The sequence below is a fragment of the Salmo salar genome, chromosome 16 (genome assembly GCF_965601325.2).
Source record: "Salmo salar chromosome 16, fSalSal1, whole genome shotgun sequence".
Taxonomy (NCBI): domain Eukaryota; kingdom Metazoa; phylum Chordata; class Actinopteri; order Salmoniformes; family Salmonidae; genus Salmo; species Salmo salar.
The window spans coordinates 86,545,544-86,689,722 of NC_138306.1; the positions used below are offsets into that span (position 1 = coordinate 86,545,544).

Here is a 144,179-nt window from a genome sequence, read left to right on the forward strand (position 1 = left end):
ACTGCTTTAGTATGATATATCACATTCAACTGCTTTAGTATGATATATCACACTCGACTGCTTTAGTATGATATATCACACTCAACTGCTTTAGTATGATATATCACATTCAACTGCTTTAGTATGATATATCACACTCGACTGCTTTAGTATGATTTATCACACTCGACTGCTTTAGTATGATATATCACACTCAACTGCTTTAGTATGATATATCACACTCAACTGCTTTAGTATGATATATCACACTCGACTGCTTTAGTATGATATATCACACTCAACTGCTTTAGTATGATATATCACATTCAACTGCTTTAGTATGATATAGCACACTCAACTGCTTTAGTATGATATATCACACTCGACTGCTTTAGTATGATATATCACACTCGACTGCTTTAGTATGATATGCTACATTAGGTTAGGAGTTAAGGTTAGGAGTTAGATGAAAGGGTTAGGGGAAGGGTTAGCTAGCATGCTAAGTAGTTGCAAAGTACCTAAAAAGTAGTATGTAGCTGCAAAGCGGCTAATTAGCTAAAATGCTAAAGTTGTCTGTGATTAGATTGAAATACGTAACCTTTGGCTTGCTGAACGTTTGCTCTGCCTTAAGTAACCTACTGTCATACCAACGTAACATATCATGCTCATTTGAGTGTTCCTGGATTTACATATGCTAAAAAGGAGATGTTCTATTGGAGTGGCACGGATTTTAGTAAAATCAAAAATATGTTCTGAGACCAGTCTGATGGAACGCATGATGTGTAACCGCAACAGAGCTGGGATCAATCCCATTTCAATTCCAGTCAATTCCATTTCAATTCCAGTCAATTTCGGAAAGTAAATCAAATTCCAAATTTGCCTCATTGAAAAGCATCGAAGATAATTGTAGTTGGAATTTCAGTGTACTTCCTGAATTGACTGGAATTTAAATAGAATTGACTCCAACCCTGAATAATCATCAGAAGACTACAAATCTTAGACTTAATCCTATGAATAAACACCAGTCTGTGAAGGATAATACTTGAATATGTTTGTGCTTGCAGGCTAATTGAGTGTGTCTGTTAATCATGCATTCATGAGTGTTTGTTTCTGCTCTTCTGTATTTTTTTTGTATGTTTTGTTGTGTGTGTGTGTGTGTGTGTGTGTGTGTGTGTGTGTGTGTGTGTGTGTGTGTGTGTGTGTGTGTGTGTGTGTGTGTGTGTGTGTGTGTGTGTGTTTTGTCATCTTTGATTGATCGTAAAGCAGCTTAACCAATCCTGTCGGTCAACAAAATGACCCATTGGCTGTGGACTCATCTCTTACCTAGTTACCATTCTCTCCAGTGCACAAACTGGCCAACTAGTCTGTGATGACGTATAACAAACACTAGGGGGCGTGATAGAGCAGAAGGTCTCGAGGAGGGAGAGAAGGATGACTGTCTGTTAATCAGAGATAGTAGAAGATAGATGGAGGGATGGAGGGATGGAGTACAGTCAAGGAGGAGAGGTGCAGAAGGGAGAGAGGATGGATGAAAGACTGCAGGGAGTGAATGAGGGGGAGAAGTGCATGTGTCGGCTTCATTACACAAAGTATGAGTTGCATCCCAAATGGCACCCTATTCCCGACATAGTGCACTACGCTCTATTGGGCTCTGGTCAAAAGTAGTGCACTATGAAGGGAATAGGGTGCCATTTGGGATGGATGTTCTGCTGAAGTTCAAGAAGAGGTTATTTTAGCTTGTTAGTTAGTGGAATCTCTGTATCAGTCTCTTCTTTCCCAGTCCTCTCACACTGCCAGTTATCTGTACACACACAGTTGTAAGAAAAAGTATGTGAACCCTTTGGAATTATCTGGATTTCTACATAAATTGGTCATAAAATTAGATCTGATCTTCATCTAAGTCACAACAACAGACAACATAGTGTGCTTAAACTAATAACACACAAATTATTGTATTTTTCTTGTCTATATTGAATACATAATTTAAACATTCACAGTGTAGGTTGGAAAAAGTATGTGAACCCCTAGGCTAATGACTTCTCCAAAAGATAATTGGAGTCAGGAGTCAGCTAACCTGGAGTCCAATCAATGAGACGAGATTGGAGATGTTGGTTAGAGCTGCCCTGTCCTATAAGAACACTCACAAAATGTGAGATTGCTATTCACAAGAAGCATTGCCTGATGTGAACCATGCCTCGAACAAAATAGATCTCAGAAGACCTAATTGTTGACTTGCATAAAGCTGGAAAGGGTTACAAAAGTATCTCCAAAAGCCTTGATGTTCATCAGTCCACGGTAAGACAAATAGTCTATAAATGGAGAAAGTTCAGCACTGTTCCTACTCTCCCTAGGATTGGCCGTCCTGCAAAGATGACTGCAAGAGCACAGAGCAGAATGCTCAATGAGGTTAAGAAGAATCCTAGAGTGTCAGCTAAAGACTTACAGAAATCTCTGGAACATGCTAACATCTCTGTTGACGAGTCTACGATAGGTAAAACACTAAACAAGAATGGTGTTCATGGGAGGACACCACGGAAGAAGCCACTGCTGTCCAAAAAAAAGATTTCTGCACGTCTGAAGTTTGCAAAAGAGCATCTGGATGTTCCACAGTGCTTCTGGAAAAATATTCTGTGGACAGATGAAACTACAGTTGAGTTGTTTGGATGGAACACACAACACTATGTGTGGAGAAAAAAAGGCACAGCACACCAACATCAAAACCTCATCCCAACTGTAAAGTATGGTGGAGGGAGCATCATGGTTTGGGGCTGCTTTGCTGTCTCAGGGCCTGGACAGCTTGCTATCATCGATGGAAAAATGAATTCCCAAGTTTATCAAGACATTTTGCAGGAGAATGTAAGGCTATCTGTCCAACAATTGAAGCTCAACAGAAGTTGGGTGATGCAACAGGACAACGACCCAAAACACAGAAGTAAATCAACAACAGAATGGCTTCAACAGAAGAAAATACGCCTTCTGGAGTGGCCCAGTCAGAGTCCTGACCTCAACCCGATTGAGATTCTGTGGCATGACCTCAAGAGAGCGGTTCACACCAGACATTCCAAGAATATTGCTGAACTGAAACAGTTTTGTAAAGAGGAATGGTCCAAAATTCCTCCTGACCGTTGTGCAGGTCTGATCCGCAACTACAGAAAACGTTTGGTTGAGGTTATTGCTGCCGAAGGAGGGTCAACCAGTTAATAAATCCAAGGGTTCACATACTTTTTCCACCCGGAATGTGAATGTTTACACGGTGTGTTCAATAAAGACATGAAATCGTATAATTGTTTGTGTTTTATTAGTTTAAGCAGACTGTTTGTCTATTGTTGTGACCTAGATGAAGATCAGATCAAATTTTATGACCAATTTATGCAGAAGTACAGGTAATTCCAAAGGGTTCACTGACTTTTTCTTGCCTCTGTACTAGGAGTTGTGTGGAACCTATAGTATGTGAATGAAAAAAATCAACAGAAATGATGTGTGCGCTTGTAGTCTGTATAGTTGATTGATTGCGTACACGTGTTTGCTCCCTGCCTCCTCCCCTAGAATTATTAGAACAAGATGGACATCCTCCCTGAAACATGTGCCTCTGGTCCCAGACCTATGACTCTCACCACAACTATAGCTAGCTACACTGAGACATACGATATAATTTATTAGTCCATACGGGATGGAAATGTGTGTTCTGCTTTTCTCCCCAACAGCTCCGATACACACTGACACATATATAAACACATTAGGTTGGGCAGCCTGGACCAGAGGGATTCCGCACAGCCGCGCCCTATCTACAGATGTAGGATCTTCATTTGATCACTATTTTGTTGCTGAGAATTTTCCTGCATTGCAGGAACTTCTAGTGTATTTGAGTGTTAAGTCTTAAAGTTTGTAATTTCCACTTTGACATTTCAGACTTGATTCGCCCTAATGAAACATGTATTAACCCTTACAAAAACACCCATGAATTATCATCTATATAATAATTCACATTTCCTGTTGCTGCAGGATTATTTTTCTGCTGTAGCAAACTGGCTCAAATGAAGATCCTACATCTGTATAAGACATGGGGATAACCACCTTCTCCCCCCTCTGAAATCACTGATCTCTTCTCTTGTGTGCTCTGAGACCAATAAACCCAATCATTACTCATATGATCCAGTCCTGTCTTAGACCCATGGACCTGTTACCATGACTGCACTGTAACAGCCCTCTGAAACCCTGTTGAAGACAGCCCTCTGAAACCCTGTTGAATGCAGCCCTCTGAAACCCTGTTGAATGCAGCCCTCTGAAACCCTGTTGAATGCAGCCCTCTGAAACCCTGTTGAATGTAGCCCTCTGAAACCCTGTTGAATGTAGCCCTCTGAAACCCTGTTGAATGTAGCCCTCTGAAACCCTGTTGAATGTAGCCCTCTGAAACCCTGTTGAATGCAGCCCTCTGAAACCCTGTTGAATGCAGCCCTCTGAAACCCTGTTGAATGTAGCCCTCTGAAACCCTGTTGAATGCAGCCCTCTGAAACCCTGTTGAATGCAGCCCTCTGAAACCCTGTTGAATGCAGCCATCTGAAACCCTGTTGAATGCAGCCCTCTGAAACCCTGTTGAATGCAGCCCTCTGAAACCCTGTTGAATGTAGCCCTCTGAAACCCTGTCGAATGCAGCCCTCTGAAACCTTGTTGAAAGCAGCCCTCTGAAACCTTGTTGAAAGCAGCCCTTCAATTATTGACAATTATTCACAAGTCAGGGAAAGTCTGGCAGTAGGGTTCTCTCTCTATCTCTCTCTAGCATTGCATCAGGTCACTACCCTCAGAAAGTAAGGGAGTATGAAGGCCAGAGAGGAGGAGCAGGGAGAATATGGGTGATAGAGAAGGAGGTTATGAGGGCGAGACAGGAGGGATATAAGATGGGGGGGGCGGGAGGGAGTTACAAGAGAGAGAGAAAGAAAGAGAGAGAGGTGTGTCCAGTTCCAGTTTCCCAGGGCAGCAGATCAAATCGATATCCCAGCTTTACTGGCAGTACAGACTTTGTTTGGCTGTAAGTTTATTAGTGACTCCAGATGTTTCACCACAACGAAAGCAGAACACACAATTCACTACACACATGCCATACAACACCCACCATCAGCCCACCATCATCCTTCTACCCCTGTCCTATCCTGCCCTGGACATGACCAAGGATAACGGAAGTGGTTTGGTGAACCCACTCTCGCATGATGAGTAACCTTGTCTGAGACCTAAAGACTTGTGTTAAACACCTGAGATAATTCCTAGGCTTTAGCTCAGTGGGTCGAGATAGTCTTGTGGCATGCTGATGAACCGGGTTCGATACCAGGTCAGTTACTCAAGCAGCAATGGTCAGAGGCATCCCTCTAACCCACTTGACTAGAGCTGAGCATGACGTGACACAGACACAATAAGATACAATGTAAAAAATATGGCAGACTGTAAACAATATGGCAGACTGTAAAAAATATGACAGACTGTAAACAATATGGCAGACTGTAAACAATATGGCAGACAGTAAACAGTATGGCAGACTGTAAACAATATGGCAGACTGTAATCAATATGGCAGACAGTAAACAATATGGCAGACTGTAAACAATATGGCAAACTGTAATCAATATGACAAACTGTAAACAATATGGCAGACTGTAAACAATATGGCAGACTGTAATCAATATGGCAGACAGTAAACAATATGGCAGACTGTAAACAATATGGCAAACTGTAATCAATATGACAAACTGTAAACAATATGGCAGACTGTAAACAATATGGCAGACTGTAAACAATATGGCAGACAGTAAACAGTATGGCAAACTGTAAACAATATGGCAGACAGTAAACAGTATGGCAGACTGTAAACAATATGGCAGACTGTAATCAATATGACAAACTGTAAACAATATGGCAGACTGTAAACAATATGGCAAACTGTAATCAATATGACAAACTGTAAACAATATGGCAGACTGTAAACAATATGGCAAACTGTAATCAATATGACAAACTGTAAACAATATGGCAGACTGTAAACAATATGGCAGACTGTAAACAATATGGCAGACAGTAAACAGTATGGCAAACTGTAAACAATATGGCAGACAGTAAACAGTATGGCAGACTGTAAACAATATGGCAGACTGTAATCAATATGACAAACTGTAAACAATATGGCAGACTGTAAACAATATGGCAAACTGTAATCAATATGACAAACTGTAAACAATATGGCAGACTGTAAACAATATGGCAAACTGTAATCAATATGACAAACTGTAAACAATATGGCAGACTGTAAACAATATGGCAGACAGTAAACAGTATGGCAAACTGTAAACAATATGGCAGACTGTAATCAATATGACAAACTGTAAACAATATGGCAGACTTTAAACAATATGTCAAACTGTAATCAATATGACAAACTGTAAACAATATGGCAGACTGTAAACAATATGGCAAACTGTAAACAATATGGCAGACTGTAAACAATATGGCAAACTGTAAACAATATGGCAAACTGTAAACAATATGGCAGACTGTAAACAATATGGCAGACAGTAAACAGTATGGCAAACTGTAAACAATATGGCAGACTGTAATCAATATGACAAACTGTAAACAATATGGCAGACTGTAATCAATATGACAAACTGTAAACAATATGGCAGACTTTAAACAATATGTCAAACTGTAATCAATATGACAAACTGTAAACAATATGGCAGACTGTAAACAATATGGCAAACTGTAAACAATATGGCAGACTGTAAACAATATGGCAGACAGTAAACAGTATGGCAGACTGTAAACAATATGATATAATGTAAACAATATGACAGACTAAACAATATGGCAGACAGTAAACAATATGACAGACTGTAAAGATAATGACAGACTGTAAGTATATGATAGACTGTAAACTATATGGCAGACTGTAAGAATATGACAGACTGTCAACAATATGACAGACTAAACAATATGACAGACTGTAAGAATATGGCAGACAGTAAACAATATGACAGACTGTAAAGATAATGACAGACTGTAAGAATATGATAGACTGTAAACTATATGGCAGACTGTAAGAATATGACAGACTGTCAACAATATGACAGACTAAACTATATGGCAGACTGTAAGAATATGACAGACTGTATACTGCACTAAGTGTAACAGCAAATCACTCTGAACTATGCAAACACCAATCACTGACGCACTTCTCTAAACTTTAAAAGAATAACAACAAACTATTGTCTCAACTTTATAAAGCTCTACTTTGGCATCTTTCCCAACAACAACCTCTTGTCTCAGTTTATAAAAGGCTGCTTGTCTCAGCTTAAGTTCTCAAAGCTTATAAAAGCTCCACTCTGACATATTTCTCCTCGCTTGACCTTTACAGTAGAACGCTGGGAAGAAGCCCTTATAGGGATCATTGTGACATCAGTAGACAAACAACTGTCATTCAATCAGAGGATACCATGATGGAAGCTTAGGCTCAAAATGTATTACAGTAATGAACACACTGTGTTCCATTCCATTCCCATCGAAGTGGATTCCAAATTCCAAGTTCCAAGTTCTGAAGAAATGGCCTGATATGAAACAGAACCAACAGTGTATCAAGCCAACACGTTATCTTCCCAATCATAATACAGTATCATCTGTGTTCTATTAGTGTTGTGAACACAGTTCTGAGAACAGCTGTTACAGATCCATGAGCTGTCAGGTCCCTGTAGTATCACTCAGAGATGTGTGTGCGTCAGATCCCTGTAGTATCACTCAGAGATGTGTGTGTGTGTGTCAGGTCCCTGTAGTATCAATCAGAGATGTGTGTGTGTGTCAGGTCCCTGTAGTATCACTCAGAGATGTGTGTGTGTGTGTCAGGTCCCTGTAGTATCACTCAGAGATGTGTGTGTGTGTGTCAGGTCCCTGTAGTATCACTCAGAGATGTGTGTGTGTGTGTCAGGTCCCTGTAGTATCACTCAGAGATGTGTGTGTGTGTGTCAGGTCCCTGTAGTATCAATCAGAGATGTGTGTGTGTGTCAGGTCCCTGTAGTATCACTCAGAGATGTGTGTGTGTGTCAGGTCCCTGTAGTATCACAGATCTGAGATCCTAGTGCCAGGGACCGGAGTCGGGGTCCAAAAGGAACCGCTCCCTGTTCCCAGAGTTCCCTAACGGTGTGCCTCAACACTCCCCCTGGTTACTACAGTGTCAGAATCTGCGTTCCAAATGACACCCTATTCCCTATATAGTGCACTACTTTAGACCACGGGCACAGGGCTGTGGTAAAAAAAAGTAGTGCACTATATAGGGAAAAGGATGCCATTTGGGATGTAGTGTCAGTTACAGAAACACACACATCCAGTTCCACATGGAAATAGACTTCCTGAGATCCTGACGGTGGGATATACAGAACACCCTGACGGATACACACTTCCAAACAGACAACACCTTTCCTGCCTGTGGCCCCCGCTCCAGTCCACAACCTACCTAAACACACACACACACACACACACACACACACACACACACACACACACACACACACACACACACACACACACACACACACACACACACACACACACACACACACACACACACGTGCATGCACATAGCTCAACTTTATAAAGCTCTACTTTGGCATCTTTACTTTGGCATCTTTCCCAACAACAACCTCCTACAGCTACCGTACCGTGGTTCTACATTATGTGCTGCCTTGGACTGGCTGAAATGTCTTTCTCAGCCAAATCTATGCTCCAAATATACTAATCTGGACCAGTCCATGCCAATACTCCTCCATCCATCCAGCCATCCAACTATACCTCCTTCATCCTCACTTTTCTGTCCCCTGTGAGGGGTGATCTTGGCCTCCTTTCCTCTCCTCCTCCTCCCTGTCCCCTTCCTCCGTCCAGCATATCAGGGAGTTCCTGCTAATGGGCTTTACTTCCCACGTCTTAATTAAAAACAGACAGCTGAACCCAGGGGAGATCACATCAGATCATTTAAACAGACAGGACTACAGCTGAACCCAGGGGAGATCACATCAGATCATTTAAACAGACAGGACTACAGCTGAACCCAGGGGAGATCACATCAGATCATTTAAACAGACAGGACTACAGCTGAACCCAGGGGAGATCACATCAGATCATTTAAACAGACAGGACTACAGCTGAACCCAGGGGAGATCACATCAGATCATTTAAACAGACAGGACTACAGCTGAACCCAGGGGAGATCGCATCAGATCATTTAAACAGACAGGACTACAGCTGAACACAGGGGAGATCACATCAGATCATTTAAACAGACAGGACTACAGCTGAACCCAGGGGAGATCACATCAGATCATTTAAACAGACAGAACTACAGCTGAACCCAGGGGAGATCACATCAGATCATTTAAACAGACAGGACTACAGCTGAACCCAGGGGAGATCGCATCAGATCATTTAAACAGACAGGACTACAGCTGAACCCAGGGGAGATCGCATCAGATCATTTAAACAGACAGGACTACAGCTGAACCCAGGGGAGATCGCATCAGATCATTTAAACAGACAGGACTACAGCTGAACCCAGGGGTGATCGCATCAGATCATTTAAACAGACAGGACTACAGCTGAACACAGGGGAGATCACATCAGATCATTTAAACAGACAGAACTACAGCTGAACCCAGGGGAGATCACATCAGATCATTTAAACAGACAGGACTACAGCTGAACACAGGGGAGATCACATCAGATCATTTAAACAGACAGGACAACAGCTGAACCCAGGGGAGATCACATCAGATCATTTAAACAGACAGGACTACAGCTGAACCCAGGGGAGATCACATCAGATCATTTAAACAGACAGGACTACAGCTGAACCCAGGGGAGATCACATCAGATCATTTAAACAGACAGGACTACAGCTGAACCCAGGGGAGATCACATCAGATCATTTAAACAGACAGGACTACAGCTGAACCCAGGGGAGATCACATCAGATCATTTAAACAGACAGAACTACAGCTGAACCCAGGGGTGATCACATCAGATCATTTAAACACACAGGACTACAGCTGAACCCAGGGGAGATCACATCAGATCATTTAAACAGACAGGACTACAGCTGAACCCAGGGGAGATCGCATCAGATCATTTAAACAGACAGAACTACAGCTGAACCCAGGGGAGATCACATCAGATCATTTAAACAGACAGGACAACAGCTGAACCCAGGGGAGATCACATCAGATCATTTAAACAGACAGAACTACAGCTGAACCCGGGGGAGATCACATCAGATCATTTAAACAGACAGGACTACAGCTGAACCCAGGGGTGATCACATCAGATCATTTAAACACACAGGACTACAGCTGAACCCAGGGGAGATCACATCAGATCGTTGGCAGAGAAGAGTTGTGTGTTCATGTTATCTTCCATCCCCTTGCAGCGCCAGTGCTCTTGTCAGTGATTGAGCTGCATCTCTGTATGTTCATGTTGCTGCTGAACCATTTCATTTCTCACATTCCTGTCCACAACAGGTCCTGTGGGCGTGGCCCTGTGCACAGGCAGCAGTGTGTCTCCTAGACAACAAGGTGCTGGTTCTGGCACAAACAACTGAGTGTCCAACATTACACATCTAATGTAAACACTCACTGATCTGAATATCAGAAATGTGTTCCTTAAAAACTGTTGTGTGTGTCTTTAGTCCAGTTATTGAAGGGCACCGATGACTACCTATGAAAATAAAGACCACATAAAGAGGCCATAAACAAGTGAGTGAGACATAAGGGATGATTAAAGAGAGTAGCAACGTCTGGGTCTCCTGATGATGAGGATGGTGATGCATATCATGCCTGTTTATGGACAAACTATGCTGGAAGTCTAGCTGTGCCAGAGAGAGCTCTGAGACTGAGCACACAGATAAACACACACACACACACACACACACACACACACACACACACACACACACACACACACACACACACACCTCATGAGTCATGATGATGTTCAGCTAGGTTAAAACACAGACCTGTTCCCATGTCAACACCTCCTGATCAGTGGGTGGATATTCCTGTCCATTCCCCCCAGCCCTGCTCCAGCTCTGCTACATATTCCTGTCCAATCCCCCGTAGCCCTGCTCCAGCCCTGCTACATATTCCTGTCCAATCCCCCCAGCCCTGCTCCAGCTCTGCTACATATTCCTGTCCATTCCCCCCAGCCCTGCTCCATCCCTGCTACATATTCCTGTCCAATCCCCCCAGCCCTGCTCCAGCCCTGCTACATATTCCTGTCCAATCCCCCCCAGCCCTGCTCCAGCCTGCTACATATTCCTGTCCAATCCCCCCAGCCCTGCTCCAGCCCTGCTACATATTCCTGTCCAATCCCCCCCAGCCCTGCTCCAGCCCTGCTACATATTCCTGTCCAATCCCCCCAGCCCTGCTCCAGCCCTGCTCCATCTTCCTGTCCAATCCCCGTAGCCCTGCTCCAGCCCTGCTACATATCCCTATCCAATCCCCCCAGCCCTGCTCCAGCTCTGCTACATATTCCTGTCCATTCCCCCCAGCCCTGCTCCAGCTCTGCTACATATTCCTGTCCAATCCCCCCAGCTCTGCTACATATTCCTGTCCAATCCCCCCAGCCCTGCTCCAGCCTGCTACATATTCCTGTCCAATCCCCCCAGCCCTGCTCCAGCCTGCTACATATTCCTGTCCAACCCCCCCAGCCCTCCTCCAGCCCTGTGTAACGCCCTGGCCATAGAGAGGGGTTTTTTGTTCTTTATTTTGGTTAGGCCAGGGTGTTACATTGGGTGGGCGTTCTATGTTCCTTTTTCTATGTTTTTGTATTTCTTTGTTTTGGGCCGAGTAGGGTTCCTAATCAGAGGCAGCTGTCTATCGTTGTCTCTGATTAGGAATCATACTTAGGCAGCCTGTTTTCCTTTGGGGTTTTGTGGGTAGTTGTTTCTGTCGTGTGGTTTGCACCGACAGAACTGTTGGCGTTCGTTTGTGTCTTATGTTCAAGTGTTTTGTATTATTAAAATTAAATATGAACACTCACCACGCTGCATCTTGGTCCCCTCTTCCAGACGATCGTTACACCCTGCTACATATTCCTGTCCAATCCCCCCAGCCCTGCTACATATTCCTGTCCAATCCCCCCCAGCCCTGCTCCAGCTCTGCTACATATTCCTGTCCAATCCCCCCAGCCCTGCTCCAGCCCTGCTCCATCTTCCTGTCCAATCCCCCCAGCCCTGCTCCAGCCTGCTACATATTCCTGTCCAATCCCCCCAGCCCTGCTACATATCCCTGTCCAATCCCCCCAGCCCTGCTCCAGCTCTGCTACATATTCCTGTCCAATCCCCCCAGCCCTGCTACATATTCCTGTCCAATCCCCCCAGCCCTGCTCCAGCCTGCTACATATTCCTGTCCAATCCCCCCAGCCCTGCTCCAGCCTGCTACATATTCCTGTCCAATCCCCCCAGCTCTGCTCCAGCCTGCTACATATTCCTGTCCAATCCCCCCAGCCCTGCTCCAGCTCTGCTACATATTCCTGTCCAATCCCCCCAGCCCTGCTCCAGCCCTGCTCCATCTTCCTGTCCAATCCCCCCAGCCCTGCTCCAGCCTGCTACATATTCCTGTCCATTCCCCCCAGCCCTGCTCCAGCCCTGCTCCATATTCCTGTCCAATCCCCCCAGCCCTGCTCCAGCCCTGCTCCAGCTCTGCTACATATTCCTGTCCAATCCCCCTCAGCCCTGCTCCAGCTCTGCTACATATTCCTGACCAATCCCCCCAGCCCTGCTCCAGCTCTGCTACATATTCCTGTCCAATCCCCCCAGCCCTGCTCCAGCCCTGCTCCATCTTCCTGTCCAATCCCCCCAGCCCTGCTCCAGCCTGCTACATATTCCTGTCCATTCCCCCCAGCCCTGCTCCAGCCCTGCTCCATATTCCTGTCCAATCCCCCCAGCCCTGCTCCAGCCCTGCTACATATTCCTGTCCAATCCCCCCCAGCCCTGCTCCAGCTCTGCTACATATTCCTGTCCAATCCCCCCCAGCCCTGCTCCAGCTCTGCTACATATTCCTGACCAATCCCCCAGCCCTGCTCCAGCCCTGCTCCATATTCCTGTCCAATCCCCCCAGCCCTGCTACATATTCCTGTCCAATCCCCCCAGCCCTGCTACATATTCCTGTCCAATCCCCCCAGCCCTGCTCCAGCTCTGCTACATATTCCTGTCCAATCCCCCCAGCCCTGCTCCAGCTCTGCTACATATTTCTGTCCAATCCCCCCAGCCCTGCTCCAGCCCTGCTCCATATCCCTGTCCAATCCCCCCAGCCCTGCTCCATATCCCTGTCCAATCCCCCCAGCCCTGCTCCAGCCCTGCTCCATATTCCTGTCCAATCCCCCCAGCCCTGCTCCAGCTCTGCTACATATTCCTGTCCAATCCCCCCAGCCCTGCTCCAGCCCTGCTACATATTCCTGTCCAATCCCCCCAGCCCTGCTCCAGCCCTGCTACATATTCCTGTCCAATCCCCCCAGCCCTGCTCCAGCCCTGCTCCATATCCCTGTCCAATCCCCTCCAGCCCTGCTCCAGCCTGCTACATATTCCTGTCCAATCCCCCCAGCCCTGCTCCAGCCCTGCTCCATATCCCTGTCCAATCCCCCCAGCCCTGCTACATATTCCTGTCCAATCCCCCCAGCCCTGATCCAGCCCTGCTACATATTCCTGTCCAATCCCCCCAGCCCTGCTACATATTCCTGTCCAATACCTCCAGCCCTGCTCCAGCTCTGCTACATATTCCTGTCCAATCCCCTCCAGCCCTGCTACATATTCCTGTCCAATCCCCCCAGCCCTCCTCCAGCTCTGCTACATATCCCTGTCCAATCCCCCCAGCCCTGCTCCAGCCCTGCTACATATTCCTGACTCAGTTTGAACCAACATCATGATGTGGTTATAATGGAGGGGTGTTGACTGACTCAGTTTGAACCAACATCATGATGTGGTTATAATGGAGGGGTGTTGACTGACTCAGTTTGAACCAACATCATGATGTGGTTATAATGGAGGGGTGTTGACTGACTCAGTTTGAACCAACATCATGATGTGGTTATAATGGAGGGGTGTTGACTGACTCAGTTTGAACCAACATCATGATGTGGTTATAATGGAGGGGTGTTGACTGACTCAGTTTGAACCAACATCATGATGTGGTTATAATGGAGGGGTGTTGACTGACTCAGTTTGAACCAACATCATGATGTGGTTATAATGGAGGGGTGTTGACTGACTCAGTTTGAACCAACATCATGATGTGGTTATAATGGAGGGGTGTTGACTGACTCAGTTTGAACCAACATCATGATGTGGTTATAATGGAGGGGTGTTGACTGACTCAGTTTGAACCAACATCATGATGTGGTTATAATGGAGGGGTGTTGACTGACTCAGTTTGAACCAACATCATGATGTGGTTATAATGGAGGGGTGTTGACTGACTCAGTTTGAACCAACATCATGATGTGGTTATAATGGAGGGGTGTTGACTGACTCAGTTTGAACCAACATCATGATGTGGTTATAATGGAGGGGTGTTGACTGACTCAGTTTGAACCAACATCATGATGTTGGAAGAACGAGAGGAGGGAAGAACGAGAGGAGGGATGAACGAAAGGAGGGATGAACGAGAGGAGGGATGAACGAGAGGAGGGAAGAACGAGAGGAGGGAAGAACGAGTGGAGGGATGAACAAGAGGAGGGATGAACGAGTGGAGGGAAGAACGAGAGGAGGGGAGAACGAGAGGAGGGGAGAACGAGAGGAGGGGAGAACGAGAGGAGGGATGAACGAGAGGAGGGAAGAAGGAGAGGAGGGATGAACGAGAGGAGGGGAGAACGAGAGGAGGGGTGAACGAGAGGAGGGATGAACGAGAGGAGGGATGAACGAGAGGAGGGATGAACGAGAGGAGGGATGAACGAGAGGAGGGAAGAACGAGAGGAGGGAAGAACGAGTGGAGGGATGAACGAGAGGATGGATGAACGAGTGGAGGGATGAACGAGTGGAGGGATGAACGAGAGGAGGGATGAACGAGTGGAGGGATGAACGAGAGGAGGGATGAACGAGAGGAGGGATGAACGAGAGGAGGGATGAACGAGAGGAGGGAAGAACGAGTGGAGGGATGAACGAGAGGAGGGATGAACGAGTGGAGGGAAGAACGAGAGGAGGGGAGAACGAGAGGAGGGGAGAACGAGAGGAGGGATGAACGAGAGGAGGGATGAACGAGGGGAGGGATGAACGAGGGGAGGGATGAACGAGAGGAGGGAAGAAGGAGAGAAGGGAAGAACGAGAGGAGGGATGAACGAGGGGAGGGATGAACGAGAGGAGGGATGAACGAGAGGATGGATGAACGAGTGGAGGGATGAACGAGAGGAGGGATGAACGAGGGGAGGGATGAACGAGAGGAGGGAAGAAGGAGAGAAGGGAAGAACGAGAGGAGGGATGAACGAGAGGAGGGATGAACGAGGGGAGGGATGAACGAGAGGAGGGATGAACGAGAGGATGGATGAACGAGAGGAGGGGTGAACGAGAGGATGAACGAGAAGAGGGAAGAAGGAGAGGAGGGGAGAACGAGAGGAGGGGAGAACGAGAGGAGGGATGAACGAGAGGAGGGATGAACGAGGGGAGGGATGAACGAGAGGAGGGATGAACGAGGGGAGGGATGAACGAGAAGAAGGATGAACGAGGGGAGGGATGAACGAGAGGAGGGATGAACGAGGGGAGGGATGAACGAGAGGAGGGATGAACGAGAAGAGGGAAGAAGGAGAGGAGGGGTGGAGCCGATAATCTTGATGATCTGCCAAAACCAACAAGGTGGTTCTGTTTGTTCAGTGTATCAGCCCACTGGGGCCCTCTGCATTGACAGAACAGGGAGGTGACCAGTTTGCTGAACATCAGCCCTGACCAAATCTGCTTCCCAAATGGTCCCCTATTCCCTACATAATGCACTACTTTTGACCAGAATCCTATGGGGCTCCCGCTGGACCCTGGTCAAAAGTAGTGCACTATGTAGGGAATAGGGTGCCATTTGGAATGCAGGCCATAACTTAAGAACTGACCTGTGAGCAGTGTCATTGGCTCCAAAACACTCACCAGCAGCACGCACTGCCATTGTTCACTGATCTGGAGTCTAGCCAAACAGTCAGAGAGCTGCGTGAGACCAAGTCCAGAGATTTAGGACAACAAAGACTCCATGCAGTTCCTTTTCCCTGGCTGACTGCTGTCATAAAAAGTTTTTATATCTCACCATAATCCAGACTCCAGCCAGTGTGTGTGTGTGTGTGTGTGTGTGTGTGTGTGTGTGTGTGTGTGTGTGTGTGTGTGTGTGTGTGAAAACACAACACCTGTGACAACTATCACGCTATCACACACACACACAAAGACAGGAAAACATAAAAACATAAAACATATCCGCAGACGGAAAAATAAAACAAATATAACACTGCTCTGATTATCTGGAATGTAATGACAGTTAAAATAACAGAAATATAACACTGCTCTGATTATCTGGGATATAATGACAGTTAAAATAACAGAAATATAACACTGCTCTGATTATCTGGGATATAATGACTGTTAAAATAACTGAAATATAACACTGCTCTGATTATCTGGGATATAATGACTGTTAAAATAACAGAAATATAACACTGCTCTGATTATCTGGAATGTAATGACAGTTAAAATAACAGAAATATAACACTGCTCTGATTATCTGGGATATAATGACTGTTAAAATAACTGAAATATAACACTGCTCTGATTATCTGGGATATAATGACAGTTAAAATAACAGAAATATAACACTGCTCTGATTATCTGGAATGTAATGACAGTTAAAATAACAGAAATATAACACTGCTCTGATTATCTGGGATATAATGACTGTTAAAATAACTGAAATATAACACTGCTCTGATTATCTGGGATATAATGACTGTTAAAATAATAAGATCCCTAAAAATAATTGTTGACGTGTCAGAAGATGGAAAAACTTGTGATGGGGTTGGAATGACGCAGCAGGAACAAAGGGTCTTTCCCAATTCCCTCTGGCAACACGGAAGCTCTCATTAACCCCTCGCAGCACAACACTTCCTGTTGGGAGCAGGACCTCTGCGGTCGTCATGGTAACTCTGTGTGGAGGCGTTGGCACGGTTACAGTAAAGCTCACAGCCTCTCTGATGATTGTGGAGACTAGTGAATAACTCCTTTATGTTACAGTAAAGCTCACAGCCTCTCTGATGAGTGTGGAGATAATGAAGAACTCCATGTTAAGACCATTGGAGTTATATGAACTATTACACAGATGCATAGCCGTGGGAAGTAGGGGTGCTGAGGGTGCTGCAACACCTGGTGATTAGAAAATATATATATACAGTACCAGTCAAAAGTTTTAGAACACTTACTCATTCAAGGGTTTTTCTTTATTTTTACTATTTTCTACATTGTAGAATAATAGTGAAGACATCAAAACTATGAAAAAACACATATGGAATCATGTAGTAACCAAAAAGGTGTAAATATATTTTATATTTGAGATTCTTCAAAGTAGCCACCCTTTGCCTTGATGACAGCTTTGCACACACTTGGCATTCTCTCAACCAGCTTCATGAGGTAGTCACCTGGAATGCATTTCAATTAGAGGGTGTGCCTCATTAAAAGTTAATTTGTGGAATTTCTTTCCTTCTTAATGCGTTTGAGCCAATCAGTTGTGTTGTGACAAGGTAGGGGTGGTATACAGAAGATAGCCCTATTTGGTAAAAGACCAAGTTCATATTATGGCAAGAACAGCTCAAATAAGCAAAGAGAAATGACAGTCCATCATTACTTTAAGACATGAAGGTCAGTCAATACGAAAAATGTCAAGAACTTTTAAAGTTTCTTCAAGTGCAGTCGCAAAAACCATCAAGCGCTATGATGAAACTGGCTCTCATGAGGACCGCCACAGGAAAGGAAGACACGGAGTTACCTCTGCTGCAGAGGATAAGTTCATTAGAGTTACCGGCCTCAGAAATTGCAGCCTAAATAAATGCTTCACAGAGTTCAAGTAACAGACACATCTCAACATCAACTGTTCAGAGGACAGAATCAGGCCTTCATGGTCAAATTGCTGCAAAGAAACCACTACAAAAGGACACCAATAACAAGAAAAAACTTGCTTGGGTCAAGAAACATGAGCAATGGACATTAGACCGGTGAAAATCTGTCCTTTAGTCTGATGAGTCCAAATTTGAGATTTTTGGCTCCAACCGCTGTGTCTTTGTGAGAGGCAGAGTAGGTTAACGGATGATCTCCGCATGTGTGGTTCCCACTGTGAAGCATGGAGGAGGAGGTGTGATGGTGTTGGGGTGCTTTGCTGGTGACACCGTCAGTGATTTATTTAGAATTCAAGGCACACTTAACCAGCATGGCTACCACAGCATTCTGCAGCGATACGCCATCCCATCTGGTTTGCGCTTAGTGGGACTATCATTTGTTTTTCAACAGGACAATGACCCAACACAACTCCAGGCTGTGTAAGGGCTATTTGACCAAGAAGGAGAGTGATGGACTGCTGCATCAGATGACTTCCACAATCACCCAACCTCAACCCAATTGAGATGGTTTGGGATGAATTGGACCGCAGAGTGAAGGAAAAGCAGCCAACAAGTGCTCAGCATATGTGGGAACTCCTTCAAGACTGTTGGAAAAGCTTTCCAGGTGAAGCTGGTTGAGAGAATGCCAAGAGTGTGCAAAGCTGTCATCAAGACAAAGGGTGGTTACTTTGAAGAATCTAAAATCTAAAATATATTTTGATTTGTTTAACACTTTTTGGTTACTACATGATTCCATATGTGTTTTTTCATAGTTTTGATGTCTTCACTATTATTCTACAATGTAGAAAATAGTAAAAATAAAGAAAAACCCTTGAATGAGTAGGTATATACTGTATATATATTAAAAAGATTATAATAATTGTTGACGTGTCAGAAGATGGAAAAACTTGTGATGGGGTCGGAATGACGCAGCATGAACAAAGGGTCTTTCCCAATTCCCTCTGGCAACACGGAAGCTCTCATTAACCCCTCGCAGCACAACACTTCCTGTTGGGAGCAGGACCTCTGCGGTCATCATGGTAACTCTGTGTGGAGGCGTTGGCACGGTTACAGTAAAGCTCACAGCCTCTCTGATGAATGTGGAGACTAGTGAATAACTCCTTTATGTTACAGTAAATCTCACAGCCTCTCTGATGATTGTGGAGACTAGTGAATAACTCCTTTATGTTACAGTAAATCTCACAGCCTCTCTGATGATTGTGGAGACTAGTGAATAACTCCTTTATGTTACAGTAAAGCTCACAGCCTCTCTGATGAGTGTGGAGATAATGAAGAACTCCATGTTAAGACCATTGGAGTTACAGTACATTAACTATTACACAGATGCATAGCTGTGGGAAGTAGAGGTGCTGAGGGTGCTGCAGTACCCCCAGAAATTTTTTTTGAATAATAATATATATATATATACATATTATATTTCTTTAATCACATTCCCAGTGGGTCAGAAGTTTACATACACTTCATTATTATTTGGTAGCTGTCACGTCCTGACCATGGTAAGCTGTTATTTTCTATGGTAGAGTAGGTCAGGGCGTGACAGGGGGGTTTATTCTATGTGTTCTATTTCTATGTTGTTAGGTTCTAGTTTTTGTATTTCTATGTTGGTTTGTATGGGATGATCTCCAATTAGAGGCAGCTGGTCCTCGTTGTCTCTAATTGGAGATCATACTTAAGTAGGGTTTTTTTCTACCTAGGTTTTGTGGGTGATTATTTTTGAGTAGTGTTTGTTTCACCTCTGCGTCACAGTTTGTTGTTTTGTGTGTTCAGTTTATTTATGTACTGCATAGTTTCACAGAGTAAATAAAATGTGGAACGACACACACGCTGCACTTTGGTCCACTTCTCCTTTTGACAACTGTGACAGTAGCATTGCATTTAAATTGTTTAACTTGGGTCAAACATTTCAGGTAGCCTTCCACAAGCTTCCCACAATAAGTTGGGTTAATTTTGGTCCATTCCTCCTGACAGAGCTGGAGTAACTGAGTCAGGTTTGTAGGCCTTCTTGCTCGCACATGCTTTTTCAGTTCTGCCCTCAAATTGTCTATAGGATTGAGGTCAGGGCTTTGTGATGGCCACTCCAATACTTTCACTTTGTTGTCCTTTAAGCCATTTTGACACAACTTTGGAAGTATGCTTGGGGTCATTGTCCATCTGGAAGACCCATTTGCGATCAAGCTTTAACTTTCTGACTGATGTCTTGAGGTGTTGCTTCAGTATGCCCACATAATTTTCCTGCCTCATGATGCCATCTATTTTGTGAAGTGCACCAGTCCCTCCTGCAGCAAAGCACCCCCCCAACATGATGCTGCCAACCCCGTGCTTCACGGTTGGGATGGTGTTCTTCGGCTTGCAAGCTTCCCCCTTTTTCCTCCAAACATAATGATGATCAGACCAGAGGACATTTCTCCAAAAAGTATGATCTTTGTCCCCATGTGCAGTTGCAAAGCGTAGTCTGGCTTTTTTATGGTGGTTTTGGAGCAGTGGCTTCTTCCTTGCTGAGCGGCCTTTCAGGTTATGTCGATATAGGACTAATTTTACTGTGGATATAGATATTTTTCAAGCTGTTTAAAGGCACAGTCAACTTACTGTATGTAAACTTCAGACCCACTGGAATTGAGATACGGTGAATTATAAGCAAAATAATCTGTCTGTAAACAATTGTTGGAAAAATGACTTGTGTCATGCACAAAGTAGATGTCCTTACCGACTTGCCGAAACAATAGTTTGTTAACAAGAAATTTGTGGAGTGGTTGAAAAACGAGTTTTAATGACTCCAACCTACAGTGAGGGAAAAAAGTATTTGATCCCCTGCTGATTTTGTATGTTTGCCCACTGACAAAGAAATGATCAATCTATAATTTTAATGGTAGGGTTATTTGAACAGTGAGAGACAGAATAACAACCAAAAATACAGAAAAATGCCTGTCAAAAATGTTATAAATTGATTTGCATTTTAATGAGGGAAGTAAGTATTTGACCCCCTCTCAATCAGAAAGATTTCTGGCTCCCAGGTGTCTTTTATACAGGTAACGAGCTGAGATTACGAGCACACTCTTAAAGGGAGTGCTCCTAATCTCAGCTTGTTACCTGTATAAAAGACACCTGTCCACAGAAGTAATCAATCAATCAGATTCCAAACTCTCCACCATGGCCAAGACCATGGTGGAGAGACATCCAAGGATGTCAGGGACAAGATTGTAGACCTACACAAGGCTGGAATGGGCTACAAGACCATCGCCAAGCAGCTTGGTGAGAAGGTAACAACAGTTGGTGCGATTATTCGCAAATGGAAGAAACACAAAAGAACTGTCAATATCCCTCGGCCTGGGGCTCCATGCCAGATCTCACCTCGTGGAGTTGCAATGATCATGATAACGGTGAGGAATCAGCCCAGAACTACACGGGAGGATCTTGTCAATGATCTCAAGGCAGCTGGGACCATAGTCACCAAGAAAACAATTGGTAACACACTACGCCGTGAAGGACTGAAATCCTGCAGCGCCCGCAAGGTCCCCCTGCTCAAGAATACATATACATGCCCGTCTGAAGTTTGCCAATGAACATCTGAATGACTCAGAGGACAACTGGTGAAAGTGTTGTGGTCAGATGAGACCAAAATGGAGCTCTTTGACATCAACTCAACTCGCCGTGTTTGGAGGAGGAATGCTGCCTATGACCCCAAGAACACCATCTCCACTGTCAAACATGGAGGTGGAAACATTATGCTTTGGGGGTGTTTTTCTGCTAAGGGGACAGGACAACTTCACCGCATCAAAGGGACGATGGACAGGGCCATGTATCGTCAAATCTTGGGTGAGAACCTCCTTCCCTCAGCCAGGGCATTGAAAATGGGTCGTGGATGGGTATTCCAGCATGACAATGACCCAAAACATGGCCAAGGCAACAAAGGAGTGGCTCAAGAAGAAGCACATTAAGGTCCTGGAGTGGCCTAGCCAGTCTCCAGACCTTAGTCCCATAGAAAATCTGTGGAGGGAGCTGAAGGTTCGAGTTGCCAAACGTCAGCCTCGAAACCTTAATGACTTGGAGAAGATCTGCAAAGAGGAGTGGGACAAAATCCCTCCTGAGATGTGTGCAAACCTGGTGGCCAACTACAAGAAACATCTGACCTCTGTGATTGCCAACAAGGGTTTTGCCACCAAGTACTAAGTCATGTTTTGCAGAGGGGTCAAATACTTATTTCCCTCATTAAAATGCAAATCAATTTATAACATTTTTGACATGCGTTTTTCTGTATTTTTGTTGTTGTTATTCTGTCTCTCACTGTTCAAATAAACCTACCATTAAAATTATAGACTGATCATTTCTTTGTAAGTGGGCAAACGTACAAAATCAGCAGGGGATCAAGTACTTTTTTCCCACACTGTAAGTGTATGTAATCTTCCGACTTCAACTGTATATTTATATATATAAAAAGTTACAGTTTTTGGAGAACATATATATATTTTTCTCACAAAAGTAATGCAGTGGGCCTTTACTAGTCCTGTATTAGCCGTCTGTAGCACGGACCAAAAAATCCCAGCACCCCCAAACTACTTCCTGCGGCTATGCACAGATGTTTCCTGTACATCTGGATACAACATAACATCAACTACTGTACTCTGGTTCCCAGCAGGTCATGAGTGTTATTGATCATTATTATGGCTGATTGATGGATGCTGTATTGGAGGTTATCTGGGGGTTGTATGATGACCACCTAACTAATGCACAGGCTTCACCCAGCAGTCTAACACAGTCTTGGCTGTGCTTATGACCTGGGTTCAACACAGACCCGACCTCATCCCCTGTCCTCCCTTCTCTGTCCTATCCTCTCCAGACCTCACCCTCTGTCCCCTGTCCCCAACCCTGGCTCTGCTGTCACAAGAGGAGCAACGTCTGGGTGCAAAACAAACTGACCTTACTGGTGAGAGAGAGCTCTGCTCCTTCCAGCTACTGCCTACTGCCTAATGTCTACTGCCTAATGTCTACTGCCTCATGCCTAATGCCTAATGTCTACTGCCTAATGTCTACTGCCTCATGCCTAATGCCTAATGTCTACTGCCTAATGTCTACTGCCTAATGTCTACTGCCTAATGTCTACTGCCTAATGTCTACTGTCTACTGCCTACTGTCTACTGCCTAATGTCTAAATAATGTGTATGAAATGCTTGATAGTGTACAGTTGAAGTTGGAAGTTTAAATACACCTTAGCCAAATACATTTAAACTCAGTTTTTCACAATTCCTGACATTTAATCAGAGTAAGAATTCCCTGTCTTAGGTCAGTTAGGATCACCACTTTATTTTAAAAATGTGAAATGCCAGAATAATAGTAGGGAGTGATTTATTTCAGCATTTATTTATTTCATCACATTCCAAGTGGGTCAGAAGTTTACATACACTCAACTAGTATTTGGTAGCAATGCTTTTAAATTGTTTAACTTGGGTCCGGTGTGGCTCAGTTGGTAGAGCATGGTGTTTGCAACGCCAGGGTTGTGGGTTCGATTCCCACGGGGGACCAGTACGGGGAAAAAAATGTATGAAATGTATGCATTCACTACTGTAAGTCGCTCTGGATAAGAGCGTCTGCTAAATGACTAAAATGTAAATGTAAATGTACTGCCTACTGTCTACTGCCTAATGTCTACTGCCTAATGTCTACTGCCTAATGCCTAATATCTACTGTCTAATGTCTGCTGCCTAATGTCTACTGCCTAATGTCTACTGCCTAATGTCTAATGCCTAATGTCTACTGTCTACTGCCTAATGTCTACTACCTACTGTCTACTGCCTCATGCCTAATGTCTACTGTCTACTGCTTAATGTCTACTGTCTACTGCTTAATGTCTACTGTCTACTGCCTACTACCTGCTGCCAGCTGTCTACTGCCTCATGCCTAATGTCTACTGCCTCATGCCTACTGTCTACTGCCTACTGTCTAATGTCTAATGCCTAATGTCTACTGCCTAATGTCTACTGCCTAATGTCTACTGTCTACTGCCTAATGTCTACTGTCTAATGTCTACTGCCTACTGCCTAATGTCTACTGCCTACTGTCTACTGTCTACTGCCTAATGTCTACTGCCTAATGTCTACTGTCTACTGCCTCCTGTCTAGTCTACAGTCTACAGCTTCCTGTCTACAGTCTACAGTCTACTGCCCTAGTCCCCTGCCTCCTGCCTCTTGCCTCCTGCCTCCTGCCTACGTTAGACTCTGCTGTGTGTTTGTGTTCAGAAGTTACAATCCAAGCTGTGAGTTGACCCTATCCCTGTTGTTGCTGACTCTCTCACTCTTTCCATCTCTCTCTCTCTCTCTCTCTGTCTCTCTCTCTCTCTCTGTCTCTCTCTCTCTCTCTCTCTCTCTCTCTGTCTCTCTCTCTCTCTCTCTCTCTCTCTCTCTCTCTCTGTCTCCTCTCTCTCAAATTCAAATGGCTTTATTGGCATGGACCGTATTACCACATGCATTGCCAAAGCAAACATATGATGATGATTTGATATCTCTCTCTTTCTCTTTTCTCTCCTCTCTCTTTCTCTTTCTCTCTCTTTCTCCTCTCTCTTTCTCTTTATCTCTCTCTCTCCATCTCTGTCTGTCTCTCTCCTCTCTCTTTCTCTTTATCTCTCTCTATCTCCATCTCTGTCTGTCTGTCTCTCTCTCTCTCTCTCATTAAAGGAAGCTTCATTCTGATCAAAACTTCTGTTGCTTCTGTCTGTGTAATGATGATGGCTCTGGTGTTTCTGCCATGTTGTGTGTGTGTGTGTGTGCGTGTGTGTGTGTGTGTCTATTGTGCTGATGTTGTTCTGGGTGATTTGACTCACGCCATGGTGATATCATCTGGGATAACAGTGACACACGCTGCACAGGGTCACTGTCCCCCAAGATGAGAATTACATGGCATGTGTCCCAAATGGCACCCTATTTCCAATGTAGTGCACTACTTTTGACCATAGGGAATACACACTTAGAATAAACGGTTCCAAAAGTTTTTTGGGGGCTGTCCCTTTAGGAGAACGCTTTTTGATTGCAGGTAGACCTCTTTTCGGTTCCAGGTAGAACCCCTTTGGGTTCTATGTAGAACCATCTGTGGAAAGGGTTCTACATGGAACCCAAATGGGTTTTATCTGGAACCAAAAAGCGTTCTCCTAAAGGGACAGCCGAATAACCTTTTTCTAGGTTTTTTAGGTTCTAGCTTTTTTTCTAAGAGTGTAGGACAGGAATGTAGGGTTCTATTCGGGACACAGCCTCTTTGATATCTTCATTGGATTTTCTGAGTCAGACTTTATCTTCAGAGACTACGGGGAAGTCAAAACAGAACATCTGATTCAATAAAAAAATATGCTAATATAAACATCTTGTATAAGCAAGTCATTATGTTAATATGGACTAGTCAGTATGTTTATATGGACTAGTCAGTATGTTTATATGGACTAGTCAGTATGGTTTATATGGACTAGTCAGTATGTTTTATATGGACTAGTCAGTATGGTTTATATGGACTAGTCAGTATGTTTATATGGACTAGTCAGTAGGGTTTATATGGACTAGTCAGTATGTTTATATGGACTAGTCAGTATGGTTTATATGGACTAGTCAGTATGTTTTATATGGACTAGTCAGTATGTTTATATGGACTAGTCAGTATGGTTTATATGGACTAGTCAGTATGTTTATATGGACTAGTCAGTATGTTTTATATGGACTAGTCAGTATGTTTATATGGACTAGTCAGTATGGTTTATATGGACTAGTCAGTATGTTTATATGGACTAGTCAGTATGTTTATATGGACTAGTCAGTATGTTTTATATGGACTAGTCAGTATGGTTTATATGGACTAGTCAGTATGGTTTATATGGACTAGTCAGTATGTTTATATGGACTAGTCAGTATGTTTATATGGACTAGTCAGTATGTTTTATATGGACTAGTCAGTATGTTTATATGGACTAGTCAGTATGTTTATATGGACTAGTCAGTATGTTTATATGGACTAGTCAGTATGTTTTATATGGACTAGTCAGTATGTTTTATATGGACTAGTCAGTATGTTTTATATAGACTAGTCAGTATGTTTTATATGGACTAGTCAGTATGGTTTATATGGACTAGTCAGTATGTTTATATGGACTAGTCAGTATGTTTTATATGGACTAGTCAGTATGTTTTATATGGACTAGTCAGTATGTTTTATATGGACTAGTCAGTATGGTTTATATGGACTAGTCAGTATGTTTTATATGGACTAGTCAGTATGGTATATATGGACTAGTCAGTATGTTTTATATGGACTAGTCAGTATGGTTTATATGGACTAGTCAGTCTGTTTATATGGACTAGTCAGTATGTTTATATGGACTAGTCAGTATGTTTTATATGGACTAGTCAGTATGTTTTATATGGACTAGTCAGTATGTTTTATATGGACTAGTCAGTATGTTTTATATGGACTAGTCAGTATGGTTTATATGGACTAGTCAGTATGTTTTATATGAACTAGTCCGTATGGTTTATATGGACTAGTCAGTATGTTTATATGGACTAGTCAGTATGTTTATATGGACTAGTCAGTATGTTTTATATGGACTAGTCAGTATGTTTTATATGGACTAGTCAGTATGTTTTATATGGACTAGTCAGTATGTTTTATATGGACTAGTCAGTATGTTTTATATGGACTAGTCAGTATGGTTTATATGGACTAGTCAGTATGGTTTATATGGACTAGTCAGTATGTCTTATATGGACTAGTCAGTATGTTTATATGGACTAGTCAGTATGTTTATATGGACTAGTCAGTATGTTTTATATGGACTAGTCAGTATGGTTTATATGGACTAGTCAGTATGTTTATATGGACTAGTCAGTATGTTTTATATGGACTAGTCAGTATGTTTATATGGACTAGTCAGTATGTTTATATGGACTAGTCAGTATGTTTTATATGGACTAGTCAGTATGGTTTATATGGACTAGTCAGTATGGTTTATATGGACTAGTCAGTATGGTTTATATGGACTAGTCAGTATGTTTTATATGGACTAGTCAGTATGGTTTATATGGACTAGTCAGTATGTTTTATATGGACTAGTCAGTATGTTTTATATGGACTAGTCAGTATGTTTATATGGACTAGTCAGTATGTTTTATATGGACTAGTCAGTATGTTTTATATGGACTAGTCAGTATGGTTTATATGGACTAGTCAGTATGGTTTATATGGACTAGTCAGTATGGTTTATATGGACTAGTCAGTATGGTTTATATGGACTAGTCAGTATGGTTTATATGGACTAGTCAGTATGGTTTATATGGACTAGTCAGTATGTTTTATATGGACTAGTCAGTATGGTTTGAGAGTCTGATATATGACAGGGAGAGAGACACCCATAAAAGTGTTTATTAGTCATCCAAGGCGAATCTTTCCTGACATGCCTGTTTTGTATTTGCGGCTGACTCAACTACATGCCTGTTTTGTATTTGCGGCTGACTCAACTACATGCCTGTTTTGTATTTGCGGCTGACTCAACTACATGCCTGTTTTGTATTTGCGGCTGACTCAACTACATGCCTGTTTTGTATTTGCGGCTGACTCAACTACATGCCTGTTTTGTATTTGCGGCTGACTCAACTACATGCCTGTTTTGTATTTGCGGCTGACTCAACTACATGCCTGTTTTATATTTGCGGCTGACTCAACTACATGCCTATTTTGTATTTGCGGCTGACTCAACTACATGCCTGTCTTGTATTTGCGGCTGACTCAACTACATGCCTGTTTTGTATTTGCTGCTGACTCAACTACATGCCTGTCTTGTATTTGTGGCTGACTCAACTACATGCCTGTCTTGTATTTGCGGCTGACTCAACTACATGCCTGTCTTGTATTTGCGGCTGACTCAACTACATGCCTGTCTTGTATTTGCGGCTGACTCAACTACATGCCTGTCTTGTATTTGCGGCTGACTCAACTACATGCCTGTTTTGTATTTGCGGCTGACTCAACTCTTGGTTTTGCTTGATTTCTCCCAGGATAGGTAGGATCCTGAATCTATCTTCAGTTTGACACAGAGACCGAACAACTCAATGACCTATTTTGACGGTCTGTTGAGTAGCTCTGGGTGTATTTTCTTTAGCCTGGCAGCAGGTTGTTAACCTTTGACCCTCTAGTGCCAGCAGGTGGGTTCTCTCAGCACCATCATATCCTTGTCTGTCAGATCCATCATACACTATATGTACAAAAGTATGTGGACACCCCTTCAAATGTAGTGGATTCGGCTATTTCAGCCACACCCGTTGCTGACAGGTGTATAAAATCGAGCACACAGCCATTCAATCTCCATAGACAAATATTGGTAGTTGAATGGCCTTACTGAAGAGCTCAGTGACTTTAAACGTGGCACCGTCATAGGATGCCACCTTTCCAACAAGTCAGTTCGTAAAATTTCTGCCCTGCTAGAGCTGGCACGGTCAACTGTAAGTGCTGTTTTTGTGAAGTGGAAATGTCTAGGAGCAACAAAGGCTCAGCCGGGAAGTGGTAGGCCACACAAGCTCACAGAACGGGACCGCCTAGTCCTGAAGCGTGTAAACACTCACTACCGAGTTCCAAACTTCCTCTGGAAGGATCGTCAGCACCAGACCTATTCATCGGGAGCTTCATGAAATGGGTTTCCATGGCTGAGCAGCCACACACAAGCCTTTGTTTACCATACCCAATGTCAAGCGTCGTAAGCACATTCACATATTGTACGAATTGTAATTCGTAACATATTATACAAAATGGATGATGGACATCCACAAATTAATACATACCATACGAAACGTAGCATACCATACTGTCTCAGATTTACGTACAGAATAATATGAAATGCTCTGAGACCAGGTTGCACCATCATATCCTCATCTGCCAGCATAACTGGTCTTTTTTAAAAATTTAACTAGGCAAGTCAGTTAAGAACAAATTCTTACTTACAATGACGGCCTACCCCAGCCAAACCTGAACAACCAATTGTGGGCCAATTGTGCGCCGCCCTATGAGACTCCCAATCACGGCCGGTTGTGATTCAGCCTGGATTCGAACCAGGGACTGTAGTGTCACATCTTGCACTGAGATGCAGTGCCTTAGACCGCTGCACCACTCAGGAGCCCTAAACGAATTATCAAGTTAGTTTAAATCCTTGATTAGTGCTGGAATAGAATAAATATGTGCCACGATCCAATTGGGTGTCCCAATGGATCAGAACAGTGAGCTCTGTCTGTCTGTCATAGGGGGAAAACACAACAGACATGCCAGCCCAGCCCGGCCAGTGAGCCGCCATTTGAAGCCCACTTCCTGTTACAGGGCCTCACAAACAGCAGCTGTCCACATACTTTTGGTCATGTAGTGCATATTGTTCTATTCCAACACCATCATATCCTCGTCTGTCAGATCCATCATTATATTGTTCTATTCCAACACCATCATATCCTCGTCTGTCAGATCCATCATTATATTGTTCTATTACAACACCATCCAGCCTGGTCTCATAGACTAGACGTAACATAGTAAATGTAAATCCGGGAAACTGAAATGAATATGATATGTTACGTTTGGTATGGTTACATAAGACGGAAGGTTACTTAAGGCAAAAACTAAAGCTGGGTGGTATAATGCGAACGTTTAGCAACCCAAAGGTTGCGTGTTTGAATCCCTTCCCCTAACCCTAACCCTTTTAGATAACCCTAACCTTAACCCTTTAAACTAAATCCTAACCTTAACCCTAACCTTAAACCCTATAGGTAGCTAACATCAGCGTTAGCCACCTATCCACCTAGCTAACGTTAGCAGCAATAAATTCGTAAGCAAATTCACAACATATCATATGAAATGGATGATGGACATCCACAAATTAATACATTCCATATGAAATGTAACATATCACACTGTCCCGGATTTACGTACAGAATAATATGAAGTGCTCTGAGACCAGGCTGCACCATCATATCCTCATCTGTCATATCCATCATATATTGTTTCTATTACAATGCCAGCATAACTGGTAAACTAATCATCAAGTTAGTTTAAATCCTTGATTAGTGCTGGAATAGAACAAATATGTGTCACGGTCCAATTGAGTATCCCAATGGATCAGAACAGTGAGCTCTGTCTGTCTGTCATAGGGGGAAAACACAACAGACATGCCAGCCCAGCCCGGCCAGTGAGCCGCCATGTAAAGCCAAGCCCACTTCCTGTTACAGGGCCTCACAAGCACTGAGCCCACAGCTGTCTCTCTTGATCTATAACACAGACAGAACTCATCCAGGCAGGTCTGTTCTGCTCTGTTCTGTTCTGCTCTGTTCTATTCTGCTCTGTTATGCTCAGTCCTTCTTTGCTCTGTTCTCTGCTCTGTTCTGTTCTGCTCTGTTCTGTTCTGCTCTGTTATGCTCAGTTCTTCTTTGCTCTGTTCTCTGCTCTGTTCTGTTCTGCTCTGTTCTGTTCTGCTCTGTTATGCTCAGTTCTTCTTTGCTCTGTTCTCTGCTCTGTTCTGCTCTGTCCAATGCCTCTGACTCACCACCCCACACCGCACCACACCCATCCCATGTCCTGGAGGCTGGGAGGCTAGATATGCATCCCAAATGGCACCCTATTCACTATTTAGTGCACTACTTTTGACCAGGGCCCTATAAAGGGAATAGGTTGCCAACCCTGGTCAAAAGTAGTGCTCTATATAGGCAATAGGGTGTTGTTTTTAATGCAGAACCGGGACTATCCCAGGTCCACAAGACAACGAGTTCAGGAAAACAATGAAACCACTCTTCTTGTTCTTTGACATGAAGTAGTCTACTGGGTAAATGGATTCCTGCATGAATACCAGGTACATGTTCAGTATGTCAGTGCCTCTGACTCCCCGCCTCACCCGGCGTCACACCGTGCTGAACGCCATGTTTCTCCTCCTGCCTAGGAGGCTGGGACCGTCCCAGGACCACATGACAAACCAATGTGTTCAGGAAAGCTGCAAGCACAACGCCTCGCACAATAAAGCTTCTCTTCTTGTTCTCGCTCACAGTAACATAAAGTAGTGGGTGAATCTAGTCCTGCATCAAAACTCCTGTGTGGCATGCTGAAGGCTCTCCTTGCCCTTTGTGACATCACAGTCTTACCACAGACACATACTAACACTGAATACACTTATGTAGCTCTGAATCAGACACCTCTACACAATGATCCCCACAAGTTCCTCATAAACGCATACATCTTGACTAAACATTAACTTGAGGAAATGCATATCTAGTAGATATGTAACCAGAGCCAGGACTGGTGCCTATCCTATACTGGCTGTTGTTGTTTCTGTTACTATGCCTTCAGGGCAGGAAGGATTCAAGCGGCTCCAGTGAAATCTTCAGCTGCATAAACAAACTGTTGCTCTGCTTTTATCTGAGCTATGTAGCTACGTCTGTGTCACAAATGGTACCCAATGCCCTATTTAGTGCACTATACAGGGAATAGGGATCCATTTGGGACGAGGCCTAAGCGACTCTGGACCACCAGCACAGAGCTTGTTGAAGAGGAGCAGAGAGAGAAATGATGGCCGCTCTAAACACTAAGGTCAGGTGGTCAGAGATATGAGTTTGGCCAGGACAGCATCGGACGGACAGATCATAACTAAATTAAATGTTATGATCAAATTATGTTTAGTGGATTACACGCCATAATGTGACTGACTGACTCATTATGACGTCACTGTCCAGCAGACCTCCCGAGTGGAGCAGAGGTCTAAGGCACTGCATCTCAGTGCCAGAGGCGTTACTACAGACCCTGGTTCGTGATTGGAAGTCCCATAGGGCGGCGCACAATTGGCCCAGCGTCGTCCTGGTTAGGGTTTTGCCGGGGTAGGCTGTCATTGTAAATAAGAATTTGTTCTTAACTGACTTGACTAGTTAAATAAAGGTTAAATAAAAAAGAGGAGAAGAGGGAAGAAATGAAGGGACAGAACAGGAGAAGAGAAGAGAAGATTAGAGGGAAAAATTAAGGGACAGGAGAGGAGGAGAGGAGAGGGAGAAATGAAAGGAGAGGTAGAAATTAAGGGACAGGAGAGGAGGAGAGGAGAGGGAGAAATGAAAGGAGAGGGAGAAATTTAGGGACAGAAGAAGAGGAAGAAATGAAGGGAAAGGAAAGGAGAAGAGGAGAGGGAGAAATGAAGGGACAGGAGAGGAGGAGAGGAGAGGGAGAAATGAAAGGAGAGGGAGAAATTTAGGGACAGGAGAAGAGGAAGAAATGAAGGGAAAGGAAAGGAGAAGAGGAGAGGGAGAAATGAAGGGACAGAAGAGGGAGAAGAGGAGAGGGAGAAATGAGAGGAGAGGGAGAAATGAAGGCACAGGAGAGGGAGAAATTAAGGGACAGGGGAGGAGAAGAGGGAGAAATTAAGGGAGAGAGGAGGAGAGAAAAGAAGGGAGACACTCGTTCACTAGCCTTCATGGATTTGAAAAGAAATGACTGGTATTTGTAAACTCCCTCTCCAAGCCAACACCAATCCATTTCTTTTAAATTCTTGTGTAGTAGTGAACTAGTGCACACTTCAGGAAGGAGAGATGATTATGACCCACCCCAACTCTGGTCCCTGGAATGTTGCTGACCGGTCCCCAAATGGCACCAGATTCCCTACATAGTGCACTACTTTGGACCAGGACCCATAGCGCTCTCGTCAAACGTAGTGCACTATATGGGGAACAGGGTGCCATTGCGGATACACCCTCTATCTACTCAGTCAGTTCTCAAGTGTCCGTTTTAATATCAACTCTTATTTACCAAGGAGTAGGCAGCACCGCTTCTCAGTCTGTGGTCCAGATGAAAGATTCAGCAACACTGAACTGAAGGCTGTGAGACACTAACAGGAACCCATAGGAACGACACCTAATGAAACACAACCACCTTAGACAGATAGAATTACCCTGCTAGTCACGCAGAGAACAGACGTTTCCTTTCCCGTGACCCTCCAACCATTTGCACCAGCTCAGAGATCAACACCCTGTGTGTCCCAAATGGCCCCCGACTCCCTCATTTTGGTCAAAAGTAGTGTACTAAATAGGTAATAGGGTGCCATTTGGTACGCAGCCCCTTCAGATCAGACTAGCAGGGAAACAGCTTGCTCTCGACTTGGTGGACCTCCTCTCACACACCATTGTTTTGGATAGTTAACCTCGCTTACAGTTATTCTCCCATTTCAACGTTTGCATTCCCCCTGATTTCACAGCGAATGTTCTACTCAGAGGACCTCTTGGACTGCTTCGCTTTTCCAACGGGTCTTGTGATTCTTGAACAGCTGTTTCCCTCGTTGCCAGGGGAGAACAAGAGGATGGAAGGATCAGTGGGAGGACACAGGAGGGGATGGACAAACAAGGAAGGAGAGAGGGAAGAAGGGAGTGAGGAGAAAGAGAGACGGAGAGAGAGAGAGAAAGGACAGATGATGGGATGGACAGACAGAGGGATAGAGAGAGAGAGAAGGAGGGAGAGTGGGAGGGAGAAAGAGAGAGAGAGGGAGAGAGAGAGGGATAAAGAGAGAGAGGGAGGGAGAAAGAGAGAGGGAGGGAGAGGGAGAGAGAGGGAGAAAGAGCGGGAGGGGGAGAGAGAGAGTGAGAAAGAGAGAGGGATGAAGAGAGAGAGAAAGAGCAGGAGGGGAGAGAGAAAGAGAGAGAGAGAGGGGGGAGACAGAGAGAGAGAGAGAGAGAGAGAGAGAGAGAGAGAGAGAGAGAGAGAGAGAGAGAGAGAGATGGGGGAGAGGGATTGAGCGAGTGAGGGAAGAGTGAAGAGGAGGGAGGGAAAGGGGAGAGGGAGAGATAGAGATACACAGAGAGGGGAATCCAGCATCACACTTGTTTGATTGTGTCTGCTCAGTTCAGCTCTGTGGGGAGAATGAAGAGGAGGGGAAAAATGTACATGAACTCCACTCTGGAGAATGTGTGTCCCCGTGGCAACGACAACCCATTAGCTCAAACAAGATGGCCTCTTTCATAACAACTCAAAACAAACAGCATCTCTCACCATGTCAGCCCATTCAAATAACCTTTCTCCCATTGGCCAAATGAGGTTGTCTGGCTGTCTCCTAGTCTGTCTGTCTCCTAGTCCGCCTGTCTCCTAGTCCGCCTGTCTCCTAGTCTGCCTGTCTCCTAGTCTGCATGTCTCCTAGTTTGCCTGTCTCCTAGTACGCCTGTCTCCTAGTACGCCAGTCTCCTAGTCCGCCTGTCTCCTAGTCCGCCAGTCTCCTAGTCCGCCAGTCTCCTAGTCTGCCTGTCTCCTAGTCTGTCTACTGATCCAGCTGCAGAGAATACTCGTTATAACTCAGGACATGTGATTGGCTGGAGGACAAACAACATCACAAACACACACACAAACAAATGAACAAACACAGGCTGTGTCAGAGATACACACTCAACCCCTTCAGATTCAACCAAAAGTATCATGGATGTCACGTCCTGACCAGTAAAAGGGGTTATTTGTCATTGTAGTTTGGTCAGGGCGTGGCAGGGGGTGTTTGTTTTGTGTGTTTTGGTGTTTTTGGTTTAGGTTCTATGTTTTCTATTTCTATGTTTAAATCTAGTTTTCTATTTCTATGTTGGGTTTTTGGTAGGACCTCCAATTAGAGTCAGCTGGTTGTCGTTGTCTCTAATTGGAGGCCATATTTAGTTGAGGTTAGTTTCACTTGGGTTTTGTGGGTGGTTATTTTCTGTATAGGCTGGATGCCTTATGGAACTGTTTTTCATCGTTTGTTTATTTTGTTTAAGTGTTTTCATCGAATAAATTAAGTATGAGCACTTTACCCGCTGCGCCTTGGTCCTATCCTTACGACGCCTATGACAATGGAGATTTTCATCCAACATAGTGATGACTCATTGTGCATACTGTAGTCAAGGTTGCTAACCAACGGAGGACCAATTACACTTTCTATAATGCAGAAGTCCAACCATGGATGAATATTCTTGTGTATTTGAATACTTAATTCAAGGCCTCACAGAGGTCAGCTCTGTCCAAGGCTGTAGAATTGGCGTTGGGAGTGAATGGGGGTTAGGCTCAGTTGGCAGGGCTGCTGACCCAGTTACACAGCAAACCGAGAGAGAGAGAGGGAGCGAAAGGGAGAGAGAGGGAAAGGGAGAGGGGGAAGAGAGAGAGAGAAAAGGGAAAGAGAGTGAGAGAGGGAAAGGGAGAGGGGGAAGAGAGAGAGAGGGAGAGGGGAGAAGAGAGAGAAAGGGAGAGAGAGAGAGGGAAAGAGCAGGAGACAGAGATAAAGAGGGGGAGCAGGATAGGAAGTCTCATTGTTAGGTGGTTCAGCGTGCGATGAAGACTAGAACCCACCCTGGACCTGGCCAACGACCTGATTACTAATCACTCACAGACAGAACACAGTTCACCCAGGACCATGTCGCTGCATTGTTGTGTGGGTGTGTGTGTTCACAGAGCCAGTTCATCCAACTATCTCCATGCTCTCACATTGTTGGATGTGTGTGTGTGTGTGTGTGTGTGTGTGTGTGTGTGTGTGTGTGTGTGTGTGTGTGTGTGTGTGTGTGTGTGTGTGTGTGTGTGTGTGTGTGTGTGTGTATGTGCATGCGTGCATAAACACATGTTCGTTTGTGTGTGTCTGTGTGTGCTCGCGTTTATGTGTGCCCATGTGTGCATCGATCTCAGAGCCCTGTTCACCCATCTATAACGGTGTGAACCTCTCTGGTGCTGGCTACCTCTCCAACAATATGACACCATGTTCTCTGGTGCTGGCTACCTCTCCAACAATATGACACCATACTCTCTGGTGCTGGCTACCTGTTCAACAATATGACACCATGCTCTCTGGTGCTGGCTACCTCTCCAACAATACGACACCATCCTCTCTGTGGCTCAGCTGGTAGAGCATGGTGTGTGCAATGCTAGGGTTGTGGGTTCGATTCCCACGGGGGGCCAGTAGAAAACAAAACAAACCAAAAACATGTATGAAATGTATGAAATGTATGCATTCACTACTGTAAGTCGCTCTGGATAAGAGCATCTGCTAAATGACTAAAATGTAAATGTGGTGCTGGCTACCTCTCCAACAATATGACACCATGCTCTCTGGTGGCCCTGAATCATGCCTGACTCATGGTCTTGACTGGGGGATGTGGCTCCACCTTTTGTCCTCAACTTCTCTGATGCTTTAACTATAAACAATCATTGCATATTGGACTGAAACATCATGGTAGCTTTACTGAGGCTCTGCAGTTATTCAGCATCCACACATCTTAGATGCTTTAACAGCGATCAGGCAGATTCACTGCATATTGAACTGATCAGAAACCGCAAGCCCAGCCTTTTTTATGAGATCAACAGTTGGGTGCGTTTGATTAAAAAAAATATCCTAAGTAAATCAAAACGAATGTGTGGTTATGATTAATCTCAAACAGACAGCTGGTACGGTTTGAACTCTTGTCTGTGTTACAGTATAAACACCACTAGATATGGGTAACGACAGTATGATACTGTATAAACACCACTAGATATGGGTAATGACAGTATGATACTGTATAAACACCACTAGATATGGGTAATGACAGTATGATACTGTATAAACACCACTAGATATGGGTAATGACAGTATGATCCTGTTATAAACACCACTAGATATGGGTAACGACAGTATGATACTGTTATAAACACCACTAGATATGGGTAACGACAGTATGATACTGTTATAAACACCACTAGATATGGGTAATGACAGTATGACACTGTTATAAACACCACTAGATATGGGTAACGACAGTATGATACTGTATAAACACCACTAGATATGGGTAACAACAGTATGATACTGTATAAACACCACTAGATATGGGTAACGACATTATGATACTGTATAAACACCACTAGATATGGGTAATGACAGTATGATACTGTTATAAACACCACTAGATATGGGTAACGACAGTATGATACAGTATAAACAACACTAAATACAGGTAACGACAGCATGATACTGTTATAAACAACACTAGATATGGGTAACAACAGTATGATACTGTATAAACACCACTAGATATGGGTAACGACAGTATGACACTGTATAAACACCACTAGATATGGGTAATGACAGTATGATACTGTATAAACACCACTAGATATGGGTAATGACAGTATGATACTGTTATAAACACCACTAGATATGGGTAATGACAGTATGATACTGTATAAACACCACTAGATATGGGTAATGACAGTATGATCCTGTTATAAAACCACTAGATATGGGTAATGACAGTATGATACTGTATAAACACCACTAGATATGGGTAATGACAGTATGATACTGTATAAACACCACTAGATATGGGTAATGACAGTATGATACTGTATAAACACCACTAGATATGGGTAATGACAGTATGATACTGTATAAACACCACTAGATATGGGTAACGACAGTATGATACTGTATAAACACCACTAGATATGGGTAATGACAGTATGATACTGTATAAACACCACTAGATATGGGTAATGACAGTATGATACTGTATAAACACCACTAGATATGGGTAACGACAGTATGATACTGTATAAACACCACTAGATATGGGTAACGACAGTATGATACTGTATAAACACCACTAGATATGGGTAACGACAGTATGATCCTGTTATAAACAACCCTAGATATGGGTAACGACAGTATGATACTGTATAAACAACACTAGATATGGGTAACGACAGTATGATACTGTTATAAACACCACTAGATATGGGTAACGACAGTATGATCCTGTTATAAACACCACTAGATATGGGTTACGACAGTATGATACTGTTATAAACACCACTAGATATGGGTAACGACAGTATGATACTGTTATAAACACCACTAGATATGGGTAACGACAGTATGATCCTGTTATAAACACCACTAGATATGGGTTACGACAGTATGATACTGTTATAAACACCACTAGATATGGGTAACGACAGTATGATACTGTTATAAACACCACTAGATATGGGTAATGACAGTATGATACTGTTATAAACACCACTAGATATGGGTAATGACAGCATGATACTGTATAAACACCACTAGATATGGGTAATGACAGTATGATACTGTATAAACACCACTAGATACAGGTAACGACAGTATGATACTGTATAAACACCACTAGATATGGATAACGACAGTATGATACTGTATAAACACCACTAGATATGGGTAATGACAGTATGATACTGTATAAACACCACTAGATATGGGTAACGACAGTATGATACTGTTATAAACACCACTAGATATGGGTAACGACAGTATGATACTGTATAAACACCACTGATTATGGGTAACGACAGTATGATACTGTATAAACACCACTAGATATGGGTAACAACAGTATGATACTGTATAAACACCACTAGATATGGGTAACGACAGTATGATACTGTATAAACACCACTAGATATGGGTAATGACAGTATGATACAGTATAAACACCACTAGATATGGGTAACGACAGCATGATACTGTATAAACAACACTAGATATGGGTAATGACAGTATGATACTGTATAAACAACACTAGATATGGGTAATGACAGTATGATACAGTATAAACAACACTAAATACAGGTAACGACAGTATGATACTGTTATAAACACCACTAGATATGGGTAACGACAGTATGACACTGTATAAACACCACTAGATATGGGTAACGACAGTATGATACTGTTATAAACACCACTAGATATGGGTAACGACAGTATGATACTGTATAAACACCACTAGATATGGGTAATGACAGCATGATACTGTATAAACACCACTAGATATGGGTAACGACAGTATGATACTGTATAAACACCACTAGATATGGGTAACGACAGTATGATACTGTATAAACACCACTAGATATGGGTTACGACAGTATGATACTGTATAAACACCACTAGATATGGGTAACAACAGTATGATACTGTTATAAACACCACTAGATATGGGTAATGACAGTATGATACTGTATAAACACCACTAGATATGGGTAACGACAGTATGATACTGTTATAAACACCACTAGATATGGGTAACGACAGTATGATACTGTTATAAACACCACTAGATATGGGTAACGACAGTATGATACTGTATAAACACCACTAGATATGGGTAATGACAGTATGATACTGTTATAAACACCACTAGATATGGGTAACGACAGTATGATACTGTTATAAACACCACTAGATATGGGTAATGACAGTATGACACTGTATAAACACCACTAGATATGGGTAACGACAGTATGATACTGTATAAACACCACTAGATATGGGTAATGACAGTATGACACTGTATAAACACCACTAGATATGGGTAATGACAGTATGACACTGTATAAACACCACTAGATATGGGTAATGACAGTATGATACTGTATAAACACCACTAGATATGGGTAATGACAGTATGATCCTGTATAAACACCACTAGATATGGGTAACGACAGTATGATACTGTATAAACACCACTAGATATGGGTAATGACAGTATGATACTGTATAAACACCACTAGATATGGGTAACGACAGTATGATACTGTTATAAACACCACTAGATATGGGTAATGACAGTATGATACTGTATAAACACCACTAGATATGGGTAATGACAGTATGATACTGTATAAACACCACTAGATATGGGTAATGACAGTATGATACTGTATAAACACCACTAGATATGGGTAATGACAGTATGATACTGTATAAACACCACTAGATATGGGTAATGACAGTATGATACTGTATAAACACCACTAGATATGGGTAACGACAGTATGATACTGTATAAACACCACTAGATATGGGTAATGACAGTATGACACTGTATAAACACCACTAGATATGGGTTACGACAGTATGATACTGTATAAACACTAGATATGGGTAATGACAGCATGATACTGTATAAACACCACTAGATATGGGTAACGACAGTATGATACTGTATAAACAACCCTAGATATGGGTAACGACAGTATGATACTGTTATAAACACCACTAGATATGGGTAACGACAGTATGATACTGTATAAACACTAGATATGGGTTACGACAGTATGATACTGTTATAAACACCACTAGATATGGGTAATGACAGTATGATACTGTATAAACACCACTAGATATGGGTAACGACAGTATGATACTGTATAAACACCACTAGATATGGGTAATGACAGTATGATACTGTATAAACACCACTAGATATGAGTAACGACAGTATGATACTGTATAAACACCACTAGATATGGGTAATGACAGTATGATACTGTATAAACACCACTAGATATGGGTAACGACAGTATGATACTGTATAAACACCACTAGATATGGGTAATGACAGTATGATACTGTATAAACACTAGATATGGGTAACGACAGTATGATACTGTATAAACACCACTAGATATGGGTAACGACATTATGATACTGTTACAAACACCACTAGATATGGGTAACGACAGTATGATACTGTATAAACACCACTAGATATGGGTAACGACAGTATAATACTGTATAAACACCACTAGATATGGGTAATGACAGTATGATCCTGTTATAAACACCACTAGATATGGGTAACGACAGTATGATACTGTTATAAACACCACTAGATATGGGTAACGACAGTATGATACTGTTATAAACACCACTAGATATGGGTAATGACAGTATGACACTGTATAAACACCACTAGATATGGGTAACGACAGTATGATACAGTATAAACACCACTAGATATGGGTAACGACAGTATGATACTGTATAAACACCACTAGATATGGGTAATGACAGTATGATACTGTATAAACACCACTAGATATGGGTAACGACAGTATGATACTGTTATAAACACCACTAGATATGGGTAATGACAGTATGATACTGTATAAACACCACTAGATATGGGTAACGACAGTATGATACTGTATAAACACCACTAGATATGGGTAATGACAGTATGATAGTAAATAGTAAACAACACTATACACCTCTGTAAACTGTGTGGTCATTTGTATGACCTTGTTGTCATTGTAAATGTAGTTTTAGTTCTGGATTCAGGCCAGAAGGACAACATGTGGGTAGTACAGTTGAAGAAACCCTGCTGTGTGTTGACTGTCACGGAGGCTAACGCCTGAAACCAGTAAAGTGTGCGCGCGTGTGTGTGTGTCTGCAGAGAGGAATGTGTGTGTCCTGCCAAATCTTTAGGAGTGTCTGTCTGTCTGTCTGTCTGTCTGTCTGTCTGTCTGTGTGTGTGTGTGTGTGTGTGTGTGTGTGTGTGTGTGTGTGTGTGTGTGTGTGTGTGTGTGTGTGTGTGTGTGTGTGTGTGTGTGTGTGTGTGTGTGTGTGTGTGTGTGTGTGTGTGTGTGTGTGTGTGTGTGTGTGTGTGTGTGTGTGTGTGTGTGTGTGTGTGTGTGTGTGTGTGTGTGTGTGTGTGTGTGTGTGTGTGTGTGTGTGTGTGTGTGTGTGTGTGTGTGTGTGTGTGTGTGTGTGTGTGTGTGTGTGTGTGTGTGTGTGTGTGTGTGTGTGTGTGTGTGTGTGTGTGTGTGTGTGTGTTCTTCAGTCTGTGTGTGGGTGACCTGCCAGAGCGGTAACTAGGAGTGTGTGTGCGTGTTGTGACAGAGCAGTAACTAGGAGTAGGTGGGTGACAATAGAAGCTTGGGATTGCAGTATGCAGTCTTCAGTGGTACCATGGAGACAGAGACAGTTCTAGAACACAGAGAAGTCTTTCATCTAATGCCTCTGCTATGTACTCCTCCCTCCCTTCTCCTGCTATTTACTCCTCCCTCCCTTCTCCTGCTATGTACTCCTCCCCCCCTTCTCCTGCTATGTACTCCTCCCTCCCTTCTCCTGCTATGTACTCCTCCCTCCCTTCTCCTGCTATGTATTCCTCCCTCCCTTCTCCTGCTATGTACTCCTCCCTCCCTTCTCCTGCTATGTACTCCTCCCTCCCTTCTCCTGCTATGTATTCCTCCCTCCCTTCTCCTACTATGTACTCCTCCCTCCCTTTTCCTGCTATGTACTCCTCCCTCCCTTCTCCTACTATGTACTCCTTCCTCCCTTCTCCTGCTATTTACTCCTCCCTCCCTTCTCCTGCTATGTACTCCTCCCTCCCTTCTCCTGCTATGTACTCCTCCCTCCCTTCTCCTGCAATGTACTCCTCCCTCCCTTCTCCTGCTATGTACTCCTCCCTCCCTTCTCCTGCAATGTACTCCTCCCTCCCTTCTCCTGCTATGTACTCCTCCCTCCCTTCTCCTGCTATGTACTCCTCCCTCCCTTCTCCTGCAATGTACTCCTCCCTCCCTTCTCCTGCTATGTACTCCTCCCTCCCTTCTCCTGCAATGTACTCCTCCCTCCCTTCTCCTGCTATGTATTCCTCCCTCCCTTCTCCTGCAATGTACTCCTCCCTCCCTTCTCCTGCTATGTATTCCTCCCTCCCTTCTCCTGCAATGTACTCCTCCCTCCCTTCTCCTGCTATGTACTCCTCCCTCCCTTCTCCTGCTATGTACTCCTCCCTCCCTTCTCCTGCTATTTACTCCTCCCTCCCTTCTCCTGCTATGTACTCCTCCCTCCCTTCTCCTGCTATGTATTCCTCCCTCCCTTCTCCTGCAATGTACTCCTCCCTCCCTTCTCCTGCTATGTATTCCTCCCTCCCTTCTCCTGCAATGTACTCCTCCCTCCCTTCTCCTGCTATGTATTCCTCCCTCCCTTCTCCTGCAATGTACTCCTCCCTCCCTTCTCCTGCTATGTATTCCTCCTTCCCTTCTCCTGCAATGTACTCCTCCCTCCCTTCTCCTGCAATGTACTCCTCCCTCCCTTCTCCTGCTATGTATTCCTCCCTCCCTTCTCCTGCAATGTACTCCTCCCTCCCTTCTCCTGCTATGTATTCCTCCCTCCCTTCTCCTGCAATGTACTCCTCCCTCCCTTCTCCTGCAATGTACTCCTCCCTCCCTTCTCCTGCTATGTACTCCTCCCTCCCTTCTCCTGCAATGTACTCCTCCCTCCCTTCTCCTGCAATGTACTCCTCCCTCCCTTCTCCTGCTATGTATTCCTCCTTCCCTTCTTCACCTCCTCCTCTTATTCTTCACTTCCTCACCTTTGCTCTCTCTATTCTTCTCTCCTTCTGTTTCTCCATTCCTTCAGTCCACACCCTAATTGTTTTAACACTGCAGGGCACTAACTCCAGCTTCACATTCAGTATCACAAAATCATAATCTGAAAACACTAACAGGTGCAAAGAATTATGATGATTGATGATGATGACATGTGTCATACTGTAACTGAATGTTCACTGCCTTTAGTCTGGATACAAAAATTCTGGAAATAATATCAGAATTCAGTGGGGGAAGGTTCATAAATAAATCAACAACAAATAGTTTCCTCATCTCTGATATTGTTTGTCAGCGTAAATCGTTGCCATGCAAATGACAAGCAAAATATCATCAGCCACGTGACCGGGCCGGTTATAGCAGAGGCAGTAGCTTTTGCTGGTGGTCATTAAACTCCGGTTAGAATCCACCGAGCGAGCGACTGTTTCAATGGAGGAGCGTCTACAGTGGACCGGTTGCCTTCGGAAATCTTTTGAGAGAATACATCGTTTTCATTTGACCTCCTCTCTCCTGATGTAAGGATCTACTTTTTGAAAGGACTAGTTTTACTTCCACCTCTTCGCAGCACCCGCGTTATCGCACCGATGCCCCTCTGATGTCCGCGCGGTAGCAGCAACAACCGCAGCTTCCCCAGACCCCCATCGCGTGCCACTTGCCAATGCAAACCAAGCGTACGTGGGTTGAAGCGCTCCGTGGGTAAGGATTTTCACCTTTTACAGCCTCTTATTTCATGTCTGCGTGATCTAGGTTATTATTCACCACCACCATTCCTATATAATTACCTATTCAGGCGTCCAGTGTAGGCTAATGAGCACGGGGAGCATCTGAGCGAGACTCTTTGAGAAGTTCTGGAATAATTCATGCCCAAGCAGATTTAAACGTATATCTATAGGCATATGTGAGCGATGGTGAAACAAAGTTTCATCAACATTTATAATGCAAACGTTCGTGTTTTGGACACTGTGTTGATATCTGTTAATAACAAAGTGCAAAGGTCATTGTCACTCTTTATCGTGTTATTTTAGCCGATACATCAGATCCCCAAAGTATTGGCTGACGTCATGGAGATAAGATATAATCAGAAGAAAAGAGATACTGTTTTAACCAGTACTTCCCGTTTGTTTGTTCATAAAACAGGTTCAGGACATTTCTACTGTCCAGGACATGAAGGCATACAGATAGATGCAAGTAGGCTACTGTTGGCTATAGTTTATACACCTTTTCTTATTCAGAATGACTTCATTCATTGGAAGGTATTACATGTTTATTAATGAACCATCACTTTAGGGGTTGGTTGCCTGATCCTACCACTGTGCTTTACAAACCTAAGCATTTTTTACCACGGACAAGCCACCACCCCTGCAGAGTGTTCTACAGCCTGCTGTATTCCTATGGATAAATCTAGTTGATAGAACCAGTATGATAGACTACTATACAGTCCCTGCTTCCAGTCTGTACTGAAAGACTACTATACAGTCCCTGCTTCCAGTCTGTACTGATAGACTACTATACAGTTCCTGCTTCCAGTCTGTACTGAAAGACTACTATACTTTCCCTGCTTCCAGTCTGTACTGATAGACTACTATACAGTTCCTGCTTCCAGTCTGTACTGAAAGACTACTATACAGTCCCTGCTTCCAGTCTGTACTGATAGACTACTATACAGTCCCTGCTTCCAGTCTGTACTGATAGACTACTATACAGTTCCTGCTTCCAGTCTGTACTGAAAGACTACTATACTTTCCCTGCTTCCAGTCTGTACTGATAGACTACTATACAGTCCCTGCTTCCAGTCTGTACTGATAGACTACTATACAGTTCCTGCTTCCAGTCTGTACTGAAAGACTACTATACAGTCCCTGCTTCCAGTCTGTACTGATAGACTACTATACAGTTCCTGCTTCCAGTCTGTACTGAAATACTACTATACAGTCCCTGCTTCCAGTCTGTACTGATAGACTACTATACAGTCCCTGCTTCCAGTCTGTACTGATAGACTACTATACAGTTCCTGCTTCCAGTCTGTACTGAAATACTACTATACAGTCCCTGCTTCCAGTCTGTACTGAAAGACTACTATACAGTCCCTGCTTCCAGTCTGTACTGATAGACTACTATACAGTTCCTGCTTCCAGTCTGTACTGAAAGACTACTATACAGTTCCTGCTTCCAGTCTGTACTGATAGACTACTATACAGTTCCTGCTTCCAGTCTGTACTGAAAGACTACTATACAGTTCCTGCTTCCAGTCTGTACTGGTGACGACTGAGAGGCAGAGTACCCTATTCCCTATGAAGTGCACTACTTTTGACTAGAACACCATAGAGAACTGGTAAAAAATAGTGTACTATATAGGGAATAGGGTGCCATTTGGGTATATAGGGAATAGGGTGCCATTTGGGACGTAACCACACAGTGAGAGTTTCCTCCTACTTGACACAGCGAACACAGCATCCTCACCCTCCCAGCCTCTGGAACTTTCCTCCAGCGCTGCCCTGCGCTGAATAGAGTACCTGACCTCTAACCTTTAACCCCAGGGGAAGGACATTTTTAAGCCATATTAAAACAGTGGAAGTTGTGTAACTGCTTGGCCGAATTCCACCGCAGCTCAAAATTCCTAAGGCAGAAATCTTAGTCCCTTGTGCACACAGCCCCCCCCCACCCCCCGTCCCCCCCACCCCCCGTCCCCAGTCTGGTGGCTAAAAATACGATGCAGGGCTCGCCGGGTCTGGGTTGGAGAATGTTTCCCAGCCGCTGTGACTGACGGTCCAGACATCCGGTCACATTCAGAAGGGCTCTGATCTCTCTGGTCACTGCAGCAGAACTACAGGTCTCTCTGGTCACTGCAGCAGAACTACAGATCTCTCTGGTCACTGCAGCAGAACTACAGATCTCTCTGATCGCTGCAGCAGAACTACAGATCTCTCTGATCGCTGCAGCAGAACTACAGATCTCTCTGATCGCTGCAGCAGAACTACAGATCTCTCTGATCGCTGCAGCAGAACTACAGATCTCTCTGGTTGCTGCAGCAGAACTACAGATCTCTCTGGTCGCTGCAGCAGAACTACAGATCTCTCTGGTTGCTGCGGCAGAACTACAGATCTCTCTGATCACTGCAGCAGAACTACAGATCTCTCTGATCGCTGCAGCAGAACTACAGGTCTCTCTGGTCACTGCAGCAGAACTACAGGTCTCTCTGGTCACTGCAGCAGAACTAAAGGTCTCTCTGATTGCTGCAGCAGAAGTACAGATCTCTCTGATCATTACAGCAGAACTACAGGTCTCTCTGGTCACTGCAGCAGAACTACAGGTCTCTCTGATCGCTGCAGCAGAAGTACAGATCTCTCTGATCAATGCAGCAGAACTACAGATCTCTCTGATCTCTCTGGTCGATGCAGCAGAACTACAGATCTCTCTGGTCACTGCAGCAGAACTACAGATCTCTCTGATCGCTGCAGCAGAACTACAGATCTTTCTGGTCACTGCAGCAGAACTACAGATCTCTCTGGTCACTGCAGCAGAACTACAGATCTCTCTGATCGCTGCAGCAGAAGTACAAATCTCTCTGATCTCTCTGATCAATGCAGCAGAACTACAGATCTCTCTGATCTCTCTGGTTGCTGCAGCAGAACTACAGATCTCTCTGGTCACTGCATCAGAACTACAGATCTCTCTGATCGCTGCAGCAGAACTACATGTCTCTCTGGTGACTGCAGCAGAACTACAGATCTTTCTGGTCACTGCAGCAGAACTACAGATCTCTCTGGTCACTGCAGCAGAACTACAGATCTCTCTGATCGCTGCAGCAGAAGTACAAATCTCTCTGATCTCTCTGATCAATGCAGCAGAACTACAGATCTCTCTGATCTCTCTGGTTGCTGCAGCAGAACTACAGATCTCTCTGATCTCTCTGGTCACTGCATCAGAACTACAGATCTCTCTGATCGCTGCAGCAGAACTACATGTCTCTCTGGTGACTGCAGCAGAACTACAGATCTCTCTGGTCACTGCAGCAGAACTACAGATCTCTCTGGTCACTGCAGCAGAACTACAGATCTCTCTGGTCACTGCAGCAGAACTACAGATCTCTCTGGTCACTTCAGCAGAACTACAGATCTCTCTGGTCACTGCAGCAGAACTACAGGTTTCTCTGGTCGCTGCAGCAGAAATACAGGTCTCTCTGGTCGCTGCAGCAGAACTACAGATCTCTCTGGTGACTGCAGCAGAACTACAGATCTCTCTGGTGACTGCAGCAGAACTACAGATCTCTCTGGTGACTGCAGCAGAACTACAGATCTCTCTGACTGCTGCAGCAGAACAACAGATCTCTCTGGTCTCTTTGCTCGCTGCAGCAGAACTACAGTGTCTATAGACAGCATGACTAGTATAAGAAATAGCATCATCAAATAAACAAATACTAAATCATATGTAACAGTGAGAGAATGGTCTGTTTTATCAGCTGAAAGACCCTTGATGTATTACTGGCTCCCCACATCTCACCTGTCTAGGTATTACTGGCTCACTACATCTCACCTGTCTAGGTGTTACTAGCTCACCACATCTCACCTGTCTAGGTATTACTAGCTCACCACATCTCACCTGTCTAGGTATTACTGGCTCACCACATCTCACCTGTCTAGGTGTTACTGGCTCACCACATCTCACCTGTCTAGGTGTTACTAGCTCACTACATCTCACCTGTCTAGGTGTTACTAGCTCACCACATCTCACCTGTCTAGATGTTACTAGCTCACTACATCTCACCTGTCTAGGTATTACTAGCTCACTACATCTCACCTGTCTAGGTATTACTGGCTCACCACATCTCACCTGTCTAGGTGTTACTAGCTCACTACATCTCACCTGTCTAGGTGTTACTGGCTCAACACATCTCACCTGTCTAGGTGTTACTGGCTCCCCACATCTCACCTGTCTAGGTATTACTGGCTCCCCACATCTCACCTGTCTAGGTATTACTGGCTCACCACATCTGACCTGTCTAGGTATTACTAGCTCACCACATCTCACCTGTCTAGGTGTTACTAGCTCACTACATCTCACCTGTCTAGGTATTACTGGCTCCCCACATCTCACCTGTCTAGGTGTTACTAGCTCCCCACATCTCACCTGTCTAGGTATTACTGGCTCACTACATCTCACCTGTCTAGGTATTACTGGCTCACCACATCTCACCTGTCTAGGTATTACTAGCTCACCACATCTCACCTGTCTAGGTGTTACTAGCTCACCACATCTCACCTGTCTAGGTATTACTGGCTCACTACATCTCACCTGTCTAGGTGTTACTAGCTCACCACATCTCACCTGTCTAGGTGTTACTAGCTCACCACATCTCACCTGTCTAGGTATTACTAGCTCACCACATCTCACCTGTCTAGGTGTTACTGGCTCACCACATCTCACCTGTCTAGGTATTACTGGCTCACTACATCTCACCTGTCTAGGTATTACTAGCTCACCACATCTCACCTGTCTAGGTGTTACTAGCTCACCACATCTCACCTGTCTAGGTATTACTAGCTCACTACATCTCACCTGTCTAAGTGTTACTAGCTCACCACATCTCACCTGTCTAGGTGTTACTGGCTCACCACATCTCACCTGTCTAGGTATTACTGGCTCACCACATCTCACCTGTCTAGGTATTACTAGCTCACCACATCTCAACTGTCTAGGTATTACTAGCTCACCACATCTCACCTGTCTAGGTATTACTGGCTCACTACATCTCACCTGTCTAGGTATTACTGGCTCACTACATCTCACCTGTCTAGGTGTTACTAGCTCACTACATCTCACCTGTCTAGGTGTTACTAGCTCACCACATCTCACCTGTCTAGGTATTACTGGCTCACCACATCTCACCTGTCTAGGTATTACTGGCTCACCACATCTCACCTGTCTAGGTATTACTGGCTCACCACATCTCACCTGTCTAGGTATTACTAGCTCACCACATCTCACCTGTCTAGGTTTTACTAGCTCACCACATCTCACCTGTCTAGGTGTTACTGGCTCACCACATCTCTCCTGTCTAGGTATTACTGGCTCACTACATCTCACCTGTCTAGGTATTACTAGCTCACCACATCTCACCTGTCTAGGTGTTACTAGCTCACCACATCTCACCTGTCTAGGTATTACTAGCTCACTACATCTCACCTGTCTAAGTGTTACTAGCTCACCACATCTCACCTGTCTAGGTGTTACCGGCTCACCACATCTCACCTGTCTAGGTATTACTGGCTCACCACATCTCACCTGTCTAGGTATTACTAGCTCACCACATCTCACCTGTCTAGGTATTACTGGCTCACTACATCTCACCTGTCTAGGTGTTACTAGCTCACCACATCTCACCTGTCTAGGTATTACTGGCTCACCACATCTCACCTGTCTAGGTGTTACTAGCTCACTACATCTCACCTGTCTAGGTATTACTAGCTCACCACATCTCACCTGTCTAGTTATTACTAGCTCACCACATCTCACCTGTCTAGGTGTTACTGGCTCACTACATCTCACCTGTCTAGGTATTACTAGCTCACTACATCTCACCTGTTCAGGTGTTACTGGCTCACTACATCTCACCTGTCTAGGTATTACTAGCTCACTACATCTCACCTGTCTAGGTGTTACTGGCTCACTACATCTCACCTGTCTAGGTATTACTGGCTCACTACATCTTACCTGTCTAGGTATTACTAGCTCCCCACATCTCACCTGTCTAGGTATTACTAGCTCACCACATCTCACCTGTCTAGGTATTACTGGCTCACTACATCTCACCTGTCTAGGTGTTACTCGCTCACTACATCTCACCTGTCTAGGTATTACTGGCTCACTACATCTCACCTGTCTAGGTGTTACTAGCTCACCACATCTCACCTGTCTAGGTATTACTGGCTCACCACATCTCACCTGTCTAGGTATTACTGGCTCACTACATCTCACCTGTCTAGGTGTTACTAGCTCACCACATCTCACCTGTCTAGGTATTACTGGCTCACCACATCTCACCTGTCTAGGTGTTACTAGCTCACTACATCTCACCTGTCTAGGTATTACTAGCTCACCACATCTCACCTGTCTAGTTATTACTAGCTCACCACATCTCACCTGTCTAGGTGTTACTGGCTCACTACATCTCACCTGTCTAGGTATTACTAGCTCACTACATCTCACCTGTTCAGGTGTTACTGGCTCACTACATCTCACCTGTCTAGGTATTACTAGCTCACTACATCTCACCTGTCTAGGTGTTACTGGCTCACTACATCTCACCTGTCTAGGTATTACTGGCTCACTACATCTCACCTGTCTAGGTATTACTAGCTCCCCACATCTCACCTGTCTAGGTATTACTAGCTCACCACATCTCACCTGTCTAGGTATTACTGGCTCACTACATCTCACCTGTCTAGGTGTTACTCGCTCACTACATCTCACCTGTCTAGGTATTACTGGCTCACTACATCTCACCTGTCTAGGTGTTACTAGCTCACCACATCTCACCTGTCTAGGTATTACTGGCTCACCACATCTCACCTGTCTAGGTATTACTGGCTCACCACATCTCACCTGTCTAGGTATTACTGGCTCACCACATCTCACCTGTCTAGGTATTACTAGCTCACCACATCTCACCTGTCTAGGTATTACTAGCTCACCACATCTCACCTGTCTAGGTATTACTAGCTCACCACATCTCACCTGTCTAGGTATTACTAGCTCACCACATCTCACCTGTCTAGGTATTACTGGCTCACCACATCTCACCTGTCTAGGTGTTACTAGCTCACTACATCTCACCTTTTCAGGTATTACTAGCTCACTACATCTCACCTGTCTAGGTGTTACTGGCTCACTACATCTCACCTGTCTAGGTATTACTGGCTCACTACATCTCACCTGTCTAGGTATTACTAGCTCCCCACATCTCACCTGTCTAGGTATTACTAGCTCACCACATCTCACCTGTCTAGGTATAACTGGCTCACTACATCTCACCTGTCTAGGTGTTACTCGCTCACTACATCTCACCTGTCTAGGTATTACTGGCTCACCACATCTCACCTGTCTAGGTATTACTAGCTCACCACATCTCACCTGTCTAGGTATTACTGGCTCACTACATCTCACCTGTCTAGGTATTACTAGCTCACCACATCTCACCTGTCTAGGTGTTACTAGCTCACTACATCTCACCTGTCTAGGTATTACTGGTTCACTACATCTCACCTGTCTAGGTGTTACTAGCTCACTACATCTCACCTGTCTAGGTATTACTAGCTCACTACATCTCACCTGTCTAGGTATTACTAGCTCACCACATCTCACCTGTCTAGGTATTACTAGCTCACTACATCTCACCTGTCTAGGTGTTACTAGCTCACTACATCTCACCTGTCTAGGTATTACTAGCTCACCACATCTCACCTGTCTAGGTATTACTAGCTCACTACATCTCACCTGTCTAGGTGTTACTAGCTCACCACATCTCACCTGTCTAGGTATTACTAGCTCACCACATCTCACCTGTCTAGTTGTTACTAGCTCACTACATCTCACCTGTCTAGGTGTTACTAGCTCACTACATCTCACCTGTCTAGGTGTTACTAGCTCACTACATCTCACCTGTCTAGGTATTACTGGCACACTACATCTCACCTGTCTAGGTGTTACTAGCTCACTACATCTCACCTGTCTAGGTGTTACTAGCTCACCACATCTCACCTGTCTAGGTATTACTGGCTCACCACATCTCACCTGTCTAGGTATTACTGGCTCACCACATCTCACCTGTCTAGGTATTACTGGCTCACCACATCTCACCTGTCTAGGTATTACTAGCTCACCACATCTCACCTGTCTAGGTATTACTAGCTCACCACATCTCACCTGTCTAGGTATTACTAGCTCACTACATCTCACCTGTCTAGGTATTACTAGCTCACCACATCTCACCTGTCTAGGTATTACTGGCTCACCACATCTCACCTGTCTAGGTGTTACTAGCTCACTACATCTCACCTGTCTAGGTATTACTAGCTCACCACATCTCACCTGTCTAGGTATTACTGGCTCCCCACATCTCACCTGTCTAGGTATTACTAGCTCACCACATCTCACCTGTCTAGGTGTTACTGGCTCACTACATCTCACCTGTCTAGGTATTACTAGCTCACTACATCTCACCTGTTCAGGTGTTACTGGCTCACTACATCTCACCTGTCTAGGTATTACTAGCTCACTACATCTCACCTGTCTAGGTGTTACTGGCTCACTACATCTCACCTGTCTAGGTATTACTGGCTCACTACATCTCACCTGTCTAGGTATTACTAGCTCCCCACATCTCACCTGTCTAGGTATTACTAGCTCACCACATCTCACCTGTCTAGGTGTTACTAGCTCACTACATCTCACCTGTCTAGGTATTACTAGCTCACTACATCTCACCTGTCTAGGTATTACTAGCTCACCACATCTCACCTGTCTAGGTATTACTAGCTCACTACATCTCACCTGTCTAGGTGTTACTAGCTCACCACATCTCACCTGTCTAGGTATTACTAGCTCACCACATCTCACCTGTCTAGTTATTACTAGCTCACTACATCTCACCTGTCTAGGTGTTACTAGCTCACTACATCTCACCTGTCTAGGTGTTACTAGCTCACTACATCTCACCTGTCTAGGTGTTACTAGCTCACTACATCTCACCTGTCTAGGTGTTACTAGCTCACTACATCTCACCTGTCTAGGTATTACTGGCACACTACATCTCACCTGTCTAGGTGTTACTAGCTCACTACATCTCACCTGTCTAGGTGTTACTAGCTCACTACATCTCACCTGTCTAGGTGTTACTAGCTCACCACATCTCACCTGTCTAGGTGTTACTAGCTCACTACATCTCACCTGTCTAGGTGTTACTAGCTCACTACATCTCACCTGTCTAGGTGTTACTAGCTCACTACATCTCACCTGTCTAGGTGTTACTGGCTCCCCACATCTCACCTGTCTAGGTATTACTGGCTCACCACATCTCACCTGTCTAGGTATTACTAGCTCACCACATCTCACCTGTCTAGGTGTTACTAGCTCCCCACATCTCACCTGTCTAGGTATTACTAGCTCACCACATCTCACCTGTCTAGGTATTACTAGCTCACCACATCTCACCTGTCTAGGTATTACTAGCTCACTACATCTCACCTGTCTAGGTATTACTGGCTCACCACATCTCACCTGTTTTGGTATTACTAGCTCACTACATCTCACCTGTCTAGGTATTACTTGCTCACTACATCTCACCTGTCTAGGAATTACTAGCTCACCACATCTCACCTGTCTAGGTGTTACTGGCTCAACACATCTCACCTGTCTAGGTGTTACTAGCTCACTACATCTCACCTGTCTAGGTGTTACTGGCTCACCACATCTCACCTGTCTAGTTGTTACTGGCTCACCACATCTCACCTGTCTAGGTATTACTGGCTCACCACATCTCACCTGTCTAGGTATTACTGGCTCACTACATCTCACCTGTCTAGGTATTACTAGCTCACCACATCTCACCTGTCTAGGTGTTACTGGCTCACCACATCTCACCTGTCTAGGTATTACTAGCTCACTACATCTCACCTGTCTAGGTATTACTGGCTCACCACATCTCACCTGTCTAGGTATTACTAGCTCCCCACATCTCACCTGTCTAGGTATTTAGTGACATCACACTTCACCCCTACCTACATGTACAAATTACCTCAACTACTCGGTACCGGTACCCCCAGTATATAGCCTTGTTGTTGTTGTTATGTTACTTTTTATTATACTTTAGTTTATTTGGTAAATATTTTCTTAACTCTTCTTGAACTGCATTGTTGGTTAAGGGCTTGTAAGTAAGCATTTCACGGTAAGGTCTACACCTGTTGTATTCGGTGCATGTGACAAATAAAGTTTGATTTGAGCTCACCTGCCTAGGTATTTAGTGATATCACATCTCACCTGCCTAGGTATTTAGTGATATCACATCTCACCTGTCCTCTCCCTTTCTCCTCTTCTAGGTCTCCCTCCTCCATGGCCTCTTTTCCCTCCATCCCATCCCCCCTTCCCCTCCTCTCCCTCTTCCTCCTCCTCTCCATCCCTCCAGTGGCTCCTATCCAGCACCAATGGCCCCTGCAGCGCGTCCCTGTGGTCTTACCCCAGGTGACAGAGGACCGCCCCGCCCCCCACTTCCAGGCTGACGCCCGATTGGACGTCACCTCCCCATGTGACCCGGAATGCCACAAGAAGGCTCTTCCCCCCAGCTACTGGGACCTGCGTAGCATCCTGTCATACGAGACACTCCATAGCAACGGTCGCCTCACCGAAACCGCCGTGGGGATCTACGGGTACACCGCCCGCCCCCAGACCACGCCAGCACTGCCTTCCCGACGCAAACGTCAGATCTTTGGCCATGACGGGCGTTTCAGCATCGTAGGGCAAGACTTCCTGTTGAACTACCCATTCTCGGCAGCGGTCAAGCTGTCCACCGGGTGTTCCGGAACACTGGTGGGCGACCGGCACGTTCTGACCGCCGCCCACTGCGTCCACGACGGGAAGAACTACGTGAAAGGGGCGCAAAAGCTCCGGGTGGGTTTCCTGAAGCCAAAGCATCGTGACTCTCCCAATCCTGCCTCTGCCACCAATGCATCCAACGCCCATCCATCACCCCCAGATAAGATGAAGTTCCAGTGGATTCGTGCCAAGCGCACCCACGTGCCCAAAGGCTGGATCAAAGGCAACGCCAACGACATCGGAATGGACTACGACTACGCCTTATTAGAGCTCAAGAAGGCCCACAAAAGACGCCACATGAAGCTGGGCGTCTCCCCGCCGGCGAAGCAACTGCCCGGGCGCAGGGTCCAGTTCTCCGGCTATGACAATGACCGGCCGGGCCAGCTGGTCTACCGGTTCTGCCGGGCTGGAGAGGAGACGCCAGACCTTCTCTACCAGCACTGTGATGCCCAGCCCGGGGCCAGCGGCTCGGGGATTTACGCTCGTATGTGGGACCGGAGGCGGCGGCGCTGGGAGAGGAAGGTGATCGGGGTGTTCTCAGGGCACCAGTGGGTGGATCGAGACGGGGCGTCGCAGGAGTTTAACGTGGCGGTGAGGGTGACGCCTCTGAAATACGCCCAGATCTGCTACTGGATCAAGGGAAACTATGTAGACTGCCGAGAAGGATGAGGAAGTGGTGGACATGTCATGCACATACTGTACACACACACACACACACACACACACAAGGAGGATTGATGGAGGAGAAAGTGAAGGGGGTCTTCACTTCCCTTGCTGAGGAAGTGAAGTTGACCAGTGGACATGTCATTCATACACATGCAGTACACACTTCATCATGCATTAATACTGTTTCATTACTAATACATCCATCGTTGTGCATGCAGAGACATCCTGCCAACACACAACTAGAACCACTCACATTTACACCCAGGAAGTCCTACTGTACATACACCCTCACTAACCCTTTCCATCGTACATGAAATAAAATGTACAAATGTATTCGTGCCCTTCTTACTGCATGATCAACACTGTGCTTTGAAACACAACTGAAAGGTCTTATGACTGAGCTTTAGAAGATGGCTTTGACCAGGGACTCCCTGGACCAACGTGTCATGATGGTGAAGAGAACATTTACTGCACTGAAAGAAAGGATGAAATAAGAGGAACAAGACGTGTAAGAGATTGGTGGAGAGCCAGACGCAGTTTCACTGCTAATTCTATAGATTGTCGAGCTCTGTTGGGACATCTTTTTTTTCTGTTATTGCCAATGAATGTAACCCTGTCATCAACCAAAGGTGCTACCCTGCTCTTCAAAAATGTAAACTCAAGGTAAAGTACAGTACAAACTGTTGGTTTTTCAAATGGACCTGAGTAAAATATCCATAGCTCCCTCTGCTGGGCCAAATCCAATACTACAGGCCACTCTGCTGGGCCAAATCCAATACTACAGGCCACTCTGCTGGGCCAAATCCAATACTACAGGCCACTTTGCTGCGTAGCACCAGAGTACTGACCCTGTCGTACTGACCCTGTCGTACAGACCCTGTCGTACTGACCCTCAACTACTCATGATATGCACTTTGTCAAACTTTATGGGTGAGCTATTTTTCTGTTTCAAAAACAATTGTGCAGTGATATATATATATCAACTTTATAATGCTTTGGAATAAAATGCATAATGCGGTTTTGCTAATGGGTCTTTGTGGTTTCATCTCTTATCTACACGATCTCATGGACAAACAAACACATTTCACACATCAGTTTAACAACATTTTTATTTGATTTTTTTTATTTCATATTTCAACGGCATAAAAAATGCTCATCGAAAATCAAACACTGAGCCATACGACAGCATGTCTCCCCCCTCCATCTTCCTTCCACCTCACCCACTGAAAATATAAACACAGCTAACGTTCCAGGTCATCTTTATTGCAGTCATCCTGCACATATCAGATGTCACATCTCAGGTACCACATTCATTTGATATAGCAATCTGCTGAGAGGCGCCTACAACAGGACTGCATTAAAAGACAAGGTGGAACGCACCCATGAACAAACATCATACAGGCAACCTGGGATTTTGGCACGTTGATAAAAACATGAATCATTCTAGATCAGCTGCTCATAGAAAAGGAACAAAATAGAATGGATGAACGGACAATTATGGCACCAGAACCCATCCCACAACATCATCTGGGACTCGCAACAAGGCAAGCTGTTTAAAATAACACTGCTAGCAGCTGAGCACAACTTGCAGCATTGAAGATACCAAGTGTAATTTGTAATTTAATTTCAAACACACACTGGAAAGTAAAGCACATACATATGTCTGCTCATTCAATGCGGTTTGTGTCCCATCTAGAAAAACGGCCATGCAATCTGTTGCGGTGGTGGTGCCCATTCTATTCAGACTATATCTATGTTGTCCGCTTCTCAGGCACAGTGAAATGAAGAGCGGCTATTTGTGGTAAATGAATGACCTGAATGAACATGACACTGCAAAGAAGACATTGGGCCTGTCCCAAATTTTACCCTATATAGTGCACTACTTTTAACCTGGGCTACTAAGGCTCTGGTCAAAATCTGTGCACTATGTAGGGAATAGGGTGTCATTTGGGACGTGGATATGTTCTACAGGCACCAGAGTCAGCGCTCATGGCCAAACTGCAGACAGTCTTGCTACGAAACGAATCCTAATAAAACACTAAAGGGATGAATACGTTCTCTAGAGAGGTGTGCAGGGAGAGGCGGGGTCTCCTCAGTCGCTTCCTTGATTGGCCAACCGAGCCAAAGTCTCTTCCTTGATTGGCCGCCGGCGGCAGTCTATCCCTCTGATTGGCTCTGAAGGCTTCTTTAAGCATCTTTGGTGGAAGTCGGAACGCGGTGAGCATAGGAGGAGCTTAGCACAGCGCGTGGGCGGGGCCTCATGGCATCAAGAACACAACTCACTCTCTCCCATCCAATCGCTTTGCACAATGAGGCAACAACAAACATCACATGACAATACTACCGTAATGCCCTGTGTTACTTTTGAAACAGTATACAAAATAAAATATTATTTAAATAGGTATAAACATTGCATGAAAAATAGAACCGTATCAAAACAATATGAGTTCACAGTCAGTCCATCCCATCCCACTGCTGCACCCTCAACCCCTCTCTCACCTCCACCCCTTCCATCCATCCCGCCGTACAACCATAGTTGCAGGGAGGCTAGGGAGTATCCGAACCCACGTCCCCCAGCTCCAGAACCCTCTCCTGGGGTGTCACTGGGACTTGAGCCCCAGGCCGTTGGTGGCGGTGCTGTTGGTAGTGCTGGACCCTGTACTGGAGGTAACAGGGTAGGAGTAGGCCTTGCCCAGCACGATGCGGTCCCGGAGCAGCTTGAAGAGGACGTAGTAGTTACAGAACAGGATGAGGCCCAGGGACAGGGTGTGATTCCAGCTCTCAGAGCGGAGCAGGGAATACAGCTGATACAGGACTACACTAGACTCGATCCAGATTAACAGGTTCAGGATCCGCAACGGCTTGTGGAAAAGGAACTACAACACAATAAATAATATCACAATTGGTATTTATTTATAAACATGTATTTATAGTTAGACTTGGAAATAAAGTGAAATCTCAAGGCAGTACATGGGCAGGATATAAACACACACAAGAGGTCTAGTAAAGGCAGTGACTCACGTAAAACCGAGCGTGGGAGACGTCCGAGGGCAGGGCCACGTTGTAGGGTCCTACAGCCTTGTACAGGCTACGACTGTGACGTACTAACACCCCCTGGGGCCAGACTGTACTCTCAGACCACCTGCAACACACAATGAAAAGGTGGAGATTGATCCTACAGCTGACAGATCAAATAGAACCCTGCCTAGAAGACCAGACAGCAGAGTCTGGTGGACAGCAGAGTCTGGTGGACAGCAGAGTCTGGTGGACAGCAGAGTCTGGTGGACAGCAGGGTGGCTAACCCTCTTCCTGGAGACAGCCTCCTTACGCATGGCTTTACTCCATCCCTGCTCTAACGCACCTGGTGGAGTCCTGAAGACCAGTTGATTAGAGTCAGACGTGTTGTAACCAAATCCTGCACATGTCTAGCTCTCCAGGAGAAAAGGTTGTGTTACGTACATACACAAGTACTGCGGGGCGTTGTTGTAATAGTGTGTGTGTGGACCACCTACACGTGCTGTGGCGCGTTGCTGAAGAATCCGTGCTCCAGCTTCTGCCAGCGCCCCAGGTGGGCTGCAGAGCGGTGCAGCAGGTCACAGTAGCTGGGAGGTAACAGCTGGCTCATCAGCATCACAAACGCATTGATCCACACCATGATCAGGTGCTCACAGGACCAGCGCATGTCATAGTACTGGGTACTCTGGAGGGGGAGACAAAACCACGTTTTAGGCTTCAAGGGCCTTGCTTAACACAAACGCAGGAGACAGCACCTAGGATACCTGGAGACTGAAGGAGGAAACTGTGAACGCACAAAGACCCAGGGGAGGGGAGATGAGCACCAGGAGGGTTGACAGTTCCTTGGATAACAGGGAGGGGATATGAGCACCAGGAGGGTTGACAGTGCCTTGGATAACAGGGAGGGGATATGAGCACCAGGAGGGTTGACAGTTCCTTGGATAACAGGGAGGGGATATGAGCACCAGGAGGGTTGACAGTTCCTTGGAACCAGGAGGGTTGACAGTTCCTTGGATAACAGGGAGGGGATATGAGCACCAGGAGGGTTGACAGTTCCTTGGATAACAGGGAGGGGAGATGAGTACCAGGAGGGTTGACAGTTCCTTGGATAACAGGGAGGGGAGATGAGTACCAGGAGGGTTGACAGTTCCTTGGATAACAGGGAGGGAGATGAGCACCAGGAGGGTTGACAGTTCCTTGGATAACAGGGAGGGGATATGAGCACCAGGAGGGTTGACAGTTCCTTGGATAACAGGGAGGGGAGATGAGCACCAGGAGGGTTGACAGTTCCTTGGATAACAGGGAGGGGAGATGAGCACCAGGAGGGTTGACAGTTCCTTGGATAACAGGGAGGGGAGATGAGCACCAGGAGGGTTGACAGTTCCTTGGATAACAGGGAGGGGAGATGAGCACCAGGAGGGTTGACAGTTCCTTGGATAACAGGGAGGGGAGATGAGCACCAGGAGGGTTGACAGTTCCTTGGATAACAGGGAGGGGAGATGAGCACCAGGAGGGTTGACAGTGCTTTGGATAACAGGGAGGGGAGATGAGTACCAGGAGGGTTGACAGTTCCTTGGATAACAGGGAGGGGAGATGAGCACCAGGAGGGTTGACAGTTCCTTGGATAACAGGGAGGGGAGATGAGCACCAGGAGGGTTGACAGTTCCTTGGATAACAGGGAGGGGAGATGAGCACCAGGAGGGTTGACAGTTCCTTGGATAACAGGGAGGGGAGATGAGCACCAGGAGGGTTGACAGTTCCTTGGATAACAGGGAGGGGAGATGAGCACCAGGAGGGTTGACAGTTCCTTGGATAACAGGGAGGGGAGATGAGCACCAGGAGGGTTGACAGTTCCTTGGATAACAGGGAGGGGAGATGAGCACCAGGAGGGTTGACAGTTCCTTGGATAACAGGGAGGGGAGATGAGTACCAGGAGGGTTGACAGTTCCTTGGATAACAGGGAGGGGATATGAGCACCAGGAGGGTTGACAGTGCCTTGGATAACAGGGAGGGGAGATGAGTACCAGGAGGGTTGACAGTTCCTTGGATAACAGGGAGGGGAGATGAGCACCAGGAGGGTTGACAGTTCCTTGGATAACAGGGAGGGGAGATGAGCACCAGGAGGGTTGACAGTGCTTTGGATAACAGGGAGGGGATATGAGCACCAGGAGGGTTGACAGTTCCTTGGATAACAGGGAGGGGAGATGAGCACCAGGAGGGTTGACAGTGCTTTGGATAACAGGGAGGGGAGATGAGCACCAGGAGGGTTGACAGTTCCTTGGATAACAGGGAGGGGAGATGAGTACCAGGAGGGTTGACAGTTCCTTGGATAACAGGGAGGGGAGATGAGCACCAGGAGGGTTGACAGTTCCTTGGATAACAGGGAGGGGATATGAGCACCAGGAGGGTTGACAGTTCCTTGGATAACAGGGAGGGGGAGAGTCCGGAGGGTGCACCAGGAGGGTTGACAGTTCCTTGGATAACAGGGAGGGGAGATGAGCACCAGGAGGGTTGACAGTTCCTTGGATAACAGGGAGGGGATATGAGCACCAGGAGGGTTGACAGTTCCTTGGATAACAGGGAGGGGAGATGAGTACCAGGAGGGTTGACAGTGCCTTGGATAACAGGGAGGGGAGATGAGCACCAGGAGGGTTGACAGTTCCTTGGATAACAGGGAGGGGAGATGAGCACCAGGAGGGTTGACAGTTCCTTGGATAACAGGGAGGGGAGATGAGCACCAGGAGGGTTGACAGTGCCTTGGATAACAGGGAGGGGAGATGAGCACCAGGAGGGTTGACAGTTCCTTGGATAACAGGGAGGGGAGATGAGCACCAGGAGGGTTGACAGTTCCTTGGATAACAGGGAGGGGAGATGAGCACCAGGAGGGTTGACAGTTCCTTGGATAACAGGGAGGGGAGATGAGCACCAGGAGGGTTGACAGTTCCTTGGATAACAGGGAGGGGAGATGAGCACCAGGAGGGTTGACAGTGCTTTGGATAACAGGGAGGGGATATGAGCACCAGGAGGGTTGACAGTTCCTTGGATAACAGGGAGGGGATATGAGTACCAGGAGGGTTGACAGTTCCTTGGATAACAGGGAGGGGAGATGAGCACCAGGAGGGTTGACAGTTCCTTGGATAACAGGGAGGGGAGATGAGCACCAGGAGGGTTGACAGTTCCTTGGATAACAGGGAGGGGAGATGAGCACCAGGAGGGTTGACAGTTCCTTGGATAACAGGGAGGGGAGATGAGCACCAGGAGGGTTGACAGTTCCTTGGATAACAGGGAGGGGAGATGAGTACCAGGAGGGTTGACAGTTCCTTGGATAACAGGGAGGGGAGATGAGCACCAGGAGGGTTGACAGTTCCTTGGATAACAGGGAGGGGATATGAGCACCAGGAGGGTTGACAGTTCCTTGGATAACAGGGAGGGGAGATGAGCACCAGGAGGGTTGACAGTTCCTTGGATAACAGGGAGGGGAGATGAGCACCAGGAGGGTTGACAGTTCCTTGGATAACAGGGAGGGGAGATGAGCACCAGGAGGGTTGACAGTGCTTTGGATAACAGGGAGGGGAGGAAAGCAGCAATCTGCTAGAGGGAGGAAAAGAGAGGAGGAGAAAAAAAGAGAAAGAGAGAGACAGAGAGAGACAGAGACAGAGACAGAGAGAGACAGAGAGAGAGGTACCTTGACAAAGCAGAGAGCAAGGTTATGTAGTAAGAGTTAGTACCTTGACGAAGCAGAGGGGGAGGAAGGCTACGTAGTAAGGGTTAGGGTTAGTACCTTGATGAAGCAGAGGGGGAGGAAGGCTACGTAGTAAGGGTTAGGGTTAGTACCTTGACGAAGCAGAGGGGGAGGAAGGCTACGTAGTAAGGGTTAGGGTTAGTACCTTGACGAAGCAGAGGGGGAGGAAGGCTACGTAGTAAGGGTTAGGGTTAGTACCTTGACGAAGCAGAGGGGGAGGAAGGCTACGTAGTAAGGGTTAGGGTTAGTACCTTGACGAAGCAGAGGGGGAGGAAGGCTACGTAGTAAGGGTTAGGGTTAGTACCTTGACGAAGCAGAGGGGGAGGAAGGCTACGTAGTAAGGGTTAGGGTTAGTACCTTGATGAAGCAGAGGGGGAGGAAGGCTACGTAGTAAGGGTTAGGGTTAGTACCTTGATGAAGCAGAGGGGGAGGAAGGCTACGTAGTAAGGGTTAGGGTTAGTACCTTGACGAAGCAGAGGGGGAGGAAGGCTACGTAGTAAGGGTTAGGGTTAGTACCTTGATGAAGCAGAGGGGGAGGAAGGCTACGTAGTAAGGGTTAGGGTTAGTACCTTGATGAAGCAGAGGGGGAGGAAGGCTACGTAGTAAGGGTTAGGGTTAGTACCTTGACGAAGCAGAGGGGGAGGAAGGCTACGTAGTAAGGGTTAGGGTTAGTACCTTGACGAAGCAGAGGGGGAGGAAGGCTACGTAGTAAGGGTTAGGGTTAGTACCTTGACGAAGCAGAGGGGGAGGAAGGCTACGTAGTAAGGGTTAGGGTTAGTACCTTGACGAAGCAGAGGGGGAGGAAGGCTACGTAGTAAGGGTTAGGGTTAGTACCTTGACGAAGCAGAGGGGGAGGAAGGCTACGTAGTAAGCGCTGAAGAGGGAGTTGAAGAGGACTTCCTTGATGCGACGGTTGAAGTCGCTCCGGAGTTCCTCCACCTCGCTGCGGATGAGTTCTGGAGACGGGGGCTGGGGACAGGTGTGGTGGGGGATGTGGCCTGGAGTGGTAAACTGCTCTCTCAGGTTCTCCCTTAGTAACGCTAGGAAGTCCTTAGGCCTGGAGGGAGAAGAGAGAAGTAAGAATGATCTAGGATCAGTTTTTTCATAATGGAATAAGACTACATGGACAGGGGAGAACAGGGCCCCGTATCCACAAATTATCTCAGAGTAGACAATTGGTGGGAAGTGCTGAGAATAGACATTTTACTCCTACTCTTATGGGTAAAAATAAAAAGCTATGCATGAACCCTCTTTATTAATAAGAGTCACGCCCTAGGCCCCTGTCCACAAAGCATCTCAGAAAAAGTCGTAGGAATCCTGTTAAAACCTGTTTTATGACAAAACTCCCAGCTGAGAGTAGGGTTTAGGATGATGTTAAGATACTGCCCAGCCAAACTCTGAGCCAGGAGGAAAATCAAGACATGAAAGTTTCTCTCAGATGGTTCTCATGACAGTTTGAGGTACCACAAAGGAAAGATAATGATGACGCTCATTAACCAAGTTGCAAATGATTTGATTTATTAGGATCCCCATTAGCCAATGGTGACAGCTAGTCTTCCTGGGGTCCGACAAATAACGATACATTTAAAAACATGAACATATAGAGTGTCTGCATCTACCAGTTCCACATACACGTCAGTACAGACACACAACCAGTAGGTGACATGGGGAGAGGCGTTGTGCCGTGAGGTGTTGCTTCATTTGTTTTTTGAAACCAGGTTTGCTGTTTATTTGCTCTATATGAGTGCATCTCACTGCACTGAGAATAAGAAACACTGTCACCACCGATAAATCCACCATAATTGAGAATTTCAATAAGCATCTCTACAGCTGGCCATGCTTTCCACCTGGCTCACCCTACCCCGGCCAACAGCCCTGCACCCCCCACAGCACCCAAGCATAACCCATTTCTCCTTCACCCAAATACAGATAGCCGATGTTCTGAAAGAGCTGCAAAATCTGGACCCCTACAAATCAGCTGGGCTAGACAATCTGGACTCTCTTTTTCTAAAATTATCCGCTGCAATTTTTGCAACCCCTATTACTAGCCTGTTCAACCTCTCTTTCGTATTGTCTGAGATTCCCAAAGATTGGAAAGCTGCCGCGGTCATCCCCCTCTTCAAAGGGAGACACTCTAGACCCAAACTGCTACAGACCTATATCCATCCTGCCCTGCCTTTCTAAGGTCTTTGAAAGCCAAGTTAACAAACAGATCACCGACCATTTCGAATACCACCGTACCGTCGCCGCTATGCAATCTGGTTTCCGAGCTGGTCATGGTTGCACCTCAGCCACGCTCAAGATCCTAAACGATATCATAACCACCATCGATAAGAGACTATACTGTGAAGCTGAATTCATCAACCTGGCCAAGGGTTTCGACTCTGTCAATCACCGCATTCTTATCAGCAGACTCAACAGCCTTGGTTTCTCAAATGACTGCCTCGTCTGGTTCACCAACTACTTCTCTGATAGACTTCAATGTGTCAAATCGGAGGGCCTGTTGTCCGGACCTCTGGCAGTCTCTATGGGGGTGCCACAGGGTTCAATTTTCGGGCCGACTCTTTTCTCTGTATACATCAATGATGTCGCTCCTGCTGCTGGTGATTCTCTGATCCACCTCTACGCAGACGACACCATCCTGTATACTTCTGGCCCTTCTTTGGACACTGTGTTAACTAATCTCCAGATGAGCTTCAATACCATACAACTCTCCTTCCATGGCCTCCAACTGCTCTTAAATGCAAGTAAAACTTAATGCATGCTTTTCAACCGATCGCTGCTCGCACCTGCCCGCCCATTCAGCAACACTACTCTGGACGGTTCTGACTTAGAATATGTGGACAACTACAAATACCTAGGTGTCTGGTTAGACTGTAAACTCTCCTTCCAGACTCACATTAAACATCTCCAATTTCATTCGCAAAAAAGCATCCTTCACTCGCGCTGCCAAACTCACGCTGCCTAACATACCCTCGTAAAATTGACTATCCTACTGATCCTTGACTTCGGCGATGTCATTTACAAAATAGCCTCCAACACTCTACTCAGCAAATTGGATGCAGTCTATCACAGTGCCATCCGTTTTGTCACCAAAACCCCATATACTACCCACCACTGCGACCTGTATGCTCTTGTTGGCTGGCCCTCGCGTCATATTCGTCGCCAAACCCACTGGCTCCAGGTCATCTAAGTCTTTGCTAGGTAAAGCCCCGCCTTATCTCAGCTCACTGGTCACCATAGCAGCACCCACCCGTAGCACGCACTCCAGCAGGTATATCTCACTGGTCACCCCCAAAGCCAATTACTCGTTTGGCCGCCTTTCCTTCCAGTTCTCTGCTGCCAATGACTGAAACGAACTGCAAAAATCACTGAAGCTGGAGACTCATATTTCCCTCTCGAACTTTAAGCACCAGCTGTCAGAGCAGCTCACAGATCACTGCACCTGTAAATAGCCCATCTGTAAATAGCCCATCCAACTACCTCATCCCCATACTGATATTTTTTTTTCTTCTCCTTTGCACCTCAGTATCCCTACTTGCACATTCATCTTCTGCACATCTATCACTCCAGTGTTTAATTGCTAAATTGTAATTATTTCACCACTATGGCCTATTTATTGCCTTACCTCCCTTATCTTACCTCATTTGCACACACTGTATATAGACTTTTCTATTGTGTTATTGACTGCATGTTTGTTTATTCCATGTGTAACTCTGTGTTGTTGTTTGTGTCACTCATTTACAACTGCCATGTCGCAGTTGTAAATGAGAACTTGTTCTCAACTGGCCTACCTGGTTAAATAAAGGTGAAATAAAAATACAAATGTAAAAAAATTAGATGGGAGTTCCATAAACTCATGGCTCTGTATAATACTGTACGTTTCCTTGAATATGTTCTGGACCTGGGAACTGTGAAAAGACCCCTGGTGGCATGTTTGGTGGGGTAAGAGTGTGTGTCACACGGCGTATCACATTTAACAAACCAAACATTCAAATACCGCTATAGAAGGTAAAGTAAAAACCCAAACCGGTCCGTGCATCAATACCGGTATATAGTAAAATACGGTATACTGCCCAGCCCTAGCAGTCAGTCGTTCCTCAGCTCTTAGCCAAGACAGACTGGCATGCATAGTTTCTATATTATCCCTCTGATTACAATGAAGAGCAAGACCTGCTCTGTTCTGGGCCAGCTGCAGCTTAACTAGGTTTTTCTTTGTAGCACTTGACCAAATGACTGGACAATAATGAAGATGAGATAAAACTAGAGCCTGCAGGACTTGCTTTGTGGAGTCAAAAAGCAGAGCATCTCTTTATTACGGCTATTTAGTCTCCTCAACTTGTTCAACAGCCACACCATTCATTACCAGATTCAGCTGAGGTCTAGAACTTAGGGAATGATTTGCACCAAATACAATGCTCTTAGTTTTAGAGATGTTCAGGGCTAGTTTATTACTGGCTACCCATTCCACAACAGACTGCAACTCTTTAAGGGTTTCAGTGACTTCACTAGCTGTGGTTTCTGATGTGTATAAGGTTGAATCATCAGCATACATAGACACACATGCTTTGTTTAATGCCAGTGGCAGGTCATTGGTAAAAATAGAAAAGAGTAGAAGTCCTAGAGAGCTGCCCTGCGGTACACGACAATTTACATGTTTGACATTAGAGAAGCTTCCATTAAAGAAAACCCTCTGAGTTCTATTAGATAGATAGCTCTGAATCCACAATATGGCAGAGGTTGAAAATCCACAACACACAAGTTCTCAACAACAGGTTATGGTCAATAATATCAAAAGCTGCACTGAAATCTAACAGTACAGCTCCCAAAATCTTATTATCAATTTCTTTCAACCAATCAGTCATTTGTGTCAGTGCAGTACATGTTGAGTGCCCTTCTCTATAAGCATGCTGAAAGTCTGTTGTTCATTTGTTTATAGAGAAACAGCATTGTATTTGGTCCAAAAACAATTTCCCCAACAGTTTGATAAGAGCTGGCAGCGAGCTGATAGGTCTGCTGTTAGAACCAGTAAAAGCCGCTTTACAAGTCTTGGGCAGCGGAATGACTTTGGCTTCCCTCCAGGCCTGAGGACAAAGACTTTTCTCTAGGCTCAGATTAAAGATGACAGATAGGATGGTAGCTGACTCTATAGCCACTCCTATGAAGCTTTCCATCTAAGTTGTCAATGCCAGGAGGTTTGTCATTATTGATGGATAACAATAATTATTCCCCCTCTCCCACACTAACTTCACAAAATTCTAACGTACAATGCTTTTCTTTCATTACTCGTTTTTTAAATAATTGGCAACATCCAATGATGGAGAATAATAAATCGCTGTGAACCCAATAGCATGTGTCAGACAACCACAGTGAATGTGACTGGACATTAAAACATTGCAATGATAACACGTTTGATTTCATTTTCACATGATACGATTACTTCCTTCTCTTAATTGTGGATGAATATGTTGGCAAGCATAACCAGTTAACTAATTCTGATCATGTATGATAATGTTGCATATGATGTTTGAAAGGTCTATAATTCTTTTCCTGAACACAATCAAAAGTTAGCATAGGCTCAGATGCCTTCAACTGCCCCACTTATAGCCATGTCCAATTTAGGCACCTTTTTTAACAATGTGATATTGTGCTCCAATATTGTGCTCCAAAGGGATAACTTGAAATAACATGTAGGTTAATGAAATAATCCAAATAAAAATGTGATTATTTATTATATTATTATGTGAAATAGGCCTCATGTGAAATCACTGTCAAAAATACTGCTGCGTCGCCTCAGTGGTCTAAGACACTGCTAGCTGTGCCACTAGAGATCCTGGTTCGAGTCCAGGCTCTGTTGCAACTGGCCGCGACCGGGAGACCCATGGGGCGGCGCACAATTGGCCCAGCGTCGCCCGGGTTAGGGGAGGGTTTGGCCGGCAGGGATGTCCTTGTCCCATCGCGTACTAGCGACTCCTGTGGTGGGCCGGGCGCAGCGCACGCTGACCAGGTGTACAGCGTTTCCTCCGACACATTGGCGTGGCTGGCTTCCGGGTTAAGTGGCATTGTGTCAAGAAGCAGCTTGGTTGGGTTGTGTTTCAGAAGACGCACGACTCTCAACCTTCACCTCTCCTGAGTCTGTACAGGAGTTGCAGCGATGAGACAAGACTGTAACTACCAATTGGATACCACAAATTGGGGAGAAAAAGGGAAACCTTTTTGTAATAAAAATGACAAATGAAAATAATGTTGCATTTAAGTCTAGATGTATGGATTTATCTTACAGAAATATTAAAACATTCTTTCAACAACTCCAAAGCCATTGCCTGACTCACTGCCCTTCTCTATTATCAATAAGTTTGCTTTAAAATAATGATGATAATAATAAAGAAGAAGCCTGCTGGTAACTGTTCATTGATTAGGACAGCTGGTGTCCTGAAGATCTGTCAGCTAGGTAGGACTCTTATGACTAGAGGTTTCATGAATAGCTTGTATTCTCAACCAATTACCAATTTTCTACTCTGAGCCTCTTTGTGGATACGGGGCCCAGCACTCCTACTGCCATTATTAATACAGGCCCAGAAATAGAACAGGTAAAACCAAGTATTCTTCTGGCTTATTCCGTTTCATTCTTTTTAAATGACACTATTATTGAATTGATCAAAACGTCACATGACAGGAATATCACATTGTTGTCTCTCTGCAGTGTGCTCTCTATGGTACTTCAAATGCCCACCCTTTAGGTGGGGTGGCAGCTAAAAAGACCATTAACTAAACTCACACAATCAAACAGAGGAATCTGTCCCAGGCTGTGAGAGAGAAGAAATCAACAAGAGTTCCTGACTGCCTCTGATTCCAACCACCTCACAGGGAACTTTTATTGCCAGTTTTTAAGTCAATGTTCTGTCCCCCACTCTGACCAGAAGGGCGTGTTTGTTCTGTCCCCCACTCTGACCAGAAGGGCGTGTTTGTTCTGTCCCCCACTCTGACCAGAAGGGCGTGTTTGTTCTGTCCCCCACTCTGACCAGAAGGGCGTGTTTGTTCTGTCCCCCACTCTGACCAGAAGGGCGTGTTTGTTCTGTCCCCCACTCTGACCAGAAGGGCGTGTTTGTTCTGTCCCCCACTCTGACCAGAAGGGCGTGTTTGTTCTGTCCCCCACTCTGACCAGAAGGGGGTGTTTGTTCTTGTCCCCCACTCTGACCAGAAGGGCGTGTTTGTTCTGTCCCCCACTCTGACCAGAAGGGCGTGTTTGTTCTGTCCCCCACTCTGACCAGAAGGGCGTGTTTGTTCTGTCCCCCACTCTGACCAGAAGGGCGTGTTTGTTCTGTCCCCCACTCTGACCAGAAGGGCGTGTTTGTTCTGTCCCCCACTCTGACCAGAAGGGCGTGTTTGTTCTGTCCCCCACTCTGACCAGAAGGGCGTGTTTGTTCTGTCCCCCACTCTGACCAGAAGGGCGTGTTTGTTCTGTCCCCCACTCTGACCAGAAGGGCGTGTTTGTTCTGTCCCCCACTCTGACCAGAAGGGCGTGTTTGTTCTGTCCCCCACTCTGACCAGAAGGGCGTGTTTGTTCTGTCCCCCACTCTGACCAGAAGGGCGTGTTTGTTCTGTCCCCCACTCTGACCAGAAGGGCGTGTTTGTTCTGTCCCCCACTCTGACCAGAAGGGCGTGTTTGTTCTGTCCCCCACTCTGACCAGAAGGGCGTGTTTGTTCTGTCCCCCACTCTGACCAGAAGGGCGTGTTTGTTCTGTCCCCCACTCTGACCAGAAGGGCGTGTTTGTTCTGTCCCCCACTCTGACCAGAAGGGCGTGTTTGTTCTGTCCCCCACTCTGACCAGAAGGGCGTGTTTGTTCTGTCCCCCACTCTGACCAGAAGGGCGTGTTTGTTCTGTCCCCCACTCTGACCAGAAGGGCGTGTTTGTTCTGTCCCCCACTCTGACCAGAAGGGCGTGTTTGTTCTGTCCCCCACTCTGACCAGAAGGGTGTGTTTGTTCTGTCCCCCACTCTGACCAGAAGGGTGTGTTTGTTCTGTCCCCCACTCTGACCAGAAGGGCGTGTTTGTTCTGTCCTCCACTCTGACCAGAAGGGTGTGTTTGTTCTGTCCCCCACTCTGACCAGAAGGGCGTGTTTGTTCTGTCCCCCACTCTGACCAGAAGGGTGTGTTTGTTCTGTCCCCCACTCTGACCAGAAGGGTGTGTTTGTTCTGTCCCCCACTCTGACCAGAAGGGCGTGTTTGGCTGGGGGAGAGAACATTGAAGTCTGTTGTTTATTTGTTTACCTGAATATGGGGAGCGTATGTGTTTATGAGAGTGTTTACCTGAAGAAGGGCCCGTGGGACAGGTCCTGGTCTGAGTAACCACAGTCTGAAGGCACTGGCTGGGCCCTACTCTCCTGATGGAAGCAACACAGGGGAACATACACCCCAAACCTGACACACAGAGAGGGGGATGAGGAAGAGAAAGGACAACAGGAAATAAAGAACCATGTGTTAGATCAACTAGATAACGGAGAACAATAAAACACCCCACTACTTCCCAGTACACACACACCATCTCTGAATAACAATAACACACACTACTTCCCAGTACACACACACCATCTCTGAATAACAATAACACACACTACTTCCCAGTACACACACCATCTCTGAATAACAATAACACACACTACTTCCCAGTACACACACACCATCTCTGAATAACAATAACACACACTACTTCCCAGTACACACACCATCTCTGAATAACAATAACACACACTACTTCCCAGTACACACACACCATCTCTGAATAACAATAACACACACTACTTCCCAGTACACACACACCATCTCTGAATAACAATAACACACACTACTTCCCAGTACACACACCATCTCTGAATAACAATAACACACACTACTTCCCAGTACACACACACCATCTCTGAATAACAATAACACACACTACTTCCCAGTACACACACACCATCTCTGAATAACAATAACACACACTACTTCCCAGTACACACACCATCTCTGAATAACAATAACACACACTACTTCCCAGTACACACACACCATCTCTGAATAACAATAACACACACTACTTCCCAGTACACACACACCATCTCTGAATAACAATAACACACACTACTTCCCAGTACACACACACCATCTCTGAATAACACACACACACACTACTTCCCAGTACACACACACACCATCTCTGAATAACAATAACACACACACACACACTACTTCCCAGTACACACACACCATCTCTGAATAACAATAACACACACTACTTCCCAGTACACACACCATCTCTGAATCAAACCACTAGAGTAGCATCTACAGAGCTGTACTGACACATCAACTGTAGAGCTGCTGTCATACAGTAAGTAGTCTGAAACCTGTGGTAACTCCTCTCTCTGAACACAGACACTCACGGGTATCCAAGGAAGAGCAGGTTGAGCACCGAGTGGTTCTTGAACAGGTTGACCAGGGTCCAACAGAGAACCCAGCCACACAGAGTGAGGAGGCTGAGCCGTGCTGCGATCAGAACCACGTACCGTACCAAGGAACATGGACTGGTCTGAGACGCCTGGGGGACACACACACACGACAGAAACACACACACACACAGACAGAAACACACAGACACACACACACAGGTCAGAGGTTACACAAACACAATCCACCGACAGACAGCACAATCAACCACAATGCATTGCTACACACTATGTTCTTAACTCGGACATAACAAGACTACAATCCTCACTATAAAGCCGACAAGTCAGTCAAACACACACAACCCTGGCCAGAGTCCAGACAACAATACTAAGCCAGTCATACACTAACGATGCAACTAGGAGGATCAGCGTAGGCCTAAATACTGGAAACATGTTCACTCCCATCCCTGCTACTACACCACTAAACATGATGCAACCAGTTTAGAAACAGACTATTTATCTGCCTATTCTGCAGATAAAGTTGAGGAAGGGAGAGAGAGTAAGAAAGAGAGAAGATGAGAGGTAGAGCGATAAAGAGAGAGGTAGAAAGAGAGAAGATGAGAGGTAGAGCGATAAAGAGAGAGGTAGAAAGAGAGATGATGAGAGGTAGAGAGATAGAGAGGTAGAGAGAGATATAGAATGAGAGATACCTCTGAGACTATAGTCCACACCAGTCTCCTGGCCAGCATCACTGTGATGAAGATAGCCAGGTGGTAGTCCATCAGATGGAAGTTCTGCAGAGAGGAGGCAACAAACGGACTGAAGGTGTGTGAACTCACCAGAGTTATAGGCATCTCTCTCTCGTGTGTGTGTGTGTGTGTGTGTGTGTGTGTGTGTGTGTGTTCACTACTACTCACCAGAGAGGTGGAGGCAGCAGGGTGACTATAAGGGTACCACCACACAGTCCTGTAGATATTAATATACTGAACAAACAGCGCCACCAGCAGGTAGAGGAAGAGCAGGAACTCAAACAGCAGGCTGCTGTCCAATGGGAGGTCAGGGATCCGGTAGTGACGGACGGGTTCCGGCGTGATGAGGGCCGAGAGGGGCGGGGCAGAGAGACCCACACAGTTACTGCTCCTGGAGGGAGGGGGGCATAGAGAGAAGCTGGGGTTACTGGTGTGTTGTGCTCCTGGAGGGAGGGGGGCATAGAGAGAAGCTGGGATAACTGGTGTGTTGTGGTTTTGGAGGGAGGGGGGCATAGAGAGAAGCTGGGGTTACTGGTGTGTTGTGGTTCTGGAGCAGCCTTGAGCTTGAGTGTTATAGCGTGCTGAGCATCTGAGTCCCCCAGACGACTACGACCGGGGAACGAGTCCCCCAGACGACTACTACCGGGGAACGAGTCCCCCAGACGACTACTACCGGGGAACGAGTCCCCCAGACGACTACTACCGGGGAACGAGTCCCCCAGACGACTACTACCGGGGAACGAGTCCCCCAGACGACTACTACCGGGGAACGAGTCCCCCAGACGACTACTACCGGGGAACGAGTCCCCCAGACGACTACTACCGGGGAACGAGTCCCCCAGACGACTACTACCGGGGAACGAGTCCCCCAGACGACTACTACCGGGGAACGAGTCCCCCAGACGACTACTACCGGGGAACGAGTCCCCCAGACGACTACTACCGGGGAACGAGTCCCCCAGACGACTACTACCGGGGAACGAGTCCCCCAGACGACTACTACCGGGGAACGAGTCCCCCAGACGACTACTACCGGGGAACGAGTCCCCCAGACGACTACTACCGGGGAACGAGTCCCCCAGACTACTACTACCGGGGAACGAGTCCCCCAGACTACTACTACCGGGGAACGAGTCCCCCAGACTACTACTACCGGGGAACGAGTCCCCCAGACTACTACTACCGGGGAACGAGTCCCCCAGACTACTACTACCGGGGAACGAGTCCCCCAGACTACTACTACCGGGGAACGAGTCCCCCAGACTACTACTACCGGGGAACGAGTCCCCCAGACTACTACTGGAGAACGAGTCCCCCAGACTACTACTGGAGAACGAGTCCGCCAGACTACTACTGGAGAACGAGTCCGCCAGACTACTACTGGAGAACGAGTCCGCCAGACTACTACTGGAGAACGAGTCCCCCAGACTACTACTGGAGAACGAGTCCGCCAGACTACTACTGGAGAACGAGTCCGCCAGACTACTACTGGAGAACGAGTCCGCCAGACTACTACTGGGGAACGAGTCCGCCAGACTACTACTGGGGAACGAGTCCCCCAGACTACTACTGGGGAACGAGTCCCCCAGACTACTACTGGAGAACGAGTCCCCCAGACTACTACTGGAGAACGAGTCCCCCAGACTACTACTGGAGAACGAGTCCCCCAGACTACTACTGGAGAACGAGTCCCCCAGACTACTACTGGAGAACGAGTCCCCCAGACTACTACTGGAGAACGAGTCCCCCAGACTACTACTGGAGAACGAGTCCCCCAGACTACTACTGGAGAACGAGTCCGCCAGACTACTACTGGAGAACGAGTCCCCCAGACTACTACTGGAGAACGAGTCCCCCAGACTACTACTGGAGAACGAGTCCCCCAGACTACTACTGGAGAACGAGTCCCCCAGACTACTACTGGAGAACGAGTCCCCCAGACTACTACTGGAGAACGAGTCCCCCAGACTACTACTGGAGAACGAGTCCCCCAGACTACTACTGGAGAACGAGTCCGCCAGACTACTACTGGAGAACGAGTCCGCCAGACTACTACTGGAGAACGAGTCCCCCAGACTACTACTGGAGAACGAGTCCGCCAGACTACTACTGGAGAACGAGTCCGCCAGACTACTACTGGAGAACGAGTCCCCCAGACTACTACTGGAGAACGAGTCCCCCAGACTACTACTGGAGAACGAGTCCCCCAGACTACTACTGGAGAACGAGTCCCCCAGACTACTACTGGAGAACGAGTCCCCCAGACTACTACTGGAGAACGAGTCCCCCAGACTACTACTGGAGAACGAGTCCCCCAGACTACTACTGGAGAACGAGTCCCCCAGACTACTACTGGAGAACGAGTCCCCCAGACTACTACTGGAGAACGAGTCCCCCAGACTACTACTGGAGAACGAGTCCCCCAGACTACTACTGGAGAACGAGTCCCCCAGACTACTACTGGAGAATGCAGGAATGTGATTAACAGTGAGGGAAAGGAGAACATGTTGTGGCGAGAAAAGAACAGAACAATGGAAGTGAAATGATCTCTATGCCTCTTCCTCATCGGTGTTGATCTGAGCTGGCATACCTTCTTCCTCCTCAGTGTTGATCTGAGCTGGCATACCTTCTTCCTCCTCAGTGTTGATCTGAGCTGGCATACCTTCTTCCTCCTCAGTGTTGATCTGAGCTGGCATACCTTCTTCCTCCTCAGTGTTGATCTGAGCTGGCATACCTTCTTCCTCCTCAGTGTTGATCTGAGCTGGCATACCTTCTTCCTCCTCAGTGTTGATCTGAGCTGGCATACCTTCTTCCTCCTCAGTGTTGATCTGAGCTGGCATACCTTCTTCCTCCTCAGAGGGGTGGTATTAATAATCTGACTCCACCAATCATCTATTTGACTAACACTGATTATGTTAGAATATTAAATCACAGTCAGGACAGGAAGGAAGAAGCTATGACCGTCTCATGGTAGATGCAGACAGTAACATTTTAAAAACAGAATGTGTGATCATATAGCCTAGGCCTACACATTTAACTTCCCATAAGGCTTGGCTGAATAAATCCTGTAGGCCTGTTTGTGTTTGGTGGGGTAGGAGGGTTAGGTCTGCTTGTTGTAGTACACTACTTTACCCCATCTGGGTGTGTGTTAGGGGTGTTGACAGTATCTGTGTTCGTTTCCTAACCTGTTTCTGAGTCCGTTGCCGTTGCTGAGGCTGCCCCCCACCAGAGTCTGTAGGGAGGGCAGAGCAGAGCGGCTCAGCTGTTGTCTACTTGGCCCCCTGCGGCCCCCGGGCATGGCCAGGCACCACCTCAACACCCCCTGCTACTGCCTCTCCACCTAGACTCAGAGACCAGCACCACCTCACAGCCCGGCCCAACACAGCCAGGCCACTGGAGAGACGGACAGAGAGAGGAAACAACGGCAGGGTCATGTTCATTAGGCACAACACGTTGGAAAACAGAGTCAAACAGGGAGGTAGAATACTATCTGAACTCGTGCACATTGCAACCCATTTTGTTATGGTGTGTGCTCTAATGAACACAACCCAGGTGCAATGAAGAACAGTCCCAATAGAGAACAGAATGTGTACACACACGTTGCAGATAGACGTTTCCTGAAAAAACATGCCATGAATGAGTCGCTACTCTACTCATCTTAGTGGCACGTAGGATGATATGACGTGGGATAAACAATGTATTTCTGTCTAAACCTTCCAGAACATGGTGTCCTACTGAACGCAGCCCTGGGGAAGATGGTGCCCAAAAAAAGGCAGGACTAGGACAGAGTCAATAGAACAGAGGTAGGTGAATAGGTCCTGGGCTAGGTTACTGGTAGGACAACATCACCATAGTCAAGCACCCAGGGTCATGCAACATTACATAAGACTACATCCTCAGACTGATAACAGACAGGCATCACACACAGACAGACAGACACAGACAGACAGGCATTAGACACAGACACACAGAGACAGACACACAGACATCACAGACAGACAGACAGGCATCACAGACAGACAGGCATCACACAGACAGGCATCACACACAGACAGACAGGCATCACACACAGACAGACAGGCATCACACACAGACAGACAGGCATCACACACAGACAGAGAGACAGGCAGGCATTAGACACAGACACACAGAGACAGACACACAGGCATCACACACAGACAGACAGGCATCACACACAGACAGACAGGCATCACACACAGACAGACAGGCATCACACACAGACAGACAGGCATCACACACAGACAGAGAGACAGGCAGGCATTAGACACAGACACACAGAGACAGACACACAGACATCACAGACAGACAGACAGGCATCACACACAGACAGACAGGCATCACACACAGACAGACAGGCATCACACACAGACAGACAGGCATTAGACACAGACAGGCATCACACACAGACAGACAGGCATCACACACAGACAGACAGGCATCACACACAGACAGACAGGCATTAGACACAGACAGGCATCACAGACAGACAGACACATACAGGCATCACCCACACACAGAGAGACAGACATGCATCACCCACACACAGACAGACCGGCATCACCCACAGACATCCCACACAGACAGACAAACAAACATCACAGACAGACAGGCATCACCCACACACAGAGAGACAGACAGGCATCACCCACACACAGAGAGACAGACAGGCATCACCCACAGACAGAGAGACAGACAGGCATCACCCACAGACAGACAGACCGGCATCACCCACACACAGACAGACCGGCATCACCCACACACAGACAGACCGGCATCACCCACACACAGACAGACCGGCATCACCCACACACAGACAGACCGGCATCACCCAAAGACATCCCACACAGACAGACAGACAAACATCCCACACAGACAGACAAACATCCCACACAGACAGACAGACAAACAAACATCCCACACAGACAGACAGACAAACAAACATCCCACACAGACAGACAGACAGACATGCATCACATACAGACAGACAGAAAGGCATCACACACAGACAGACAGACAGAGACAGAGGCATCCCACACACACAGACAGGCATCCCACACACACAGACAGGCATCCCACACACACAGACAGGCATCCCACACACACAGACAGGCATCCCACACACACAGACAGGCATCCCACACACACAGACAGGCAGACATGCATCACATACAGACAGACAGACAGAGAGAGGCATCGCACACACACAGACAGGCATCCCACACACACAGACAGGCAGACATGCATCACATACAGACAGACAGACAGAGAGAGGCATCGCACACACACAGACAGGCATCCCACACACACAGACAGGCATCCCACACACACACACAGACAGGCATCCCACACACACACACACACACAGACAGGCATCCCACACACACAGACAGGCAGACATGCATCACATACAGACAGACAGAGACAGAGACAAAGGCATCACACACAGACAGACAGAGACAGAGACATAGGCATCCCACACACACAGACAGACAGACAGACAGGCATCCCACACACACAGACAGACAGACAGGCATCCCACAGACAGACAGGCATCCCACAGACAGACAGACAGGCATCCCACAGACAGACAGACAGACAGACACACAGACAGACAGACAGGCATCACACAGACAGACAGACAGAGACAGACAGACAGACAGACAGACAGACAGGCATCACACACACACAGACAGACAGACAGGCATCCCACAGACAGACAGGCATCCCACAGACAGACAGACAGGCATCCCACAGACAGACAGACAGGCATCCCACAGACAGACAGACAGGCATCCCACAGACAGACAGACAGGCATCCCACAGACAGACAGACAGACAGACAGACAGACAGACAGACAGACAGACAGACAGACAGACAGACAGACAGACAGGCATCACACACAGACAGACAGACTGGCATCACACACAGACAGACAGGCATCACACACAGACAGACAGACAGGCATCGAATGCATGTACAAACACACAGTCATCAAACACACTTTACAATGGCAGCCAGGTGAGAGACAACAACCGTAGCTACTCTAGATGCCACGGTTATAGAACAAGAGATAAGCAAACCAGGTTATCACAATTACCTTTGTCTCTCTCTGTGTGTGTGTGTGTGTGTGTGTGTGTGTGTGTGTGTGTGTGTGTGTGTGTGTGTGTGTGTGTGTGTGAGATAATTGAGGAGCTTCCTAGTGGCTGTACATAGGCTAATGTATAGTTTGCTGGAACAATCCACACACACAGCCATTCCATTAAGGGAGACTGAATAGAAAGGAGGGAGAGACAGACAATGCCCACAACCACAACACAAAGGTAGCTGGCTAGTTCAGTACACTATAACCTTGACTACTGGAGGAGCAGGGAAGGGATGCAAAGGTGCCAGTCAACTTAGACTAGCTAGGCTGTCCTTCCATGTAGTAATGTTTCTGGTGATGAGTGATAATGGCTATAAAAACATTAACTTATCCATGCTCGCATCAGATCAGAGTAGCCTATCTGCCAACATAGATAGCTACTGTTCTCAGGCAACACTTTCTTAAGCATGACTGTAGTGTTGTATCGAAACTGAAGTTTTTCAACAGCAAAATGCGGAAACTGCCCAGATCAGAAGGCATGCGCAATAAAGTAACGGCTTTATGACAGTTCGTGATCAACTGGCTGATAGAATGGAAACTGTTACAATATTATAGGAAACTGTTACACAAGTCTGACACTTGTATTGAGAGTGCAATATTCCCAATGGCTCAACATCGAATTTCTAACTACTTTATAACTAGCTGAACATTCAAGAGGATGAAACATTCTCATAGAAGTTGAAAAGTTGTATTTTCAAGACACGTAGCTAACGTTAGCTAGCTAAACACACATTGTACTTACTACACATTTAACTAGATATGTATAAGCAATTTGTAGCTAGCTAGTCATTTCCAGTAACATTGTCAAGCTACCTAACGAACGGTGCTAGCCAGCTTTTTGTGTTATTGGACATGATGGAACTGTCATGTGTTATTAGAGGAGTAACGAGACAATTTACAGGATTCATCATTTCAAATGGGGAAGTTAGCTAGCCTAGATAGCTACATTATGTTTCATTTAATGTACTGTATACAAAACCAGCTAGCTAATGAGCTACTCGTGCAGGAATTAAACAGAATACTCACACAACATTGACAAAAAGCGGATGGTGTGGACACGGATGCATCAGTCAATTGTGGGTTGACAAGCCGAGACAGGAGCGAACATTTCTCTCGTCTTAAAAGGGAATATATTCATAGGCTTTAGCGGGCCGGGGCTGTGTGCTACTTATAAACACACAGAACGTTATATCGGTTTACCTCCAACAACAAGCATACGGTTAAAAACGAGCCTGTTTGCAGTGCAACAGTAGCTAGCTACAGTCACCAGTAGCACACAGAGACCGACGTGGCAAAGCGATGCCTGTTTGGACAAAACGTCATCATTCATGCGACGTGTTCTTCAGCCACGCAGCCGCACACGAATTTGGTGACGAATATTTACACTAATTGTACAATCCTCTTGCAAAGCAGTGGCTTTTCAAGTAAACATTTTCAACACAGGGTAAATGATGTTAAATAAAAAATATGCATTTAATTCCTGCTAACTTTGTTATGTTGAATAAATTATCACAAGCGAGTATGACATCCCATGGCACACATATTATATGGATGGCATTTGACCCTGAATGTAATTTCACTCAAATAAATTCTGTCAATTTGTCTTTACCTTGCCTTGAGCTAATCTGATCGCAACACAAAGGTGATCATATATAGATCTGAAGCAGGCATTTCCTGTCTGTGGAACTTACTGGACAATGGAGGAGCTTCCTAGTGTGTGTGCTATAGGCCAGCCTGTTGGGTGTCAGTGAGTGTGTAATTTGCCTCCAGCATGGTTGAAATGGGAACCAGTTGGGTGAAGAAGACACCTGTACACAAAGGTATCTATAAAATAACTTTATTGAAAGCATTTCCTTCATTGTCCCTAAGAGGGAGTAACTTACACCACCACCATTCTCTATCCAGAGACATCAAATCATACAGCTGTGATCTTCACATCGAAGCCTAGTTCCCCCTGAGGAGATGGTGGTGGTTTTGCTTTCTCTAATAGCATAAGTCCCTAAGCAAACTGACTTCACGTAACAGCACATAGTCTTTGCTCATTTTCCTCACATGTGAAATATCGTGAGCCATATCGATACCTACATAACTGAATATTCACAAGTCAACATGTCCAGACAGAGCGCACAATTCAAACTATTTACATGTACAACATGTAGAAATGGGACCTGAGTGATCATGGAATACAAGCCTACATAGGCTATGGCTAAAAACAAACAGGAAACATTTTGTTTTATGGTTTACTTTTGACAAACAATTAAATAAGGCATATTATGTATTATTCTCATCTGTTAACAATGTTATGGCAATAATACAAATAAAATGTCAAATATAAAACCAAAATACCCTTCAAAACGTCAACTTAAGATATGTGTAGTAACTTCAAAAACGTTCAAGAAATTGTAAACGTTCTAGAGTATGAATCTGGAAAATCAGATCGACATGTCGAATTGCATGCCGCCAGCTATCATTCGTGCTTTCTAAGTCTTTCATATGTTGTCATTCATTTCTTTAGTCCTTTCTTTCTCGTTAGGATAATACAAGATGGAGAGATGTAGGGCCGATGGAGGAAAACAAAGAGCGAAGGTGAAGGAGGAGGACAACATGGCTGATGACCAAAAACAATTGCTTAGCTCTGCAAAATTGCCCAACTTCAGCTCTTTCATATGTTGTCATTCATCCCTCTTTCCTTCCCCATTAGAATAGCACAATATGAGGAGATAGAAAGAGGGTGGAGGAGGACATGACAGTGTGACCTGAGACAATTGCTTAGCTCTGCAAAATTGCCCAACCTCAGCTCTTTCTACAGTCTCTGATTTCCCAATGCTGAGCCTTTCAACTGCTCATCTACTGTTGAGGGCTGGCTGACTGGCTGACTGACTGACTGACTGACTGACTGGCTGACTGGCTGACTGACTGACTGGCTGACTGACTGGCTGACTGACTGGCTGACTGACTGACTGGCTGACTGACTGACTGGCTGACTGACTGACTGACTGGCTGACTGACTGACTGACTGACTGGCTGACTGACTGACTGACTGACTGGCTGGCTGACTGGCTGACTGACTGACTGGCTGACTGACTGGCTGACTGACTGACTGGCTGACTGACTGGCTGACTGACTGGCTGACTGACTGGCTGACTGACTACTGTATTGCACACACAGCTTTTGTTTACACAACAGATTGTTAAGATTGGGCACTTATCTGCACTTATCCATTCAACCAGCAGAGGGGGCTGTTGTAATGGCATTCAGCAGAAGGAGAGGAGAGGTAGCCAGTGAGAGCCCAGATCAGATGACCACAGTGCCCCTGCCAGAACTCTTGCCCTGTAGCGGGACACATTATTTAAAGCCTCCCTGAATGGAAGCAGTAACGAGACCAAGTAGTATGCACCCATGTGTCTTTGTGAGTGATTCTTTCATATCTGCGTGATAATATGATTATGTGTAATTGAAGGCATGGATCAAATGCCATTGTCAGGCTATGGCAGGTAAATGCTTTTGAAGGGGTTGTGTGTGTGTGTGTGTGTGTGTGTGTGTGTGTGTGTGTGTGTGTGTGTGTGTGTGTGTGTGTGTGTGTGTGTTTAGGAGTGTGTATTCAGTGTACTAACTAAAGCAGAGTTTTAACAGAGTAATGCTCATTCCTCCTTGGTGGTTTCTGTCCCGGCTCGTATTCAGAATAGCTGGGTGGGGTGTCCGAATACATTCCTCCTCCTCCTCCTCCTCCTCTCCTGTGACCTCTGCCCTCTCCTCTCCTGCTGTTTTCATCCTCATCTGAACTGAACGACCCCCTGCGGGAGCGGGAGTAGTTGCTGGGAGGCGGGGCGCGACGCTGCTCCTCAAACAGGTCGTCTCTGGAGCGGGATCGAGGGACCCTGTCGCTGAGGTCGTCACGTGAACCCGTTCGACCTCGCGCCCCCCGGCTCTCCCCGTCCAGAAAGTCTTCGCTGTAGCTCCTTGGCATGCCATGGCTCCTTGGCGGCGACGGGTAACTGCGCCCGCCGGCTTCGCTGCGGTCGTCACGGTGATTGGTGAAGCGACTCTCACTGCGGCTGCTTTCTCTGGAGCTGGGTGGACGTGTTTTAGGAGCAAACGGCGGCTGGCCCCCTCTCCGACCCCCTCGTCCAGGCTGCTCTATGATGGGAGGCATCTGGATGACCCCCCGGTACTCCACGGCCCCGTCGTCCAGGCCAGAGAGCATGCTGGGAGGACCCGCTGAGAAGGGGACATGCTGGGGCTGCATCATGTACTGAGGGGGAGGGGGTATCATCTGGAGCTGCTGGTGGTGGGGCTGGGGCTGCATCATGGGGCTGGTCCCATCCATGCCCCTCACCTGGCTCTCCAGGTAGTCCAGCATCTGCTTGTTGCCGGGATGTTGGTTGCCGTAGACGCTGGCAGCATGGACACTGGGGGGCATGTTGTAGCCGGACGGTGGAGGGGGGAGGGGCATGGGGGCCATGGCGATGCTCTTCCCTGATTGGGAGCCTGATGGGATAGAGAAAACCATGATAAGTGACAAATATGGATTTGTTAAAGACACATTTAGAAGATCAGAAGCATAGCTCTGCTGTGTGTGTGTGGTACTAACCTGCATACAGCAGAGGGTTCATCTGTGAGGAGCCGTGGCTCATGGGGCTGTACATAGGCTGACCTCCCATCCATGGACCCATGGCCCTCTGGGCATCCTTCATCATCCTGTGCTGCATCACCGCTGGAGAGAGAGAGACACAGAGGAAGAGGTGAGAGGGAGCCTAAGTGTGGGAGAAAGAGAGTGAGTGAGAGAAAGAAAGAAGAGAGAGAGAGGCCCTTCCCTACCTTTCTCAGGACAGCAGCAGGTCTGTGGGCAGCAGGGACAGACAGAGAGGCCCTTCCCTACCTTTCTCAGGACAGCAGCAGGTCTGTGGGCAGCAGGGACAGACAGAGAGGCCCTTCCCTACCTTTCTCAGGACAGCAGCAGGTCTGTGGGCAGCAGGGACAGACAGAGAGGCCCTTCCCTACCTTTCTCAGGACAGCAGCAGGTCTGTGGGCAGCAGGGGCAGACAGAGAGGCCCTTCCCTACCTTTCTCAGGACAGCAGCAGGTCTGTGGGCAGCAGGGACAGAGAGGCCCTTCCCTACCTTTCTCAGGACAGCAGCAGGTCTGTGGGCAGCAGGGGCAGACAGAGAGGCCCTTCCCTACCTTTCTCAGGACAGCAGCAGGTCTGTGGGCAGCAGGGGCAGACAGAGAGGCCCTTCCCTACCTTTCTCAGGACAGCAGCAGGTCTGTGGGCAGCAGGGACAGACAGAGAGGCCCTTCCCTACCTTTCTCAGGACAGCAGCAGGTCTGTGGGCAGCAGGGACAGACAGAGAGGCCCTTCCCTACCTTTCTCAGGACAGCAGCAGGTCTGTGGGCAGCAGGGACAGAGAGGCCCTTCCCTACCTTTCTCAGGACAGCAGCAGGTCTGTGGGCAGCAGGGACAGACAGAGAGGCCCTTCCCTACCTTTCTCAGGACAGCAGCAGGTCTGTGGGCAGCAGGGACAGACAGAGAGGCCCTTCCCTACCTTTCTCAGAACAGCAGCAGGTCTGTGGGCAGCAGGGGCAGACAGAGAGGCCCTTCCCTACCTTTCTCAGGACAGCAGCAGGTCTGTGGGCAGCAGGGACAGACAGAGAGGCCCTTCCCTACCTTTCTCAGGACAGCAGCAGGTCTGTGGGCAGCAGGGACAGACAGAGAGGCCCTTCCCTACCTTTCTCAGGACAGCAGCAGGTCTGTGGGCAGCAGGGGCAGACAGAGAGGCCCTTCCCTACCTTTCTCAGGACAGCAGCAGGTCTGTGGGCAGCAGGGGCAGACAGAGAGGCCCTTCCCTACCTTTCTCAGGACAGCAGCAGGTCTGTGGGCAGCAGGGACAGACAGAGAGGCCCTTCCCTACCTTTCTCAGGACAGCAGCAGGTCTGTGGGCAGCAGGGGCAGACAGAGAGGCCCTTCCCTACCTTTCTCAGGACAGCAGCAGGTCTGTGGGCAGCAGGGACAGACAGAGAGGCCCTTCCCTACCTTTCTCAGGACAGCAGCAGGTCTGTGGGCAGCAGGGACAGACAGAGAGGCCCTTCCCTACCTTTCTCAGGACAGCAGCAGGTCTGTGGGCAGCAGGGGCAGCGGACGTAGCAGCAGCACCTCTGAGGACAACACTGGCAGCAGCAGATACAGAAGAGCAGGATGAGGAGCAGAGCTCCAATCACCATGAACAGCACCGTCAGCCAGTCTGGAGACAGCCACAACACAGGAAATCATTACACCAGATGATACTTACTAGGTCGGGAAACAGACATGCACTTATACCCATGTCACTTCACTTAGAGTCCATTCCCACCAGGGTCCGTATTTACAGTGTTTCACAGTAGGACTAGTGCTGATATAAGCTGTGGCTTCTCTTAATGAATAAGATGACATGGAAACATAAATCTATGATAATCGATCATTTCAATAATCATTTTTCTACGGCTGGCCATGTTTTCCATCTGGCTACCCCTACCCCGGCCAACAGCCCTGCACCCCCCCGCAGAAACTTTCCCAAGCCCCCCCAACTTCTCCTTCACCCAAATCCAGACAGCTGATGTTCTGAAAGATCTGCAAAATCTGGACGCCTACAAATCAGCCGGGCTAGACAATCTGGACTCTCTTTTTCTAAAATTATCCGCCAAAATTGTTGCAACCCCTATTACTAGCCTGTTCAACCTCTCTTTCGTATCGTCTGAGATCCCCCAAAGATTGGAAAGCTGCCGCGGTCATCCCCCTCTTCAAAGGGGGAGACACTCTAGACCCAAACTGTTACAGACCTATATCCATCCTGCCATGCATTTCTCAAATCTTCGAAAGCCAAGTTAACAAACAGATCACCGACTATTTTGAATCCCACCGTACCTTCTCCACTATGCAATCTGGTTTCCGAGCTGGTCATGGGTGCACCTCAGCCACGCTCAAGGTCCTAAACAATATCATAACCGCCATCGACAAAAGACAGTACTGTGCAGCCCTCTTCATCGACCTGGCCAAGGCTTTAGATTCTGTCAATCACCGCATTCTTATCGGCAGACTCAACAGCCTTGGTTTCTCAAATGACTGCCTCGCCTGGTTCACCAACTACTTCTCAGATAAAGTTCAGTGTGTCAAATCGGAGGGCCTGTTGTCCAGACCTCTGGCAGTCTTTATGGGGGTGCCACAGGGTTCAATTCTCGGGCCGACTCTCTTCTCTGTATACATCAATGATGTCGCTCTTGTTGCTGGTGATTCTTTGATCCACCTCTACGCAGACAACACCATTCTGTATACCTCTGGCCCTTCTTTGGACACTGTGTTAACTAACCTCCAGATGAGCTTCAATGCCATACAACACTCCTTCCGTGGCCTCCAACTGCTTTTAAATGCAAGTAAAACTAAATGCATGCTCTTCAACTGATCGCTGCTCACACCTGCCCGCCCGACTAGCATCACTACTCTGGACGGTTCTGACTTAGAATATGTGGACAACTACAAATACCTAGGTGTCTGGTTAGACTGTAAACTCTCCTTCCAGACTCACATTACGCATCTCCAATCCAAAATTAAATCTTGAATCGGCTTCCTATTTCGCAAAACAAAGCCTCCTTCACTCATGCCGCCTAACATACCCTCGTAAAACTGACTATCCTACCGATCCTTGACTTCGGCGATGTCATTTACAAAATAGCCTCCAACTCTACTCAGCAAATTGGATGCAGTCTATCACAGTGCCATCCGATTTGTCAACAAAGCACCATATACTACCCACCACTGCGACCTGTATGTTCTCGTTGGCTGGCCCTCGCTACATATTCATCGCCAAACCCACTGGCTCCAGGTCATCTATAAGTCTTTGCTAGGTAAAGCCCCGCCTTATCTCAGCTCAATGGCCACCATAGCAACACCCGCCCGTAGCACGCGCTCCACCAGGTATATTTCACTGGTCACCCCCAAAAGCCAACACCTTCTTTGGCCTCCTTTCCTTCCAATTCTCTGCTGCCAATGACTGGAACGAATTGCAAAAATCACTGAAGCAGGAGTCTTATATCTCACTCTCTAACTTTAAGCATCAGCTGTCAGAGCAGCTTACCGATCACTGTACCTGTACACAGCCCATCTGTAAATAGCACCCCCAACTACCTCATCCATATATATTGCCCCCCCAGTATCTCTACTTGCACATCATCATCTGCACATCTATCACTCCAGTGTTAATGCTAAATTGTAATTATTTCACCTCTATGGCCTATTTATTGCCTTACCTCCCTAATCTTACTACATTTGCACACACTGGTCATGGGTGCAAGTAGGTGCAATAGATTTTTCTATTGTGTTATTGACTGTACATTTGTTAATTCCATGTGTAACTCTGTGTTGTTGTTTTTGTCGCACTGCTTTGCTTTATCTTGGCCAGGTCGCAGTTGTAAATGAGAACTTGTTCTCACCTGGCCTACCTGGTTAAATAAAGGTGAAATAAAAATACAATAAAAATGGACAGGAAGGACCTCTTAACGAATCAGATGACATGGACAGGAAGGAGCTGATCCTAGATCAGCACTCTTACTCAGAGACGCTTTATGAACACGACCAGGTTGTGGTCAACTTACTGTAGACCATGAGGCTGATCACGCCATCCAAGCCGCCGCTGGTGTCTCCTGTGGCTTCCACAGAACAGTAGTAAACTCCGTTGTCCCACCACATGATCTCATTGATCACCAGGTCAGCCTCTGTGGGGGAAGACAGCCCAACAACGTCCTAACATGTCAGAGTAGCAACAAAGAGCACACATTCATACGTTGTTTCTCAATCCATTCTTCTGGGAACCGCCAGTCATTTCACATTGTTGTTGTTTTCCACCACTATTTTGATTAGTTAATGCAGGTGTGATATTGTGTCTGGATTAAAGTTACAAAATTCCAGTAACGTTCCTAAAATTCCCAGGTTTTCCAGAAATCCCCAGGTTGGATGATATCCGGTATCAGGAGGGATTTAAGCAGGGAATTTGGAGTTCTCCAACCAGGATTTCTATCAAACTGGGGGCTTTAGGGAAATTTACTGGAACTTTGCAACCCAAGGCTGTCTAGACTCACTGTTCTGGACGGAGATCTTGCGTTCCCGGTACTCTGTGCCCAGTATGGCCTCGTTGGTGCCTCTCTTCTGGACGATGATCCTCACCGTGCGCTGGCGGTCTGGGCAGTCATTGGCCGGGTCCTGACCCAGCTGCAGCGCATTCTGGTACGCTATAGAGGGAGATATGTTTCACACAGAAGTGTGTGATTGTGTGTGACTGACTGAGTGTTACTGTACATCACCAGTAATTGAATTAATATTTCAGGTTCTAGAGTGAGACAGGAAGTTTGGGCCTCACTACAAACCTGAAGAAAACACTACAGCAAACTCATCTACCCAACCACTAACAACCTTAGAATTTGCCTATATACACCGTCAAACTGTAGCCCAACTAGTTAATATGTAGCCCAACTCCCAAACCCAGCTCCAGCCCAGTTCCCTTCACTTCCCCCATAACTAACCTGGGGACTAATACTCCAGGACAGGGTCCATAACTAACCTGGGGAGTAATACTCCAGGACAGGGTCCATAACTAACCTGGGGAGTAATACTCCAGGACAGGGTCCATAACTAACCTGGGGAGTAATACTCCAGGACAGGGTCCATAACTAACCTGGGGAGTAATACTCCAGGACAGGGTCCATAACTAACCTGGGGAGTAATACTCCAGGACAGGGTCCATAACTAACCTGGGGAGTAATACTCCAGGACAGGGTCCATAACTAACCTGGGGAGTAATACTCCAGGACAGGGTCCATAACTAACCTGGGGAGTAATACTCCAGGACAGGGTCCATAACTAACCTGGGGAGTAATACTCCAGGACAGGGTCCATAACTAACCTGGGGAGTAATACTCCAGGACAGGGTCCATAACTAACCTGGGGAGTAATACTCCAGGACAGGGTCCATAACTAACCTGGGGAGTAATACTCCAGGACAGGGTCCATAACTAACCTGGGGAGTAATACTCCAGGACAGGGTCCATAACTAACCTGGGGAGTAATACTCCAGGACAGGGTCCATAACTAACCTGGGGAGTAATACTCCAGGACAGGGTCCATAACTAACCTGGGGAGTAATACTCCAGGACAGGGTCCATAACTAACCTGGGGACTAATACTCCAGGACAGGGTCCATAACTAACCTGGGGAGTAATACTCCAGGACAGGGTCCATAACTAACCTGGGGAGTAATACTCCAGGACAGGGTCCATAACTAACCTGGGGAGTAATACTCCAGGACAGGGTCCATAACTAACCTGGGGACTAATACTCCAGGACAGGGTCCATAACTAACCTGGGGAGTAATACTCCAGGACAGGGTCCATAACTAACCTGGGGAGTAATACTCCAGGACAGGGTCCATAACTAACCTGGGGAGTAATACTCCAGGACAGGGTCCATAACTAACCTGGGGAGTAATACTCCAGGACAGGGTCCATAACTAACCTGGGGAGTAATACTCCAGGACAGGGTCCATAACTAACCTGGGGAGTAATACTCCAGGACAGGGTCCATAACTAACCTGGGGAGTAATACTCCAGGACAGGGTCCATAACTAACCTGGGGACTAATACTCCAGGACAGGGTCCATAACTAACCTGGGGAGTAATACTCCAGGACAGGGTCCATAACTAACCTGGGGAGTAATACTCCAGGACAGGGTCCATAACTAACCTGGGGAGTAATACTCCAGGACAGGGTCCATAACTAACCTGGGGAGTAATACTCCAGGACAGGGTCCATAACTAACCTGGGGAGTAATACTCCAGGACAGGGTCCATAACTAACCTGGGGAGTAATACTCCAGGACAGGGTCCATAACTAACCTGGGGAGTAATACTCCAGGACAGGGTCCATAACTAACCTGGGGAGTAATACTCCAGGACAGGGTCCATAACTAACCTGGGGAGTAATACTCCAGGACAGGGTCCATAACTAACCTGGGGAGTAATACTCCAGGACAGGGTCCATAACTAACCTGGGGAGTAATACTCCAGGACAGGGTCCATAACTAACCTGGGGAGTAATACTCCAGGACAGGGTCCATAACTAACCTGGGGAGTAATACTCCAGGACAGGGTCCATAACTAACCTGGGGAGTAATACTCCAGGACAGGGTCCATAACTAACCTGGGGAGTAATACTCCAGGACAGGGTCCATAACTAACCTGGGGAGTAATACTCCAGGACAGGGTCCATAACTAACCTGGGGAGTAATACTCCAGGACAGGGTCCATAACTAACCTGGGGAGTAATACTCCAGGACAGGGTCCATAACTAACCTGGGGAGTAATACTCCAGGACAGGGTCCATAACTAACCTGGGGAGTAATACTCCAGGACAGGGTCCATAACTAACCTGGGGAGTAATACTCCAGGACAGGGTCCATAACTAACCTGGGGAGTAATACTCCAGGACAGGGTCCATAACTAACCTGGGGAGTAATACTCCAGGACAGGGTCCATAACTAACCTGGGGAGTAATACTCCAGGACAGGGTCCATAACTAACCTGGGGAGTAATACTCCAGGACAGGGTCCATAACTAACCTGGGGAGTAATACTCCAGGACAGGGTCCATAACTAACCTGGGGACTAATACTCCAGGACAGGGTCCATAACTAACCTGGGGAGTAATACTCCAGGACAGGGTCCATAACTAACCTGGGGAGTAATACTCCAGGACAGGGTCCATAACTAACCTGGGGAGTAATACTCCAGGACAGGGTCCATAACTAACCTGGGGAGTAATACTCCAGGACAGGGTCCATAACTAACCTGGGGAGTAATACTCCAGGACAGGGTCCATAACTAACCTGGGGAGTAATACTCCAGGACAGGGTCCATAACTAACCTGGGGAGTAATACTCCAGGACAGGGTCCATAACTAACCTGGGGAGTAATACTCCAGGACAGGGTCCATAACTAACCTGGGGAGTAATACTCCAGGACAGGGTCCATAACTAACCTGGGGAGTAATACTCCAGGACAGGGTCCATAACTAACCTGGGGAGTAATACTCCAGGACAGGGTCCATAACTAACCTGGGGAGTAATACTCCAGGACAGGGTCCATAACTAACCTGGGGAGTAATACTCCAGGACAGGGTCCATAACTAACCTGGGGAGTAATACTCCAGGACAGGGTCCATAACTAACCTGGGGAGTAATACTCCAGGACAGGGTCCATAACTAACCTGGGGAGTAATACTCCAGGACAGGGTCCATAACTAACCTGGGGAGTAATACTCCAGGACAGGGTCCATAACTAACCTGGGGAGTAATACTCCAGGACAGGGTCCATAACTAACCTGGGGAGTAATACTCCAGGACAGGGTCCATAACTAACCTGGGGAGTAATACTCCAGGACAGGGTCCATAACTAACCTGGGGAGTAATACTCCAGGACAGGGTCCATAACTAACCTGGGGAGTAATACTCCAGGACAGGGTCCATAACTAACCTGGGGAGTAATACTCCAGGACAGGGTCCATAACTAACCTGGGGAGTAATACTCCAGGACAGGGTCCATAACTAACCTGGGGAGTAATACTCCAGGACAGGGTCCATAACTAACCTGGGGAGTAATACTCCAGGACAGGGTCCATAACTAACCTGGGGAGTAATACTCCAGGACAGGGTCCATAACTAACCTGGGGAGTAATACTCCAGGACAGGGTCCATAACTAACCTGGGGACTAATACTCCAGGACAGGGTCCATAACTAACCTGGGGAGTAATACTCCAGGACAGGGTCCATAACTAACCTGGGGAGTAATACTCCAGGACAGGGTCCATAACTAACCTGGGGAGTAATACTCCAGGACAGGGTCCATAACTAACCTGGGGAGTAATACTCCAGGACAGGGTCCATAACTAACCTGGGGAGTAATACTCCAGGACAGGGTCCATAACTAACCTGGGGAGTAATACTCCAGGACAGGGTCCATAACTAACCTGGGGAGTAATACTCCAGGACAGGGTCCATAACTAACCTGGGGAGTAATACTCCAGGACAGGGTCCATAACTAACCTGGGGAGTAATACTCCAGGACAGGGTCCATAACTAACCTGGGGAGTAATACTCCAGGACAGGGTCCATAACTAACCTGGGGAGTAATACTCCAGGACAGGGTCCATAACTAACCTGGGGAGTAATACTCCAGGACAGGGTCCATAACTAACCTGGGGAGTAATACTCCAGGACAGGGTCCATAACTAACCTGGGGAGTAATACTCCAGGACAGGGTCCATAACTAACCTGGGGAGTAATACTCCAGGACAGGGTCCATAACTAACCTGGGGAGTAATACTCCAGGACAGGGTCCATAACTAACCTGGGGAGTAATACTCCAGGACAGGGTCCATAACTAACCTGGGGAGTAATACTCCAGGACAGGGTCCATAACTAACCTGGGGAGTAATACTCCAGGACAGGGTCCATAACTAACCTGGGGAGTAATACTCCAGGACAGGGTCCATAACTAACCTGGGGAGTAATACTCCAGGACAGGGTCCATAACTAACCTGGGGAGTAATACTCCAGGACAGGGTCCATAACTAACCTGGGGACTAATACTCCAGGACAGGGTCCATAACTAACCTGGGGAGTAATACTCCAGGACAGGGTCCATAACTAACCTGGGGAGTAATACTCTAGTACAGGGTCCATAACTAACCTGGGGACTAGTACAGGGTCCATAACTAACCTTGGGACTAGTACAGGGTCCATAACTAACCTTGGGACTAGTACAGGGTCCATAACTAACCTTGGGACTAGTACAGGGTCCATAACTAACCTTGGGACTAGTACAGGGTCCATAACTAACCTTGGGACTAGTACAGGGTCCATAACTAACCTTGGGACTAGTACAGGGTCCATAACTTACCTGGGGACTAGTACAGGCTCCATAACTAACCTGGGGACTAGTACAGGCTCCATAACTAACCTGGGGACTAGTACAGGCTCCATAACTAACCTGGGGACTAGTACAGGCTCCATAACTAACCTGGGGACTAGTACAGGCTCCATAACTAACCTGGGGACTAGTACAGGCTCCATAACTAACCTGGGGACTAGTACAGGCTCCATAACTAACCTGGGGACTAGTACAGGCTCCATAACTAACCTGGGGACTAGTACAGGCTCCATAACTAACCTGGGGACTAGTACAGGCTCCATAACTAACCTGGGGACTAGTACAGGCTCCATAACTAACCTGAGGACTAATACAGGGTCCATAACTAACCTGAGGACTAATACAGGGTCCATAACTAACCTTGGGACTAGTACAGGCTCCATAACTAACCTGGGGACTAGTACAGGGCCCATAACTAACCTTGGGACTAGTACAGGGTCCATGACTTACCTGGGGACTAGTACAGGGTCCATAACTAACCTGGGGACTAGTACAGGGTCCATAACTAACCTGGGGACTAGTACAGGGTCCATGACTTACCTGGGGACTAGTACAGGGTCCATGACTTACCTGGGGACTAGTACAGGGCCCATAACTAACCTGGGGACTAGTACAGGGCCCATAACTAACCTGGGGACTAGTACAGGGCCCATAACTAACCTTGGGACTAGTACAGGGTCCATGACTTACCTGGGGACTAGTACAGGGTCCATAACTAACCTTGGGACTAGTACAGGGTCCATAAGTTACCTGGGGACTAGTACAGGGCCCATAACTAACCTGGGGACTAGTACAGGGCCCATAACTAACCTGGGGACTAGTACAGGGCCCATAACTAACCTTGGGACTAGTACAGGGTCCATGACTTACCTGGGGACTAGTACAGGGTCCATGACTTACCTGGGGACTAGTACAGGGTCCATAAGTTACCTGGGGACTAGTACAGGGTCCATAACTAACCTGGGGACTAGTACAGGGTCCATAACTAACCTGGGGACTAGTACAGGCTCCATAACTTACCTGGGGACTAGTACAGGCTCCATAACTTACCTGGGGACTAATACAGGGTCCATAACTAACCTGGGGACTAGTACAGGGCCCATAACTAACCTTGGGACTAGTACAGGGTCCATGACTTACCTGGGGACTAGTACAGGGCCCATAGCTAACATTGGGACTAGTACAGGGTCCATGACTTACCTGGGGACTAGTACAGGGTCCATATATAACCTGGGGACTAGTACAGAGTCCATAACTAACCTGGGGACTAGTACAGGGCCCATAACTAACTTTGGGACTAGTACAGGGTCCATGACTTACCTGGGGACTAGTACAGGGTCCATAACTAACCTTGGGACTAGTACAGGGTCCATAACTTACCTGGGGACTAGTACAGGGTCCATAACTAACCTGGGGACTAGTACAGGGTCCATAACTAACCTGGGGACTAGTACAGGCTCCATAACTTACCTGGGGACTAGTACAGGCTCCATAACTAACCTGGGGACTAGTACAGGCTCCATAACTAACCTGAGGACTAATACAGGGTCCATAACTAACCTGGGGACTAGTACAGGGCCCATAACTAACCTTGGGACTAGTACAGGCTCCATGACTTACCTGGGGACTAGTACAGGGCCCATAACTAACATTGGGACTAGTACAGGGTCCATGACTTACCTGGGGACTAGTACAGGGTCCATAACTAACCTGGGGACTAGTACATGCTCCATAACTAACCTGGGGACTAGTACAGGGCCCATAACTAACCTGGGGAATAGTACAGGCTCCATAACTAACCTGGGGACTAGTACAGGCTCCATAACTAACCTGAGGACTAATACAGGGTCCATAACTAACCTGGGGACTAGTACAGGGCCCATAACTAACCTTGGGACTAGTACAGGGTCCATGACTTACCTGGGGACTAGTACAGGGCCCATAACTAACATTGGGACTAGTACAGGGTCCTTGACTTACCTGGGGACTAGTACAGGGTCCATAACTAACCTGGGGACTAGTACAGGGCCCATAACTAACCTTGGGACTAGTACAGGGTCCATGACTTACCTGGGGACTAGTACAGGGCCCATAACTAACATTGGGACTAGTACAGGGTCCTTGACTTACCTGGGGACTAGTACAGGGTCCATAACTAACCTTGGGACGAGTACAGGGTCCATAACTAACCTGGGGACTAGTACAGGGTCCATAACTAACCTGGGGACTAGTACAGACTCCATAACTAACCTGGGGACTAGTACAGGGTCCATAACTAACCTTGGGAGTAATACTCCAGGATGGGGTCCTTGCAGAAGGACTTGTATCGCCAGGTGACCTGGACATCCTGCTGGTTAGCGGAGGTGGAGTAGTCACACTTCAGGATGACGGAGGCAAACAGAGCTGTACTCCTCTCTGTCTGAGGAACATTCACCTGGACACTGTGCACCTCTGATGGGAGAGAATACATCATGTCAGTGTGTGTGTGTGTGTGTGTGTGTGTGTGTGTGTGGGCGTGTGCATGTATATATGTGAAAGGGGGAATGTACACAACCATTCACAAGTTTGGGGTCACTTAGAAATGTTCTTGAAGAAACACATTTTTGTCCATTAAAATAACATTAAATCAGTGTAGACATTGTTGATGTTGTAAATGACTATTGTAGCTGGAAACGGCAGATTCTTCATGGAATATCTACAGTTGAAGTCAGAAGTTTACAAACACTTAGGTTGGAGTCACTAAAACTTGCTTTTCAACCACTCCACAAATTTCTTGTTAACAAACTATAGTTTTGGCAAGTCGGTCAGGACATCTACTTTGTGCATGACACAAGTAATTTTTCCAACAATTGTTTACAGACAGATTATTACAGTGAATTATAAGTGAATCACAATTCCAGTGGGTCAGAAGTTTACATACACTGAGTTGACTGTGCCTTTAAACAGCTTGGAAAATTCCAGAAAATTATGTCATGGCTTTAGAAGCTTCTGATAGGCTAATTGACATCATTTGAGTCAATTGGAGGGGTACCTGTGGATGTATTTCAAGGCCTACCTTCAAACTCAGTGCCTCTTTGCTTGACATCATGGGAAAATCAAAAGAAATCAGCCAAGACCTCAGAAAAGAATTGTAGACCTCCACAAGTCTGGCTCATTCTTGGGAGCAATTTCCAAATGCCTGAAGGTACCACGTTCATCTGTACAAACAATAGTTCGCAAGTATAAACACCATGGGACCACGCAGCCGTCATACCGCTCAGGAAGGAGACGCGTTCTGTCTCCTAGAGATGAACGTACTTTGGTGCGAAAAGTGCAAATCAATCCCAGAACAGCAGCAAAGGACCTTGTGAAGATGCTGGAGGAAACAGGTACAAAAGTATCTATATCCACAGTAAAATGAGTTCTATAACGACATAACCTGAATGGCCACTCAGCAGGGAAAAACCACTGCTCCAAAACCACCATAAAAAAGCCAGACTACTAAGTGCACATGGGACAAAGATCGTACTTTTTGGAGAAATGTCCTCTGGTCTGATGAAACAACAATAGAACTGTTTGGCCATAATTACCATCGTTATGTTTGGAGGAAAAAGGGGGATGCTTGCAAGCCGAAGAACACCATCCCAACCGTGAAGCACGGGGGTGGCAGCATCATGTTGTGGGGGTGCTTTGGTGCAGGAGGGACTGGTGCATTTCACGGCTGGAAACTGTTGTTATGATTAAAGAAGCAATAAAACTGGCCTTCTTTAGACTAGTTGAGTATCTGGAGCATCAGCATTCGTGGGTTCAATTACATGCTCTAAATGGCCAGAAACCAAGTACTTTCTTCTGAAACTCTTCAGTCTATTCTTGTTCTGAGAAATGAAGGCTATTCCGTGTGAGAAATTGCCAAGCAACTGAAGATCTCGTACAACGCTGTGTACTACTCCCTTCACAGAACAGCGCAAACTGGCTCTAACCAGAACAGAAAGAGGAGTGGGAGGCCCCAGTGCACAACTGAGCAAGAGGACAAGTACATTAGAGTGTCTAGTTTAAGTAACAGACGCCTCACAAGTCCTCAACTGGCAGCTTCATTAAATAGTACCCGCAAAACACCAGTCTCAACGTCAACAGTGAAGAGGCGACTCCGGGATGCTGGCCTTCTAGGCAGAGTTGCAAAGAAAAAGTCATATCTCAGACTGGCCAATAAAAATAAAAGATTAAGATGGGAAAAATAACACAGACACTGGACAGAGGAACTCTGCCTAGAAGGCCAGCATCCCAGAGTCGCCTCTTCACTGTTGATGTTGAGACTGGTGTTTTGCAGGGTACTATTTAATGAAGCTGCCTTGTGAGGCATCTGTTTCTCAAACTAGACACAAACTAGACACTCTAATGTACTTGTCCTCTTGCTCAGTTGTGCGTTAACCCTATCAGTCCCGAGGCCCCAGCAAAAATTAGCTTCTCATTGATCTGACTTTCATTAATCTGCACGTCCAGCCCTTATATTTATCTTCACAATTAAGTGTTTAAACAGTTTATTGTCAGGACAACCAGGGCTACAAGTAGAACACAAAACTATTTGACATAAACAGTTGTATTCATGAGTTTTAATGACAAATGTCAATACAAAAAATAAGGTCAGCCAAAGCACAAACCTGATCAGAATGAATTTATATGAATGCTGCAAGTACAGAAATACTTTGCTCACTGGGGAAATGAATATCCAACTAGTCAGTGACAACTGTGTGGAGTTTGTGACAGCAACTATGTAAGCTTATTACAATATTATAGACACAATGTCCTGGGATTTCCTATGATCTATGTGGAAGAACCCCTTACAGTATTATAGACACTATGTCCTGGGATTTACTATGATCTATGTAGAAGAACCCCTTACAGTATTATAGACACTATGACCTGGGATTTCCTATGATCTATGTAGAAGAAACCCTTACAGTATTATAGACACTATGTCCTGGGATTTCCTATGATCTATGTGGAAGAAACCCTTACAGTATTATAGACACTATGTCCTGGGATTTCCTATGATCTATGTAGAAGAAACCCTTACAGTATTATAGACACTATGACCTGGGATTTCCTATGATCTATGTAGAAGAACCCCTTACAGTATTATAGACACTATGTCCTGGGATTTCCTATGATCTATGTAGAAGAAACCCTTACAGTATTATAGACACTATGTCCTGGGATTTCCTATGATCTATGTAGAAGAAACCCTTACAGTATTATAGACACTATGTCCTGGGATTTCCTATGATCTATGTAGAAGAAACCCTTACAGTATTATAGACACTATGTCCTGGGATTTCCTATGATCTATGTAGAAGAACCCCTTACAGTATTATAGACACTATGACCTGGGATTTACTATGGTCTATGTAGAAGAACCCCTTACAGTATTATAGACACTATGTCCTGGGATTTACTATGATCTATGTAGAAGAAACCCTTACAGTATTATAGACACTATGTCCTGGGATTTCCTATGATCTATGTAGAAGAAACCCTTACAGTATTATAGACACTATGTCCTGGGATTTACTATGATCTATGTAGAAGAACCCCTTACAGTATTATAGACACTATGTCCTGGGATTTCCTATGATCTATGTAGAAGAAACCCTTACAGTATTATAGACACTATGTCCTGGGATTTACTATGATCTATGTAGAAGAACCCCTTACAGTATTATAGACACTATGTCCTGGGATTTCCTATGATCTATGTGGAAGAACCTTACCTTCTAACGACTCTTCTGTAGCTTGTGAGGTCATAGACCTAAATATGTCACATGTGCGTGTTCCTGAGAGTCTCAGCTTTTCAGAGATAGCTTTAATAGTTTGTAGCTCAAACCATTCGGACTGCCCTAGTCTCACAAACACCGCTCTAGCTCAGCCCCCGTTAAATCACAGATGAATCGTTGCTACCAAAATGCGCTGGCGTTCCGGTGGGACTCATTGGGTTAAAGCATATTGAATTTGAGATAGAGAGAATAAAATAATGGGATAGAGTATGTGTACGTGTGTGTGACAGAGCCCTGCTGAAAGTGGTTCAACCAGAAAAACTAGTGACTGAAAGAAAGAGACAGCCTGCCACAGGAAACAGTTTGACGCTATTCAAATAGACTCAACTTCCATTTTGATTGTAAAAATACCTCTACAGTATAGGCCAGGTGTATTCGACTCTTACCATACAACAGGGTTCTCCAACCCTGTTCCTGGAGAGCTACCCTCCTGTAGGTTTTCGCTCTAAGTCCAAGTGTAACTAACCTGGTTCAGTTTATCAACCAGCTAATTATTAGAATCAGGTGTGCTAGATTAAGGTTACAGTGAAAACCTACGGAACGGTTTCTCCCCAGGGACAGTTTTGGAGAGCCCTGAAAAAACGCAATGGAACTGGCTTTGAGGTCCAGAGTTGAGGGATATAGGCAATAGACCACCATTTACAACCTGGTCTCAGAGTATTTCGTATTATTCTGTATGTAAATCCGAGACACCCCATTTAGTATGATATGTTAAGTTTCATATGGTATGTATTAATTTGTGGATGTCCATCACACATTTCCTATGATATGTTAAAACTTACAATTCGTATTACATGTTAGGAATTTGCAAAACGTACAATATGTTAGGAATTTTCTAAAAGTATGATATGTTACAAATTGTAACTAGGTGGTTAACGTTAGACAGCTTGCTAACGTTAGCTAGGCTAGGGGTTAAGGTTGAGTTTAGGAGTTAGGTTAAAGGATTAAGGCTAGTGTTAGGGGAAGGGTTAGCTAAAATTGTTAGGGGAAGGGTTAGCTAACATGCTAAGTAGATGCAAAGTAGCAAGTAGTTGAAAAGTTCCTAATTAGCTAAAATGCTGAAGTTGTCCGTGATGAACTCGTAACCTTTGGGTTGCTAGAGCTAGACGTTTGCATTATACACCCACCCAACTTTCGTTTTTGCCTTAGGTAACAGTCTTATGTAACCATACCAAACATGACATATCACACTAAATGGAGTGACCCGGATTTACGTACAGAATAATACGAAATGCTCTGAGACCAGGTTGCCATTTAGGCTAGTCAGGTTACTCTGTAACTGTCAGTCTATGTCCTTGTCCTTGAATACCCTCCATAATTACAATTATTGAGGTGAAATGTCAGGTTAACTAACACCCATTCCACCTCTCTCGAGTCCCCCAGCTGGAGCCAAACCAACAGGAGTTTGGCTCTAAAAAAGGTGAATTCCATTTTCAATCTACAGTATTTCATTATGAGTAGGTCTAACTCGAGATAAGGATCAGTAACTGTAATTTGATAGGACTACAGTGCGAGTCATCGTGAGAACTCATCGGTATCTGTCCATCATGTGACCGATACCCCGGCTCCTGCCTAAAGTCATTGTAACTTTTTGTGTTGTGGATGGATACATTACAATAGCATAAACTTTTGAGGCGACTAAATGAAACGAAGCTCTAATGCAAGAACAGGACGAATTGACAACGTTTAACGATTCAAATATGAATTGCTCATTTTCATCAACAAAAACTCACCTGTCGGTAGGGTAGAGAGGACGAACGCGGCCAGTATCAACCTCCTCATCGTTGATGATTGATCCATTAAACTAATAAATATTATATCGTCCAATGAATTATCTATATAAAAAAAGGAAAGACCTACATTATCCTCCTAAACAGACTCCCCATTGTTCTGTGTGTGTTGTGTTGAAGACGGCTCCTTCCTTGTCCGACACCTTTGTGGAGTTTGGTTTGCTGGTTGCGGAGACAGACAGACCCCACCCAGAAACAGGTAGTGTATGTGACGTGGACAGGTGCTTCCTACCGCAGAATGGGACGGTTTCAACTAAAATGCCGCTATGACAATACACAATGAAAGCGACGGTAAATCTGTAATATGTTCATTAATTCGATATTTAAATAATTACTTTATTACATCTATTAATATTCTGCTTTTTTTTTAATGTGATTTAGGGTCTTTTTTTCACATGACATTGTTACGGAATAATTAGCCTAGAGTGAAATGTTTTTACTTCGTTTGGAATACGAAAGGTTCATTTTGAACGTTAGATGAATATAATTTAAAAGGCAAAGACACTAGCCAACAACGGGTGAAGTGATCCAGGAGACTGGAGGCCTAGCATGAAACCACTGGATGTTACCAGTAGCCTAGACCCTATGCTGACACAAACGTTGCTGACTTTGTGACGGTTTTAGATGAGGGTGGGAATCAATTCATTCCACACCATAATACTTGTTAATTCATTTGATTGAAAAAAATCCCATTCTAGCTGTTTGATGACAAACAGTGTAGCAGCCTAACACCTGTAAAATAAGCAAACATTGGCTTAGCATTTCTCTCTCTCCCTCCCCTTCTTTCTCTCTCCCCCCTTTCTCTCCCCTGTTTTGTGTCTTATTTGGCACTGTCTTGTGTAGACCTCTTAGCAGTGTTTTAGTGCCCTGTGAACATAGTTTCCCAATGGACAAAGCATGCGGCCCCAGAACATTACCATGTGAATGTAAAGCCTATAGAGCCCCACAGGCCTTGGGCCAACAGGTCTCAGGGCAGAGCCAGCGGCCCCCTGGTTCCCCCCAGCTGGCGACCGACAGGCTGTTTGTTCAACTCTGAGGAGACAACAGGTCTCAGGGCAGAGCCAGCGGCCCCCTGGTTCCCCCCAGCTGGCGACCGACAGGCTGTTTGTTCAACTCTGAGGAGACAACAAGTCTCAGGGCTGAGCCAGCCCTGAATTGGTTCCCCCCAGCTGGCGACCGACAGGCTGTTTGTTCAACTCTGAGGAGACAACAAGTCTCAGGGCTGAGCCAGCGGCTCCCTGGTTCCTCCCAGCTGGGGACCGACAGGCTGCTTGTTCAACTCTGAGGAGACAACAGGTCTCAGAACAGAGCCAGTGGCTCCCTGGTCCCCCCAGCTGGCGACCGACAGGCTGTTTGTTCAACTCTGAGGAGACAACAGTCTCTGGTCAAAAATAGTTTACTATGTAGGGAATAGGGTGCCATTTGCCCCAGTAAAAAGTAGTGCACTATATATGAAATAGAGTACAATTTGCCCTGGTCAAAAGTAGTACACTATATATGAAATAGAGTGCAATTTGCCCCAGTAAAAAGTAGTGCACTATATAGGAAGTAGGGTGCCATTTGAGACGCACCCCTGTCTCTCACCCTGGCCAACCAACCACTCTCACTACACCACTTGGTAGTACTCATAGACAATGTCCACAAATGGAAGTGTGTGTGTGTGTGTGTGTGTGTGTGTGTGTGTGTGTGTGTGTGTGTGTGTGTGTGTGTGTGTGTGTGTGTGTGTGTGTGTGTGTGTGTGTGTGTGTGTGTGTGTGTGTGTGTGTGTGTGTGTTGTGCGTGCATGCTTGCAAACGTCTGTGTCTCTGTCTGTGTAGGTAAGGTATGTGGATCTAGGAATTCCTTAACAGATTGTTTCACTCCCATGAGCACACCCACACTACTCTGCACCTGCCCAGCTTTACCACAAGTGGTTTCCTGCTATTGTATTCTCATCCACAGAGGATGACAACGGCAACTCTATCTTTCCTACTCAGTCCTTAGTTGTATCCTGTCCCTGGGTTTCCAATATGGACCAGATGTTATTATTTGTATTGAAAATAAAACCTCAGAGCAGTTTGACTTCTTGGGCCAGTTTCCCGGAACCAGTTTGGGCTTAGTCCTAGACTAAAAGCATGCTGCTTCTGTGTCCGGGAACCTGACCCCTTGTGTGGTCCGGGTGTAACTGACAGAGTTGTTGTTAGATAACAACAACTCTGTCAGACAGATAACAACAACTATGTCAGATAGATAATAACAACTATGTCAGATAGATAACAACAACTATCTGACATAATTGTTGTTATCTGTCTGACATAGTTGTTATCTATATGACATAATTGTTGTTATCTATCTGACATAGTTGTTGTTATCTATCTGACATAGTTGTTGTTATCTGTCTGACATAGTTGTTGTTATCTGTCTGACATAGTTGTTATTATCTATCTGACATAGTTGTTGTTATCTATCTGACATAGTTGTTATCTATCTGACATAGTTGTTGTTATCTATCTGACATAGTTGTTGTTATCTATCTGACATAGTTGTTGTTATCTATCTGACATAGTTGTTGTTATCTGTCTGACATAGTTGTTGTTATCTATCTGACATAGTTGTTGTTATCTATCTGACATAGTTGTTGTTATCTATCTGACATAGTTGTTGTTATCTGTCTGACATAGTTGTTGTTATCTATCTGACATAGTTGTTGTTATCTATCTGACATAGTTGTTGTTATCTATCTGACATAGTTGTTGTTATCTATCTGACATAGTTGTTATCTGTCTGACATAGTTGTTGTTATCTATCTGACATAGTTGTTGTTATCTATCTGACATAGTTGTTGTTATCTATCTGACATAGTTGTTGTTATCTGTCTGACATAGTTGTTGTTATCTATCTGACATAGTTGTTGTTATCTATCTGACATAGTTGTTGTTATCTATCTGACATAGTTGTTGTTATCTATATGACATAGTTGTTGTTATCTATCTGACATAGTTGTTATCTATCTGACATAGTTGTTGTTATCTGTCTGACATAGTTGTTGTTATCTATCTGACATAGTTGTTGATTATCTATCTGACATAGTTGTTGTTATCTATCTGACATAGTTGTTGTTATCTGTCTGACATAGTTGTTATCTATCTGACATAGTTGTTGTTATCTATCTGACATAGTTGTTGTTATCTATCTGACATAGTTGTTGTTATCTATCTGACATAGTTGTTGTTATCTAGCTGACATAGTTGTTATCTATCTGACATAGTTGTTGTTATCTATCTGACATAGTTGTTGTTATCTATCTGACATAGTTGTTGTTATCTAGCTGACATAGTTGTTATTATCTATCTGACATAGTTGTTGTTATCTATCTGACATAGTTGTTGTTATCTATCTGACATAGTTGTTGTTATCTATCTGACATAGTTGTTATTATCTATCTGACATAGTTGTTGTTATCTGTCTGACATAGTTGTTATCTGTCTGACATAGTTGTTGTTATCTGTCTGACATAGTTGTTGTTATCTATCTGACATAGTTGTTGTTATCTAGCTGACAGAGTTGTTGTTATCTAGCTGACATAGTTGTTGTTATCTATCTGACATAGTTGTTGTTATCTGACATAGTTGTTGTTATCTATCTGACATAGTTGTTGTTATCTGTCTGACATAGTTGTTGTTATCTATCTGACATAGTTGTTGTTATCTGTCTGACATAGTTGTTGTTATCTATCTGACATAGTTGTTGTTATCTATCTGACATAGTTGTTGTTATCTATCTGACATAGTTGTTGTTATCTATCTGACATAGTTGTTGTTATCTAGCTGACATAGTTGTTATCTATCTGACATAGTTGTTGTTATCTATCTGACATAGTTGTTGTTATCTATCTGACATAGTTGTTGTTATCTATCTGACATAGTTGTTGTTATCTATCTGACATAGTTGTTATCTATATGACATAATTGTTGTTATCTATCTGACAGAGTTGTTGTTATCTATCTGACATAGTTGTTATTATCTATCTGACATAGTTGTTGTTATCTATCTGACATAGTTGTTATCTAGCTGACAGAGTTGTTGTTATCTAGCTGACATAGTTGTTGTTATCTATCTGACATAGTTGTTGTTATCTGTCTGACATAGTTGTTGTTATCTATCTGACATAGTTGTTGTTATCTGTCTGACATAGTTGTTGTTATCTATCTGACATAGTTGTTGTTATCTATCTGACATAGTTGTTGTTATCTATCTGACATAGTTGTTATCTATCTGACATAGTTGTTGTTATCTATCTGACATAGTTGTTGTTATCTATCTGACATAGTTGTTGTTATCTATCTGACATAGTTGTTGTTATCTATCTGACATAGTTGTTGTTATCTATCTGACATAGTTGTTGTTATCTATCTGACATAGTTGTTGTTATCTAGCTGACATAGTTGTTGTTATCTATCTGACATAGTTGTTGTTATCTATCTGACATAGTTGTTATCTATCTGACATAGTTGTTGTTATCTATCTGACAGAGTTGTTGTTATCTAGCTGACATAGTTGTTATTATCCATCTGACATAGTTGTTGTTATCTATCTGACATAGTTGTTGTTATCTGTCTGACAGAGTTGTTGTTATCTGTCTGACATAGTTGTTATCTATCTGACATAGTTGTTATCTATCTGACATAGTTGTTGTTATCTGTCTGACATAGTTGTTGTTATCTGTCTGACATAGTTGTTATCTATCTGACATAGTTGTTGTTATCTGTCTGACATAGTTGTTATTATCTATCTGACATAGTTGTTGTTATCTGTCTGACATAGTTGTTGTTATCTATCTGACATAGTTGTTGTTATCTGTCTGACATAGTTGTTGTTATCTGTCTGACATAGTTGTTGTTATCCATCTGACATAGTTGTTGTTATCTATCTGACATAGTTGTTGTTATCTATCTGACATAGTTGTTATTATCTATCTGACATAGTTGTTGTTATCTGTCTGACATAGTTGTTGTTATCCATCTGACATAGTTGTTGTTATCTATCTGACATAGTTGTTATTATCTATCTGACATAGTTGTTGTTATCTATCTGACATAGTTGTTGTTATCTAGCTGACATAGTTGTTGTTATCTATCTGACATAGTTGTTGTTATCTATCTGACATAGTTGTTGTTATCTATCTGACATAGTTGTTGTTATCTATCTGACATAGTTGTTGTTATCTGTCTGACATAGTTGTTATCTATCTGACATAGTTGTTGTTATCTGTCTGACATAGTTGTTGTTATCCATCTGACATAGTTGTTGTTATCTATATGACATAGTTGTTGTTATCTATCTGACATAGTTGTTGTTATCTATCTGACATAGTTGTTGTTATCTATCTGACATAGTTGTTGTTATCTATCTGACATAGATAATAACAACTATGTCAGATAGATAACAACAACTATGTCAGATAGATAACAACAACTATGTCAGACAGATAACAACAACTATGTCAGATAGATAATAACAACTATCTGACATAGTTGTTGTTATCTGTCTGACATAGTTGTTGTTATCTATCTGACATAGTTGTTGTTATCTGTCTGACATAGTTGTTGTTATTATCTGACATAGTTGTTGTTATCTATCTGACATAGTTGTTGTTATCTGTCTGACATAGTTGTTATCTGTCTGACATAGTTGTTATTATCTATCTGACATAGTTGTTGTTATCTATCTGACATAGTTGTTGTTATCTATCTGACATAGTTGTTGTTATCTGTCTGACATAGTTGTTGTTATCTATCTGACATAGTTGTTGTTATCTGTCTGACATAGTTGTTGTTATATATCTGACATAGTTGTTATCTAGCTGACATAGTTGTTATCTGTCTGACATAGTTGTTGTTATCTATCTGACATAGTTGTTATCTAGCTGACATAGTTGTTATCTGTCTGACATAGTTGTTGTTATCTATCTGACATAGTTGTTATTATCTATCTGACATAGTTGTTGTTATCTATATGACATAGTTGTTGTTATCTATCTGACATAGTTGTTGTTATCTATCTGACATAGTTGTTGTTATCTAGCTGACATAGTTGTTATTATCTATCTGACATAGTTGTTGTTATGTATCTGACATAGTTGTTGTTATCTATCTGACATAGTTGTTGTTATCTATCTGACATAGTTGTTGTTATCTATCTGACATAGTTGTTGTTATCTAGCTGACATAGTTGTTATTATCTATCTGACATAGTTGTTGTTATCTATCTGACATAGTTGTTGTTACCTATCTGACATAGTTGTTGTTATCTATCTGACATAGTTGTTGTTATCTATCTGACATAGTTGTTGTTATCTGTCTGACATAGTTGTTGTTATCTAGCTGACATAGTTGTTGTTATCTATCTGACATAGTTGTTGTTATCTATCTGACATAGTTGTTGTTATCTATCTGACATAGTTGTTGTTATCTGTCTGACATAGTTGTTGTTATCTATCTGACATAGTTGTTGTTACCTATCTGACATAGTTGTTGTTATCTAGCTGACATAGTTGTTGATCTATCTGACATAGTTGTTGTTATCTATCTGACATAGTTGTTGTTATCTATATGACATAGTTGTTGTTATCTATCTGACAGAGTTGTTGTTATCTATCTGACATAGTTGTTGTTATCTATCTGACATAGTTGTTGTTATCTATCTGACATAGTTGTTGTTATCTATCTGACATAGTTGTTATCTATCTGACATAGTTGTTGTTATCTATCTGACATAGTTGTTGTTATCTATCTGACATAGTTGTTGTTATCTATCTGACATAGTTGTTATCTATATGACATAATTGTTGTTATCTATCTGACAGAGTTGTTGTTATCTATCTGACATAGTTGTTGTTATCTATCTGACATAGTTGTTGTTATCTATCTGACAGAGTTGTTGTTATCTATCTGACAGAGTTGTTGTTATCTATCTGACATAGTTGTTGTTATCTATCTGACATAGTTGTTGTTATCTATCTGACAGAGTTGTTGTTATCTAGCTGACATAGTTGTTATTATCCAACTGACATAGTTGTTGTTATCTATCTGACATAGTTGTTGTTATCTATCTGACATAGTTGTTGTTATCTGTCTGACATAGTTGTTGTTATCTGTCTGACATAGTTGTTATCTATCTGACATAGTTGTTGTTATCTATCTGACATAGTTGTTGTTATCTATCTGACATAGTTGTTATCTATCTGACATAGTTGTTATCTATATGACATAATTGTTGTTATCTATCTGACAGAGTTGTTGTTATCTATCTGACATAGTTGTTGTTATCTATCTGACAGAGTTGTTGTTATCTAGCTGACATAGTTGTTATTATCCATCTGACATAGTTGTTGTTATCTATCTGACATAGTTGTTGTTATCTGTCTGACAGAGTTGTTGTTATCTGTCTGACATAGTTGTTGTTATCTGTCTGACAGAGTTGTTGTTATCTATCTGACATAGTTGTTGTTATCTATCTGACATAGTTGTTGTTATCTATCTGACATAGTTGTTGTTATCTATCTGACATAGTTGTTATCTATATGACATAATTGTTGTTATCTATCTGACAGAGTTGTTGTTATCTATCTGACATAGTTGTTATTATCTATCTGACATAGTTGTTGTTATCTATCTGACATAGTTGTTACCTATCTGACATAGTTGTTGTTATCTATCTGACATAGTTGTTGTTATCTATCTGACATAGTTGTTGTTATCTATCTGACATAGTTGTTGTTATCTATCTGACATAGTTGTTATCTATCTGACATAGTTGTTATCTATCTGACATAGTTGTTGTTATCTATCTGACATAGTTGTTGTTATCTATCTGACATAGTTGTTGTTATCTATCTGACATAGTTGTTGTTATCTATCTGACATAGTTGTTATCTATATGACATAATTGTTGTTATCTATCTGACAGAGTTGTTGTTATCTATCTGACATAGTTGTTATTATCTATCTGACATAGTTGTTGTTATCTATCTGACATAGTTGTTACCTATCTGACATAGTTGTTGTTATCTATCTGACATAGTTGTTGTTATCTATCTGACATAGTTGTTGTTATCTATCTGACATAGTTGTTGTTATCTATCTGACATAGTTGTTATCTATCTGACATAGTTGTTATCTATCTGACATAGTTGTTGTTATCTATCTGACATAGTTGTTGTTATCTATCTGACATAGTTGTTGTTATCTATCTGACATAGTTGTTGTTATCTATCTGACATAGTTGTTGTTATCTATCTGACATAGTTGTTGTTATCTAGCTGACATAGTTGTTGTTATCTATCTGACATAGTTGTTGTTATCTATCTGACATAGTTGTTGTTATCTATCTGACATAGTTGTTATCTATCTGACATAGTTGTTGTTATCTGTCTGACATAGTTGTTGTTATCTGTCTGACATAGTTGTTATCTATCTGACATAGTTGTTGTTATCTGTCTGACATAGTTGTTATTATCTATCTGACATAGTTGTTGTTATCTGTCTGACATAGTTGTTGTTATCTATCTGACATAGTTGTTGTTATCTGTCTGACATAGTTGTTATTATCTATCTGACATAGTTGTTGTTATCTATCTGACATAGTTGTTATCTATCTGACATAGTTGTTGTTATCTGTCTGACATAGTTGTTATCTATCTGACATAGTTGTTATTATCTATCTGACATAGTTGTTGTTATCTGTCTGACATAGTTGTTGTTATCCATCTGACATAGTTGTTGTTATCTATCTGACATAGTTGTTGTTATCTATCTGACATAGTTGTTGTTATCTATCTGACATAGTTGTTGTTATCTATCTGACATAGTTGTTATTATCTATCTGACATAGTTGTTGTTATCTGTCTGACATAGTTGTTGTTATCTATCTGACATAGTTGTTGTTATCTAGCTGACATAGTTGTTGTTATCTGTCTGACATAGTTGTTATTATCTATCTGACATAGTTGTTGTTATCTAGCTGACAGAGTTGTTGTTATCTATCTGACATAGTTGTTATCTATCTGACATAGTTGTTGTTATCTATCTGACATAGTTGTTATCTATCTGACATAGTTGTTGTTATCTGTCTGACATAGTTGTTGTTATTATCTGACATAGTTGTTGTTATCTATCTGACATAGTTGTTGTTATCTGTCTGACATAGTTGTTATCTGTCTGACATAGTTGTTATTATCTATCTGACATAGTTGTTGTTATCTATCTGACATAGTTGTTGTTATCTATCTGACATAGTTGTTGTTATCTGTCTGACATAGTTGTTATCTATCTGACATAGTTGTTGTTATCTGTCTGACATAGTTGTTGTTATCTATCTGACATAGTTGTTGTTATCTAGCTGACATAGTTGTTATCTGTCTGACATAGTTGTTGTTATCTATCTGACAGAGTTGTTGTTATCTATCTGACATAGTTGTTATTATCTATCTGACATAGTTGTTGTTATCTATCTGACATAGTTGTTGTTATCTATCTGACATAGTTGTTGTTATCTAGCTGACATAGTTGTTATCTGTCTGACATAGTTGTTGTTATCTATCTGACATAGTTGTTATTATCTATCTGACATAGTTGTTGTTATCTATCTGACATAGTTGTTGTTATCTATCTGACATAGTTGTTGTTATCTATCTGACATAGTTGTTATTATCTATCTGACATAGTTGTTGTTATCTGTCTGACATAGTTGTTATTATCTATCTGACATAGTTGTTATCTAGCTGACATAGTTGTTATCTGTCTGACATAGTTGTTGTTATCTATCTGACATAGTTGTTATTATCTATCTGACATAGTTGTTGTTATCTATCTGACATAGTTGTTGTTATCTGTCTGACATAGTTGTTGTTATCTATCTGACATAGTTGTTGTTATCTGTCTGACATAGTTGTTATTATCTATCTGACATAGTTGTTGTTATCTATCTGACATAGTTGTTATCTATCTGACATAGTTGTTGTTATCTGTCTGACATAGTTGTTATCTATCTGACATAGTTGTTATTATCTATCTGACATAGTTGTTGTTATCTGTCTGACATAGTTGTTGTTATCCATCTGACATAGTTGTTGTTATCTATCTGACATAGTTGTTGTTATCTATCTGACATAGTTGTTGTTATCTATCTGACATAGTTGTTGTTATCTATCTGACATAGTTGTTGTTATCTATCTGACATAGTTGTTGTTATCTATCTGACATAGTTGTTGTTATCTATCTGACATAGTTGTTGTTATCTAGCTGACATAGTTGTTGTTATCTGTCTGACATAGTTGTTGTTATCTATCTGACATAGTTGTTGTTATTATCTGACATAGTTGTTATTATCTATCTGACATAGTTGTTGTTATCTATCTGACATAGTTGTTGTTATCTGTCTGACATAGTTGTTGTTATCTAGCTGACATAGTTGTTGTTATCTGTCTGACATAGTTGTTATTATCTATCTGACATAGTTGTTGTTATCTAGCTGACAGAGTTGTTGTTATCTATCTGACATAGTTGTTGTTATCTGTCTGACATAGTTGTTGTTATTATCTGACATAGTTGTTGTTATCTATCTGACATAGTTGTTGTTATCTGTCTGACATAGTTGTTATCTGTCTGACATAGTTGTTATTATCTATCTGACATAGTTGTTGTTATCTATCTGACATAGTTGTTGTTATCTATCTGACATAGTTGTTGTTATCTGTCTGACATAGTTGTTATCTATCTGACATAGTTGTTGTTATCTGTCTGACATAGTTGTTGTTATCTATCTGACATAGTTGTTGTTATCTAGCTGACATAGTTGTTATCTGTCTGACATAGTTGTTGTTATCTATCTGACAGAGTTGTTGTTATCTATCTGACATAGTTGTTATTATCTATCTGACATAGTTGTTGTTATCTATCTGACATAGTTGTTGTTATCTATCTGACATAGTTGTTGTTATCTAGCTGACATAGTTGTTATCTGTCTGACATAGTTGTTGTTATCTATCTGACATAGTTGTTATTATCTATCTGACATAGTTGTTGTTATCTGTCTGACATAGTTGTTATTATCTATCTGACATAGTTGTTATCTAGCTGACATAGTTGTTATCTGTCTGACATAGTTGTTGTTATCTATCTGACATAGTTGTTATTATCTATCTGACATAGTTGTTGTTATCTATCTGACATAGTTGTTGTTATCTATCTGACATTGTTGTTGTTATCTATCTGACATAGTTGTTATTATCTATCTGACATAGTTGTTGTTATCTGTCTGACATAGTTGTTATTATCTATCTGACATAGTTGTTATCTAGCTGACATAGTTGTTATCTGTCTGACATAGTTGTTGTTATCTATCTGACATAGTTGTTATTATCTATCTGACATAGTTGTTGTTATCTATATGACATAGTTGTTGTTATCTATCTGACATAGTTGTTGTTATCTATCTGACATAGTTGTTGTTATCTAGCTGACATAGTTGTTATTATCTATCTGACATAGTTGTTGTTATCTATCTGACATAGTTGTTGTTATCTATCTGACATAGTTGTTGTTATCTATCTGACAGAGTTGTTGTTATCTAGCTGACATAGTTGTTATTATCCATCTGACATAGTTGTTGTTATCTGTCTGACATAGTTGTTGTTATCTAGCTGACATAGTTGTTATTATCCATCTGACATAGTTGTTGTTATCTATCTGACATAGTTGTTGTTATCTATCTGACATAGTTGTTGTTATCTATCTGACATAGTTGTTGTTATCTATCTGACATAGTTGTTATTATCCATCTGACATAGTTGTTGTTATCTATCTGACATAGTTGTTGTTATCTATCTGACATAGTTGTTGTTATCTGTCTGACATAGTTGTTATTATCTATCTGACATAGTTGTTGTTATCTATCTGACATAGTTGTTGTTATCTATCTGACATAGTTGTTGTTATCTATCTGACATAGTTGTTGTTACCTATCTGACATAGTTGTTGTTATCTATCTGACATAGTTGTTGTTATCTATCTGACATAGTTGTTGTTATCTGTCTGACATAGTTGTTGTTATCTATCTGACATAGTTGTTGTTATCTATCTGACATAGTTGTTATTATCTATCTGACAGAGTTGTTATCTAGCTGACATAGTTGTTATTATCCATCTGACATAGTTGTTGTTATCCATCTGACATAGTTGTTATCTGTCTGACATAGTTGTTGTTATCTAGCTGACATAGTTGTTGTTATCTATCTGACATAGTTGTTGTTATTATCTGACATAGTTGTTGTTATCTATCTGACAGAGTTGTTGTTATCTATCTGACATAGTTGTTGTTATCTATCTGACATAGTTGTTGTTATCTATCTGACATAGTTGTTATCTATCTGACATAGTTGTTGTTATCTATCTGACATAGTTGTTGTTATCTATCTGACATAGTTGTTGTTATCTATCTGACATAGTTGTTGTTATCTATCTGACATAGTTGTTGTTATCTATCTGACAGAGTTGTTGTTATTATCTGACATAGTTGTTGTTATCTATCTGACAGAGTTGTTGTTATCTATCTGACATAGTTGTTGTTATCTATCTGACATAGTTGTTGTTATCTATCTGACATAGTTGTTGTTATCTATCTGACAGAGTTGTTGTTATCTGTCTGACATAGTTGTTGTTATCTATCTGACATAGTTGTTGTTATCTATCTGACATAGTTGTTGTTATCTATCTGACATAGTTGTTGTTATCTATCTGACATAGTTGTTGTTATCTATCTGACATAGTTGTTGTTATCTTTCTGACATAGTTGTTATTATCTATCTGACATAGTTGTTGTTATCTGACATAGTTGTTGTTATCTATCTGACATAGTTGTTGTTATCTATCTGACATAGTTGTTGTTATCTAGCTGACATAGTTGTTGTTATCTATCTGACATAGTTGTTGTTATCTATCTGACATATTTGTTATCTAGCTGACATAGTTGTTGTTATCTATCTGACATAGTTGTTATTATCTATCTGACATAGTTGTTATCTATCTGACATAGTTGTTGTTATCTATCTGACATAGTTGTTATTATCTATCTGACATAGTTGTTGTTATCTATCTGACATAGTTGTTGTTATCTGTCTGACATAGTTGTTGTTATTATCTGACATAGTTGTTATTATCTGTCTGACATAGTTGTTGTTATCTATCTGACATAGTTGTTATCTATCTGACATAGTTGTTGTTATCTATCTGACAGAGTTGTTGTTATTATCTGACATAGTTGTTGTTATCTATCTGACAGAGTTGTTGTTATCTATCTGACATAGTTGTTGTTATCTATCTGACATAGTTGTTGTTATCTATCTGACATAGTTGTTGTTATCTATCTGACATATTTGTTATCTAGCTGACATAGTTGTTGTTATCTATCTGACATAGTTGTTATTATCTATCTGACATAGTTGTTATCTATCTGACATAGTTGTTGTTATCTATCTGACATAGTTGTTATTATCTATCTGACATAGTTGTTGTTATCTATCTGACATAGTTGTTGTTATCTGTCTGACATAGTTGTTGTTATTATCTGACATAGTTGTTATTATCTGTCTGACATAGTTGTTGTTATCTATCTGACATAGTTGTTATCTATCTGACATAGTTGTTGTTATCTATCTGACATAGTTGTTGTTATCTGTCTGACATAGTTGTTGTTATCTATCTGACATAGTTGTTGTTATCTATCTGACATAGTTGTTGTTATCTAGCTGACATAGTTGTTGTTATCTATCTGACATAGTTGTTGTTATCTATCTGACATATTTGTTATCTAGCTGACATAGTTGTTGTTTTCTATCTGACATAGTTGTTATTATCTATCTGACATAGTTGTTATCTATCTGACATAGTTGTTGTTATCTATCTGACATAGTTGTTATTATCTATCTGACATAGTTGTTGTTATCTATCTGACATAGTTGTTGTTATCTGTCTGACATAGTTGTTGTTATTATCTGACATAGTTGTTATTATCTGTCTGACATAGTTGTTGTTATCTATCTGACATAGTTGTTATCTATCTGACATAGTTGTTGTTATCTATCTGACATAGTTGTTGTTATCTGTCTGACATAGTTGTTGTTATCTATCTGACATAGTTGTTGTTATCTATCTGACATAGTTGTTGTTATCTATCTGACATAGTTGTTGTTATCTATCTGACATAGTTGTTATCTATCTGACATAGTTGTTGTTATCTATCTGACATAGTTGTTGTTATCTATCTGACATAGTTGTTGTTATCTATCTGACATAGTTGTTGTTATCTATCTGACATAGTTGTTGTTATCTATCTGACATAGTTGTTGTTATCTATCTGACATAGTTGTTGTTACCTATCTGACATAGTTGTTGTTATCTGTCTGACATAGTTGTTGTTATCTGTCTGACATAGTTGTTATCTATCTGACATAGTTGTTGTTATCTATCTGACATAGTTGTTGTTATCTATCTGACATAGTTGTTGTTATCTATCTGACATAGTTGTTATTATCTATCTGACATAGTTGTTGTTATCTAGCTGACATAGTTGTTGTTATCTATCTGACATAGTTGTTATTATCTATCTGACATAGTTGTTGTTATCTAGCTGACATAGTTGTTGTTATCTATATGACATAGTTGTTGTTATCTATCTGACATAGTTGTTGTTATCTATCTGACATAGTTGTTGTTATCTAGCTGACATAGTTGTTATCTGTCTGACATAGTTGTTGTTATCTATCTGACATAGTTGTTATTATCTATCTGACATAGTTGTTGTTATCTGTCTGACATAGTTGTTATTATCTATCTGACATAGTTGTTATCTAGCTGACATAGTTGTTATCTGTCTGACATAGTTGTTGTTATCTATCTGACATAGTTGTTATTATCTATCTGACATAGTTGTTGTTATCTATCTGACATAGTTGTTGTTATCTATCTGACATAGTTGTTGTTATCTATCTGACATAGTTGTTATTATCTATCTGACATAGTTGTTGTTATCTGTCTGACATAGTTGTTATTATCTATCTGACATAGTTGTTATCTAGCTGACATAGTTGTTATCTGTCTGACATAGTTGTTGTTATCTATCTGACATAGTTGTTATTATCTATCTGACATAGTTGTTGTTATCTATATGACATAGTTGTTGTTATCTATCTGACATAGTTGTTGTTATCTATCTGACATAGTTGTTGTTATCTAGCTGACATAGTTGTTATTATCTATCTGACATAGTTGTTGTTATCTATCTGACATAGTTGTTGTTATCTATCTGACATAGTTGTTGTTATCTATCTGACATAGTTGTTGTTATCTAGCTGACATAGTTGTTATTATCCATCTGACATAGTTGTTGTTATCTGTCTGACATAGTTGTTGTTATCTAGCTGACATAGTTGTTATTATCCATCTGACATAGTTGTTGTTATCTATCTGACATAGTTGTTGTTATCTATCTGACATAGTTGTTGTTATCTATCTGACATAGTTGTTGTTATCTATCTGACATAGTTGTTATTATCCATCTGACATAGTTGTTGTTATCTATCTGACATAGTTGTTGTTATCTGTCTGACATAGTTGTTATTATCTATCTGACATAGTTGTTGTTATCTATCTGACATAGTTGTTGTTATCTATCTGACATAGTTGTTGTTATCTATCTGACATAGTTGTTGTTACCTATCTGACATAGTTGTTGTTATCTATCTGACATAGTTGTTGTTATCTATCTGACATAGTTGTTGTTATCTGTCTGACATAGTTGTTGTTATCTATCTGACATAGTTGTTGTTATCTATCTGACATAGTTGTTATTATCTATCTGACAGAGTTGTTATCTAGCTGACATAGTTGTTATTATCCATCTGACATAGTTGTTGTTATCCATCTGACATAGTTGTTATCTGTCTGACATAGTTGTTGTTATCTAGCTGACATAGTTGTTGTTATCTATCTGACATAGTTGTTGTTATTATCTGACATAGTTGTTGTTATCTATCTGACAGAGTTGTTGTTATCTATCTGACATAGTTGTTGTTATCTATCTGACATAGTTGTTGTTATCTATCTGACATAGTTGTTATCTATCTGACATAGTTGTTGTTATCTATCTGACATAGTTGTTGTTATCTATCTGACATAGTTGTTGTTATCTATCTGACATAGTTGTTGTTATCTATCTGACATAGTTGTTGTTATCTATCTGACAGAGTTGTTGTTATTATCTGACATAGTTGTTGTTATCTATCTGACAGAGTTGTTGTTATCTATCTGACATAGTTGTTGTTATCTATCTGACATAGTTGTTGTTATCTATCTGACATAGTTGTTGTTATCTATCTGACATATTTGTTATCTAGCTGACATAGTTGTTGTTATCTATCTGACATAGTTGTTATTATCTATCTGACATAGTTGTTATCTATCTGACATAGTTGTTGTTATCTATCTGACATAGTTGTTATTATCTATCTGACATAGTTGTTGTTATCTATCTGACATAGTTGTTGTTATCTGTCTGACATAGTTGTTGTTATTATCTGACATAGTTGTTATTATCTGTCTGACATAGTTGTTGTTATCTATCTGACATAGTTGTTATCTATCTGACATAGTTGTTGTTATCTATCTGACATAGTTGTTGTTATCTGTCTGACATAGTTGTTGTTATCTATCTGACATAGTTGTTGTTATCTATCTGACATAGTTGTTGTTATCTAGCTGACATAGTTGTTGTTATCTATCTGACATAGTTGTTGTTATCTATCTGACATATTTGTTATCTAGCTGACATAGTTGTTGTTTTCTATCTGACATAGTTGTTATTATCTATCTGACATAGTTGTTATCTATCTGACATAGTTGTTGTTATCTATCTGACATAGTTGTTATTATCTATCTGACATAGTTGTTGTTATCTATCTGACATAGTTGTTGTTATCTGTCTGACATAGTTGTTGTTATTATCTGACATAGTTGTTATTATCTGTCTGACATAGTTGTTGTTATCTATCTGACATAGTTGTTATCTATCTGACATAGTTGTTGTTATCTATCTGACATAGTTGTTGTTATCTGTCTGACATAGTTGTTGTTATCTATCTGACATAGTTGTTGTTATCTATCTGACATAGTTGTTGTTATCTATCTGACATAGTTGTTGTTATCTATCTGACATAGTTGTTATCTATCTGACATAGTTGTTGTTATCTATCTGACATAGTTGTTGTTATCTATCTGACATAGTTGTTGTTATCTATCTGACATAGTTGTTGTTATCTATCTGACATAGTTGTTGTTATCTATCTGACATAGTTGTTGTTATCTATCTGACATAGTTGTTGTTACCTATCTGACATAGTTGTTGTTATCTGTCTGACATAGTTGTTGTTATCTGTCTGACATAGTTGTTATCTATCTGACATAGTTGTTGTTATCTATCTGACATAGTTGTTGTTATCTATCTGACATAGTTGTTGTTATCTATCTGACATAGTTGTTATTATCTATCTGACATAGTTGTTGTTATCTAGCTGACATAGTTGTTGTTATCTATCTGACATAGTTGTTATTATCTATCTGACATAGTTGTTGTTATCTAGCTGACATAGTTGTTGTTATCTATATGACATAGTTGTTGTTATCTATCTGACATAGTTGTTATTATCTATCTGACATAGTTGTTGTTATCTATCTGACATAGTTGTTGTTATCTATCTGACATAGTTGTTATTATCTATCTGACATAGTTGTTGTTATCTAGCTGACATAGTTGTTGTTATCTATATGACATAGTTGTTGTTATCTATCTGACATAGTTGTTGTTATCTATCTGACATAGTTGTTGTTATCTATCTGACATAATTGTTGTTATCTATCTGACATAGTTGTTGTTATCTATCTGACATAGTTGTTATTATCTATCTGACATAGTTGTTGTTATCTATCTGACATAGTTGTTGTTATCTATCTGACATAGTTGTTGTTATCTATCTGACATAGTTGTTATTATCTATCTGACATAGTTGTTGTTATCTATCTGACATAGTTGTTATTATCTGTCTGACATAGTTGTTATCTATCTGACATAGTTGTTATCTAGCTGACATAGTTGTTGTTATCTATCTGACATAGTTGTTGTTATCTATCTGACATAGTTGTTGTTATCTATCTGACATAGTTGTTGTTATCTATCTGACATAGTTGTTATTATCTATCTGACATAGTTGTTGTTATCTATCTGACATAGTTGTTATTATCTGTCTGACATAGTTGTTATCTATCTGACATAGTTGTTATCTAGCTGACATAGTTGTTGTTATCTATCTGACATAGTTGTTGTTATCTATCTGACATAGTTGTTGTTATCTGTCTGACATAGTTGTTATCTGTCTGACATAGTTGTTGTTATCTATCTGACATAGTTGTTGTTATCTATCTGACATAGTTGTTGTTATCTATCTGACATAGTTGTTGTTATCTATCTGACATAGTTGTTATCTATCTGACATAGTTGTTGTTATCTATCTGACATAGTTGTTGTTATCTATCTGACATAGTTGTTGTTATCTATCTGACATAGTTGTTGTTATCTATCTGACATAGTTGTTATCTGTCTGACATAGTTGTTATTATCTATCTGACATAGTTGTTGTTATCTATCTGACATAGTTGTTGTTATCTATCTGACATAGTTGTTATCTGTCTGACATAGTTGTTATTATCTATCTGACATAGTTGTTGTTATCTATCTGACAGAGTTGTTGTTATCTATCTGACATAGTTGTTATTATCTATCTGACATAGTTGTTGTTATCTATCTGACATAGTTGTTGTTATCTATCTGACATAGTTGTTGTTATCTAGCTGACATAGTTGTTATCTGTCTGACATAGTTGTTGTTATCTATCTGACATAGTTGTTATTATCTATCTGACATAGTTGTTGTTATCTGTCTGACATAGTTGTTATTATCTATCTGACATAGTTGTTATCTAGCTGACATAGTTGTTATCTGTCTGACATAGTTGTTGTTATCTATCTGACATAGTTGTTATTATCTATCTGACATAGTTGTTGTTATCTATCTGACATAGTTGTTGTTATCTATCTGACATAGTTGTTGTTATCTATCTGACATAGTTGTTATTATCTATCTGACATAGTTGTTGTTATCTGTCTGACATAGTTGTTATTATCTATCTGACATAGTTGTTATCTAGCTGACATAGTTGTTATCTGTCTGACATAGTTGTTGTTATCTATCTGACATAGTTGTTATTATCTATCTGACATAGTTGTTGTTATCTATATGACATAGTTGTTGTTATCTATCTGACATAGTTGTTGTTATCTATCTGACATAGTTGTTGTTATCTAGCTGACATAGTTGTTATTATCTATCTGACATAGTTGTTGTTATCTATCTGACATAGTTGTTGTTATCTATCTGACATAGTTGTTGTTATCTATCTGACATAGTTGTTGTTATCTAGCTGACATAGTTGTTATTATCCATCTGACATAGTTGTTGTTATCTGTCTGACATAGTTGTTGTTATCTAGCTGACATAGTTGTTATTATCCATCTGACATAGTTGTTGTTATCTATCTGACATAGTTGTTGTTATCTATCTGACATAGTTGTTGTTATCTATCTGACATAGTTGTTGTTATCTATCTGACATAGTTGTTATTATCCATCTGACATAGTTGTTGTTATCTATCTGACATAGTTGTTGTTATCTGTCTGACATAGTTGTTATTATCTATCTGACATAGTTGTTGTTATCTATCTGACATAGTTGTTGTTATCTATCTGACATAGTTGTTGTTATCTATCTGACATAGTTGTTGTTACCTATCTGACATAGTTGTTGTTATCTATCTGACATAGTTGTTGTTATCTATCTGACATAGTTGTTGTTATCTGTCTGACATAGTTGTTGTTATCTATCTGACATAGTTGTTGTTATCTATCTGACATAGTTGTTATTATCTATCTGACAGAGTTGTTATCTAGCTGACATAGTTGTTATTATCCATCTGACATAGTTGTTGTTATCCATCTGACATAGTTGTTATCTGTCTGACATAGTTGTTGTTATCTAGCTGACATAGTTGTTGTTATCTATCTGACATAGTTGTTGTTATTATCTGACATAGTTGTTGTTATCTATCTGACAGAGTTGTTGTTATCTATCTGACATAGTTGTTGTTATCTATCTGACATAGTTGTTGTTATCTATCTGACATAGTTGTTATCTATCTGACATAGTTGTTGTTATCTATCTGACATAGTTGTTGTTATCTATCTGACATAGTTGTTGTTATCTATCTGACATAGTTGTTGTTATCTATCTGACATAGTTGTTGTTATCTATCTGACAGAGTTGTTGTTATTATCTGACATAGTTGTTGTTATCTATCTGACAGAGTTGTTGTTATCTATCTGACATAGTTGTTGTTATCTATCTGACATAGTTGTTGTTATCTATCTGACATAGTTGTTGTTATCTATCTGACATAGTTGTTGTTATCTATCTGACAGAGTTGTTGTTATCTGTCTGACATAGTTGTTGTTATCTATCTGACATAGTTGTTGTTATCTATCTGACATAGTTGTTATTATCTATCTGACATAGTTGTTGTTATCTGTCTGACATAGTTGTTGTTATCTATCTGACATAGTTGTTGTTATCTATCTGACATAGTTGTTGTTATCTATCTGACATAGTTGTTGTTATCTATCTGACATAGTTGTTATTATCTATCTGACATAGTTGTTGTTATCTATCTGACATAGTTGTTGTTATCTAGCTGACAGAGTTGTTGTTATCTATCTGACATAGTTGTTGTTATCTGTCTGACATAGTTGTTGTTATCTGTCTGACATAGTTGTTGTTATCTATCTGACATAGTTGTTGTTATCTATCTGACATAGTTGTTGTTATCTATCTGACATAGTTGTTGTTATCTATCTGACATAGTTGTTGTTATCTAGCTGACATAGTTGTTGTTATCTATCTGACATAGTTGTTGTTATCTAGCTGACATAGTTGTTGTTATCTATCTGACATAGTTGTTGTTATCTATCTGACATAGTTGTTATTATCTGACAGTGTTGTTGTTATCTATCTGACATAGTTGTTGTTATCTATCTGACATAGTTGTTGTTATCTGTCTGACATAGTTGTTGTTATCTATCTGACATAGTTGTTATTATCTGACATAGTTGTTGTTATCTATCTGACATAGTTGTTGTTATCTATCTGACATAGTTGTTGTTATCTGTCTGACATAGTTGTTATTATCTGACATAGTTGTTGTTATCTATCTGACATAGTTGTTATTATCTATCTGACATAGTTGTTATTATCTATCTGACATAGTTGTTATTATCTATCTGACATAGTTGTTGTTATCTATCTGACATAGTTGTTGTTATCTATCTGACATAGTTGTTGTTATCTATCTGACATAGTTGTTGTTATCTATCTGACATAGTTGTTGTTATCTATCTGACATAGTTGTTGTTATCTTTCTGACATAGTTGTTATTATCTATCTGACATAGTTGTTGTTATCTGACATAGTTGTTGTTATCTATCTGACATAGTTGTTGTTATCTATCTGACATAGTTGTTGTTATCTAGCTGACATAGTTGTTGTTATCTATCTGACATAGTTGTTGTTATCTATCTGACATATTTGTTATCTTGCTGACATAGTTGTTGTTATCTATCTGACATAGTTGTTATTATCTATCTGACATAGTTGTTATCTATCTGACATAGTTGTTGTTATCTATCTGACATAGTTGTTATTATCTATCTGACATAGTTGTTGTTATCTATCTGACATAGTTGTTGTTATCTATCTGACATAGTTGTTGTTATCTATCTGACATAGTTGTTGTTATCTATCTGACATAGTTGTTGTTATCTATCTGACATAGTTGTTGTTATCTGTCTGACATAGTTGTTGTTATCTATCTGACATAGTTGTTGTTATCTATCTGACATAGTTGTTATTATCTATCTGACATAGTTGTTGTTATCTGTCTGACATAGTTGTTGTTATCTATCTGACATAGTTGTTGTTATCTATCTGACATAGTTGTTGTTATCTATCTGACATAGTTGTTGTTATCTATCTGACATAGTTGTTGTTATCTATCTGACATAGTTGTTATTATCTGACAGTGTTGTTGTTATCTATCTGACATAGTTGTTGTTATCTATCTGACATAGTTGTTGTTATCTGTCTGACATAGTTGTTGTTATCTATCTGACATAGTTGTTATTATCTGACATAGTTGTTGTTATCTATCTGACATAGTTGTTGTTATCTATCTGACATAGTTGTTGTTATCTGTCTGACATAGTTGTTATTATCTGACATAGTTGTTGTTATCTATCTGACATAGTTGTTATTATCTATCTGACATAGTTGTTATTATCTATCTGACATAGTTGTTATTATCTATCTGACATAGTTGTTGTTATCTATCTGACATAGTTGTTGTTATCTATCTGACATAGTTGTTGTTATCTATCTGACATAGTTGTTGTTATCTATCTGACATAGTTGTTGTTATCTATCTGACATAGTTGTTGTTATCTATCTGACATAGTTGTTGTTATCTTTCTGACATAGTTGTTATTATCTATCTGACATAGTTGTTGTTATCTGACATAGTTGTTGTTATCTATCTGACATAGTTGTTGTTATCTATCTGACATAGTTGTTGTTATCTAGCTGACATAGTTGTTGTTATCTATCTGACATAGTTGTTGTTATCTATCTGACATATTTGTTATCTAGCTGACATAGTTGTTGTTATCTATCTGACATAGTTGTTATTATCTATCTGACATAGTTGTTATCTATCTGACATAGTTGTTGTTATCTATCTGACATAGTTGTTATTATCTATCTGACATAGTTGTTGTTATCTATCTGACATAGTTGTTGTTATCTGTCTGACATAGTTGTTGTTATTATCTGACATAGTTGTTATTATCTGTCTGACATAGTTGTTGTTATCTATCTGACATAGTTGTTATCTATCTGACATAGTTGTTGTTATCTATCTGACATAGTTGTTGTTATCTGTCTGACATAGTTGTTGTTATCTATCTGACATAGTTGTTGTTATCTATCTGACATAGTTGTTGTTATCTAGCTGACATAGTTGTTGTTATCTATCTGACATAGTTGTTGTTATCTATCTGACATATTTGTTATCTAGCTGACATAGTTGTTGTTATTTATCTGACATAGTTGTTATTATCTATCTGACATAGTTGTTATCTATCTGACATAGTTGTTGTTATCTATCTGACATAGTTGTTTTTATCTATCTGACATAGTTGTTGTTATCTATCTGACATAGTTGTTGTTATCTGTCTGACATAGTTGTTGTTATTATCTGACATAGTTGTTATTATCTGTCTGACATAGTTGTTGTTATCTATCTGACATAGTTGTTATCTATCTGACATAGTTGTTGTTATCTATCTGACATAGTTGTTGTTATCTGTCTGACATAGTTGTTGTTATCTATCTGACATAGTTGTTGTTATCTATCTGACATAGTTGTTGTTATCTATCTGACATAGTTGTTGTTATCTATCTGACATAGTTGTTATCTATCTGACATAGTTGTTGTTATCTATCTGACATAGTTGTTGTTATCTATCTGACATAGTTGTTGTTATCTATCTGACATAGTTGTTGTTATCTATCTGACATAGTTGTTATTATCTATCTGACATAGTTGTTGTTATCTAGCTGACATAGTTGTTGTTATCTATCTGACATAGTTGTTATTATCTATCTGACATAGTTGTTGTTATCTAGCTGACATAGTTGTTGTTATCTATATGACATAGTTGTTGTTATCTATCTGACATAGTTGTTTTTATCTATCTGACATAGTTGTTGTTATCTATCTGACATAGTTGTTGTTATCTATCTGACATAGTTGTTATTATCTATCTGACATAGTTGTTGTTATCTAGCTGACATAGTTGTTGTTATCTATCTGACATAGTTGTTGTTATCTATCTGACATAGTTGTTGTTATCTATCTGACATAGTTGTTGTTATCTATCTGACATAATTGTTGTTATCTATCTGACATAGTTGTTGTTATCTATCTGACATAGTTGTTATTATCTATCTGACATAGTTGTTGTTATCTATCTGACATAGTTGTTGTTATCTATCTGACATAGTTGTTGTTATCTATCTGACATAGTTGTTATTATCTATCTGACATAGTTGTTGTTATCTATCTGACATAGTTGTTATTATCTGTCTGACATAGTTGTTATCTATCTGACATAGTTGTTATCTAGCTGACATAGTTGTTGTTATCTATCTGACATAGTTGTTGTTATCTATCTGACATAGTTGTTGTTATCTATCTGACATAGTTGTTGTTATCTATCTGACATAGTTGTTATTATCTATCTGACATAGTTGTTGTTATCTATCTGACATAGTTGTTATTATCTGTCTGACATAGTTGTTATCTATCTGACATAGTTGTTATCTAGCTGACATAGTTGTTGTTATCTATCTGACATAGTTGTTGTTATCTATCTGACATAGTTGTTGTTATCTGTCTGACATAGTTGTTATCTGTCTGACATAGTTGTTGTTATCTATCTGACATAGTTGTTGTTATCTATCTGACATAGTTGTTGTTATCTATCTGACATAGTTGTTGTTATCTATCTGACATAGTTGTTGTTATCTATCTGACATAGTTGTTATCTATCTGACATAGTTGTTGTTATCTATCTGACATAGTTGTTGTTATCTATCTGACATAGTTGTTGTTATCTATCTGACATAGTTGTTGTTATCTATCTGACATAGTTGTTATCTGTCTGACATAGTTGTTATTATCTATCTGACATAGTTGTTGTTATCTATCTGACATAGTTGTTGTTATCTATCTGACATAGTTGTTATCTGTCTGACATAGTTGTTATTATCTATCTGACATAGTTGTTGTTATCTATCTGACAGAGTTGTTGTTATCTATCTGACATAGTTGTTATTATCTATCTGACATAGTTGTTGTTATCTATCTGACATAGTTGTTGTTATCTATCTGACATAGTTGTTGTTATCTAGCTGACATAGTTGTTATCTGTCTGACATAGTTGTTGTTATCTATCTGACATAGTTGTTATTATCTATCTGACATAGTTGTTGTTATCTGTCTGACATAGTTGTTATTATCTATCTGACATAGTTGTTATCTAGCTGACATAGTTGTTATCTGTCTGACATAGTTGTTGTTATCTATCTGACATAGTTGTTATTATCTATCTGACATAGTTGTTGTTATCTATCTGACATAGTTGTTGTTATCTATCTGACATAGTTGTTGTTATCTATCTGACATAGTTGTTATTATCTATCTGACATAGTTGTTGTTATCTGTCTGACATAGTTGTTATTATCTATCTGACATAGTTGTTATCTAGCTGACATAGTTGTTATCTGTCTGACATAGTTGTTGTTATCTATCTGACATAGTTGTTATTATCTATCTGACATAGTTGTTGTTATCTATATGACATAGTTGTTGTTATCTATCTGACATAGTTGTTGTTATCTATCTGACATAGTTGTTGTTATCTAGCTGACATAGTTGTTATTATCTATCTGACATAGTTGTTGTTATCTATCTGACATAGTTGTTGTTATCTATCTGACATAGTTGTTGTTATCTATCTGACATAGTTGTTGTTATCTAGCTGACATAGTTGTTATTATCCATCTGACATAGTTGTTGTTATCTGTCTGACATAGTTGTTGTTATCTAGCTGACATAGTTGTTATTATCCATCTGACATAGTTGTTGTTATCTATCTGACATAGTTGTTGTTATCTATCTGACATAGTTGTTGTTATCTATCTGACATAGTTGTTGTTATCTATCTGACATAGTTGTTATTATCCATCTGACATAGTTGTTGTTATCTATCTGACATAGTTGTTGTTATCTATCTGACATAGTTGTTGTTATCTGTCTGACATAGTTGTTATTATCTATCTGACATAGTTGTTGTTATCTATCTGACATAGTTGTTGTTATCTATCTGACATAGTTGTTGTTATCTATCTGACATAGTTGTTGTTACCTATCTGACATAGTTGTTGTTATCTATCTGACATAGTTGTTGTTATCTATCTGACATAGTTGTTGTTATCTGTCTGACATAGTTGTTGTTATCTATCTGACATAGTTGTTGTTATCTATCTGACATAGTTGTTATTATCTATCTGACAGAGTTGTTATCTAGCTGACATAGTTGTTATTATCCATCTGACATAGTTGTTGTTATCCATCTGACATAGTTGTTATCTGTCTGACATAGTTGTTGTTATCTAGCTGACATAGTTGTTGTTATCTATCTGACATAGTTGTTGTTATTATCTGACATAGTTGTTGTTATCTATCTGACAGAGTTGTTGTTATCTATCTGACATAGTTGTTGTTATCTATCTGACATAGTTGTTGTTATCTATCTGACATAGTTGTTATCTATCTGACATAGTTGTTGTTATCTATCTGACATAGTTGTTGTTATCTATCTGACATAGTTGTTGTTATCTATCTGACATAGTTGTTGTTATCTATCTGACATAGTTGTTGTTATCTATCTGACAGAGTTGTTGTTATTATCTGACATAGTTGTTGTTATCTATCTGACAGAGTTGTTGTTATCTATCTGACATAGTTGTTGTTATCTATCTGACATAGTTGTTGTTATCTATCTGACATAGTTGTTGTTATCTATCTGACATAGTTGTTGTTATCTATCTGACAGAGTTGTTGTTATCTGTCTGACATAGTTGTTGTTATCTATCTGACATAGTTGTTGTTATCTATCTGACATAGTTGTTATTATCTATCTGACATAGTTGTTGTTATCTGTCTGACATAGTTGTTGTTATCTATCTGACATAGTTGTTGTTATCTATCTGACATAGTTGTTGTTATCTATCTGACATAGTTGTTGTTATCTATCTGACATAGTTGTTATTATCTATCTGACATAGTTGTTGTTATCTATCTGACATAGTTGTTGTTATCTAGCTGACAGAGTTGTTGTTATCTATCTGACATAGTTGTTGTTATCTGTCTGACATAGTTGTTGTTATCTGTCTGACATAGTTGTTGTTATCTATCTGACATAGTTGTTGTTATCTATCTGACATAGTTGTTGTTATCTATCTGACATAGTTGTTGTTATCTAGCTGACATAGTTGTTGTTATCTATCTGACATAGTTGTTGTTATCTAGCTGACATAGTTGTTGTTATCTATCTGACATAGTTGTTGTTATCTATCTGACATAGTTGTTATTATCTGACAGTGTTGTTGTTATCTATCTGACATAGTTGTTGTTATCTATCTGACATAGTTGTTGTTATCTGTCTGACATAGTTGTTGTTATCTATCTGACATAGTTGTTATTATCTGACATAGTTGTTGTTATCTATCTGACATAGTTGTTGTTATCTATCTGACATAGTTGTTGTTATCTGTCTGACATAGTTGTTATTATCTGACATAGTTGTTGTTATCTATCTGACATAGTTGTTATTATCTATCTGACATAGTTGTTATTATCTATCTGACATAGTTGTTATTATCTATCTGACATAGTTGTTGTTATCTATCTGACATAGTTGTTGTTATCTATCTGACATAGTTGTTGTTATCTATCTGACATAGTTGTTGTTATCTATCTGACATAGTTGTTGTTATCTATCTGACATAGTTGTTGTTATCTATCTGACATAGTTGTTGTTATCTATCTGACATAGTTGTTATTATCTATCTGACATAGTTGTTGTTATCTGACATAGTTGTTGTTATCTATCTGACATAGTTGTTGTTATCTATCTGACATAGTTGTTGTTATCTAGCTGACATAGTTGTTGTTATCTATCTGACATAGTTGTTGTTATCTATCTGACATATTTGTTATCTAGCTGACATAGTTGTTGTTATCTATCTGACATAGTTGTTATTATCTATCTGACATAGTTGTTATCTATCTGACATAGTTGTTGTTATCTATCTGACATAGTTGTTATTATCTATCTGACATAGTTGTTGTTATCTATCTGACATAGTTGTTGTTATCTATCTGACATAGTTGTTGTTATCTATCTGACATAGTTGTTGTTATCTATCTGACATAGTTGTTGTTATCTATCTGACAGAGTTGTTGTTATCTGTCTGACATAGTTGTTGTTATCTATCTGACATAGTTGTTGTTATCTATCTGACATAGTTGTTATTATCTATCTGACATAGTTGTTGTTATCTATCTGACATAGTTGTTGTTATCTATCTGACATAGTTGTTATTATCTATCTGACATAGTTGTTGTTATCTGACATAGTTGTTGTTATCTATCTGACATAGTTGTTGTTATCTATCTGACATAGTTGTTGTTATCTAGCTGACATAGTTGTTGTTATCTATCTGACATAGTTGTTGTTATCTATCTGACATATTTGTTATCTAGCTGACATAGTTGTTGTTATCTATCTGACATAGTTGTTATTATCTATCTGACATAGTTGTTATCTATCTGACATAGTTGTTGTTATCTATCTGACATAGTTGTTATTATCTATCTGACATAGTTGTTGTTATCTATCTGACATAGTTGTTGTTATCTATCTGACATAGTTGTTGTTATCTATCTGACATAGTTGTTGTTATCTATCTGACATAGTTGTTGTTATCTATCTGACAGAGTTGTTGTTATCTGTCTGACATAGTTGTTGTTATCTATCTGACATAGTTGTTGTTATCTATCTGACATAGTTGTTATTATCTATCTGACATAGTTGTTGTTATCTGTCTGACATAGTTGTTGTTATCTATCTGACATAGTTGTTGTTATCTATCTGACATAGTTGTTGTTATCTATCTGACATAGTTGTTGTTATCTATCTGACATAGTTGTTATTATCTATCTGACATAGTTGTTGTTATCTATCTGACATAGTTGTTGTTATCTATCTGACATAGTTGTTGTTATCTATCTGACATAGTTGTTGTTATCTATCTGACATAGTTGTTGTTATCTATCTGACATAGTTGTTGTTATCTATCTGACATAGTTGTTGTTATCTGTCTGACATAGTTGTTGTTATCTATCTGACATAGTTGTTGTTATCTATCTGACATAGTTGTTATTATCTATCTGACATAGTTGTTGTTATCTGTCTGACATAGTTGTTGTTATCTATCTGACATAGTTGTTGTTATCTATCTGACATAGTTGTTGTTATCTATCTGACATAGTTGTTGTTATCTATCTGACATAGTTGTTGTTATCTATCTGACATAGTTGTTGTTATCTATCTGACATAGTTGTTGTTATCTATCTGACATAGTTGTTGTTATCTATCTGACATAGTTGTTGTTATCTATCTGACATAGTTGTTGTTATCTTTCTGACATAGTTGTTATTATCTATCTGACATAGTTGTTGTTATCTGACATAGTTGTTGTTATCTATCTGACATAGTTGTTGTTATCTATCTGACATAGTTGTTGTTATCTAGCTGACATAGTTGTTGTTATCTATCTGACATAGTTGTTGTTATCTATCTGACATAGTTTGTTATCTAGCTGACATAGTTGTTGTTATCTATCTGACATAGTTGTTGTTATCTGTCTGACATAGTTGTTGTTATCTGTCTGACATAGTTGTTGTTATCTATCTGACATAGTTGTTGTTATCTATCTGACATAGTTGTTGTTATCTATCTGACATAGTTGTTGTTATCTATCTGACATAGTTGTTGTTATCTAGCTGACATAGTTGTTGTTATCTATCTGACATAGTTGTTGTTATCTAGCTGACATAGTTGTTGTTATCTATCTGACATAGTTGTTGTTATCTATCTGACATAGTTGTTATTATCTGACAGTGTTGTTGTTATCTATCTGACATAGTTGTTGTTATCTATCTGACATAGTTGTTGTTATCTGTCTGACATAGTTGTTGTTATCTATCTGACATAGTTGTTATTATCTGACATAGTTGTTGTTATCTATCTGACATAGTTGTTGTTATCTATCTGACATAGTTGTTGTTATCTGTCTGACATAGTTGTTATTATCTGACATAGTTGTTGTTATCTATCTGACATAGTTGTTATTATCTATCTGACATAGTTGTTATTATCTATCTGACATAGTTGTTATTATCTATCTGACATAGTTGTTGTTATCTATCTGACATAGTTGTTGTTATCTATCTGACATAGTTGTTGTTATCTATCTGACATAGTTGTTGTTATCTATCTGACATAGTTGTTGTTATCTATCTGACATAGTTGTTGTTATCTATCTGACATAGTTGTTGTTATCTTTCTGACATAGTTGTTATTATCTATCTGACATAGTTGTTGTTATCTGACATAGTTGTTGTTATCTATCTGACATAGTTGTTGTTATCTATCTGACATAGTTGTTGTTATCTAGCTGACATAGTTGTTGTTATCTATCTGACATAGTTGTTGTTATCTATCTGACATATTTGTTATCTAGCTGACATAGTTGTTGTTATCTATCTGACATAGTTGTTATTATCTATCTGACATAGTTGTTATCTATCTGACATAGTTGTTGTTATCTATCTGACATAGTTGTTATTATCTATCTGACATAGTTGTTGTTATCTATCTGACATAGTTGTTGTTATCTATCTGACATAGTTGTTGTTATCTATCTGACATAGTTGTTGTTATCTATCTGACATAGTTGTTGTTATCTATCTGACAGAGTTGTTGTTATCTGTCTGACATAGTTGTTGTTATCTATCTGACATAGTTGTTGTTATCTATCTGACATAGTTGTTATTATCTATCTGACATAGTTGTTGTTATCTATCTGACATAGTTGTTGTTATCTTTCTGACATAGTTGTTATTATCTATCTGACATAGTTGTTGTTATCTGACATAGTTGTTGTTATCTATCTGACATAGTTGTTGTTATCTATCTGACATAGTTGTTGTTATCTAGCTGACATAGTTGTTGTTATCTATCTGACATAGTTGTTGTTATCTATCTGACATATTTGTTATCTAGCTGACATAGTTGTTGTTATCTATCTGACATAGTTGTTATTATCTATCTGACATAGTTGTTATCTATCTGACATAGTTGTTGTTATCTATCTGACATAGTTGTTATTATCTATCTGACATAGTTGTTGTTATCTATCTGACATAGTTGTTGTTATCTATCTGACATAGTTGTTGTTATCTATCTGACATAGTTGTTGTTATCTATCTGACATAGTTGTTGTTATCTATCTGACAGAGTTGTTGTTATCTGTCTGACATAGTTGTTGTTATCTATCTGACATAGTTGTTGTTATCTATCTGACATAGTTGTTATTATCTATCTGACATAGTTGTTGTTATCTGTCTGACATAGTTGTTGTTATCTATCTGACATAGTTGTTGTTATCTATCTGACAGAGTTGTTGTTATCTGTCTGACATAGTTGTTGTTATCTATCTGACATAGTTGTTGTTATCTATCTGACATAGTTGTTATTATCTATCTGACATAGTTGTTGTTATCTGTCTGACATAGTTGTTGTTATCTATCTGACATAGTTGTTGTTATCTATCTGACATAGTTGTTGTTATCTATCTGACATAGTTGTTGTTATCTATCTGACATAGTTGTTGTTATCTATCTGACATAGTTGTTGTTATCTATCTGACATAGTTGTTGTTATCTATCTGACATAGTTGTTGTTATCTATCTGACATAGTTGTTGTTATCTATCTGACATAGTTGTTGTTATCTTTCTGACATAGTTGTTATTATCTATCTGACATAGTTGTTGTTATCTGACATAGTTGTTGTTATCTATCTGACATAGTTGTTGTTATCTATCTGACATAGTTGTTGTTATCTATCTGACATAGTTGTTGTTATCTAGCTGACATAGTTGTTGTTATCTATCTGACATAGTTGTTGTTATCTAGCTGACATAGTTGTTGTTATCTATCTGACATAGTTGTTGTTATCTATCTGACATAGTTGTTATTATCTGACAGTGTTGTTGTTATCTATCTGACATAGTTGTTGTTATCTATCTGACATAGTTGTTGTTATCTGTCTGACATAGTTGTTGTTATCTATCTGACATAGTTGTTATTATCTGACATAGTTGTTGTTATCTATCTGACATAGTTGTTGTTATCTATCTGACATAGTTGTTGTTATCTGTCTGACATAGTTGTTATTATCTGACATAGTTGTTGTTATCTATCTGACATAGTTGTTATTATCTATCTGACATAGTTGTTATTATCTATCTGACATAGTTGTTATTATCTATCTGACATAGTTGTTGTTATCTATCTGACATAGTTGTTGTTATCTATCTGACATAGTTGTTGTTATCTATCTGACATAGTTGTTGTTATCTATCTGACATAGTTGTTGTTATCTATCTGACATAGTTGTTGTTATCTATCTGACATAGTTGTTGTTATCTTTCTGACATAGTTGTTATTATCTATCTGACATAGTTGTTGTTATCTGACATAGTTGTTGTTATCTATCTGACATAGTTGTTGTTATCTATCTGACATAGTTGTTGTTATCTAGCTGACATAGTTGTTGTTATCTATCTGACATAGTTGTTATTATCTATCTGACATAGTTGTTATCTATCTGACATAGTTGTTGTTATCTATCTGACATAGTTGTTATTATCTATCTGACATAGTTGTTGTTATCTATCTGACATAGTTGTTGTTATCTATCTGACATAGTTGTTGTTATCTATCTGACATAGTTGTTGTTATCTATCTGACATAGTTGTTGTTATCTATCTGACAGAGTTGTTGTTATCTGTCTGACATAGTTGTTGTTATCTATCTGACATAGTTGTTGTTATCTATCTGACATAGTTGTTATTATCTATCTGACATAGTTGTTGTTATCTATCTGACATAGTTGTTGTTATCTTTCTGACATAGTTGTTATTATCTATCTGACATAGTTGTTGTTATCTGACATAGTTGTTGTTATCTATCTGACATAGTTGTTGTTATCTATCTGACATAGTTGTTGTTATCTAGCTGACATAGTTGTTGTTATCTATCTGACATAGTTGTTGTTATCTATCTGACATATTTGTTATCTAGCTGACATAGTTGTTGTTATCTATCTGACATAGTTGTTATTATCTATCTGACATAGTTGTTATCTATCTGACATAGTTGTTGTTATCTATCTGACATAGTTGTTATTATCTATCTGACATAGTTGTTGTTATCTATCTGACATAGTTGTTGTTATCTATCTGACATAGTTGTTGTTATCTATCTGACATAGTTGTTGTTATCTATCTGACATAGTTGTTGTTATCTATCTGACAGAGTTGTTGTTATCTGTCTGACATAGTTGTTGTTATCTATCTGACATAGTTGTTGTTATCTATCTGACATAGTTGTTATTATCTATCTGACATAGTTGTTGTTATCTGTCTGACATAGTTGTTGTTATCTATCTGACATAGTTGTTGTTATCTATCTGACATAGTTGTTGTTATCTATCTGACATAGTTGTTGTTATCTATCTGACATAGTTGTTATTATCTATCTGACATAGTTGTTGTTATCTATCTGACATAGTTGTTGTTATCTAGCTGACATAGTTGTTGTTATCTATCTGACATAGTTGTTGTTATCTATCTGACATAGTTGTTATTATCTGACAGTGTTGTTGTTATCTATCTGACATAGTTGTTGTTATCTATCTGACATAGTTGTTGTTATCTGTCTGACATAGTTGTTGTTATCTATCTGACATAGTTGTTATTATCTGACATAGTTGTTGTTATCTATCTGACATAGTTGTTGTTATCTATCTGACATAGTTGTTGTTATCTGTCTGACATAGTTGTTATTATCTGACATAGTTGTTGTTATCTATCTGACATAGTTGTTATTATCTATCTGACATAGTTGTTATTATCTATCTGACATAGTTGTTATTATCTATCTGACATAGTTGTTGTTATCTATCTGACATAGTTGTTGTTATCTATCTGACATAGTTGTTGTTATCTATCTGACATAGTTGTTGTTATCTATCTGACATAGTTGTTGTTATCTATCTGACATAGTTGTTGTTATCTATCTGACATAGTTGTTGTTATCTTTCTGACATAGTTGTTATTATCTATCTGACATAGTTGTTGTTATCTGACATAGTTGTTGTTATCTATCTGACATAGTTGTTGTTATCTATCTGACATAGTTGTTGTTATCTAGCTGACATAGTTGTTGTTATCTATCTGACATAGTTGTTGTTATCTATCTGACATATTTGTTATCTAGCTGACATAGTTGTTGTTATCTATCTGACATAGTTGTTATTATCTATCTGACATAGTTGTTATCTATCTGACATAGTTGTTGTTATCTATCTGACATAGTTGTTATTATCTATCTGACATAGTTGTTGTTATCTATCTGACATAGTTGTTGTTATCTATCTGACATAGTTGTTGTTATCTATCTGACATAGTTGTTGTTATCTATCTGACATAGTTGTTGTTATCTATCTGACAGAGTTGTTGTTATCTGTCTGACATAGTTGTTGTTATCTATCTGACATAGTTGTTGTTATCTATCTGACATAGTTGTTATTATCTATCTGACATAGTTGTTGTTATCTATCTGACATAGTTGTTGTTATCTTTCTGACATAGTTGTTATTATCTATCTGACATAGTTGTTGTTATCTGACATAGTTGTTGTTATCTATCTGACATAGTTGTTGTTATCTATCTGACATAGTTGTTGTTATCTAGCTGACATAGTTGTTGTTATCTATCTGACATAGTTGTTGTTATCTATCTGACATATTTGTTATCTAGCTGACATAGTTGTTGTTATCTATCTGACATAGTTGTTATTATCTATCTGACATAGTTGTTATCTATCTGACATAGTTGTTGTTATCTATCTGACATAGTTGTTATTATCTATCTGACATAGTTGTTGTTATCTATCTGACATAGTTGTTGTTATCTATCTGACATAGTTGTTGTTATCTATCTGACATAGTTGTTGTTATCTATCTGACATAGTTGTTGTTATCTATCTGACAGAGTTGTTGTTATCTGTCTGACATAGTTGTTGTTATCTATCTGACATAGTTGTTGTTATCTATCTGACATAGTTGTTATTATCTATCTGACATAGTTGTTGTTATCTGTCTGACATAGTTGTTGTTATCTATCTGACATAGTTGTTGTTATCTATCTGACAGAGTTGTTGTTATCTGTCTGACATAGTTGTTGTTATCTATCTGACATAGTTGTTGTTATCTATCTGACATAGTTGTTATTATCTATCTGACATAGTTGTTGTTATCTGTCTGACATAGTTGTTGTTATCTATCTGACATAGTTGTTGTTATCTATCTGACATAGTTGTTGTTATCTATCTGACATAGTTGTTGTTATCTATCTGACATAGTTGTTGTTATCTATCTGACATAGTTGTTGTTATCTATCTGACATAGTTGTTGTTATCTATCTGACATAGTTGTTGTTATCTATCTGACATAGTTGTTGTTATCTATCTGACATAGTTGTTGTTATCTTTCTGACATAGTTGTTATTATCTATCTGACATAGTTGTTGTTATCTGACATAGTTGTTGTTATCTATCTGACATAGTTGTTGTTATCTATCTGACATAGTTGTTGTTATCTATCTGACATAGTTGTTGTTATCTAGCTGACATAGTTGTTGTTATCTATCTGACATAGTTGTTGTTATCTAGCTGACATAGTTGTTGTTATCTATCTGACATAGTTGTTGTTATCTATCTGACATAGTTGTTATTATCTGACAGTGTTGTTGTTATCTATCTGACATAGTTGTTGTTATCTATCTGACATAGTTGTTGTTATCTGTCTGACATAGTTGTTGTTATCTATCTGACATAGTTGTTATTATCTGACATAGTTGTTGTTATCTATCTGACATAGTTGTTGTTATCTATCTGACATAGTTGTTGTTATCTGTCTGACATAGTTGTTATTATCTGACATAGTTGTTGTTATCTATCTGACATAGTTGTTATTATCTATCTGACATAGTTGTTATTATCTATCTGACATAGTTGTTATTATCTATCTGACATAGTTGTTGTTATCTATCTGACATAGTTGTTGTTATCTATCTGACATAGTTGTTGTTATCTATCTGACATAGTTGTTGTTATCTATCTGACATAGTTGTTGTTATCTATCTGACATAGTTGTTGTTATCTATCTGACATAGTTGTTGTTATCTTTCTGACATAGTTGTTATTATCTATCTGACATAGTTGTTGTTATCTGACATAGTTGTTGTTATCTATCTGACATAGTTGTTGTTATCTATCTGACATAGTTGTTGTTATCTAGCTGACATAGTTGTTGTTATCTATCTGACATAGTTGTTGTTATCTATCTGACATATTTGTTATCTAGCTGACATAGTTGTTGTTATCTATCTGACATAGTTGTTATCTATCTGACATAGTTGTTGTTATCTATCTGACATAGTTGTTATTATCTATCTGACATAGTTGTTGTTATCTATCTGACATAGTTGTTGTTATCTATCTGACATAGTTGTTGTTATCTATCTGACATAGTTGTTGTTATCTATCTGACATAGTTGTTGTTATCTATCTGACAGAGTTGTTGTTATCTGTCTGACATAGTTGTTGTTATCTATCTGACATAGTTGTTGTTATCTATCTGACATAGTTGTTATTATCTATCTGACATAGTTGTTGTTATCTATCTGACATAGTTGTTGTTATCTTTCTGACATAGTTGTTATTATCTATCTGACATAGTTGTTGTTATCTGACATAGTTGTTGTTATCTATCTGACATAGTTGTTGTTATCTATCTGACATAGTTGTTGTTATCTAGCTGACATAGTTGTTGTTATCTATCTGACATAGTTGTTGTTATCTATCTGACATATTTGTTATCTAGCTGACATAGTTGTTGTTATCTATCTGACATAGTTGTTATTATCTATCTGACATAGTTGTTATCTATCTGACATAGTTGTTGTTATCTATCTGACATAGTTGTTATTATCTATCTGACATAGTTGTTGTTATCTATCTGACATAGTTGTTGTTATCTATCTGACATAGTTGTTGTTATCTATCTGACATAGTTGTTGTTATCTATCTGACATAGTTGTTGTTATCTATCTGACAGAGTTGTTGTTATCTGTCTGACATAGTTGTTGTTATCTATCTGACATAGTTGTTGTTATCTATCTGACATAGTTGTTATTATCTATCTGACATAGTTGTTGTTATCTGTCTGACATAGTTGTTGTTATCTATCTGACATAGTTGTTGTTATCTATCTGACATAGTTGTTGTTATCTATCTGACATAGTTGTTGTTATCTATCTGACATAGTTGTTATTATCTATCTGACATAGTTGTTGTTATCTATCTGACATAGTTGTTGTTATCTATCTGACATAGTTGTTGTTATCTATCTGACATAGTTGTTGTTATCTATCTGACATAGTTGTTGTTATCTATCTGACATAGTTGTTGTTATCTATCTGACAGAGTTGTTGTTATCTGTCTGACATAGTTGTTGTTATCTATCTGACATAGTTGTTGTTATCTATCTGACATAGTTGTTATTATCTATCTGACATAGTTGTTGTTATCTGTCTGACATAGTTGTTGTTATCTATCTGACATAGTTGTTGTTATCTATCTGACATAGTTGTTGTTATCTATCTGACATAGTTGTTGTTATCTATCTGACATAGTTGTTGTTATCTATCTGACATAGTTGTTGTTATCTATCTGACATAGTTGTTGTTATCTATCTGACATAGTTGTTGTTATCTATCTGACATAGTTGTTGTTATCTATCTGACATAGTTGTTGTTATCTTTCTGACATAGTTGTTATTATCTATCTGACATAGTTGTTGTTATCTGACATAGTTGTTGTTATCTATCTGACATAGTTGTTGTTATCTATCTGACATAGTTGTTGTTATCTAGCTGACATAGTTGTTGTTATCTATCTGACATAGTTGTTGTTATCTATCTGACATATTTGTTATCTAGCTGACATAGTTGTTGTTATCTATCTGACATAGTTGTTGTTATCTGTCTGACATAGTTGTTGTTATCTGTCTGACATAGTTGTTGTTATCTATCTGACATAGTTGTTGTTATCTATCTGACATAGTTGTTGTTATCTATCTGACATAGTTGTTGTTATCTATCTGACATAGTTGTTGTTATCTAGCTGACATAGTTGTTGTTATCTATCTGACATAGTTGTTGTTATCTAGCTGACATAGTTGTTGTTATCTATCTGACATAGTTGTTGTTATCTATCTGACATAGTTGTTATTATCTGACAGTGTTGTTGTTATCTATCTGACATAGTTGTTGTTATCTATCTGACATAGTTGTTGTTATCTGTCTGACATAGTTGTTGTTATCTATCTGACATAGTTGTTATTATCTGACATAGTTGTTGTTATCTATCTGACATAGTTGTTGTTATCTATCTGACATAGTTGTTGTTATCTGTCTGACATAGTTGTTATTATCTGACATAGTTGTTGTTATCTATCTGACATAGTTGTTATTATCTATCTGACATAGTTGTTATTATCTATCTGACATAGTTGTTATCTATCTGACATAGTTGTTGTTATCTATCTGACATAGTTGTTATTATCTATCTGACATAGTTGTTGTTATCTATCTGACATAGTTGTTGTTATCTATCTGACATAGTTGTTGTTATCTATCTGACATAGTTGTTGTTATCTATCTGACATAGTTGTTGTTATCTATCTGACAGAGTTGTTGTTATCTGTCTGACATAGTTGTTGTTATCTATCTGACATAGTTGTTGTTATCTATCTGACATAGTTGTTATTATCTATCTGACATAGTTGTTGTTATCTATCTGACATAGTTGTTGTTATCTTTCTGACATAGTTGTTATTATCTATCTGACATAGTTGTTGTTATCTGACATAGTTGTTGTTATCTATCTGACATAGTTGTTGTTATCTATCTGACATAGTTGTTGTTATCTAGCTGACATAGTTGTTGTTATCTATCTGACATAGTTGTTGTTATCTATCTGACATATTTGTTATCTAGCTGACATAGTTGTTGTTATCTATCTGACATAGTTGTTATTATCTATCTGACATAGTTGTTATCTATCTGACATAGTTGTTGTTATCTATCTGACATAGTTGTTATTATCTATCTGACATAGTTGTTGTTATCTATCTGACATAGTTGTTGTTATCTATCTGACATAGTTGTTGTTATCTATCTGACATAGTTGTTGTTATCTATCTGACATAGTTGTTGTTATCTATCTGACAGAGTTGTTGTTATCTGTCTGACATAGTTGTTGTTATCTATCTGACATAGTTGTTGTTATCTATCTGACATAGTTGTTATTATCTATCTGACATAGTTGTTGTTATCTGTCTGACATAGTTGTTGTTATCTATCTGACATAGTTGTTGTTATCTATCTGACATAGTTGTTGTTATCTATCTGACATAGTTGTTGTTATCTATCTGACATAGTTGTTATTATCTATCTGACATAGTTGTTGTTATCTATCTGACATAGTTGTTGTTATCTATCTGACATAGTTGTTGTTATCTATCTGACATAGTTGTTGTTATCTATCTGACATAGTTGTTGTTATCTATCTGACATAGTTGTTGTTATCTATCTGACAGAGTTGTTGTTATCTGTCTGACATAGTTGTTGTTATCTATCTGACATAGTTGTTGTTATCTATCTGACATAGTTGTTATTATCTATCTGACATAGTTGTTGTTATCTGTCTGACATAGTTGTTGTTATCTATCTGACATAGTTGTTGTTATCTATCTGACATAGTTGTTGTTATCTATCTGACATAGTTGTTGTTATCTATCTGACATAGTTGTTGTTATCTATCTGACATAGTTGTTGTTATCTATCTGACATAGTTGTTGTTATCTATCTGACATAGTTGTTGTTATCTATCTGACATAGTTGTTGTTATCTATCTGACATAGTTGTTGTTATCTTTCTGACATAGTTGTTATTATCTATCTGACATAGTTGTTGTTATCTGACATAGTTGTTGTTATCTATCTGACATAGTTGTTGTTATCTATCTGACATAGTTGTTGTTATCTAGCTGACATAGTTGTTGTTATCTATCTGACATAGTTGTTGTTATCTATCTGACATATTTGTTATCTAGCTGACATAGTTGTTGTTATCTATCTGACATAGTTGTTATTATCTATCTGACATAGTTGTTATCTATCTGACATAGTTGTTGTTATCTATCTGACATAGTTGTTATTATCTATCTGACATAGTTGTTGTTATCTATCTGACATAGTTGTTGTTATCTATCTGACATAGTTGTTGTTATCTATCTGACATAGTTGTTGTTATCTATCTGACATAGTTGTTGTTATCTATCTGACAGAGTTGTTGTTATCTGTCTGACATAGTTGTTGTTATCTATCTGACATAGTTGTTGTTATCTATCTGACATAGTTGTTATTATCTATCTGACATAGTTGTTGTTATCTATCTGACATAGTTGTTGTTATCTTTCTGACATAGTTGTTATTATCTATCTGACATAGTTGTTGTTATCTGACATAGTTGTTGTTATCTATCTGACATAGTTGTTGTTATCTATCTGACATAGTTGTTGTTATCTAGCTGACATAGTTGTTGTTATCTATCTGACATAGTTGTTGTTATCTATCTGACATATTTGTTATCTAGCTGACATAGTTGTTGTTATCTATCTGACATAGTTGTTATTATCTATCTGACATAGTTGTTATCTATCTGACATAGTTGTTGTTATCTATCTGACATAGTTGTTATTATCTATCTGACATAGTTGTTGTTATCTATCTGACATAGTTGTTGTTATCTATCTGACATAGTTGTTGTTATCTATCTGACATAGTTGTTGTTATCTATCTGACATAGTTGTTGTTATCTATCTGACAGAGTTGTTGTTATCTGTCTGACATAGTTGTTGTTATCTATCTGACATAGTTGTTGTTATCTATCTGACATAGTTGTTATTATCTATCTGACATAGTTGTTGTTATCTGTCTGACATAGTTGTTGTTATCTATCTGACATAGTTGTTGTTATCTATCTGACATAGTTGTTGTTATCTATCTGACATAGTTGTTGTTATCTATCTGACATAGTTGTTATTATCTATCTGACATAGTTGTTGTTATCTATCTGACATAGTTGTTGTTATCTAGCTGACAGAGTTGTTGTTATCTATCTGACATAGTTGTTGTTATCTGTCTGACATAGTTGTTGTTATCTGTCTGACATAGTTGTTGTTATCTATCTGACATAGTTGTTGTTATCTATCTGACATAGTTGTTGTTATCTATCTGACATAGTTGTTGTTATCTATCTGACATAGTTGTTGTTATCTAGCTGACATAGTTGTTGTTATCTATCTGACATAGTTGTTGTTATCTAGCTGACATAGTTGTTGTTATCTATCTGACATAGTTGTTGTTATCTATCTGACATAGTTGTTATTATCTGACAGTGTTGTTGTTATCTATCTGACATAGTTGTTGTTATCTATCTGACATAGTTGTTGTTATCTGTCTGACATAGTTGTTGTTATCTATCTGACATAGTTGTTATTATCTGACAGTTGTTGTTATCTATCTGACATAGTTGTTGTTATCTATCTGACATAGTTGTTGTTATCTGTCTGACATAGTTGTTATTATCTGACATAGTTGTTGTTATCTATCTGACATAGTTGTTATTATCTATCTGACATAGTTGTTATTATCTATCTGACATAGTTGTTATTATCTATCTGACATAGTTGTTGTTATCTATCTGACATAGTTGTTGTTATCTATCTGACATAGTTGTTGTTATCTATCTGACATAGTTGTTGTTATCTATCTGACATAGTTGTTGTTATCTATCTGACATAGTTGTTGTTATCTATCTGACATAGTTGTTGTTATCTTTCTGACATAGTTGTTATTATCTATCTGACATAGTTGTTGTTATCTGACATAGTTGTTGTTATCTATCTGACATAGTTGTTGTTATCTATCTGACATAGTTGTTGTTATCTAGCTGACATAGTTGTTGTTATCTATCTGACATAGTTGTTGTTATCTATCTGACATATTTGTTATCTAGCTGACATAGTTGTTGTTATCTATCTGACATAGTTGTTATTATCTATCTGACATAGTTGTTATCTATCTGACATAGTTGTTGTTATCTATCTGACATAGTTGTTATTATCTATCTGACATAGTTGTTGTTATCTATCTGACATAGTTGTTGTTATCTGTCTGACATAGTTGTTGTTATTATCTGACATAGTTGTTATTATCTGTCTGACATAGTTGTTGTTATCTATCTGACATAGTTGTTATCTATCTGACATAGTTGTTGTTATCTATCTGACATAGTTGTTGTTATCTGTCTGACATAGTTGTTGTTATCTATCTGACATAGTTGTTGTTATCTATCTGACATAGTTGTTGTTATCTAGCTGACATAGTTGTTGTTATCTATCTGACATAGTTGTTGTTATCTATCTGACATATTTGTTATCTAGCTGACATAGTTGTTGTTATCTATCTGACATAGTTGTTATTATCTATCTGACATAGTTGTTATCTATCTGACATAGTTGTTGTTATCTATCTGACATAGTTGTTATTATCTATCTGACATAGTTGTTGTTATCTATCTGACATAGTTGTTGTTATCTGTCTGACATAGTTGTTGTTATTATCTGACATAGTTGTTATTATCTGTCTGACATAGTTGTTGTTATCTATCTGACATAGTTGTTATCTATCTGACATAGTTGTTGTTATCTATCTGACATAGTTGTTGTTATCTGTCTGACATAGTTGTTGTTATCTATCTGACATAGTTGTTGTTATCTATCTGACATAGTTGTTGTTATCTATCTGACATAGTTGTTGTTATCTATCTGACATAGTTGTTATCTATCTGACATAGTTGTTGTTATCTATCTGACATAGTTGTTGTTATCTATCTGACATAGTTGTTGTTATCTATCTGACATAGTTGTTGTTATCTATCTGACATAGTTGTTGTTATCTATCTGACATAGTTGTTGTTATCTATCTGACATAGTTGTTGTTACCTATCTGACATAGTTGTTGTTATCTGTCTGACATAGTTGTTGTTATCTGTCTGACATAGTTGTTATCTATCTGACATAGTTGTTGTTATCTATCTGACATAGTTGTTGTTATCTATCTGACATAGTTGTTGTTATCTATCTGACATAGTTGTTATTATCTATCTGACATAGTTGTTGTTATCTAGCTGACATAGTTGTTGTTATCTATCTGACATAGTTGTTATTATCTATCTGACATAGTTGTTGTTATCTAGCTGACATAGTTGTTGTTATCTATATGACATAGTTGTTGTTATCTATCTGACATAGTTGTTATTATCTATCTGACATAGTTGTTGTTATCTATCTGACATAGTTGTTGTTATCTATCTGACATAGTTGTTATTATCTATCTGACATAGTTGTTGTTATCTAGCTGACATAGTTGTTGTTATCTATATGACATAGTTGTTGTTATCTATCTGACATAGTTGTTGTTATCTATCTGACATAGTTGTTGTTATCTATCTGACATAATTGTTGTTATCTATCTGACATAGTTGTTG

The 144,179-nt window shown here is 41.7% G+C and overlaps 4 protein-coding genes across 6 annotated transcripts in view; 2 read left to right on the forward strand and 2 right to left on the reverse strand.

Moving 5' to 3' along the window:
• The window catches only part of LOC106591572 (coiled-coil domain-containing protein 81), a 39,789-nt gene extending 38,777 nt beyond the window's left edge, over positions 1 to 1,012 (forward strand). The window contains exon 14 of the mRNA XM_045698283.2: positions 1 to 1,012. This exon is cut by the window's left edge and continues 952 nt beyond it. The gene's annotated coding sequence lies outside the window, so the exon portion shown is untranslated.
• A 42,623-nt stretch (positions 1,013 to 43,635) lies between these two features.
• prs23 (Serine protease 23) lies at positions 43,636 to 56,547 on the forward strand. 2 transcript variants are annotated; one of them, NM_001140425.1, is made up of 3 exons: positions 43,679 to 43,964; positions 44,406 to 44,456; positions 54,362 to 56,547. In NM_001140425.1, the coding sequence occupies exon 3, from the start codon at positions 54,375 to 54,377 to the stop codon at positions 55,521 to 55,523; it is 1,149 nt and encodes a 382-aa protein (NP_001133897.1). In that variant the 5' UTR covers positions 43,679 to 43,964; positions 44,406 to 44,456; positions 54,362 to 54,374; the 3' UTR covers positions 55,524 to 56,547. The 2 variants fall into 2 exon arrangements, with proteins under 2 accessions (XP_045552588.1, NP_001133897.1); XM_045696632.2 differs by lacking the exon at positions 44,406 to 44,456 and having other exon boundaries at positions 43,636 to 43,964.
• Positions 56,548 to 56,611: 64 nt separating this feature from the next.
• Positions 56,612 to 79,954, reverse strand: LOC106575972 (transmembrane protein 39A-like). Of its 2 annotated transcripts, XM_045698284.2 has the most exons (10): positions 79,642 to 79,951; positions 75,637 to 75,844; positions 72,620 to 72,842; positions 72,413 to 72,496; positions 71,700 to 71,854; positions 70,588 to 70,698; positions 63,112 to 63,334; positions 59,033 to 59,220; positions 58,542 to 58,662; positions 56,612 to 58,396 (listed from the first exon to the last, which is right to left on the reverse strand). In XM_045698284.2, the coding sequence occupies exons 2-10, from the start codon at positions 75,747 to 75,749 to the stop codon at positions 58,121 to 58,123; spliced, it is 1,494 nt and encodes a 497-aa protein (XP_045554240.1). In that variant the 5' UTR covers positions 75,750 to 75,844; positions 79,642 to 79,951; the 3' UTR covers positions 56,612 to 58,120. The 2 variants fall into 2 exon arrangements, with proteins under 2 accessions (XP_045554240.1, XP_045554241.1); XM_045698285.2 differs by lacking the exon at positions 75,637 to 75,844 and having other exon boundaries at positions 79,642 to 79,954.
• Positions 79,955 to 80,436: 482 nt separating this feature from the next.
• LOC106595027 (immunoglobulin-like domain-containing receptor 1) lies at positions 80,437 to 100,404 on the reverse strand. The gene is made up of 7 exons (XM_082963127.1): positions 100,162 to 100,404; positions 94,899 to 95,069; positions 87,720 to 87,869; positions 87,237 to 87,356; positions 84,707 to 84,853; positions 83,207 to 83,329; positions 80,437 to 83,103 (listed from the first exon to the last, which is right to left on the reverse strand). The coding sequence occupies exons 1-7, from the start codon at positions 100,226 to 100,228 to the stop codon at positions 82,229 to 82,231; spliced, it is 1,653 nt and encodes a 550-aa protein (XP_082819253.1). The 5' UTR covers positions 100,229 to 100,404; the 3' UTR covers positions 80,437 to 82,228.
• Positions 100,405 to 144,179: the final 43,775 nt, after the last annotated feature.

Bases quoted from the DNA above. Each gene is read 5' to 3' on its own strand.
- prs23 (XM_045696632.2), top strand. From the start codon at position 43,927: ATGCAAACCAAGCGTACGTGGGTTGAAGCGCTCCGTGG. The intron at 43,965-54,361 runs GTAAGGATTTTC...CTCCTCTTCTAG, and splicing joins TGGGTTGAAGCGCTCCGTGG to GTCTCCCTCCTCCATGGCCT.
- LOC106595027 (XM_082963127.1), bottom strand. From the start codon at position 100,228: ATGGATCAATCATCAACGATGAGGAGGTTGATACTGGCCGCGTTCGTC. The intron at 87,357-87,719 runs GTGAGTCTAGAC...CTTCCCCCACAG, and splicing joins CAAGATCTCCGTCCAGAACA to AGGCTGACCTGGTGATCAAT. The intron at 84,854-87,236 runs GTAAGTTGACCA...GGCTGTCTCCAG, and splicing joins GATCAGCCTCATGGTCTACA to ACTGGCTGACGGTGCTGTTC.
- LOC106575972 (XM_045698284.2), bottom strand. From the start codon at position 75,749: ATGCCCGGGGGCCGCAGGGGGCCAAGTAGACAACAGCTGAGCCGCTCT. The intron at 71,855-72,412 runs GTATCTCTCATT...TGTGTCCCCCAG, and splicing joins TGTGGACTATAGTCTCAGAG to GCGTCTCAGACCAGTCCATG. The intron at 58,397-58,541 runs GTGAGTCACTGC...ATTGTGTTGTAG, and splicing joins TCTCCCACGCTCGGTTTTAC to TTCCTTTTCCACAAGCCGTT.